At 39.1% G+C, this 144179-nt stretch overlaps 2 protein-coding genes across 2 annotated transcripts; one reads left to right on the top strand and one right to left on the bottom strand.

The window, feature by feature from the left end:
* Nucleotides 1–1072: 1072 nt before the first annotated feature.
* LOC136878759 (snRNA-activating protein complex subunit 4) lies at nt 1073–4775 on the bottom strand. Its single transcript, XM_067152216.2, has one exon. It carries the CDS (start codon nt 4486–4488, stop codon nt 2152–2154), a length of 2337 nt encoding a protein of 778 aa, XP_067008317.2. The 5' UTR covers nt 4489–4775; the 3' UTR covers nt 1073–2151.
* Nucleotides 4776–5059: 284 nt separating this feature from the next.
* On the top strand, nt 5060–103678 carry Usp39 (ubiquitin specific protease 39). The gene is made up of 11 exons (XM_067152217.2): nt 5060–5306; nt 9357–9512; nt 9590–9703; nt 10334–10509; nt 12394–12619; nt 36077–36363; nt 47520–47648; nt 47874–47935; nt 61205–61346; nt 77955–78041; nt 103323–103678. Exons 1-11 carry the CDS (start codon nt 5183–5185, stop codon nt 103365–103367), a joined length of 1548 nt encoding a protein of 515 aa, XP_067008318.1. The 5' UTR covers nt 5060–5182; the 3' UTR covers nt 103368–103678.
* Nucleotides 103679–144179: the final 40501 nt, after the last annotated feature.

Genomic DNA, 144179 nt, shown 5'->3' on the forward strand with positions numbered 1-144179 from the left:
TTAAGAGCTTATAAGCATTTCTTAACTGGAATAATAAATTAATGGTCTTGTACCGTATTTTGAGTGTATTGTGTATTAATGGATATTTGCTGTTGAATTTTTACTGATGTTTTAAATTTGTGCATATAAATCACACCCTTGCCATTTTCTTACTTTTAAAAATCAAAAGAAAAAGGGGCCTTATAAGTCGATACATATGGCATTCACTTTGTCGATACACATTAACCCTTATTATTTATAAGCTTCATTTTCCGTATTGATTGGATTCAATGTATAGACAAGAAAAGTGTTCCACCGATCAATACTTATTCATTGTGAATGAATTATTACACTAGTACCGGTTTCGGCCTATCATGGCCATCATCAGCTAGTACATAACATTTATAGTCATTACACAAAATTACAAAGATGTTACTTTAGATCATCCGGATGTCTAATGAAGAATGGAAGTAAAATATATTGCAGTATTGTTATGTTAAAATATTTGTTACAATAAACTAAAACCTATTTAGTGTACATGGATATGAGTACATTAAACACATTAAAACATATAGGCCACAGTATAAAACACTTGAAAAATTATAACACATTAAAACATAGTATATATTTTAAAAAAGTCTATTAAAATTTGAGTTCATGTTGTGTAGCACTCATTCTTCAATTTTCTTGTGGTTCTTGTGCTAATTTAGTTGTATTAGGTGATCGTCGAGAATGTTCTATGGCTGATCACCACCACCTTTAATCACAAATATTTTAACATAACAATACTGCAATATATTTTACTTCCATTCTTCATTAGACATCCGGATGATCTAACGTAACTAATTTTGTCTAATGACTATAAATGTTATGTACTAGCTGATGATGGCCATGATAGGCCGAAACTGGTACTAGTGTAATAATTCATTCACAATAAATAAGTATTGATCGGTGGAACACTTTTCTTGTCTATACACATTAAACCTTTCAAGTGTTATCTTCAATCTTTCAGCCATTCAATATCTCTGCGAACAAACCATTCAAAGATAACGAGGTGTTTCAAGTAGACTGGCGGGCAAATAATACTGTAGTATTTAAGAGTCCTGGATATAGGTCAAATGTATTTAACTATTACCATCTAAAATATCTATTAAACACACAACAACAAAATTATAATCCATGGAAAATACATTTCAAAACTTAGAGACAAAAGAATCCATTAACCTAAAATTCAGTACAGCAATGTGTAAAACAAGTAATTGCCACAGGCTCAGTCTAATTCATATTCTCATGTGTAGCACAAGTTATAAACTGATGTATAAAAATAAATAAACAGCATATATATATGATAACTCTATCATTGTCATCGCCAAAATATACAACCAACAACAAACTTACTTGTGTCATGACAACAGCAGACCACTTACAGAAGATAACCAAATTTATAATATCACAACCACACTTACAAATTTAAAAAAATAAGAATACTAGTACATTTTCATGACAAAGGTGCCCAGATGGTTTGCTGCACATACTACACGAATTAATCGTCCAGAGGCAAAATGCTACAAAAAAACTATATTAAAAAATGACAGAAAGGAAAGGCCAAGGGGAACAAAGATTATGATACATACAGGTAAGACCATTAAGAACTGAAAAAAAAAAGATCTGGACTGGAAGAGGGTAAGGAACTATGGAATGATAGAATAAAATGTAGAGCAACCATATTTGCTGAGACTCAGCTGCATCTGGATCAAGAGAAATTATGATAAAGATTGCCGTCTCCACAAGTGAAAATTTTACAATACAACAAAAATTAAACAGGTTTCCAATACAGTACAGTAAATACTTCCAACTGAAATGAAGAAGAAATATATATTCATACTGAAAAGAAAATTCATTAACTCAACATCTCAAATATATCACAGTAAAAATTTTACAATTATGTACTACTATCAACTTTGCTTACCATAACCAACACATCATTATCTATAAATAGGTTTGACAAGACACATGTAAACCAAACTCTTCAATGACAAGAACCCATTTGCTCATTTTCTTATATGGTTTTTATCTTTCCTGAAGCAAGCAAAGATGAACCAACAGTGAATACAGTTGACACACACTTTGGGTTTAACATCTAACCTGTTGTTTCAGAGATTATCAATGATTTCACTTAATGTTTTTATCATTGTTTTGTTGTCTTCCTGGTTCACAATTTAGTTCAGTGTGACTGACAACACATGCTTCTCCTACAAATAAATCCTGGGGAAAACTTGGATACTTATTTGACATGAGAGCAGGAAAGGTGAACAAAGCAGCCATTCGTTCCTTGAACAAGTTGATAGCTTTCCTTGCTTCAGCACTAATCTGATCTGATTGACTAATTCTGCCTTTATCCTTCCACCTGTATTTCACTTTCTCCTCTATTCTTCGACAGTGAAGAAGTAACGTTCTTAAGCCTACTGCTGTAGTATAATTAGGAGGACAACGGTACAACTTGCGCTTCTTACAAGGATGTTGACAGTCTTCAGATGCTAACAGTGAAGAACTATCAGAAGAATCAACAGTACAGAGTTGAGTAGAGACAGTATGATTGTCTGGAGGCCCTGGACAGGAGGTAGACGAAGAAGAGAGCTCACAGGATGTCAATGAAGAATTACTAGAAACATTTTGTTCAATGATAGATAAAAGAGATTTTTTACTTGAGAGATGTTTCAGAACACGTTTCTCCTCTTCTGGCATTGTTTTATCACGTTTAATTTTCTTAGAAGCACTGGATAAATTTAGATCAGCATGCATTAAAAATAAAAACAGTGCAGTTTGGTAAGATGAAGATGATACATTGAATTTCATTGACTTTTTGGTACTATCCACAGCACTATAACTGTGACGAAAATAATGTAAAAACTTCTCGTGAATCTCCTCATCAATCTCATTATCTGTTCCCTTACTCACTAATAAATTGCTTAATTCACTCAATGACTTTTCATTCACTTCAACTTCTCCATTAATCTTCTCATGGGGAATCTTTTCTTTAATAACTAATTTTTGAACATCTTTCCACATTTTTTGCACATGACGAGTTTTCTTAAGAGATCGACTCCTTGCTTGAGGAACAGTACTTTCAGGATTCTTCTGCAACCATCTTTTTAGAGTTTGATAACGATTCTTAATTTGCATATCCGTACGGTTTCGGAACTTTTTACATATTATCCTCCATCTATTTTCACCATATGTTTCTATCAATTTAAGCAACAATACATCTTCATTTGTAGACCAATGTCTAGGACGAGATTGCATATGCAAAAGGCTGTAGAACCTACGACGGACCTGGAATGTAGTACGACATGGAAAATATTTGGCTATAGGCCCAAAATTTAGACCAAATTTTCTTACTCCAGCCACAATCATAACATCCTCATGCTCGGAAAAGGGTCCTTTCTTTAAATTTGGTTTTGCTGAAAAAATCCAATGTCTGTAAATTTGTCTTCTAGTTCTGCCATCCATATACAATGCAATTTTTTGCCAAGGAATATACAATCCTATTCGAAAACGTTTCACCAATTTTTGCAGAGTATAGTTTTCATCAGGACTAAAATGGCATTTCTTCTTATCACTACACGTATGAAAACGACACATGCACTGATAAGCTGAACGATTTTGTCCCAGTTCATTAGCAATACTACTCCAATCCTGACATTTATGTTTTGTAGCAATAGCTTTTAACTGTTCATCGTCTGAGTCTGTCCACTCCTGCTTATTTATATCTGGATGTAAATAATTAAACCACATGGAACGACATTCATCTGCAGTATGCAACCCTCTCAACTCTTGAGCAGAAATCTTTAGCCAATCATATTCACACTTACGAGATTTCACCAAGGATGCAAGTGGAAGGTCTTTGATAGAATCAGCTTTATCTTCCAATTCTCTCAATTTCTTATCAAGTATTACAGTTTGAAGCTCATAGTCACATGCCTTACGTTCTTCTGATATTAACCGTTTCTCCTCATCAATTGCTTCAGTTAATCTCTCCAACTCATACTTATGAATACAATTTGCCAAAGTATGCATATCCTCAACTCGCCATGGATGAAAGCGAGGTAAATCTACAGCATAAGGAAAGTTCAGACGCTGTTTTTCCAAAGTGTCTCTATTTGGAGGGCAAGGGTAGAATTCTTCATCCTTAAAATAGGGCATTCCGAACACAATACAATGGTCAGCTTGCTGCGGGTATGGTTTGGTAATATTGACTGAACGGAGTCTTCTCTCAATAACCGAGGATTCTTTCCTACATTCGTCTAGTAAGTGCTTAAGATTTTTTTCTTCCTCTTCTAATAAATGCTGGCATTCTTCATTAAGTTCCCGGGCTTTCAGGAGCATTGATAATCCACCCACATCATTGCAAGACAGACTCGAGCTTTCTGTATTCTCATTTGGTGTGATTTTAATTTCTAGGATGTCTTGCCCGCACGAAACATCGGTCTCCATCTGGATCTTGTCCATGTTGTCATGATACTCTAGATACACCTGGTTATAACTCAAGCAAAGCCAATTTGTAGGATAGGCCTACACACGAATCTTTTAAGACGTCAAGTTTCTAGAATATTTTTTTCAAATTTGATGCTTGAGTTCCAAAGATACACTGAAATGAAACTTGACTATATCAATGCATTTCACATACTATTTACAGGAAACAGACTGTAAAAAAAGAACTCGAGGTAGAAGTAAATTACTACATTCTGAGATTGAAATGTCTATCTATAATCCAAAGAAAGCTTGAACTGACTTGAACATCTGAAACACGTGCACTGTAAACTCTCACTTGTTCGGCGTCAAGAAAGCAAACCTTTACCGAAGAAACGGCTGTACTTTCCAAATAAATATTTGGTCTTCAATATAAATACATACAAATAAAACATAGAAAAATTATTAGTCAAAATGTAAAATAATTGCTGTTATTTCATGTATATAAATATTACGAGTTTTACCAGTTCATTCTGTGGAAGAACATGCTTCACTGGTTGGCATTACTGTTGTCAATGACAGTAGATTGGTGTAAATACAGTATTCATGGCTCACGCGCGCCAGGGCGGAGGGCAACGGTAACTATAATAATAATAACTACGAAGGAAAATATTGTCAAAAAAGAGTGATACCGTGGAGCGTGGAGACAGAGGAACACAGAACACGGCAAAACATGGCTGGCTTGGCTGCTGTGAGAGGACAACCACTGAGGAAAATTGCCAGAAAGAGTGGAGAATTCAAAAGTAGTATTGATGATATAGATCCGATATCAGAAGATGACGACGACGATGACCTCAGTAAGTTTATAATTCACCTTTTTCTGTACACAATTTTAGTTTTGATAGGTCAGCAAATTGTTTTATCAAAAGGAGAATGCAACATTTGACTGCATTTTATTACGGTAAAGTTTCAAACCAACGAAAGAAATATATATATATAGCAAGAATTTTCTTTTAGAGTACCTGCGTTCGTGCGCTGTTATTGTATGTATATCGCCGTGCGGTTAGGAGCGCGCAGCTGTGAGCTCGCATCCGGGAGATAGTGGGTTCGATCCCCACTGTCGGCAGCCCTGAAGATGGTTTTCCGTGGTTTCCCATTTTCACACCAGGCAAATGCTGGGGCTGTACCTTAATTAAAGCCACTGCCGCTTCCTTCCCATTCCTAGGCCTTTCCTGTCCCATCGTTGCCATAAGACCTATCTGTGTCAGTGCAACATAAAGCAAAATAGCAAAAGTATTATATATATTGTAAGTATATACACATCGTCGTCGTTCTCCAGTTTATCATAGTTGCTGCCTGCACGGTTAGCCCAGGTTCAACCTCTGGCTATGGGCTAAGTGCTGGTTCTGAAGGCAGAGTGAAAAGAAAAATAGATTAGCATATCATTGCCAACCATACCAGAAGCAGCTTTCTGTACTTCAGCCCGTTAACATTTAGATATTGGTCACACCATAGTCCAGTTGCTACTTCTACAATCTATCAATCAATTAGTCTGCTTTTAGGGCTATCGCCCAGGTGGAAAGTATTACTACTACTATAATAGTGAAACCACGTTTATGCATTTCTCACATGTACATCACATTTTGAACTTCCTTTCGATTTTCCGGGGCTTTGTGAAATTGTTATGTCGTTCATAATTTATGATGGAATCCATGGACTGACATCCTTATGACTACATAATGTTGTTCATAGTTTGCTTCAGTCCTCAATTTCCACTCTATCTTAGTATCTGTGTCATAGATTTCAAGCCATAAGCGTATACGGTCCTGTTTCATTCTCATTTCTTCAAATAGTTGAGCACTCTGCCTAGTGAATGGCAGTGGTAGATAGAGTTGAAAACAGATTTGTACCTTTAAAAGTGGTGAGGAATGGTAAACACCCACCTTATTATAAGAGACTAAGAAGGAGGTGCAGATTGGAAAGAAATAGTTAGAAATGGCTGTGGAAGTAAGGGGAAATTGAAGGAGCTTTACTAGGAAATTGAATCTAGCAAAGAAGGCAGCTAAGGATAACACGATGGCAAGCATAATTGGCAGTCATACAAATTTTAGTGAAAAATGGAAGGGTATGTATAGGTACTATAAGGTTATAAGGATAATGTGCAGATAGAGGAGGAGACTAATGCTAAAGAAGTATTAAAATTTATCTGACAGCAATGACATTTACAGTAAGATACAAAAGTTGAAAACTAGAAAAGCAGCTGGAATTGATAAGATTTCTGGGGATATGCTAAAGACAGTGGGTTGGGATATATTATCCGCACACTTTATCTTGGTGCATTTACACTCTAGTGCTGAATCGGTCGGCCTCGGCGATCTTCGAGATTCGTACTGGCAACCTTTGAAACACAAACTATGAATCGCTTAAGCATCGTTGTGCGACATCTGGCGTACACTTTACGTACTAGTACTGTTGTTATTTACCCAACAAAGTCAAAGTATAGAATTCATGCTAGGAACAAGATTCACATCGAGAAATGTTTTATAATGTTATATAATGTGTATGTGACATAGTTGTTGGCTTAAGATGATAACAGTTTAGAAATTTCGTATCGATCGATCATATTCTCGATTCAATTCAGATTTCATTTTCATTCAGTTGGCAGCACCAGGCAGCACTATCGATACCGGGATAGCTCCCTCCTTACTCCTCAAGCCCGTACACAAATGCACCAAGATAAAGTGTGCGGATAATAGTACCATATCTGAAATACTTATTTGATTATTGTTTGGTTAAAGGAACTTTAGGCATAGATATCAAGGATAATTTAATAAAAAACCATCTAATTCAATACTTTCCACGTTTAATGTGGTTATTATCTACATGATTTTATGTGGACTTATTTGGTCAGGTACATGTTTCACCCATTATTTTGGGCATCTTCAGCCTGTAAACAACCTTTAGGTCAAGGTTTGGGACCTTTTTAACCAATATAAACATACCAATATATACACTATATACAATATATACAAACATTAAGGAACTCTTAAGATGGGTAACATAAGTTAATACAGTTAAGTTTTTTGGTCCTAATCTATCTAATATGAAAAATGTCCAAAACTAAAATGGATCTTCTTTTCGGTAAAGAGGATTACATATCGGGGTTTATGTGACCCCTATATCATATTAAGTTCTTGATGTACCGTGTCTGGTGACAGGATGTGTCGTCAACAATAAGTGGAGATTTGAACTGATTGTTGCTTGTAGGTTGGTCAAGATTGAAAATATAAATTTAAATTAAATGTGTTTTAACTTGGCAGTTCTATTCTGGTTAAATTAAAATGTTCAAAAATAAAAATAAAATGAAACGGATCTTTTTTTTTTTTTTTTAACACATTTAATTTAAATTTATATTTTCAATCTTGACCAACCTACAAGCAACAATCAGTTCAAATCTCCACTTATTGTTGACGACACATCCTGTCACCAGACACGGTACGTCAAGAACTTAATATGATATAGGGGTCACATAAACCCCGATATGTAATCCTCTTTACCGAAAAGAAGATCCATTTTAGTTTTGGACATTTTTCATATTAGATAGATTAGGACCAAAAAACTTAACTGTATTAACTTATGTTACCCATCTTAAGAGTTCCTTAATGTTTGTATATATTGTATATAGTGTATATATTGGTATGTTTATATTGGTTAAAAAGGTCCCAAACCTTGACCTAAAGGTTGTTTACAGGCTGAAGATGCCCAAAATAATGGGTGAAACATGTACCTGACCAAATAAGTCTACATAAAATCATGTAGATAATAACCACATTAAACGTGGAAAGTATTGAATTAGGTGGTTTTTTATTAAATTATCCTTGATATCTATGCCTAACGTCATCCTCAATACGGAACAATAATGAGAGTTGTTACTTGTAAAAAAGGAACTTTACCAAATAAATGGAGAGTTGCTATAGTAGCCCCTGGGTATAAAGGAAAGGGTGATAGACATAAAGCTGAAAATTACAGGCCAGTCAGTTTGATATGCATTCTGTGTAAGCTTTGGGAAGGCATTCTTTCTGATTATATAAGACATGTTTGCAAAATTAATAACTGGTTTGATAGAAGGCAGTTTGGGTTCAGGAAAGGTTTTTAAAAAAATTGCTATTTGTTCGTGGCATCGACCGTTTGCACCATATGTTATGAACCTGCGTGTAATTGTGAAAGTGTAAAGTGGTGAATGTGAGGAAAGGAACGTTAAGGATGACACAAACACCCAGTCCCCAGGCCAGGGATATTAATGATTTACAATTAAAAATCCCTGACACGGCCGGGAATGGAACCTGCGTTGCCCCCTACAGCGCGGGGCCGGACTGCCACACATTTACATTAGACACAAAATAATGATATTCCTCAAAACTTTGTACATTGTTTGAATAAGGCAGTCTACTTTGTTCTTTTGTATTGTGAGGATGACACACAGGTCAGTCTGAATTTGAATTATTTGGTAAGGAGGTGAGTCTTACAATTTACAACTTCAACATGCCTACTATAAAAATTAGCAGACCTTCTATTGAAATATTTAAGTGGATTCACACAAACTATGAACCAACTGTAGCCAACATAGGACTACTTTAGTCAGGTTTATGGAGGTGTTTCTTCTTTTTGTCAGCCCAATACTGTTTCTCTGATTGTAATTTTCTTTCTGCTTCTGGAATCACTCTTCCTGTTCTCTGCTTGTTGATTTTTGTCTGTAGTCTAGTGTGTTTGTCTTTCAATATCGTGAGTATATTTGTTTTGTATTTTAAGTCTTCTATTGTAATATGTAACTCGCTTTAAGTTCTGTGATCCATCTAATATTATTCTTACTCTTTCTATTTATAACTTTATTTTTATATTTTTTGCAGGGCCACAGAGAGAAAAGGCAAGAACTCATCGTCTTTGCCCCTATCTTGATACTATCAACAGACAAGTCCTGGATTTTGACTTTGAGAAATTATGCTCTGTTTCATTATCACGAATTAATGTGTATGCGTGCTTGGTATGTGGGAAATACTTTCAAGGTAAGAAATGTTTATTAACTGATATTTATTATATTGTTATAAATGCAGCTAAGTGTACAGAAATGTTTTTGTTCTAGGTAGAGGGAACAGTACACATGCATATACTCACAGTGTTGGGGAAGGTCACCATGTGTTTTTGAACCTACATACTCTGAAGTTCTACTGTTTGCCAGATAATTATGAAATTATAGGTAAGAGATATACACCTTCATTCAGTATTCAGTCTGCAATCCTCTGTGAATTAACTGAAAGACTCCACAATCTACTGTGTGCAATTAGTTCTGTGGTCTCATTTACTTGCACACCTCTTATTAAAAACTGAGTTTAACCATCGTCACCTTGGTCTCCCTCTACTTCTTTTACCTTTCATTGCCAAGTACGTTATTCTCCTAGGTAACCTATCTTCCTCCATTCACTTCATGCGACCTCACCACCAGAAATGGTTAATGCATACAGCTTCATCCACCAAGTTTATTCCTATCTGAACCTGTTCAGTACTTGTTTGTGGCCGCATTTGTTATATTGTTCATAAGTTGGCAACTCAACTTTGTGTCACAGCACGCTCATCAAAGGCTGTAGATCTACGCTCTAAAGACTGCCCACATCCTCACAGTGTGTGACCTTGGACTGCACAACATACTAACTCTTATTGGCCAGTAACAAGAATACTGCTGATCTGCTTTATGTGTGAGGGTGGATTAATCAAACACATGTAAATTTCAATTTCAATTGCACTGGCTCTTCTTCTCTAGCCATTTAAAAAAACTGATCTTTAGTAAATCTAGTTCATTGATTTTTTTTTTTGCAATATTTTTGTGTAGATTCCTCACTGGATGACATCAAGTACGTGCTGAATCCTACCTTCACATCGGAGCAGATCCGTTCTATGGATACCAGCGATAAACTGTCTAGAGCAATAGATGGAACCATGTACTTGCCTGGAATTGTTGGATTGAATAACATCAAAGCCAATGACTATTGTAATGTTATTTTGCAGGTTAGTGGAACAATTTGTTTTTTACTTTAGAGAACAGATCATTGAGGTTTGAGTGCTTTGTGCTTTTATGTGTTCCTTTTCTTTTTTTTGTTATTCTTTCTTAATTCTTATTCAGTACTTGAGAAATTTGTATTTAGGCTGACTCTCATCAGAGACAGGTTAAATGTGTACGTATGTAGAATGACTGGGAGAAGAGTTAGGGTATAGCTGAGGAAATTAGAACTGCTGAGTTCTAAATTTGTAGTTCATGAATATTTTGTTGGTTGGAAGAGGACTTTGCTCCATCTCCTGTGAAATCATTGAAGTCATACCTATTTTTCATCTCTATGTAGAGTTGGTGATAACCATACTTAAAAAAGCTGAAGTTAACTTAGTTCATTTTTCTCATAATGAAAACTGCCAACATGTTTTTATTACAAGAATACAGGTTAACCCTTTGCACTCAGCCTATATACAGGGGTTTGCTTGAAGAAGCTCAAACTAATTTCTGTAATTTTCCAACAAAAAAAAAAAAAAAAAAAAAAAAAAAAAAAAAAAAAAAAAAAAAAAAAAACACACCACACAAACAGTTTAACACATATTAAAATAAAATAAAATAAAATAAATCACACTAATACAAGAAACTATGAGCATTTCAGAAATGAATATACCTTGGACGTATTATTTATTTATTTATTATTTACATATTTTACGCCCACATTGGAGCACTGAAATCAATACATTTGAGTTAATTTCTTCTTCTTCTTCTCCTCCCAGAACTTTTTCATCCTCTCCGACCTGGAAGCCCTTTGTGTGTCCGATATAGTATATTGTTTCCGTTCAACTGCTTTTAGTTTGAGACTTATGCTTTTGTTCTTCAAAATCCTCTTCTCTTTTCTGTCTTTGATTTGTTGCCGAGTTATACCCAATTCTTCCAAATCGTCCTGAACTTGGACGTATTATTATTAGTAAAGTCAAAAAAGTTATTAAACTTTGAAAATAAATTTAAAAAATAAATTAAGGTTTTCTATGACAGAAAGATCAGACATTATTGCGTCTTTCTATACTCTTAGACCTGAAAGAAGAACATTTAATTCTGAATGATTTGATATCAATGTGATGTGTGTGCTGCAATTCACTCATGAAGCATGGCACAAAGTTCTTCACTGTACACGTAACTGTAATCGATCTCAGGTCCTCGCGGCCCAATGCATGGTGAGCAGCTGTGACTGTGTCACTTTCCACATAACAGGAATCACTTTCAGCAAAAGAAGGTCATTATTACTGTCTAAATCATCTGAAAATTCAAGGATATCGTCCTCATTCGGCCTTGAATATGGCCTAGCCATTACGATAAAAAGGTGACGCAAGCACATGCAACAGCGGAGTAATGAGAAGGTGTAAAATTATAGTTTGCGAAGTACAGCGGACACACGATATATCAAAGAAACCAAATAAACTCTAAACTAAACTGATAGCAAGATCAAATTGTATTTATAAGCCAACCAAAACAGATCCACACAATAACAACTTTGAATAACCACAGCATAAACATTCACGGTCAACAGATTTCATTTGTCGAAAATAAAATATTTTGCAGGGCTGGTGGATATATCTGTAGAGTAAAATGCAAATTCAACACTTTAAGTTACTGTCATGATCAACTGTTACCATTTAACAGCCACGCAAATGACCAAAATCCCTAAATAGGCAGATCCAATGCATCGGCACCGTGATTGTTTTCGCCATAACCTCTCATGCCGATAGATCGGAACCTTGAGTGCAAGAGGGTTAATTATGTGCTAATTTTTCATACTAGAAAATTGCTAGGATCTTTTTATTGACTAGAATTCGAGTGGGATTAAACCTCTAATTATCTGATTATATCTTTCTAATATTTTTCAGGCGCTCTCCCACGTCACTCCCTTGCGGAATTACTTCTTAAGAGAAATCAACTATGCACGTGTTAAACGACCACCTGGTGATAGTTCATTCTTATTGGTCCAAAGATTTGGTGAGCTTATGAGGAAGCTGTGGAATCCTCGCAACTTCAAAGCACATGTTTCACCGCATGAAATGTTACAGGCTGTAGTTCTTTGGAGTCGAAAGAAGTTCCAGTTTATAGAGCAAGGTAACGTTGCATACACCGTGAGAACTGTCTTCTTATTAGTGTTACGCCTTATAATGAAACTGAGATACCTGTTTGCTGGGTTAGGCCGCACTGTTTTGTAAGTAGTGAATTCTGTTATTCCTATGAATTGCTGTCTTGACAGGTACATAATAGGAATCGGTCGAGGGATATTCCACCATTCAACACTTTATATAAAGTATAACATATATTAAATGAAGACTGGTTTCGATTCACTTGGAATCATCATCAGTTCAAAGCAAAGATGTAACCGCTCTTTCGAGCGTACATAAATAAAAATAATAATAGAAATAGTAAATAACATAATAATACTTGTAGTAAATAAGATAATACTTAATAATATGAATAAGGAGGTAGAAATATGACGCAGTGGCGGAGAATTCATATAAACCAAAACAGGGAACACTTACAGGCCTAAAAATGACAACTAAGACGGGATGTGGAAGCTGCGGGAAGCCCTTATCGAGGTACATGGAACGTATGACGTTATGGGGGAGAAAAGACTTACAAGAAACACTCTCTAGCTCAACTATATTAAAAATGACAAGAAAGTTTTACAAAATACAGTTCCACGACACGGAAACAAGACATACTTAAGTAACTTAACATAAAACTTGATTTAACAATGAAGGTGATGCTACATTAAAGGTATAGTTTAAAGCGAAAGTATTTAATGGATGAAAGAATTAAAACTACGGCAGTTGGAACCTAGGGTAAACTCGGACACATTAAATTAAACTTTTAAAATGACATAAAGCGAAGAAATAATGAAACACAAAACGAATTAAACTAAATGAAACGAAACCAGAAAACATTGAGAATAACATTGCAAAAACACTGAAATAACACTTACTTCGGAAAGGCAGGAGTTCCCGAGGGTAGTCCTCGAGCGGGAACGCTCGCGAAGGCGGTCGGATGGAAAATGACGCCGAGCACACGCATCATTTTTCGAAGCTGGCCACAAGGCCGGAAATGGCCCGATTACAATCAACCAATAAGATCAAACTTACCCTAGATTCCTGGACCTTTTTGCCAATAGGAAATCTTGTGACCATATATGGTCATTTTAACATCGTTAGCAATTGCACAAGTTCTGGAACATTACGATTACAACACCAAAATTTCATCATAGGAAACCACACGTGTGGTACAGGTACAGGATGCTCCAAAATAAATCACCTTACAAATTTTACATCAGATTACATAAAAACTACATTTAAAAAAATCACTTCAAAACACTTTTGCATGTTGAAATGTTCATACAGTTCAATATTTCTTGTGGTTACATGAAATTCCAGTAGAGTCCAGAGTTGCAAAAAAAATTAAATCCTTCAGACAAATAAAAAAAATAATTAAAATTTACATTTCCAAACACACTGTAGTTCAGCTCCGCTCGACAAAAAAAAAATTACAGAAAATAACAATTTAAATGAACTTAAAATGGGAGGCTTAATGGAGATTTGAAGATTTTCACAACGCCACAAATTGCACCACACCACAATTTCTTATCATCGTTCTCTTCAGGAACGTCCATACAGGCAAAACCCAGTAGAGCGTTGGTATCGCTGTCAAACGAAGTCGCTGACCGTGGCCTTTGCCAACGTCTCCATCCCTATTGCAGTCCAACCATTGCTCACTTACAGCCTCAGCACAGCCCACCCAACTTAGTGAACAGGTCCATAACTGGCGAAGGTAGGTGGCACAGCAGAGACGACTGCCACCATTAAACACCTTTCCATTCCACCATCAGACATTAGTGGCCAATAGGTACGTTGCAGACTCCAAATAGATATCCCAGGTTGAAAAGTCAGTGGCATTGCAGTAACTGGAACATAAACATACGCAGCAGAAATTTGGAACTGGAGAACTTAGGCCACTGGCCTGAACTATTGAGTCTTGAGTTTCGAGGGTGGGGTTTTTTTTTTTTTTTTTAATTAACAATAACAAGCCTCCTTAGGGAGATTCCCTCTCATGTTTCTGGGAAACCCCAGCCCTCCTAGCAAGTGCTATTTCAGAATTTCAAAATTTAGGAAAATTAAAAAACTAAAAGAAAATTTGCCAGAGTTTACCCTAGTGCCAAAAACATTATAAAATCCCTAACTAATCATGAATAAACTTCTAAACTTACCCCAGCAGACATTACATTAAATTATATCTAACATGATTATAAATAACCCTTCCCATTACAACAAAGTGACTTAACTAAATTATTAACTACAAAACCCGAAAAATTGTGCGCGCCAATTAATTAAAATTTGCTTACAACTAATTCCTTATAACTACCAAATTAAGTTATAGTGTGCATTCTTAATCACCCAACATTAAGGAACAGAACGAAACAAAATAAAAGGAAGATTTAGAATGTTACAAGGGAACTCAAAACCGAGAAATAATTAATTACGTTAGCTTGCAACCACTTTCAATGAACTGAGGATAGTAAGTCACTATTTATTTACCATGTCATGTACTCATGAAATTTTTACATAGATAAACTCACATTACGTATTACGTGTCACACCAGTCAAATGAAGGCGCAATAAAGCCAGGAATACCAAATGAAAATCATATTTATCAACAGGAACTCAAAAATGAAAAACAAAAGCGATGCAAGAGTGCACATGCAAACATCCAACTCACTGATATAAGAAATAAAAAGGTACAAGTACAACCTTCATACCAGAGATTACCAGATAACCGCACGACACACAAGACTACCAAGCTTATCTGTCCTTCGACATACACACAAACAATATGACCTCAAGTACCCTTGAACTTATCACACGACAATGAGACTCTTAGGGCCAATATTGTACTCCTAGAAGAGGAACGGCCTCTCAGCACCTTAACCCTAAGTCTCAGTACACACACACACATATGCCTACCAAAGGCACAATTATATTCAAAAATCGTAGGACAGCTACAGCACAGCTACAAATTTAGAACCGTACTCAGTCTACAGAATCCCATACTTCTACAAACTGAGTACATAAATTTAGAAGACACGAACCCGTAATACAAGAAATTCTTACTATCGATAAAATCGAACAAAAGGAAACGAGCAGAAAATTTAACTGAATGGTTTAGCTAAATTACGATACCCTCAAAATTTCACCAGAGACAAATTTAAAATAACAGAAATAAAATCTTGACAACCTGCAGACCTACTAAGACTTAACCAATTTATAGCTCAGCGTAAAGACACCAAAACGAACATTTACAGAAGATCTTCCTAGTAATCATTCTACAATAACAAGGGACATCATTTTCCATCTAGGCACCTAATACCAAGAAAAAGATCACGAGGAATCTCATACCAGATACACTAGATTTCCAACATGTCACGAGCACAAGTGCAGATCCGTAACCCGTCAAATTTGCCCAAAATGAGCCTCAGCATTACCTGGTCTAAAGATATGGTGAACACGTGTCACCCTATGAGCCTATCCAAGTCCTCATAGAGCCCTACCTAGCAAATATAGGAATACACGGGTAAATAAATATACGTGACAAGGAAACAGACACTTACACGATGGAAAAGCACCAAACAAACTAGGAAACTTTCGTAATTAGCAGCTAGTTGGGAAACAGTCCCCAAAATAGTCCCATACCTACTTGGAAACGAACCCAGATCCCACAATAGACCAAAAACAACACATAACCGGAAATTTAAATTTAAACTGAGCTAAAATACAACGTAAAATTACTTTAGAAGAGCACACACGTAGAATAGTACTAAATATTACATACCAGGCGACAAGAAACAAAATTTAGAAAAAATTTGCCGAAACACGAGATTTACAAACAGAAAAACACGTGAAGAAATAGCAATTTACGAACTTAACCTTAAAATTATTACCGACAATTTACAAAGACAAACATTTCAGAAAAACAAAAGAGACTCCATGCTAAAACTTGACCAAAACACACACAACAATTTACGTATCTGGAAGAAGAAAAAGAAGATGATTACGACACGAGAAACTTTTATAAGATTGAATTGAGCGCTCATAATCTCGGAAGTTAGTCAAGCAATCATCTGTTTTCAACACAATACGCAACTCAGCTGTTTGGGAGATAACATTAGGTCATGCACTGAAGTACAGCACTTAGCATAATTTAATGACATAGCCTAAAGCAACAAGTAATCCCACAGGTGTTACGATGAAAACACACGAATCGAAGAAAAAAAAACTTGACATAATCAAACATATTGAAATTTATCAAAGAAGACTTTCGGAACGCGAACACAGCACACGACATGTGAGGATATCACTTCACTAAAAAAAACACGTGGTCAAGCGAAATCTTGCCACACAGGAAAATTTATTGAAATTAACGAAACCAAAAAACTTGTTACAAATAGTGACGCACTATTTCCTCCAACCGTTAATTACAAGAGAAACACAGTAACACAAGACTGCACATCGCGGAACGAAAAACACGTCGTGAGATGAACTTGCGCAAGACTCATGAAAAACAAGAACCGGGAATTACGAATACACACGGAACTCTTACAACCTAAGCCTATATACAAACTTAAAAGATTTAAAATTAATTTTAGAAAAGTTAGCCGAGAATGATCATTGTAAGTCTTCGCTCCTTACATAACACACGCTCTGATATCAAATGTAACCGCTATTCGGGACAATTACGGTTACCATAATAATAATAACAATAATATAGAAATAACCAGTAATAAATAATAATAATATAGAAATAATAATGATAATGAGAATAATAATAGAAAGTAATATAAGAGTAATAATAATAATGAGATAGGAAAATGACGCAGTGGCGGAGAATTCATATAAACCAAAACAGGGAACACTTACAGGCCTAAAAATGACAACTAAGACAGGATGTGGAAGCTGCGGGAAGCCCTTATCGAGGTACATGGAACGTATGACGTTATGGGGGAGAAAAGACTTACAAGAAACACCCTCTAGCTCAACTATATTAAAAATGACAAGAAAGTTTTACAAAATACAGTTCCACGACACGGAAACAAGACATACTTAAGTAACTTAACATAAAACTTGATTTAACAATGAAGGTGATGCTACATTAAAGGTATAGTTTAAAGCGAAAGTATTTAATGGATGAAAGAATTAAAACTACGGCAATTGGAACCTAGGGTAAACTCGGACACATTAAATTAAACTTTTAAAATGACATAAAGCGAAGAAATAATGAAACACAAAACGAATTAAACTAAATGAAACGAAACCAGAAAACATTGAGAATAACATTGCAAAAACACTGAAATAACACTTACTTCGGAAAGGCAGGAGTTCCCGAGGGTAGCCCTCGAGCGGGAACGCTCGCGAGGGCGGTCGGATGGAAAATGACGCCGAGCACACGCATCATTTTTCGAAGCCGGCCACAAGGCCGGAAATGGCCCGATTACAATCAACCAATAAGATCAAACTTACCCTAGATTCCTGGACCTTTTTGCCAATAGGAAATCTTGTGACCATATATGGTCATTTTAACATCGTTAGCAATTGCACAAGTTCTGGAACATTACGATTACAACACCAAAATTTCATCGTAGGAAACCACACGTGTGGTACAGGTACAGGATGCTCCAAAATAAATCACCTTACAAATTTTACATCAGATTACATAAAAACTACATTTAAAAAAATCACTTCAAAACACTTTTGCATGTTGAAATGTTCATACAGTTCAATATTTCTTGTGGTTACATGAAATTCCAGTAGAGTCCAGAGTTGCAAAAAAAATTAAATCCTTCAGACAAATAAAAAAAAAATTAAAATTTACATTTCCAAACAGTTCTCCGTCCCACCAACCGGTGACAAAAGAAATAAATCACAAAGGTATCTGGACTAACTACACTTAACATAATTATTTGCCTTAAAATACACTTAAAATGGTTGACATGAGTTCTAAGTCATTAAAACATGTTAAAATTTAAAGAACTTCCTTGGGGTCCAAGTCACAAATAACAGCGCACCTCCAGCTTTCCTAGTGACTACAGTACATTGTGCCATACAACCAAGGCCATACTGTCATATAACTTTTACCATCAACAATGTCATTTTGAAATTACAGCAGCTGTTACAAAGCAACGAAGGATGTTCCCCCAACTCATCGGTAAACTGTATATAATCCAATTCTACAACCTCCATTTGCCTAACATCGGCACTTTTACAAGATTGTCAATTTTAACAAATGTTTTTTATTTTACTCAATGATTAGATTCCGAATAGGCCTAAATGAACATTTAAATATATGTTTTTATATCCAGAGCAACATCATAGGAACTTCATAACATCCTCAACTTCAAGATTGCATAATATTTTAAAACACTGCTCGACATTGTGCATACACTTTCCAATTATTTGTGACTTGGACACCAGGGAAGTTCTTTAAATTTTAACGTATTTTTATGACTTCCAACTCATGTCAACCATTTTAAGTGTATTTTAAGGCAAATTTTTATGTTAAGTGTGTGTTAGTCCAGATATCTTTGTGATTTATTTATTTGCTTTGAACTGATAATGATTCCAAGAGAATCGAAACTGCTCTTCATTTAATAAATGTTACACATTATATAAAGTGTTGAATGGTGGAACATCCATCGACCGATTCCTATTATTAAATAAATCAAACATGAACACGGAAATGACAGTTATAAATTATGCTTGACAGGTATACTCGCTGTTATACTAGTCATTGACAGGGCAATTTACATTTTTGTCAACCACTCAAGTTGTTGTTGTTGTTGTTGTTGTTGTTGTTGTTGTTGTTGTTGTTGTTGTTGTTGTTGTTGTTGTTGTTGAGGCACATGGGTGGACATGTGGCAGTCAGCGACATACTCTCTTCCAGGCCCTCTGTGGTGCTTCACGGTTTCATTTCACTTTATTTTATTTTCATTATTGCTCTCTTCATTCTGGTGTATAAAACCAGTTGATATTTTAAACAGATGTACAATCAGCCGCACAAAAATTGAACGGTAAAGAAATATTTCATTTTATAAATTCTCGAAACGCGAGAATATTCATAAACTGTGGATAGCCAGTGGAGCTCTACATCCTATTTAAACTTTCACACAACTGGCACTGATATTTCCCTTATTTATAGCCAATACATACTATAAGAAAAGACCTACTCACCTCATAACCTGTACCAGTGGAGAACAGTCCACTCAGATCGATTATTGGCTGATGCATAGGCACGACCTCAAGATAGTAACAAATGCCAAAGTAATTCCGTCTGATAACATAGCCGCACAACATTGCCTGCTTGTTCCTGATGTGAAAACTATGATGGACTCTCGTCTTCAGCCCACTCCATCTATGAGTGCGTAGCCCTTGCCCGTTTCTCACGTCATTTAGGCGAGGACGACCCACTTCGCTTGAAAGGGGGGACACTATAACATTTGATCTGTTTGGTATGGCCATTGTGGTTTGCGCATTAACATCTCTAAAACAGAGTATGTGCAATGTGGCTTGGAGACTGCTAATACTACAGTATTCGCATCGACAGGCAAGACCTCGTTAAAGCCAACCAGTTTAAATACCTTGGATCACTTATCACCATACGGAAATATATTTTCAGACACCCGAGCACGAGTAAATGCTACATGGCTGAATTGGCGTCAGGTCACTGGTGTGCTATGTGACAAGAAAATTCCCACCTGCCTGAAAGGAAAAATGTACAAATCCGTGGTCCGACCAGTTGCACTCAATGGGTCGGAATGCTGGCCTACAAGTAAGAAGCATGAGCAGGTTCTACATGGTATGGAGAGAAAATGTTACGTTGCATCTGGGAGATAGTGTGTTCGAGCCCCACTGTCGACAGCCCTGAAGATGGTTTTCCGTGGTTTCTTATTTTCACACCAGGCAATTAAGGGCACGGCTGCTTCCTTCCCACTCCTAGCCCTTTCCTATCCCATCGTCGCCATAAGACCCATCTGTGTCAGTGCAACATAAAACAAATTGGAAATGTTACGTTGGTCAGTGGGTCTTGAGAGACTGGACCATATCAGAAATGTAGATGTCTGAAGGCGATTGCGACTGGCACCTATCCCAGAAAAGATGTGAGAAACAAGGATTGGACGGTACGGTCATATTGTCCAAAGCCCTGCAGACTCGATACAAAAAGCCTTCCAATTGGAACTTGGAGGTTCTCAATCCCAAGGTCGTCCAAAGAAGCGATGGTTCGTCTGCATCAAGGAAGACGCGTCTTGTAGGCATCACTGAAGCTGAGGATGACATGTTTAAAAGTGGGCCCTGCACGAATGGAGAAGTAACGTTTATAGAAGGAATGTATTTGTTGGTAATATTCTACATAAATCTTTCTGTAAAACCAACTGTAAGAGATAGACAAGATAATGCGGCTTTTGGGCCTTTGCCTTGTCAAGAAAACAAGGGGAAGTTCTTTACATTTCGCAGAGACTTTGCTCTGCATTTTCAGAAGAGAAAACAGGGCTGTCTGTGAGGAAGACTTCTCTAATAATGACAGTTTACCGTAGTGGTTCAGGAAGTGATGACTGCATCTTGGTTCCTGTTCAATATGTATGTGCATTGTAAAATAGACAGCAACATTCTCAGATGGGGGAGAAATATGGTAGAAGAAGTAAATAAAATAACGTGCAACAAAAGACCGACAAGGAAAGAATAGAATACAGATGAAGGTGGAAAGAAAAGTATGTAAAAAGAAAAAGAAGAGAAAAAGGAAAAATGTGAGTGCAAGTGAGCTGGGGGGAAAGAACAGCCTCTGTTCATCTTTTTCTTTCCTTTTCGTGTATTGTTAAGCTTTTACCTTACCCTACACTTCCTTCATGAAGACTGAAAGATGGCCTCTCCTGGGGAAGCTGGGAAGTAGAAATGAGCTTGTCGGAGTCTGAAAAGATGAGGAGAGAGACTTATTTGGAGATGGCAGTGTATGGTGTGCAGATTGTCCTTCTTCCTACAGTGACCTGTCATTGTGTTTGATTCAAGATCACGAGACTGCCGTACTGACAAAGAACATAATCGCTAGTTGGTTTCACATCTTTGTTGTGTGATGGCCTACTTATGGATATGCAAAAAGTTTTGTTTAATAGCGATTTTTATTTCTTTTTACATTTATGTTATAGGTGTTTTAACTAGTGTTCGACATACTGAAAAGCTTTAAAGTTAATTTAATATATCAATTTGTGACTATTGACAGTACAATTCATCCATTGCAACATAGCAGGAGATCTGACTTAATTAAACTTCTTTATCAACTCCAAGAAGATGCGAATCTCCTCTTTCACTAAGTTCGCTACACTGAAATATTCCTCTGCTAGACCTACCATTGAATGATGGTAACAAAGAATATCACTTTAAGTATTAGCAAGTCTTTTTTTTTGCTTTACGTCGCACCGAAACAGGATAGGTCTTATGGCGACGATATTTTTTTTTCTTTTATTGAATTTCATCCAGTCTTAATGTTCTCTTTCTGTACTTAATTTTAAATTTTTTTCCCCATTTAATTTATTCATGGGTTACTGTTGTCATGTCCTAGTTCGTGAACCATAGGCAACGGCTAAGTGGCCTAGTAAGTGGTCCTGAGAGTCGGGATACCAGTTGCTATGGAATGGGAGTGGGCATCTCGGACATATTCTGAGTCATGGCCCTCCTTGTGCTCAGGTAGCTAGGACTATACAATTCACCGGTGGTCCATAACCCTTTAAAAGGAGAGATCCTCACTTGGACTATGTGCAAGTAGGGTAGCATCCTGCTTCATTAATTTACCAAGCTCAGAACATTTTAAGCAAGCCTTGGACCGATGGGAGTAATGGAGTCCCACTCCCATTTGACAGGCGAGGGACTCCTTGGAAACAACTTGGCGAACGAAATGGAATTTGATGGGGAGCTATCAATATTAATGGGGCTTATGGAAGAAAGAAAGTAGAACTGGCTGAGTCAGCAAAGAGGATGCATCTGGATGTGCTAGGAGTAAGTGATATTCGGGTAATGGGGATAACGAGGAAGAGATAGGAGATTATAAAGTGTACTTGACGGGTGTTAGAAAGGGAAGGGCAGAGTCTGGGATAGGGCTGTTTATCAGGAATACCATTTCCTGTTAGGCACGTAAATGAGCGAATGATGTGGGTAGATTTGGCAATTGGAGGAATTAGGGCGAAAATTGTCTCAGTGTATTCACCATGTGAGGGTGCAGATGAGTATGAACTTGACAAGTTTTATGAAGCATTGAGTGACATCGTGGTCAGGGTCAACAGCTAGGATAGAATAGTGCTAATGGGCGATTTCAATGCGAGAGTTGGGAATAGAACTGAAGGATACGAAAGGGTGATTGTTAAATGGGAAGATATGGAAGGTAATGGAAATGGGAAGCGTTTGCTGGACTTCTGTGCTAGTATGGGTTTAGCAGTTAAGAATACATTTTTCAAGCATAAGGCTATTCACCGCTACACATGGGTGGCAAGGGGTTCCAGATCCATAATGGACTATATCTTAACCGACTTGGAATTCAGGAAATCTGTTACGAATGTACAAGTTTTCAGCGGATTTTTCGATGATACAGACCACTATCTGATCTGTAGTGAACTAAGTATCTCTAGGCCTAGGGTAGAGGAAGTGAAATCTGTCTGCAAACGAATAAGGGTAGAAAATCTCCAGGACGAGGAAATTAGACAGAAGTACATGGATATAATTGGTGAGAAGTTTCGAACATTAGACAGTAAGCAGGTTCAGGATATAGAAAGTGAATGGGTGGCATACAGGGATGCTGTAGTAGAAACAGCAAGGGAATGCCTAGTAACAACTGTGTGTAAAGATGGGAAAAGGCGAACATCTTGGTGGAATTATGAAGTGAGAGCAACTTGTAAACGTAAAAAGAAGGCTCATCAGAAAAGGCTCCAAACAAGGGCGAGGCAGACAAGGATTTGTACGTAGATGAAAGAAAGAGAGCGAAACAAATAGTTGTTGAATCCAAAAAGAAGTCGTGGGAAGATTTTGGTAATAACCTGGAAAGGCTAGGTCAAGCAGCAGGGAAAACTTTCTGGACAGTAATAAAGAATCTTAGGAAAAGGAGGGAAAAAAGGAAATGAACAGTGTTTTGAGTAATTCAGGTGAATTCATAATAGATCCCAGGGAATCACTGGAGTAGTGATGGGACTTTTGATTAATTTTACTGAAGTGATTAATTTGATTCCGTTCACGTTACTGAATCGATACAGTGATCCGATTCACGGCACCTTAGTCACTGCTCCTACTGCATCTGTGTAGTATGTGCTGGTAAGACAGCAGCAACAGCATTCAGTACTCGCAGCTGCCATCTGGTCTTCATACTATGAACTCCTTTCTTAGAAAAAAATGCCTGTCACTCTAATACATCAAAGGTTTCCGGCGACGCAGGGTGGGAAAGGTTAGGATTAGGAAGGTAGCAGCCATGGCATGAATTAAGGTACAGTCCCAGCATTTCCTGGTGTGAAAATGGGGAAACTACAGAAAAGCATCTTAACGGCTGCCGACGGTGGGATTCGAACCCACCATCCGCCAAATACAAACGCAGAGCTGCACAATACTAACTGCACGACAACTCGCTCACTCATTTTTGAAAATATGTATTTTTCTATCAGATGAAATTTTTTTAAATCGTCATATTTTGTATAGGCTACCCGAGATGTACAGTAAGTAGCCCACTGGTTTTCTGATTCAACATACTGTTGGTTAAGTTATTGCGTCTGTCCACATATGATTGAAGTCTTGTGCAACGATGTGTCATATGAACTGAGAGAATACCGAGCCGTTCTTCCCAATATAAAACAGGTACTTTTGACTGGTCATGAGCATGATTCATTGTCATAGGACAGACTACAGTCGAGTTTAATTGTCAAATGTCAACTAAGTTATAATACTAAGATTCATTAAACTAATAAATAGCATAACCTAATAGCCTACCTACTTACTAGCTACTTCAGAATTATGTTTTGACTACCTTTTTAACACTGCAAATAAATCCATCTATTATTTAAACCTCCCTGTAAGAAGAGGACAGTGAATGCAAATGGGTATTATTTTCAAATGAGCTGAGCTCGAGAGTCCATTATAGCATACGATTCTTTCAATGTACCATGGCTTACTGTATGTCTCGCTGCAGCGGAAGCTTGGCTCTCCGCCAGTGTCCAGTGAGCCAATTTTTAAAAATTTAATTTATTTCTAGCCGAGTGCAGCCCTTGTAAGGCAGACCCTCTGATGAGGATGAGCGGCATCTGACATGCGTAGGTAACTGCGTATTATTGTGTGTGTGGTGTGTGAGTTGCAGGGATGTTGGGGACAGCACGAACACCTAGCCCCCGGGCCATTGGAATTAACCAGTGAAGGTTAAAATCCCCGACCCGGCCGGGAATCGAACCCTGGACCCTCCGAACCGAAGGCCAGTACACTGACACATTCAGCCAGCGAGTCGGACAGTGAGCCGATAAGGAGCTGTGTGTATTTTGTGTCTCACTGAGCCGTGTTCGTTCACGATTCTTTCGGTGTGCTATGGCTCACTGTATGTCTCGCTGCAGTGGAAGCTCGGCTCCCCGTCAGCGTCCAGTGAGTGCACCACTCAGCACTGTCCGCTGGGAGTAAGCTGAATCGTGTGCCATGAAGCACTGTCCGCTGGGAGTAAGCTGAATCGTGTGCCATGAGCTCGCCGTTCCAGTGAATCGATTCACTCAGACACTTGAATGAATCTATACACTGCTTCGAATCATGCATTCAGTAGCCAACACTACACTGGAGAGGTGGAGGGAATATTTTGAACATCTTCTCAATGTAAAAGGAAACCATCCTGGTGGTGTTGCGAACAGCCAAGCTCATGGGGAGGAGGAAAATGATGTTGGTGAAATTACTCTTGAGGAAGTGGAAAGGATGGTAAATAAACTCCATTGTCATAAAGCAGCAGGAATAGATGAAATTAGACCGGAAATGGTGAAGTATAGTGGGAAGGCAGTGATAAAATGGCTTCATGGAGTAGTAAGATTAGCATGGAGTGTTAGTAAGGTACCTTCAGATTGGACAAAAGCAATATTTACACCTATCTATAAGCAAGGGAACAGGAAGGATTGCAACAACTATCGAGGTATCTCCTTGATTAGTATACCAGGCAAAGTATTCACTGACATCTTGGAAGGGAGGGTGCGATCATTCGTTGAGAGGAAGTTGGATGAAAACCAGTGTGGTTTCAGACTACAGAGAGGCTGTCAGGATCAGATTTACAGTATGTGCCAGGTAATTGAAAAATGCTGCGAGAGGAATAGACAGTTGTGTTTATGTTTCATAGATCTAGAGAAAGCACATGACCGAGTACCGAGGGAAAAGATGTTCCCTCTACTGGGGGACTATGGAATTAAAGGTAGATTATTAAAATCAATCAGAGGCATTTATGTTGACAATTGGGCTTCAGTGAGAATTGATGGTAGAATGAGTTCTTGGTTCAGGGTACTTACAGGGATTAGAGAAGGCTGTAATTTTTCACCTTTGCTGTTCGTAGTTTACATGGATCATCTGCTGAAAGGTATAAAATGGCAGGGAGGGATTCAGTTAGGTGGAAATGTAGTAAGCAGTCTGGCCTATGCTGACGACTTGGTCTTAATGGCAGATTGTGCCGAAAGCCTGCAGTGTAATATCTTGGAACTTGAAAATAGGTGCAATGAGTATGGTATGAAAATTAGCCTCTCAGATTCTAAATTGATGTCAGTAGGTAAGAAATTCAAGAGAAATGTCAGATTGGTGATACAAAGCTAGAACAGGTTGATAATTTCAAGTATTTAGGTTGTGTGTTTTCCAGGATGGTAATACAGTAAGTGAGATTGAATCAATGTGTCGTAAAGCTAATGCAGTGAGCTCGCAGTTGCGATCAACAGTATTCTGTAAGAAGGAAGTCAGCTCCCAGACGAAACTATCTTTACATCGGTCTGTTTTGAGACCAACTTTTCTTTACGGGAGTGAAAGCTGGGTGGACTCAGGATATCTTATTCATAAGTTAGAAGTAACAGACATGAAAGTAGCAAGAATGATTGCTGGTACAAACAGGTGGGAACAATGACAGGAGGGTACTCGGAATGAGGAGATAAAGGCTAATTTAGGAATGAACTCGATGGATGTAGCTGTACGCATAAACAGGCTTGGTGGTGGTGGGGTCATGTGAGGCAAATGGAGGAGGATAGGTTACCTAGGAGAGTAATGGACTCTGTTATGGAGGGTAAGAGAAGTAGAGGTAGACCAAGACGACGATGGTTAGACTCAGTTTCTAACGATTTACAGATAAGAGGTATAGAACTAAATGAGGCCACAACACTAGTTACAAATCAAGGATTGTGGCGACGTTTAGTAAATTCACAGAAGCTTGTAGACTGAACGCTGAAAGGCACAACAGTCTATAATGATTATGTATGTATGTATGTATGTATGTATGCATGAATGAATGTTTAATTTTTTCCTTTATTAATATTTGCACAATCAGATCATCATATAATACTCTAAACAGTCCTTTGAGGCCCATGGTAGAGACAAAAGTTACAATTTACTGACGGTTACAATCGTTCACATTGTTCAGATGTGAGCCCATCTTCTTTTGTCCGTAGTATCCTCTACAGTAGCAACATCACCATCACTCTATCCTTCTACCTCCTTCTTGGGTATCCTCTTAGTCGTTTTTTGTAATTCTGAAAACTGAGCACTTGGTTTGGGAGAATTCTCTTTGCCCTCCAAACATGCCGTAACCACTGCAGTTTTTCTTTCCTATCGTCTTGCTGATATTTGTTTGCCCAAGGTATCAATGAAGATCTTCTGCACGTATTCTTTCCCATCTTCTAGCCTCTCCATCATATGTTGTACCTTCGATCTTCCTCAGCACTTTCCTCTCAAATGCATCCTTTCTCTCTTTGGAGTTGCCTATGCCTCACACCCATACATTAGTGCAGCCCATACTAGACTCATGTAAAAATGGATCTTGCTTCTCTGAGGTACCAAGTGTGACAAAAACAGGTGATTTAATTTGAAACAGATATAAGTAGTGTACTTTATCCTTTGCCATACCTCCTTTTCCACCTTACTTCTGCTTGAAAATCTGGAACCTAAGTACTTGAAGGTATCTACTCTCACAAAATTCTGTCTGTTGATACTTTTATCATCCTGATTGTTGTATTGGCGTGAGACAACCATATACTTCGTCTTTTTGTCATTGACCTTCCTTGCTTACATAAAATGGGGTGTATCAGCAGTCACCTGACCCAAGGTTTCACCCATAAGTACTATGTCATCTGCAAACACTAGGATCATTTCAGTCCTGAAAATCACCATCTCACTTGCACAACCTTATAACTTTAATTTGCTAAAATATCATTTTGTTCTTAACCAGAATTATATGATTCATTAAGGTATGGTATCTCAAAATTGCTTCAAAATATTTCTTCTTGTGTAATGCAAAAAAATCTTTCCTGTACTTGTATGTAACATTCAACTTCAGTGACAGGGAGTGGACATATTTTATCTGGCAGCTCTCCTCCTTTGTTTCACACTAATAATGATGGCACGATGTGTGTCACAACTCCTGACAAAAGCTGAGACTACTGAAGATATTGCAGATGGCGAAGACACTGCTTGCTACCAGTGCAAGGTGTGTCACGTGACCGAACGTTAATTATGTTATTCCTACAGTCATGAGTGTACGGATTTTAAATGACTGGCTCTGATATTTCATTAATGAAATAGTTATTTATTAATTTTGTAAGATACTCGCATTAGAAAATATTCCAATTCCACTTCTTTTAAACTAGTAATATTGGATGTACTGTACTTGATACTGTCAATGTACCTTTTATATTTTTTACTTTCATGTTATATCTCTGATTATAGAAAAGCAGTGCTGGTTTGAACTACTACACTCACCAGCCTGTTTCAAACCTTGTATAAATCAGATGTTATGACATTGCGACTATTTAGTAATGTGTCTTATGTTAATTAGCCTATTTGAGAAGTTTCAGTTTAGTATTTGAGGAACATTATTGATTGGGACAATCACAACATAGGTGGACTGAGTGGTTCAGACGGTTGAGGCGCTGACCTTCTGACCCCAACTTGGCAGGTTCGATCCTGGCTCAGTCCGGTGGTATTTCAAGGTGCTCAGGTACCTCAGCCTCGTGTCGGTAGATTCACTGGCACGTAAAAAGACCTCCTACAAAACAAAATTCTGGCTCCTCGACGTCTCCGAAAAGAGTAAAAGTAGTTGGTGGGACGTAAGGCCAGTAGTAGTAGTCACAACATGCGATAAAAATTTAATCTTTGGTTCTGTATTGACTTAATATAGTTAAACAGTTCTTAGCAAGGCATATATTGTCCACCTATTCAATACAATAATATGCACCACTAAAATTCCACGAACCTACTACGCTGGCATAGCAGGGGGAGAGGTGATACTCCCACGTGGCACGTCCCAGGTGGTGGATAGGGGGCTTCTGACCGGCTTGCCGGCGGACTTGAGGGAAATAAAATAGATCTTGTGGACCAAACGTACAACCCCCTGTGGGTGGGGGATGCAGACGAAGAATACACCTACGGTATCTCCCTGCCTATCGTAAGAGGCGACTGAAAGGGGTGACCAAGGGATGATGATATTGGAACCATGTTATTACTTGTGACTAGTACCACTATGTGCGGAACATCATGGGTTGACGTTACTTGCAACTAGTACCGCCTTGTGAGGAAAACCATGGGTCTGCGTTACATAGGAGCAGTACCATTATGCGAGAAACACTATGGGTCTGGGCGTTGAGATAAGTGTCATCGTGTGCATTCCACTGGTCGGCTCCACTGTGTTCAGAATGGGTCTGCGTTACCTATGAGTAGTACCACTTTATAAGGAACACCATGAGCCTATGTTCCCTGTGGTTGGTACCACTTTGTGAGAAAAACCACAGGTTTGACTGGCACCCGTGATAAGTACCACTTTGATGAAAACCCTGGGTCGTGTTACCTGTAGGCGTTACCATAATGTGTGATACACCGTGGGTCTACATTCCCTATGATTAGTAGCATTATGTGAGCGACACCAGGAGTATACGTGGCCTGTGATTAGTTCCACTAAGTGAGGAACTCCATGTGAATACTGGCGTTCGTGATCAATCCCACTAAGTTAGGAACATCATGTGTGAAACACCATAGGTTTATGTTACCTGTGAGTGGTGCAATTGTGTGTGACATACCATGGGTCTACATTACCTGTGATTAGTACCATCATGCAAGAAACACCATGAGTCTACGTTACCTGTGATTAATACCACTATAGGAGGAACACCGCGGTTCTGCTTTACCAGTGATTAGTATCATTATGAGAGGCCGGTGACCTGAATTTTGGACTCCCGAATAGGATCCACCGATTGTTTTTGTTTCACGATCATTTTTTTCATTGTGATTCGTTTTAGAGTTTAGTCAATGGATACATTTTTCATTTCGTTCATCTCGTACTATTAGGGGCTGATGACCTAGCTGTTAGGCCCCTTTAAACAACAATCATCATCATCATCACCACACCACATAAATTAAATGGTCTGTGCAGTCATTACGTGTAAAGGACATGTTTTGATCTATGTTAAGTTCTTCTTCAGCTTTTAATAGAAATGGAAAAAAGAATTCATATGAATAAAACTAATGAGAAAAAAAAAAAAAATTACAGATACAGTAAAAGCTTAATTTTACAAGGAGGAAGGTTTACAATAATTGACATAGTTTTAAAATCTTACTGCGAAAAGCAAGACTTTGATCAGGATGAAAGGTAACAGAAAATCCAGGGGAGTGACAAAAATAGCAAATGAACCTCTTGAAGTAGTGAAAAATTTTAAATATTTGGGCAGCATGATGTCACAAGATGGAAATTTGGATGGAGAAATTGATTTAAGAATACAGCAGTCTGCAAGTTTCTACCAGTGTGTGAGAGACATTCTATGGAATAAAGTTGTGCCAATGAAGTGCAAGAAGGTTTTATACTCGTCCTATTATACACCTCTACTGACCTATGCTTCAGCAGCCTGGGCGCTGACTATGTGGAACCAAAGTAAGATACAAGCAGCTGAAATGAGGTTCTTGAGGAGCATACAGGGAAAGACAAGATAGAATACAAAATGAGGAAATAAGGAGAAGCGTGGGAGTGCGTAAACTTCAAGAAGAGATAGATATAGCAAAGCTAAAATGGTTTGGACACATGATGAAAATGCCAGGAGAGAGAATACCAAAGAGAACATTCGTGGATACAGAGACTGCAAAGAGCCTAGGAGACGGCCTAGAATGACATGGAGGAGCTCTGTTGTGGACTGTATTGATAGCAATAGCAATATAGTAGTAGAAGAGAAATGGTGGAAAGATCGAATAAGGTGGAGAGCTTTCGTACACTACCCTACCCAGAGAGAACCTGGAAAAAGGAATGGATAAGGAAGAAGAAGAGTTTTAAAATCTTGCTGTGATTAATATTGGTGATGATTTGACTAAAACTAACACTCCAGTTAAATAAAAAGTGCTTGGCTAGAGGAGCATTATTGATATCAGTGTGGATTATTTACAATGGAAATGTCTGATATGACCAGTTGTCAATGTCGGTATAGAGTCTGAAATATCACACACCAATATTGATGTTTCCCGCTTTTGAGAAGAATAACCACAAACAACTATCTTGAGGTTTATTCATGTAACTTCTTATGCTGCGTGTTTTTGTGGACATTCTGGCTTGTCTACAGTAGTTAGTTTTGCTTGTACGTCTGGTCATAATTGTGTTTTCTCCTGAAAATGCAGCAAGGAATTTTGCATTAGTGGAGTATGTGTGCAATCTTCATTGTGTGGCAGACATTACAGGCATGTCTGTGTTCTAATGTGTATGGAACTGTTAAAAGGTGAAGAGAAGGCACCTGGTCCTGGTCATAGGAGAAGCACTACTGAGTGCGACAATTGCTTTCTCGTAATGCAAGTTCTTTGTGATCGTTTGCAGCAAGTGTGGGGTACGAACATTAGCAAGTAGGAGGAGGTTGTACAGTCTACGAGGACCACCACGGGATCTTAACTTACATGTGAGCACCGCTGTCAACGTTATGGAGCAGTGGAGATCAGTGCTGTTTATGGACGAATCCAGAGTCTGTTTAAGGGCACCAGATGGGTGGAAGGAAGAAAGAGAGTTTGGAGAAAACCTGGGAACTGTATTCACCTTGGTTTTTCTGTCCAAGGGCACCATTCAGTGGAGGCTGTGTTGTGGTCTGGGTTGGGTTTACCATTAATGCACACATCGTCACTACGAATGTGACAATGCTCTTCCTACCCATCATTTTCCTTAAGACTGGTCATGCCTCCCAGCAGTCCATCAGAACAGCTTCCGTTGTCTTGATTTTCCTAAGCTGATGTGTAAAGGAAAATGAACCTTACCATACTGTAGGAATGTACTGTATGTTTGCGTGACATATTTATGCACTCCTAGAGTATAATGTACAGGGTCTTTTTCTAGCTCGCTCTGCAGCACCACTCACAGCACAGCACGGCTGGCGCAATGACTCTCCGTCGCTAGCCGGTATAATGCACGCTTTTCCTCCCCACTACATCGCGGCAATTCTCACTTATAGATAGCCATTTCTAGTGAAACTATTAGTCTAAACCCTACCTGGCATTACATTTGATGTTTAAAATGTCCCTCAGCCATCAAACATGCCTGACACCTCATAAATAGGTTTGCAGACACTCGGCGAATCTCTGCCCGTGTGGTGTTCGAAATAACTTGTGTAAAGTTCTCTTGTGTGAGGGTTGTTCACATACATATTTTCCTTCAGCATTCCCCACAGGTAATAATCACAGGGATTTAAATCAGATGTAAATAACCACACGATCTTCGAAAACTTCCCATATTACCTCCAAAGACCGTTTAGCAGTGTGTGCCATAGCATTATCTTGCAAAAAGTAACCATTACTCCTTTCTTCTTCCATCAGCTCTTGAAAGAATGGTCTGAGAATAACATTAATATATATATATTAATCAGCATTTTCTGTTTCACGGAGAAATATAGGCCCTATAATTCTGCAAGCACTTATTGCGCACCATACACCTATATTTACATCATGAAGTGGACGGATTTTCTGCACACCAGTAGCGATTGTTTTGTCTGTTTACATAGCCACTTAAGTGTATCCATGCCTCATCACTATAAAATAAAAGTTCCGGGTCAACATACCCATCATGAATTGACTAAAGCAACTAGTTACAATACCGAACCCTAGCGAAACTGTCAGGTCCTCTTGGGCAGGGTGGGTTTGTACGGTTTGGCTTTTAACAGTTTTGTTGCTTTGAGGGCAGAAGTTAATGACACATTAGCTTGTACGGCAAGACGCGACAGGGATTTTGTTGGAGTTCTTTCCAAGAGAGTTCCTATTTTGTCAAGTTTTTCTCTGTTAAAATGGTTCGTTTCCTGCGTGATTTCTTGTTAAGAATGAACCCGGTGGTGCGGAACTTCTTTAGTAATTTACGTACTGTACTCCTATGGGGAGGGAGAATGCCAGGAAATTTGTGAATGAATTGAAAATGGCACTCTGTATAAGAAAAATGCTTCACATAGCACAACACTTGTTCTACTGTACTCATCACTCATTAAACACACGATAACTTTTGTGTTCCTACAGAAACTAAGCTATTTTAAAGCGATCACATTGAACACGCTACCAATACCACAAATGTTAAACTAAACTATTGCTGTGAAGCAATGGTTATTGCTACTGTACTGCATTGTATGCATTGTATGTAAGCTTTGGGAAGGCATTCTTTCTGATTATATTAGACATGTTTGTGAAATTAATAACTGGTTCGATAGAAGGCAATTCGGTTTTAGGAAAGGTTATTCCACTGAAGCTCAACTTGTAGGATTCCAGCAAGATATAGCAGATATCTTGGATTCTGGAGGTCAAATGGACTGTATCGTGATTGACATGTCTAAAGCATTTGATAGGGTGGATCATGGGAGACTACTGGCAAAAATGAGTGCAATTGGACTAGACAAAAGAGTGACTGAATGGGTTGCTATATTTCTAGAAAATAGATCTCAGAGAGTTAGAATAGGTGAAGCTTTGTCTGACCCTGTAATAGTTGAGAGGGGAGTTCCTCAGGGCAGTGTTATCGGACCTTTATGTTTTCTTATATATATAAATGATATGAGTAAAGGAGTGGAATCGGAGGTAAGGCTTTTTGCGGATGATGTTATTCTCTATAGAGTGATAAATAAGTTACAAGATTGTGAGCAACTGCAACGTGACCTCGAAAATGTTGTGTGATGGACAGCAGGCAATGGTATGTTGATAAACGGGGCTAAAAGTCAGGTTGTGAATTTCACAAATAGGAAAAGTCCTCTCAGTTTTAATTACTGCGTTGATGGGGTGAAAGTTCCTTTTGGGGATCATTGTAAGTATCTAGGTGTTAATATAAGGAAAGATCTTCACTGGGGTAATCACATAAATGGGATTGTAAATAAAGGGTACCGATCTCTACACATGGTTATGAGGGTGTTTAGGGGTTGTAGTAAGGATGTAAAGGAGAGTGCATATAAGTCTCTGGTAAGACCCCAACTAGAGTATGGTTCCAGTGTATGGGACCCTCACCAGGATTACCTGATTCAAGAACTGGAAAAAATCCAAAGAAAAGCAGCTCGATTTGTTCTGGGTGATTTCCGACAAAAGAGTAGCGTTACAAAAATGTTGCAATGTTTGGGTTGGGAAGAATTGAGAGAAAGAAGAAGAGCTGCTCGACTAAGTGGTATGTTCCGAGCTGTCAGCGGAGAGATGGCGTGGAATGACATTAGTAGACGAATAGGTTTGAATGGCGTTTATAAAAGTAGGAAAGATCACGATATGAAGATAAAGTTGGAATTCAAGAGGACGAACTGGGGCAAATATTCATTTATAGGAAGGGGAGTTAGGGATTGGAATAACTTACCAAGGGAGATGTTCAATAAATTTCCAATTTCTTTGAAATCATTTAGGAAAAGGCTAGGAAAGCAACAGATAGGGAATCTGCCACCTGGGTGACTGCCCTAAATGCAGATCAGTATTGATTGATGATGATGATTGTTGATTAGATAATCTCATGAAGCAATATATCTCTCGGCAAAGGAGGCACCCGGCTGCGCTGTCGCCTTCCGTGCATGTTCCTCTGACACTCGGAGTGAGCTAAAAAAAAAAAGACCTTGTAGCGTATTTAAGGTTAATTTTCCTTTACACTTTGGCATGGGAAAATTAACACAATGAAAATTGTTCTGATGGACTGCATATCATTTATGTAGCAGGGGGGCGTGACCAGTCTTAAGGGAAATAATGGATAGGAAGAGCATTGTCACGTTCACGGTTTTGGCTCCGCGGCGATGACATGGAGTTTGTGTTCATTGAAAATTGGAGTCTGACAGCCGTCCAATACATTATGGAGACTTTACTCAATCGCTTGGTGCCTCTTGTACCTCTCATCGGCGACAATGCTCGCGCACTCGTTGCCGTCTATGTACGGGAGTACCTTGATGAAGTTAAGATTGAGTGCATGGTGTGGCCTTTTGTAGTCACAACCTAAACCTAATAGAGCATGGCTGAGATATGTTTGGGAGACTTGATTGGAGTTCCTGGCAGAACTTTGGGCTGAAACTCAGGCAGAATGGGAGCTTATGCCACAAGAGAACATGCCTTCTGTAACTGCAGCTAGAGTTGGTACCCTTTGCTGAGGCAGTAGAAATGTGTCGCAAACACGTAGACAAATGGACTGCCATACAACAGTGCAAAGCTCCAGATTTCAACATTTCCAAATTCATGTTGGTGAGTTGGTGCGATTATCATAATCAGTTATGGCACTGCAACTTTTCAAATTGGCTAATTAATTTAGGATACATTGCAGTTCTGTTACAATGTCATAATATTTTAGTTTTACAAGGTTTCAGATGGACTAAATATGTGGTTTTTTTTGCTGGTCATTGTAATTAATGTCATATGGTTAATACATTTTTCATTTGGGAAGTAATATGAAGTTGAATTACTGATAGAAGGTTTCAACTGAGTACAAGCAATATCTAGTTACCCACAATTCTGTCCGGCTCCATGGCTAAATGGTTAGCGTGCTGGCCTTTGGTCACAGGGGTCCCGGGTTCGATTCCCGGCAGGGTCAGGAATTTTAACCATTTTGGTTAATTTCGCTGACACGAGGGCTGGGTGTTTGTGTCGTCCTCATCATCATTTCATCCTCATCACGACGCGCAGGTCGCCTACGGGCGTAAAATCAAAAGACCTGCACCTGGCGAGCCGAACATGTTCTCAGACATATCCGGCACTAAAAGCCATGCAGCATTTCATTTCATTCTTTCACCCACAATTCCTTCCTAACAGAAAGGTGCATTATTGTTTGTGATTAATATCTCACAGAAAATATTTAACTTTCTAGGTGATCCCATCGATTTTCTTTCGTGGTTTTTAAATGCTCTTCATTTAGCTTTGAATGGCACAAAGAAAAAAGACTCCTCAATTGTATATAAATCATTTCTGGGTTCAATGCGAATATACACTCGTAAGATCCCACCCATCGAGCTTGAAGAGGAGCAGAAGGAGGCTCTGTTGCAGATGGACGAGTATCAGGAAAAGGTGACAGAGTCTCCCTTTCTCTACCTAACCTGTGACCTGCCACCACCACCCCTCTTCAAAGATGAGTTCCGGGAGAATATCATCCCTCAGGTAAGTTGTGGTTAGTAAGTGCTAATGGTTATAAACTAGTAGTGATTTGGTATTAAGTTAAAGGGGTGTATTTATGAAATGGCTGTGAGAATCTAGAATGTATAACGAAAGTAAGCATTCAGTATTATGTTCTCTTTGCTGTTTTAAAAAGAAAAGTAAAATGTCAGTCCGTGTTTCCTGCCAGACATGACTTCCAACAGGCTATTTGTAGAGCCCTGCAGGGATGCGCATATCCGCGAAGTTAGGGTCTTGGCGGATACAAACTGAATGGCAGTGTGGATAATTATGCTGATAATTTCTAAATAATTAAGTGTATTAATTTTCGCTGAGGTATACTCTTACTTTGCTTGTGGTTAGGCGACCCTTAACAGTGTTATGGAAGAATGGTGATGTATGAAGAACCTTGAGTCCATAAAGCTGTAATTCTGAACTTAGCCTAACTGGCTCCTGCCCACAATTATTGGAAGAATGGAATAAAGGTCAATACGTCGGTAGTTGTCGCAAGAGGAACAGGTGCCAGGCATCAGGCATTTTGTATTATGTTAACAGATCTACCCATTTCAGTACCTTTGGTGCAATATGTTGTAGTAATTGGTTTTTTTTTTTTGCTTTACGTTGCACTGACACAGATACAGTAGGTCTTGTGGCAATGATGGGATAGGAAACGGCTAGGACTGTGAAGGAAGCGGCCGTGGCCTTAATTAAGGTGTGAAAATGGGAAACCACGGAAAACCATCTTCAGGGCTGCCGACAGTGGAGTTTGAACTCGCTATCTCCCGGATGCAAGCTCACAGCTGCACGCCCCTAACCGCACGGCCAACTTGCCTGGTATAGTTAAATATTTACAATGTCCACGGATATTCATTTTGCGGATGTGGATAACCATTTGCGGATGAAGGAAGTGCAGAGCGGATGCGGATAATATTTTTTATATCCGTGCAGGGCTCTAGCATCGTAGAACGTGGCGTAGAATAACAAATCGTCGTATCTCCATAATGGGCAAAAGTTTCTGTACATAGAATATCTTTTATCCAAGATACATATATATCGTAAATTTACACGAATTAACTTGTAGTTTCATTTTCAAGCTAGAGTAAGTGGATTTTTTTTTTTCTTTTTACATACATTATATCTTTATTGCCCCACCATAATATACACTATCAGTATAAGATAATAAAGAAAGAAAAACTAGTTCGTAACAGGGCTGACTACTTAACTCCACTAAATCTATAACTAATTTCTTACTAAATCTACTATGTAGCATCTCACACATGGGCGGATAGCCAGCTCCGCATGCAAGAAAATATTGAATATTTCATTCGCAATTAAAGCACATATTGTATTGAAAATAATTTGTTAAGAATAAAGGACAAACTTTTAAACCTCACATCATCATTTGTCAGTAAGGAAAACAAAATCAATATCAGCACATAGCACTGTCAAAAATATGACACAGTTTCCCAAAGAAGGACATGTGAGCTTTCTTACATTTCAGTGTTAATCTGAGTCAGCTGTTCCAGATTCACTGTCGCTGTTTCATCCCTCTGTAATAATATGTATATTCACTGCACTGTTCTCTCCAGTTTCCACATAAGGTTTTCCTCATCCTCGGTATGCTAAACAGAACATTTCCACTTATCAGCAATGATTTCACTAGACCCTAATTAAACTACAGTAACTGACGTACTTCAGGCAGCTTGAACACCGTGTTTTTCTTTGCCACATTGCCCTTAACTTGGCTCCTTGCAAGTTCACTGGGATTGAGTATATGTTTCAGAGTACTGTATGCCATGATTTTTCAATGAGAATATTATTTACATGTTTCTCATAGTTACATTTACATCTCTCAGCCAGCTGTAATAGGTTAATTTTGACTGTTTATTGAGCAGTGGAATGTTTTTATTTATGAGCCAAGAAATAATGTACTTTCTTGTGGAAATTGTTTGGAACATGTACCAAGTGATAAGAGACAATCCAGGACCAAAGTTTTGGAAGCACATTTTCAAACAGGTTTTAAATACATCCCTATACTTTTTCTTATGGTAATCACCTAATTTCTTTTGTGTTTCACCACCATCAACAGACCTGTCCGCACTACTGGTATGCAAAATAGTCAAGCCCCATCCTTATCGCTCTTGATATCTCCATGAGCCCATACCTTATTTGTTACTTGTCCTTCAGTTTTCATGGTTTGTCTAAGATATAAAACATGCATCCTTCTCTCCTAAACTGCCCAACTCCCTGTAAATAATGCCTTTGCCACTCTGAACTACAACACTGTTGTTAATATCTTAGGAGTGAAGCTTCCACGGTGTGAAGAATTATTTAATTTAATTTCCGGGTTGAACCGTGTTGTACTTGTCTGCACATCACGTACAGTTTGCCGACATTTCGAATACATTGCAGTATTCTTTGTCAAGGCGACTGAAATACCCCTACTTGATCCGAGGTAATCAGTCTCCCAAGCAGAAATTACACTACTAGAGTGGTCCTGATCTTGGCCTTTTATATCCTAGCCTTTCTGGCTGACGTAAGCCCTGGCTGTCTCGTGAGTATTCTGGAAAGTATGTGTCACAGCCAGGTAGTGGGGGCTTGCCCGTGCTGTTATGTAATGGGGTTGCGGCCCGTGTGTTTATGTTGCGGTCTGTATGTCTTAAACTATGAATGATAGGCATCCAAGAATTACTGATTTTATATCCTTCTTCTAAATTTATGTTGTTCGTATGTTTATTGATTTTGATAGCCTCGCGGATTTTCCTTTCCAGATTCCAAGGGATAGCTGCTAGGATCTTGGTCTTGTCAAATGATATTCCGTGCCTAGTTTCATAGGAATGCTTGGCTACTGCTGAAATATCTGTGTTTTGGTTCTTGGTGTGACGGATATGTTCTTTTAGGCGGGTGGAGATCAGACGTTTTGTCTCACCTGCATAACAAGCTCCGCAGCTACATTTAATGTGATATACTCCAGGGGCCTGTAATTCTGTTGTGTCTTTTACTGGTGGTAGATAACGGGCTAGCTTCCGGTGAGGTTTATAGATAGTTTTTATGTTGTATTTGTCCAGTATCTTGCCGATCCTGTCTGTAGTGTTTTTAATGTATGGCAGTATCGCTGTTTTCGGGCGGGTCAGTTCTTCTTTCCCGTTGTTTTCTCCTGCGGCGGCCTTTTCTTTGTTCTCTTCTGATTTTTTAAGGACTCGTCGGATGTTATTGAGCGAGTAGCCATTTTTCCTCAGGGTTCTCGTGAGGTGTTCTTTCTCTTCCTCAAAGTGCTCTGCGTCAGATATCGGTATGGCCCTGTTCACCAGTGATGTTAGGACAGCCTGCTTTTGTGATGGGTGTTGATGAGACGAGGCGTGTAGGTACCTGTCTGTGTGAGTGGGTTTCCTGTATACTGCGCAACTTAGCGTCCCATTGGAGTTGCGTATTACCAGCACATCCAGGAACGGTAGTTTTTCGTCTACTATTTCCATGGTGATACTATTTCCATGGTGAACTGAATATTTACGTGTATGGAGTTGAGATGGTTGAGAAATAGCTGTAGATTATTGCTCCCGTGAGGCCAGATTACGAATGTGTCATCCACAAAACGGAGAAAAAATTTCGGTTTCAGGGCAGATGTAGCTAAGGCTTTCTGTTCGAAGTGTTCCATATACATGTTTGCTATTATTGGAGAGAGTGGCGATCCTATCGCGGCCCCTTCTGTCTGTTCGTAGAACTCCCCGTTGAAATAGAAATAAGTGGCGCTAAGGCATTCTTTAGCTAGTGTTGACAGGTCTTCTGGAAGTTTCTGGTCTAATAGCAGAAATACTTCTGTTACCGGCACCTTGGTGAAGAGTGACGTGACGTCAAAACTTACTAATAAGTCCGTACTTTCAATTGATTGGTCCTTAAGGAGCTGGATGAAATGTCGGGAGTCCTTCACGTAGGTTTCAGTGTTTCCTGTATGTGGCTGAAGTAGTCCAGCTAGGTAACGGGTGATATCATGCGTGGGAGATCCTATAGCGCTCACGATAGGTCGCAGAGGTATGCGTTCTTTATGGATTTTAGGAAGGCCATACAATTTAGGAGGTATCGGGTCCAAGGATATCAGCTTCTTCTGTATTTCGGCTGGGATACTGGAATTTTTACTAGTGTTGGAGTTTGTTCTTAATACGGTTGGTAGGGTTGCTTATTTTTCTGTATGTAGAATCGGTGAATAATTGTTCTATTTTCCTAGTGTAGTCTGTGCGTGTCATTATCACCGTAGCATTGGCTTTATCTGCGGGTAAGATAATTGTTTCCGTATCTTGACGTAGTGTTTTTAGGGCATGAATTTCCTCTTTAATCAAATTGGATGGCTGCGGCTTTGCGGTTCTCAGTAGACATGATATATCCTGTCTGATCTCCTCTGCGGATTCGGTAGGAAGGTGTCGGATTGCAATTTTTTCTTTGCTACTTATTTCTTCCACCGGTATGCTATTCGGAGCTACTGCGTAGTTGAGTCCTTTTCTCAAGACCGAGGTAGTTGGTTCACTGAGTAGCTTGTCTGTGAGGTTTACTATTACATTCTTCTGCAGTGGAGCAGGTGGTTTCGGTTTCTGTTTTCGTAAGAGGCGGTTGAATTTCTTGTTTTGCTTGGCAGTGGCTAGTTTCAGTGTACGCTGGGATTGTGTGTTGCTAATGCTGTCTAACGTGGTCCAGTCATTGAGCGACAAAGTGCTGGCAAGTTGCAGGTGGAGATGAAATAATTTATTGTTGAGGTGGTCCAGAGTCTGTCTTGTGTCACTGATCCGTTCTCTGAGGAGTTTTATGCTTGTTTCGTGAAGAATACGGTCTGTCTGTCTGTCTGTTCTTGGTGTGATATTTCGGTTTCACACATGCTGGTATAATGCTGTTGTCCCTGCAGTGTTTCAGAAATGCGAGTCGAGCCAGATAGTTACTCATTTTCTTTCGAAGGTTGTCGAACTGCCTAGTAGCTTTGAGAATATCCTCCACGTAAAGGTTCATGGTGTGAAGAATTATTTTATTTAATTTCCGGGTTGAACCGTGGAAGCTTCAGTTCTGAGATACGAAACCTTTGCGGGGAGGATATTCTCAAAGCTACTAAGCAGTTCGACAACCTTCGAAAGAAAATTGAGTAACTATCTGGCTCGGCTCGCATTTCTGAAACACTGCAGGGACAACAGCATTATACCAGCATGTGTGAGACTGAAATATCACACCAAGAACCAACGGACAGACCGTATTCTTCACGAAACCAGCATAAAACTCCTCAGAGAACAGATCAGTGACACAAGACAGACTCTGGACCACCTCAACAATAAATTATTTCATCTCCACCTGCAACTTGCCAGCACTTTGTTGTTCAATGACTGGACCACGTTAGACAGCATTAGCAACACATAATCCCAGCGTACACTGAAACTAGCCACTGCCAAGCAAAACAAGAAATTCAACCGCCTCTTACAAAAACAGATACCGAAACCACCTGCTCCACTGCAGAAGAATGTAATAGTAAACCTCACAGACAAGCTACTCAGTGAACCTACTACCTCAGTCTTGAGAAAAGGACTCAACTACGCAATAGCTCCGAATAGTATACCGGTGGAAGAAATAATTAGCAAAGAGAAATTGCAATCCGACACCTTCCTACCGAATCTGCAGAGGAGATCAGACAGGAGAACAGCAAAGCCACCACCATCCAGTTGGATTAAAGAAGAAATTCATGCCCTAAAAACACAACGTCAAGATACGGGAACAATTATCCTGCCCGCAGATAAAGGCAACGCTGCGGTGATAATGGCAGACTACACTCGGAAAATAGAACAATTACTCACCGATTCTACATACAGAAAAATAAGGAACTCTACCAACCGCATTAAGAACAAACTCCACACACTAGTAAAAAATTCCAGTATCCCAGCCGAAATACAGAAGAAGCTGATATCCTCGGATCTGATACCTCCTAAATTGTATGGCCTTCCTAAAATCCATAAAGAACGCATACTTCTGCGACCTATCGTGAGCGCTATAGGATCTCCCAGGCACAATATCACCCGTTACCTAGCTGGACTACTTCAGCCACATACAGGAAACACTGAAACCTACGTGAAGGACTCCAGACATTTCATCCAGCTCCTTAAGGACCAATCAATTGAAAGTACGGACTTATTAGTAAGTTTTGACGTCACGTCACTCTTCACCAAGGTGCCGGTAACAGAAGTATTTCTGCTATTAAACCAGAAACTTCCAGAAGACCTGTCAACACTAAAGGTCTTTTCTGCTCTGATGGCGGGTGGCCTACATACTGTCAGGGGAAGCGGGGAGCATGGGGCCGACCAATCCAGCACGACGTGAGAGGCCGTTAAGGGAAAGAGACAGAGGCCACTAATACAACGTTGCCAGGAGCGCCTGGGCGCGTGTTAAAAGTTGTGTTGAAATCCACATAACTTTGAGATACAGAGCTTCGTATGTTATAGTTAGAGTATGGCTTGTGGATGAGTTTTATTTATTTATTTTTCACATTTTATTATATCTTCGATGTAGTACAATACGAGTTAATTAATAATGCATATAAAAAGTGCATTGACAACAGACTGAAAAATAATTTGTTCAAAAGTACAGAGATACATAACACACTTGTTCAGTGTCGGGTATTCACCTTTACGTAATACCGTAACTGAGGAGAGTTCTTCTTATTAGATGGCATCCGTCGATTGCCTTTGTTATACAGTTCCTTTTGATTCGTTTGCACGGTGATTGCAATGAGATGGAACCAGATGACTGGGTAGGTAATGTCTTTACCTTCCTTTACTATACACTGACCGGTTCGCGTACTAACTTGACAAGCTTCCGAGACTCTCTGCTGCACTTTATACACACTGACTAAAGGGCCATTATTTTCTGCTTCCTTTTGAAAATATTCATGAACATTGGTGATCACTTTTCTACCCTGGCTCCTTATCTCCTTCCTCTTCGCCATTGTAAGACATATAGTGCAGTTATTACATACTACGACATTGAGCAATGCAAATAGAAACAAACCAATGTCACATCACATGTCATGAGCACGCTAATCGAATAATGCAGTAAAGGATGCGGCAAGAATTACTCATAAAACAAGAATTATCTTAAAACAAACTCGTCAAGCAAGCTCCTTGTAATACCCACACGCCCACGCAAGGCTACTCGGCAACACAGCAGTTCGGAGAGCGAAGTGAGCACGGCAAACTCCCCGGGAGACTGAGTAGTTCTCAGCGCCACCGCAAGGCGATCTTTTACCTGATTGGGCAGTGACATACTGCCCGCACCCCACTTCCCCTCACAGCATGTGGGCTGCCCTCCATCAGAGTAGAAAAGACCAATAGCTAAAGTATGCCTTAGCGCCACTTATTTCTATTTCAACGGGGAGTTCTACGAACAGACAGAAGGGGCCGCGATGGGATCGCCACTCTCTCCAATAATAGCAAACATGTATATGGAACACTTCGAACAGAAAGCCTTAGCTACATCTGCCCTGAAACCGAAATGTTTTCTCCGTTTTGTGGACGAAACATTCGTAATCTGGCCTCACGGGAGCAATAACCTACAGCTATTTCTCGACCATCTCAACTCCATACACGTAAATATTCAGTTCACCATGGAAATAGTAGATGGAAAACTACCGTTCCTGGATGTGCTGGTAATATGCAACTCCAATGGGATGCTGAGTTGCGCAGTATACAGGAAACCCACTCACACAGACAGGTACCTACACGCCTCGTCTCATCAACACCCATCACAAAAGCAGGCTGTCCTAACATCACTGGTGAACAGGGCCATAGCGATATCTGACACAGAGCACTTTGAGGAAGAGAAAGAACACCTCACGAGAACCCTGAGGAAAAATGGCTACTCGCTCAATAACATCCGACGAGTCCTTAAAAAATCAGAAGAGAACAAAGAAAAGGCCGCCGCAGGAGAAAACAACGGGAAAGAAGAACTGACCCGCCCGAAAACAGCGATACTGCCATACATTAAAAACACTACAGACAGGATTGGCAAGATACTGGACAAATACAACATAAAAACTATCTATAAACCTCACCGGAAGCTAGCCCGTTATCTACCACCAGTAAAAGACACAACAGAATTAAAGGCCCCTGGAGTATATCACATTATATGTAGCTGCGGAGCTTGTTATGCAGGTGAGACAAAACGTCTGATCTCCACCCGCCTAAAAGAACATATCCGTCACACCAAGAACCAAAACACAGATATTTCAGCAGTAGCCAAGCATTCCTATGAAACTAGGCATGGAATATCATTTGACAAGACCAAGATCCTAGCAGCTATCCCTTGGAATCTGGAAAGGAAAATCCGCGAGGCTATCGAAATCAATAAACATACAAACAACATGAATTTAGAAGGATATAAAATCAGTAATTCTTGGATGCCTATCATTCATAGTTTAAGACATACAGACCACAACATAAACACACGGGCCGCAACCCCATTACATAACAGCGCGGGCAAGCCCCCACTACCTGGCTGTGACACATACTTTCCAGAATACTCACGAGACAGCCAGGGCTTACGTCAGCCAGAAAGGCTAGGATATAAAAGGCCAAGATCAGGGCCACTCTAGTAGTGTAATTTCTGCCTGGGAGACTGATTACCTCGGATCGAGTAGGGGTATTTCAGTCGCCTTGACAAAGAATACTGCAATGTATTCGAAACGTCGGCAAACTGTACGTTTTGTGCAGACAAATTCAACACGGTTCAACCCGGAAATTAAATTAAATAACTGTTGTTATTATTATGGTGTATGAAATCAAATCAAATTTCTTTTAGAATCAGATATAAACTGGATCGATTAACACCTTACACGCTGCGGAGACAAACGGCATTACTTTTTCCGGGAAGGATTGTGGGGTTACATGAACGATGTTGATCCACGAAATATCACTAATATTTGTCACAAACGAAAGGTAATCATTGATTTACTCAAATAAAGTCTAAAATCCCAGGTTGATTAAGAAATACCGTCGTTACTAGCAAGAAATATGTATACGTATTTACTGGCTGTAAATGGGAGTCCATGGTGTTGTATTCCGCTGCTTGCGCCGTCTTTTGTTTCTTTCTTGAGGTCCAGGGCTGGCATCGATGAATGGGAGTGCTATGTCTGCGATTTTTGTTATCTTTGGCCATATGTCTTGCATTCCGCTGCTCGTGCCGTCGTTTGTTTTTATCTTGAGGTCCAGGGCTGGCACCAACGAGCTCTCTTTCTAACGAATGGGAGTGCGGGTATTTTGTTGAAAAATGGCATGTTCCCTGGACCAATACATATATATATTAAAAGGAAAATAGCATGATCCCTGGACCAATAAATCGTTTAATGAATCAGTTAATGCACATGAAGTGACAGCCCATCAAATTACATCGAATGAGAAAAATCAATAAAACGACACCAAAGAACTTCAGTGAGCAAAGACATCACAGACGACAGTGTTGGACAAACAAAACACTTACGGAAGCGCTGCGACGTAGCAGAAATAGTTGTTGTAAGGCAGTAAAGTATGTATTCTCTAAAATAAAATATTTCATATTATTTCTTAATCAACCTGGGATTTGAGACTTTATTTGAGTAAAAGCAATGACCATCTTCCATTTGTGGCAAATATTACTGTGATATTTTGTGGATCAACATCATTCACATAACCGGATTGTGGATCTGGATCCACACTACCCTTCCCCAGGGAAATAGGTAAAAGACAAAAATAGTCAATAGTGTGGATAGAGGATGCTTGACCAGTTGTATCTTCTCTTAAAACAGTAATCACCCATAACATGGTACGCCTCCCTTGTTTGCCACAGTGGGGAGGCTTGTGCATCCCAATGAAGCATGTAGCCGAGACATGTCGGACTGGTATCTATCAAGAGGCCAGACTAACTAATGGTTCATCGAAAGTGAGGGTAGCAGGCTTTTGTAAGTTGCAAGGACCGCATTCTAGACGATTCACTGATGTGGCCTTGTAATAATATTTAACATTGCTTAGCTATTTTGCAATTGCTACATGGCTGAAAGCAACGGGAAACTACAGCCGTAACTCCCGAGGTCATACAGCTCTCTCTGTATAAATTAATATTACTCTAATGATGGCTCCCTACGAGTTAAATGTTCGGAAGGTAAAATAGTTCCCCGTTTGAATCTCCAGGTGGTGACTACACAAGAGGAGCAGTCAGAAAGATGAATACTGACATTTTGCAAGTTGGAGCATGGAATGTGAAGTTTGTGGTAGGTTAGAGAATCTGGAGAGCGAAATGGATAGGCTAAAATTAGGTGTAGATGGTAGAAGTGAAGCATGGTGCAAGAAGGGCTGATGATATTGTTATTTTATCTGACTGTGCTGAAGATCTAGAAAAATTGCTGATTGGTATGGACACAATCTTGGAGTACAAGATGAAAATAAAAGTAGTGATGTGCAATTGAACGAAGTCTGGTGACACAGGAAATGTTAGATTTGGAAATGAAATCTTAGAACAAGTAGATGAATATTGTTACTTGGGTGGTAGAATAATTATTGATGGCAGAAGTAAGGACGACATACAATGCATGCTAACACAAGCAAGGAAGAGCTCTCTTAAGAAAAGAAATTTGCTCAGTTCAAACATTGATAAAGGAATTAGAAAGATGTTTTTGATGACATTCTTCTGGAGCAGTGCATGGTACGGAAGTGAAACAAGGACAATAACTAGCTCAGAAGGAAAGAGAATAGAAGCTTTTGAAATGTGGTGTTACCGAAGATGTTGAAAGTGAGATGGATATATTGAATCACGAATGAAGAGATACTGAACCGAATTGGTGAGAGGAGATCGATTTGGCTAAATTTGACCAGAAGAAGAGATACAGTAGAATGATAGGACATATCTTAAGACACTGAGGACTTGTTCAGTTAGTTTTTGATTCAAATACGGGAAGTAAGAATGATAGGTGTAGACCAAGGCTGAATACGACCAGATGAAGGATGAAATAGTTAATGTAGAAATGAAATGGTTAACACAGGTTAGGGTGGCATGGACGGCTGCATTAATTTAGTCTTTGGACTGATGACTGTAGAGTAAAATTTTTCCAGTTCTGTAATTAGCAGACTTGTTTTGGTGGAAAGGCAGGAATAAAGTGTATTTCTTTCTTGCAGGTGAATTTATACACCCTTCTCCAGAAATTCAATGCACAAACTGAAAAGGAGTATAAAACTTATAAGGAGAATTTTATGAAGAGGTTTGAAATAACAGACTTACCACCGTACCTTATTCTATACATAAAGGTAAGTGTTGCCAATCAGATATAATGTTCTTTATAGTTTAAAAGGAAAACCATAATATATTTACTGTACAACAAAATATTTTCATTTTGAATGTCCAAGAGATAAATTTGTAATAATATTTTACTATTAATTTCTATATTGTATCATGATTTTCTCATTGTTAGTGATTGTCCTGCTTGCTTCAAAACCCTATTTCCTAATTTTTATTACTGTTTTTAATTGCAGAGATTTACAAAGAACACATTCTTCATAGAAAAGAATCCTACAATTGTGAACTTCCCTGTGAAGTAAGTATTGCTTATATCTTCAAACTAAGGCAGAATATGGTACATTCATGTTAGGGTTGATGATCTAGACCCGGGATGGCAAACTTTTACCGACTGGCGTGGGTTTTGTTTATTACATTTTACTGTCTGGTGTGCTGTCCTCATCAAACGCTCCTCATTCAACTTAATTTAGGTATTAGATTGCATTACATATAAATCCGTATGACTGAGGGCCTGTACTACAACAGCCAGATAGAAGTGCATTTTAAGTGTATGTGGCAGTTTGTCCTTTTATCTGGAAGTTTGGTTGAAAACGCGTACTACGACTTACGTTTAGGTGGAATCCGGGAGAATATTCTCGAGTTTAGCTATGCTGAAGTTGGAGAGGCGGTTAACGCTCTTATCTGGGACTTTGTTCATGTCGGGGATGCTGCTGTAAGAATCAAGATGAATCTACATCTGCATGATGCTGTACGTAAGGGTAAGGGTTATTCTGCCCGAAGGCAGGTCCAAACCTCCGCAGAGGTGTTCCTGAGCTGGAGTTTACGTGCGGTAGGGTGGCCAGTTCCTTTCCGCTCCTCCATTCCCTTACCCCCCACCAACAGCGCGTGGCAACCCATCCAACTCCTGACCACGCCCAATGTTGCTTAACTTCAGAGATCTCACGGGATCCGGTGTTTCAGCACGGCTACGGCCATTGGTGCTGTACGTAAAATAAGTTGTTATAATGTAATCTATGTATATATTTATAAAATATATCACGTTTCCATCCAGCTATCACAGAACTTTTAAAGGTTTCCCAACTAGCAAGTTGTTGCTACTTACTATATGAGTTGCACGCAAGCAATTTAACAGCAAATTTCATAGGTAGCCGTAGTCGTTACGGCAACATCGTTTGATGCTGTCTTGCAGTTATTTATGGGTTCAAGTCCCAATACTCCTACATATTTTTACCTTCTAAATGTTAGTCAGTAGGGTACTAGACGTGATAGTACATGTTTCCTAATCATTAGAGTGCGTGTCAAAAGCTTGCACATATGGAGTAAAGGTATACATCGTTGTTCATGGTGATTCGTCCATCGAATGAGCATGTTAAGACGATTACCGTATAATCCCGAGTACCACCCACACTTTTCTCCCCAAAATATTGGTTCTAAATCTTGGTTATTCAAGCCGTTCATTCTCGTGAATGTTTACTACGTTTACATGGAGTATTGTAATAGATTTGAATAGGTTACCGTACTCAGTATACCACATGTAAACGGGCATTCAGGTCTTATTGTGTTTTAGTTGCATTCTAGAAAACAAGATTGATTTTTTCTCAATACGGTTACAATGGCATGTAACCGTGAAATGTAAGGTGATGAAATACAGTAAATCAAAGAATATGGGTAAATATGAAAGCCGCTGCTGCGGATGCTTGATCGTCATTTGTTTCACAAGTGTTGCTGACATGCTGGGTGCGCGAACAGCTGATCTCGCGGGATATCGTACTTTGCGAGAGTTGAGGCTGTTGGTTACAGAAGTCTGCCTTGCACACATTCAAGTTCCCTATCTGTCCCGTGAAAGTAATGTCTCGATAGTAAGCGATGGATTGAAACCGGCGGCTGCGTTCATTTACTGTGCGTGAGAAACTAAAAAGTTGTAAACGAAGCTGAAATATACGGAAATCGTGCTGTTGGCAGAAAGTATGATATGATGAATCATGTATTTGTAATTGGCAGAAGAAGAAGAAGAAGGAAATAGTTCTAAAAAGTAATGGCGATCACAGAGCGTTCCGCGGGCGGAGTGCAGTGTTTCGACTCCACAAATTTGTGATAGAAAAAAATGAGTTAGGATATGGTGTTTCTAGTGAAATGTGTCAATTGAAAGCACTAGAGATCTCAAAAGAACCAAAACACAGGGTTTTACTGCAAGCCGCGGATGGATCTGAAACTTTTATCAGAGAAACGGATTGTGCATTGGGAGACATAAGTCTTTTTCACGACATCTCCCTGGGGCGTATGAAGGAAAATTAACAGCCTTTCAGCATCACATTATTCATTTGTTAAAGCAAAATTCTTCTTTTCTGTCGCAAATTGGGAATGCTGACCAGACACCTGTCTATTTTGAAATGCAGTTGGAAAATACAGCGGATACGAAGGGTTCTAAAAGTGTAACCATCAGAACAGGTGGTAACGAAAAGCAGCGATGCTCAGTAATGCTGTGCGTATTAGCAGATGGAACCAAACTACCTCCATATGTGGTTCTGAAAAGGAAAACTCTTCCGAAAGGAAACTTGCCATCCGTTGTTACTGTTAAAACACATGAGTCCGGCTGGATGGACAGTGCGTTAGTTGAGGACTGGGTGAACTACGTTTGGCAAGGTCGCCCGGGAGCTTTGTTACAAAAACGAAACATGCTTTTGTTGGACAGTTACCGAGGACATACAACTGACGCCGTGAAAGATATGATGGGGAAAGGAAAAACCGATCTTGCGATAATTTCTGGAGGACTCGCTTCTATTCTACAGCCGTTGGTTGTGTGCATGAACCGGCCTTTCAAAACTGCCATGAAACAGTTGTACACCGAATGGATGTCTGATGGTGATCCTGCGTTAACACCAACCGGACGAGTGAAGAGGCCTGAAGTGGGACTAACATGCAGCTGGATCAAGACTGCATGGGTGTGCATTCCCAATGATCTGGTGTCCAAAAGCTTTAAGAAATGTGGAATTTCAAATTCAGTGGACGGTAGTGAGGACGACTATTTATGAAAAGATGCCAGCGACGAAAATTCTTATGTTAAGTAGATAAATTTCATAATTCGTCCATATTGAACCAAGATTACAATTTATTAAAATTCGTATCCACCTTATTCAATACATTAAAATGTTGTTAAGATGAAATTACAACATATATTTTATCAGAACTAGTTTCAACGCCTTATTTTGCGTCATCATCAGCTGAAATACATTCTAGGAAATATTTGGCAAACTTATAAGTTTATCTACGTCACATAAAACAAATTTTAAAAACATATTGATGATTTAAAAACATGTTGTAATTAAACTATTTCAAGTCCATATTATCTAAGACTTGCAAGTATTAAACTTTGAATTGATAAAATCCGATGTAAGATAGTTTATATTATCGTGGGTTTAACAAAAACAACCACTGAAAACACAATCTTCTTAAAAAACATTACCTCTGTTTGACACTTTATAAAAAAAATTTCATGTAGAACTGTATTAAAACTAATTCAATAAAATCAATAAAATCTCCAAGCTGTTATATTTTAGCAAACGTAGTGAGGTGGAAAATGAGAAGCCGGTGCTTTTAGATGTTAACAGATGTTTAGATGTTTCAGGTCCGCATTGAACTGGGAATGAGATAATTGTTAACATCTAAAAGCACCGGCTTCTCATTTTCCACCTCACTACGATTGCTACAATATAACAGCTTGGAGATTTTATTGATTTTATTGAATTAGTTTTTATACAGTTCTACATGAAATTTTTTTTTTATAAAGTGTCAAACAGACCTAATGTTTTTTAAGAAGATTGCGTTTTCAGTGGTTGTTTTTGTTAAACCCACGATAATATAAACTATCTTACATTGGATTTTATCAATTCAAAGTTTAATACTTGCAAGTCTTAGATAATATGGACTTGAAATAGTTTAATTACAACATGTTTTTAAATCATCAATATGTTTTTAAAATTTGTTTTTTTTGTGATGTAGATAAACTTATATGTTTGTCAAATATTTCCTAGAATGTATTTCAGCTGATGATGACGCAAAATAAGGCGTTGAAACTAGTTCTGATAAAATATATGTTGTAATTTAATCTTAACAACATTTTAATGTATTGAATAAGGTGGATACAAATTTTAATAAATTGTGCAAATTCTTATGGTGAAACTTCAGATGACGACGGTGAATTGTGAATGATCTGAGTATTGGACTGATTTTATTTACGATTTTTGTGATGATTTTATTAATTGTAAGCTGTTTGAATTTATATTTGTGGTAAATATGAAGAAAATTAAATAGGTATGTAAGTTTTAATTTTTTACCGTATTTTGCCGTCTCAAATTTAGGGTATGGGTGGTATTCGGGATTATACTGTATATTTATTTGACTTCGTTACAACTTCCTACTAAGTACTTACACTAAAGTGAGATAAATGCTTGCTAGTTACTATTCTAACATTATCTGGGAAAAAAAAAGAAACTAACTACTTATTAAATTAGCAACAATAAAGTGAATTAATAATAGAATTAATGATCCTACACTGCATAGTGGCATTAATTAGAAATATAAAATTTACTTTTGCCGAAACGCACATCCTCGTAAATACAGTATTACCCCCACATTTACGTTCCCGGCTTTTACGTTTTCCCATCTTTTACAACATTTTTTGTTGGTCCTCTGAGATTTCCTATGCTCACAGTATATTAAAAATCCTCAAATGTAAGTTTGTGACATTTTATGCTTTCCGCCATTTACGCCATGACAGGCTGTTCGAGAGGAAAAAATTCAAGGTAAAATGGCATCGCAACTAACCTAAAACGCTTTGAGTAACCATGGCATGACTACCAAATCATACAACCATGGTTTAATAATAACTTTCAGAACTCTCAGTATTGAACTTCCGCTTAACCACCGCAGCGCATTCTTTGATATCAGGTGTTTTCCACAACGTCCTAAACCTTATTTTCAAATCTGACAATTTGAATTAACTCTCTAAATCTCACATACACACAAACTTTCCACCATAATCCTATGACTTTTGAATGCAAGTGAACAAACACTGAATAGAAATAAAAAAACATGTACAGTATAATATCGCACATACAGTATCTGGGTAATGGCAAAATGCAGAGCCCAACAAAACCGCAAAAGAAGAAGAAGAAGAAGAAGATATCTGTTGTTTGCTTTATTGCCAAGTACAGTATAATCCACAAGAAGGAGACGGTATCAAGTGATTCAGTGTTTGTTTTGCCCGAGTTCGTTATTTCACGGTTATTGTTTTACACTTGTGTTTGTTGTTGGAGTTTTTAAAGTTATTATCGCTGATTCATCACATTTATTTTTTGTTATTTGTTGTGTTTTTTGTTCTTGTTATGTGAGTGAGTCGAGCGGTCAAAGTGAATTGCCATGATCTTCCTTTCTCGTTTTGTGTATTTGTTAATCCTTCTTTGTTATTGCTTTATTGTTTTCCTGCTAATAATGGAAAAAAAAAAAAGAAGGAAAGAAAAACTTTCACTATGGATGAGAAAGTTTGAATATTAGAAAAGGTTGATTCGTATCGCGGAACACGTGTTTCATTGGCATGGGAATTGCAGCTTCCTGTATCCACGCTGAATACAATTGTGGAAACAGAGGAAGCATTACATCAAGTGCTTCAAGAAACTCAAGTATGCGTCATACTGCAAATATGAGAAAATGGAAAAAATTATAAAAAGTTGGTTTGAAACCTCAAGAGCTGCAGGCATTCCAATTGATGGTGTGCTCTTAAGGGAAAAGGCGCTTAAAGTGGCAAACATTCTTGGCATTGAAAATTTCAGCGCGTCCAATGGCTGGATCGACCAGTTTAGGAAAAGGTATAACCTAACCTATAAAACTGTTTGTGGGGAATCTAATGCAGTTGGTGATGAAACTGTGGAAGAATGGATCGATAGAAGATTGCAGGAGCTGACCAAGGATTACGAACCCAGGAACATTTTAAACCTAGATGAAACTGGACTGTTTTTCAGTGTGTTGCCCAGCAAGACTTTGGCATTCAGAGGAGATATATGCCATGGTGGGAAACACAGCCAGATGAGGCTCACGGTGATGTTGGAAACCAATGCTGATGGCTCTGAAAAGCTCCACACTTATGTGATAGGGAAATCTAAAAAGCCTCGTTGCTTCAAGAATATGCGATCATTAACTACTGCCTACAATGTCAACCATAAAGCTTGGATGACCTCAGATCTTTTCCGATAGCAGTTAATTGCTCTGGATTAAAAAATGGGACCGTTGTCCTGCACATCCTACTGAATGGGGATGTTCCACAGCCCATGAGTGGGATATAGTGGGTTCAAACCCCTCTGTCGACAGCCCTACAGATGGTTTTCCATGGTTTGTCATGTTCACACCAGGCAAATGCTGGGGCTGTACCTTAATTAAGACCACGGTTGCTTCCTTCCCAATCCTAGCCCTTAGATATATGTCACTGTAAGACCTATCTGTTCACAAAGTTTATACAAGGAGTAATTTTAATACCACCTATTCAATACAAATTATTCCACTATAGTGGGGTTAAATACACATGGAAATTACCAGAAATTTGAAGGGTATATGTTTCTACCACTGTTTATTGGGCATCATCAGCCTCAATCAATCTTAAAACACACATGGTCTAAGGAGTCATAACTTACGTAAAACGTATTGATGAATATTTACAAATGTTAATACTGTGGATGCAAAATGTTTACAGTACAAAACTATTGAATAAAACAGAACTATACTAAAATCACTTTGAAAAATTGAAATGTTCATCTGAAAGTAATAGTCACACATTGTTTTTAAAAAGTAATCCATGTCTGACACAGAAATGGATCTTTTTGATGAAAAGCTTGAACAATACATATTACATTAGGAAAACAGAATATCAAAAATAAGGCGTCAACATGATAAGAACAAGATGGTTAAAAGAGACAGTATATGCTTATGTTTGAGGCCAAAATTAAAAATAGGGATGGAAATAAGTAGTTGAATTGAAGGCGGTATAGTTTAAGACGTCTTGGAAAGTTGGATAAAAATCGTGGTATGTCGTGAAGTGCTAAAAAACGTTGAAGAATTTGCCATAAAACGCTGCTGAAATATCAAATAAAAGAAGGTAGGCTGGACGACAATTTTGTGTAACCAGAAAATGCCTCCTGTAGACGTGGATGTCCTTAGTAATCAATGTTGTCAATTTATTCTCAAGATCTAATGTATGTCCTAATGTATCTGCAGCGTTAGTCTGTTTGAAGTTTGAAGTTTTTTCATCTCAACTCCATACACGTAAATATTCAGTTCACCATGGAAATAGTAGACGGAAAACTACCGTTCCTGGATGTGCTAGTAATACGCAAAAAGATCCATTTCAATTTTTCAAAGTGATTTTAGTATAGTTCTGTTTTATTCAATATTTTTGTACTGTAAACATTTTGCATCCACAGTATTAACATTTGTAAATATTCATCAATACGTTTTACGTAAGTTATGACTCCTTAGACCATGTGTGTTTTAAGATTGATTGAGGCTGATGATGCCCAATAAACAGTGGTAGAAACATGTACCCTTCAAATTTCTGATAATGTCCATGTGTATTTAACCACACTATAGTGGAATAAATTTGTATTGAATAGGTGGTATTAAAATTACTCCTTGTATAAACTTTGTGATTAGCTATTTTTCAATACGGAATAATGACAAGAAGCATTGGAAGGCTTCTATTATAATTAAAATGAACAAAGCAACAGTCTGTTATGAACGAGAGATAGGATTGCTAAAAAATTATGTTGGCCGACCAGCGGTTACAACGAAAAAGACAATAAAAATCGTATTTAATAAATAATGTAGAATAAAATAATAATGAAATATGGTCAACTGACCAGCAATTATTTGTTTACAAGAGATAAGTCGAAAGTCAATGGCATATGGTGATGTGGTTCAGTTTAATCAAAAATACGAAGTTGAAGTTGAAGAACGATGTTTTAATAGGACCTTAATGGACCATCTCAATTTGATGCAATGCTGCAATGATGTTAAGAATGTGGGTTGATTGACATTCTAGTCGAAACAGATGTGTGACAGTTGAATCATTAGACGATGGTGAGGGTAATTTGTTACGTTATTAACTGAACTATATAGTTCCACCTCCAACTCAAACATACAGCTATAACACTTGGAGTAAGAAGCCAACAGTCGACAATAACGTACAATTGGCTTTACGTCGCACCGACAAACATAGATCTTAGATGGGACAGAAAAGGGCTAGGAGTAGAAAATAAGTGGTCGTGACCTTAATTAAGGTATATCCCCAACATTTTCCTCATGTGAAGATGGGGAACCTTGGAAAACTATCTCCAGGGTTGCCGACAGTGGAGTTCGAATGCACTATCTTCCGAATGCAAGCTCACAGATGCGCGCCCCTAACCAAACGACCAACTTGCTCTAAGGTCTACGTAATTCCCAGCTGAATAGCTCAGACGATAAAGTGCTGGCCTTCTGACCCCAACTTGACAGGTTCGATCCGGCTCACTTCGGTGGTCTTTGAAGATGCTGAAATATGTCAATCTCTTATCGGTAGATTTACTAGAATGTGAAAGAACTCCTGAGGGACAAAATTCTGCCACCTCGGCGTCTCTGAAAACCATCAAAAGTAGTTAGTGGAACGTAAAAGCCACTATTATTATTATTATTATTATTATTATTATTATTATTGGTGGTAGTAGTAGTAGTAGCAACATTATTATTATGGAAACTCTAATGAAGCGGGTCAATTACAGTCGTCATTTTACCTATCGGCACGTATTGTCCAGTAATACGCCTTCTGTTACAAATACCCTGTGGCACATTTAACAAGAATGTTATTTGCTTTACGTCCCACTAACTACAGTACTTTGACGGTTTTTGGAGACTTTGAGGTGCCGGAATTTAGTCACGCAGGAGTTCTTTTACGTGCCAGTAAATCTGCCCACACGAGGCTGACGTATTTGAGCACCTTCAAATAACACCCGAGTGAGCCAGGATCGAACCTACCAAGTTGGGGTCAGAAAACCAGCACCTCAACCATCTGAGCCATTCAGCCCGGCTTTTGTTTAAGAGAGCAGCATAAAATAGGTATGAGGAAGCACAGCGGAACCCGTAAACAGAACAGGAAAATGGTGTCTCTTTTAATTACTGTTTACCTGCTAGACTCTCAGGGACTTACTTCAGGGGTCAAAAAAAAGAAAGTATTGTATATTTCAACCAAGATATCTATGTTCAGATTTTGAACATCCTGGCACATTACAATCAACTTCGAACTTACTCGGACACTATAGTAGTTTTTCATGGTACTTCCCCCGACATTCAGAATGATTTAATATTCATTTTCTCTCTCTCTTTCTCTCTCTGAGATGTTGACTATCTCAGGTGCATTTTGTTTTCTTAATTCTTACATTACTTATCCAAGAAAAACCGAAGAGTTGATCTAGTTTACAAGGAGTGGGATAAGCAATATTTTACTTAAATGCCTTCATAAACATTAATTAATAGTTAAAATGCTAAAAAAAAACTACTGTGTGAGTTTTAACAATAATCGCAAATGAATTCAATAACATGTTTTAGTTGCCAGGTTCCTCTAAGTAGAAAACCACGCTACGCTCTTGCAGTGAGTAATGTCATTGACGTCTTATAAATCAAACGCAACTACACAACTCTTGATTCGCATGTATACGCTGGTTTTCACAATTAGAATTAAAGGAAGGTTCAACCTTTTCAATACAAAATGTGTTGTGCAGGGTGTTCACAACATATTATTTATTATATTATTAGTACCGGTTTCGACGCTTATTGCGTCATCATCAGCTAAAAAATCACAAGTGGGCAAAGTACATATCACAAAAGTTGTATAAATAATTCTTACATGGCAAACTACAAATGATGGCTGCTTTTCTCCTTAAAGGATAAAAGAAAAATGAGTAAAATATGATGATATAATGTGACACATAAAAGCGTTATAGTCTAATAAAATAGGTGAGTATTGTGCAATAAAATTGGTCTGATGATTGAACATAAAAATCTGAATGTGATAATAAAACGATGTAGTAAAATTGTCCACTCTTCTGTTGTTGTTCATTGGAGACACATAAGTCCGGGTCCGATGTTATGTGAGGTTGGCAAGACCATCAAAAGGTTTTTGTCTAAGGCCGGGACACCTGATGTTAAGCGATTGAATAAGCTTGATCTTTAAAGTTGTCTCAGCTCAACAAGGGTGGTGAATCGTAAAAGAAAGGAAAGAAAAACGAAGCTAGTGAAATGGAAATCTAAAATAGGATTGCGGCCAAGGATGATAGAATATGAGACTCACCTTGTTCAGCATGCTGTGTGTGTAGTGTGAGAAGAGTTGTGGACGAGTGAGATGGGTGTGACTAAGTAGAATGAGTGCGAAGGTGGAGTGAGAGGGGAGGAAAGATGGTGGGGAGAGGGGGAAGGGGTGAGGAAAGGGTAGGGAGGCGGAGTTCAAGGCAGGTCAGGAGGGCGGAGTGGTAGTGGTGTGGGACGTAAAAGAGTGCTGTGGAGAGTGTGAAAGATCGATTTTCCTCCCGTGAATTTGATACCTCTAAAGACTTCGATTAGGAAGTCGAAAAGGATATTGGATTTTTCTGAAATTTCGTTAAGGTTTAGATTAGAATTAAAAAATTGGTCTAGGTGAATGAAACAGTTCTCCGTAACGTCGAGTAAAGGGCCTTTGTTTATGTTTTTGAGAATTTCTAGGTCTTGTTCTATAGTAGTAAAATTATGCTTTAAGTCATGTATGTGTTGGCCTATTGCAGAAAATCTATTATATCTGGTGGCGTTGACGTGTTCTAAGTATCTAACTTTGAAGCTTCGCCCGGTCTGTCTGATGTATGAGGAAAAACAGTTATTGCATTGAAAACGGTAAACACCTGACTTTGCGTGAATGTCGGATCTGTTTATTGACTTGGAATTGTGAATTATATCTATGTTTCTATTGCTGGTTCTGTACGAAATTTTAATATTATGTTTCTTGAAGACATTAGTTACACTGTGTATGTTTTTGTTAAAGGTAACGGTGGCGAATAGGGCAGGGTTAGGTCTTTCTTTGGTTAATGTTGTATTTAGTCTATGTTCACATTTGTTGATAATGCGTTGTATGAATGAGGTGTTATAACCGTTGTATTTAGCGATGGCACGAATGGTGTTCATTTCCTTCTTTAGGTTTTCCTTGGATAACGGTATTTTTAGTGCACGGTCTACCATACTGTAGTAAGTGGCGCATTTATGTGCATGTGGGTGTGTTGAGTCTCTTCTGATAGTAGTCTCTGTTTGGGTTGGTTTTCTGTAGATATTGTATTCTAAAGAAGAAGGAAGTCTCTTAATTGTAAGGTCTAAAAAGTTAATTGAGTTATTAGACTCTGATTCTAATGTGAATTTTATATTAGAATCTATCTTGTTTAAGTTGTTAAGGGTGGTAGCTGCATTAACCGTTCTGTCATCTAGAATAACCAGAGTGTCAGATGACAAATAAAAAATGAAAGGAAGTTGCCGACAAGACGCTGCAAGGCTCAGCAAAGTAAGAAGAAAATTGGTAGAGACTATACAGAGTGTTAGGGGTTATTCTAGATGTACTTTGCCCACTTGTGACTTTTTAGCTGATGATGACGCAATAAGCGTCGAAACCGGTACTAATAATATAATAAATAATATGTTGTGAACACCCTGCACAACACATTTTGTATTGAAAAGGTTAAACCTTCCTTTAATTCTAATTGTGAATCTCAGTTCAATACGGGAAAATGAAGTTTTTAACTTGTAATGTATACACTGGTACGGATATTCCACCTCGCATACTGTTTTAATTTTCGTAGCCCGTAGTAAAGACTGAATTTCTACTGGCTATAGTCCTGAAGCTTGACAATTTTAAAACGAATTATCCTTAGGTATTTTTTATGAATTACGTTATAAGGTCAGTTCCATTTCAACCAACAAATGTGTCCAAACAAATCCACATAACACAATAATTACTTTTATAGAAAAAGGTTTGTACGAGTACCAAATATCACTCGGCGGCAATATGAGAAAGTACAAGAGTGGATACGCCAGTAAGGATTACGTGTACTTCTCACACAGTACCCTAGTGTGGTTTTCGACTACAGGAAGTGGTCTGGCATGTGCTTCTCCCACCCCTACTTGCACAGCGGCATGTCTTGGCCTTCGATAACAAACAGGTTCAACAACTTCTGTACTCTGCTACACGAGGGCAGTATGACGTAACCAGAGTTTCCAACTACGGCCGTTCAAAACACATTAGGTCCTGAAATATTTGGCTCATTGATGAGGAAATATTAGGACAAGGTAAAAAGTACATAGCATATGTTCTGGGATGTATTTTTCTTTACTGACTAGCAAAATATCTGCACGTATACCCCTAACACTCTGTATAGTCTCTACCAATTTTCTTCTCACTTTGCTGAGCCATGCAGTGTCTTGTCAGCAACTTCATTTCATTTTTTATTTGATCACCTATTTGTGACTGGTGGAAAAATAAGAATATGTCGCAGACATCTTTGCATTGTATGATAAAATTTCAAAATATGATTAAAACTGTGCATGTACTGGAAGAAAAGACTACATCATCATCATCATCATCATCAGTTTTCCACTCCAGTTGCCCAGGTGTGGTTTACGAGCTCTCTCCACTTCTGTCTGCCCATGTACCATTCTTCTCTCAAGACGACATCCCAGCTGACTCCTCTTGTTCCTATGTCCTCCTGGCCCTTTTTGTCTTCTGTACCATAGTTCGTAGGAACTTGCTATCCACTTGGGTTGTTGTGCAGGTTTCTAGGCCATATGTTATTATGGGAGTGAAGTATGATTGGAATAGAATCTGCTTTGATCTTAAGGGAACTTGTTCGTTCCAGAGGAGGTTCCGAACTTGATGGTAAAACTGAGATGATTTTTGAATGCGGTTGTTAATCTCGTGCTGTATTCTGTTATCACTTGAAATGATGCACCCAAGATATTTATATTGGTCTACTGTTTCCAGCTGTGTACCTTCCAGCATTATTTTTCCTTTCTTCTTCTGCCTGTTGACAGACATAGTAACAGTTTTCGATTTATTTATTGTTAATCCGTGTGCTTTCAAATGTTTGTTCCAGGTGTTCAGCCTCTCTTGGACCTCCTCCTCTGTATTTCCCCAAATTACTACATCATCTGCAAATGCAAATGCATTGATGTCCATATTGTTCTTCTGCTTAATTTCTTTCATGACTTCATCCATGACAGTGATTAAAAGTAAGGGTGAAAGGGTACTGCCTTGTTTCACTACAAAGATAAAAATGTTATACATTACTTTTGTATGATCTGCATGTTTGCTCTTGGCTATAAAGAACTACGGTCACTGATTCTTTCCTTATACATCAAGAAGGCAATGAATCCTGGACATCTGGTGAAGTCATATTGTTGCTGAACATTGTATAATGGGACTGATACCTGTTCTTTGATTAATCTGGTGAAATTTGTTAATTATTTTGGTAATGTTTGTCAGGAATGTGGATTTTGGAGATATCCTGACACAAGAAGTAAAGGATATGTACGTCAGCACTGGGACTATATATGACTTGGTGGCAAACATCGTTCATGACGGAGAGCCTGGCAAAGGGACCTACAGAGTTCATGTCTTGCATAAGGTAAATTGTTCTTACTGCATTTTTCAAAAATAATCGTAAGATGGGGAGATACAAATCTTATGATTTTAATCCACTGGAGAAAGATTAGCCAAGAGTATGTATTTCTCATATTTCTGAAAGTTTACACTCAATCTTTTCTCTAAAAGATAAACATTCGTGTTTTATACTCGATTGTATCATGGAACATAAAAAATCCTTTCCCTTCAAATATTTTCCTGGCCACACATTCTCTGGTCTTGTAATTATTTCAGTCATTTTCTGTCAAACTGGAAGGACATCTGTGAAAACCATAAAAGTAGTTAGTGAGTCATAAAATAATGTTGCTTGTTTTATCATACCAGAAAGAAAAAGCATACGATATGGGAAAACGGAAAATCCAGGAATGAATTAAACCATAAACAGTTTGGCTGTAGGCCTACTTCACAGTAATGGAATATATATAATTTTATTTGTACAAAAACTCCTGCATAAAATACACTAGTTAAATAAATTTATACTTTAAATTCATTTTTTCCATGAAACTTCCATCACTTTCCCGTTAAAACGTCCTTCAGGTCAGCAACTTTCATCAGCCAAGCTATTCGAGAAATATTCTACTAAGTATGTTATCTGAATTATATTCATATCAAAGCATTTTAAAACCACATCTCAGACTCCAGTTTCACCATTACTGCATTGTATAAAATACAATTGAGTTATAATTTTTTTCAGTAACACTGTAACGGATCAAACACCCGATATAGATAATTAAAACCAGTTGCACGCTGGACGCCAGGCTTCGAAATTAAATTGAATTTGAAACCGAATTTAGATATAAAAAGTAATAAACATAATTTAATGAGACTATCCCGGTCGTGAGGTATGAGGATGCTGACCATTAAATACCATATGGAAAAACAAAGGGAACCGACTAAAAAGTCAAATTATCTAACGATGTAAAAAGCAAAAAGTTTTATTCTAAAAAATACGAAATTACGTAAAAACGAGTTTTTATATCAAAATTAAAAATTACTGACTGACATTACAATTCAATACTACACTCGTGGACTTGCAATAACAGGGCTAACTCATGCTCACCGGAGTTGATCTTCTCGTAGTCTGCTTCCGTGGTTGATCGTTGTCGTCCCTCTTCCAACAGCATCCTCCTTGTCATCTGCTTCATGGAATGGATTCCACCCTGAATCTATCACTCCCTATTTTGCTGAGTACCAAAACCATAGTACCAGCCTTACAATGTGAAATTCCACATCGGAATTAATTGAATAGAGAGAACGGAAAACATCCAGTCCTTCTATATTATTTGAACTTGTCTTTCTAAATAATCTGAGTAAGTCTCACAGAGCCGATAAGAAATGTTGAGTATAAGCACATCGTAAGCGATGCACCCAAATAGCAGAGTCGGATGCAGAATACAGAATGAAGAGGAATGATCTTCACCACGCCGTGTAGATCTATATAAATCCTCTTCAGATTCCCACTTCCTCCCTTGGTGTCACATGACATCTCGTTCCAATGAGAGCCGATATACGTCACTACCCTCTCGATATATAGATGAAGTGTCTATCCTTGACAGAAAAAGCCCCCCTGATAGGAGCACGTGATGTAGGGTAATTTAGCGTCGCAACAACGAAATTAGGTAGCTTCCTCTTGCTGTTGCGTACGTTTCCAAGAACCATCCAAAATTAACCTTCCTGGACTATTGCGAAACACCAAGTAGCCTGTTAGCGCAAGACCTGTTTTGACATTACCACGGAATATTCTAATATATTACAATTAAAAAATTATATCTCGTTCTTACGTACAATTACATAAATGATGATGATGGACGTTAATAATGAATAAAATTACATATGATACATGATACATATATATATATATACAATTAATTCGGGTGGGCAATCAAATTATGTAAATGTCGTGGCGACCACGATTATTACATTCGCCCCTCTGAATCTGACATGCGGAACACATAATGTCGGAATCACTCACAACCTGTTTATATACAACATATAAAGTATACTGGTTTGTCATACATCGAATCATCATTCACAGTTTGTCAAATTTACACTCCTCTCGACTTTAACATGCCAACTATGTATACATATATTTCAGCCTCCACGCTCTCGAGTGTTCAACTGTCCTTCAACTTCCAACAAAAATTCACACATTACACAATTACAAAAAAACATTCCTAAAAAATACCACTATACACATCTTCTGTGATTTCTTCACACTGAAGCGTTCATCAGTTTTAAGATTGTCTTCACCAGATTAAAATGGCACAACAACATATGGCGCAACCACACGCTATTCCATATGTGAGATCATCATTTCACCTGGTGTCATCCAATACCAAGTGTATTCCCACACATGACCCTACAAGCACTGTTACACACGTTCACCCACACGCCGTTGGAACATATAACCGTGCTACCGCAAGTCCTCTCATGGCACATATTCGCCTGTGATAACTCTATTTTACAATAACAAACTTTTTTATGTAGGTCTTCCTATTGGGCAAGTCTGAATTCTTTTACATTTACAAAAAACCATGGTATCACATACGCGCCTATTGACATTACTCACGTGCGCAGCAGTACAGTGAGCTCACTCCAGACAACACACCACGCCCCCCACCTCTCTACAGACATACTCCGGAAAATCCACTTCTTACATACACACAGCTGATACACAAACACACCAACACCTCGACACAGTAACCAGGCTGACTTCCCGTTATCTACGTTCTGATTACTTCATGGCTCAATCATGCCGTCTGATAGCATACTTTGTATTTGCTGGCCTACTGCTTTGGAAAACTTGTGTGGAATGCCATACCTCGGTCCACTAAAAAGGCTACTATCCGGTACAGAAAAAGAATGCTCATACACATGAGTTCGGTCAGGTTTCACTGAAAATACATTGACGTGTTCAAGCAACACCGCCAACAACTCGTCTTGCCGTCCTTCCTCCAAGCAACTTTTGCTCACAGCTTCCCATAATGCGTCCTTTTGACTCTTATTCAACAACACATGACACAGAACGAAGTTCTCACTAACTTCTACTTCCCCGAAGCTCTCTCGAGCTTCCTCGATAGTTTGTGAAACCCTGACAACACACCCCATGGCACAATCACCCTGTTTCCCCTGAATGTCACCCTCAAAATTGACTTTAATATGAGCCTCGTTCCACATTAAGTTAACCACAGCTTCTTTGTGGTCTAACTGTGCTGAGTGTGACGTCAGCCAGTTACATCCCAAGATGATATTAATTAATGATTTTTTTTTTTCAAAATGGTGCCCGGTAATGACGACGTGGTGTTTTATTCTCCGAGTAAATTAACCGTAAAATGTGACGAAAAGTGCGGAAAATGTCGAAGATTAGTGAAAAATGGAATGTTGTGTGATTCATGTGATCGATGGTGGCATTATAAGTGCGGAAATTGCCCTAGAGACGTAAAAACTAATGAAAATGTTGACTGGATTTGTGAGCAGTGTGTTCGGAATGTTGTTGTTGGGGACGGCGTTGACGAAGCACCGAAAACAGTCGATGAAGAATATAAAAGTGCATTAGAAATTATAAACATTCTAAAAAAGGACAATGAGACTCTTAAAGTTGAAAATCAAGAATTAAAAGAAAGACTGCGATCGCTAGAATTTGGGACTGACCATTCTTCGAGTGATATACCAGTACAAGTAACAAACTCGAGCACGTGGTGTCAAGTAGTTCGTGGATGGCCGGCTAAGAAGAAATCTACAACTGAAATTCCGGAAATAAACATCAGAAATAGGTTTTCTGCCCTAAATAATTTAATTCTGGAAGAAAATGATCGCGCGCGTGAAACCAAATCATCGCGATCCGCTGCCGTTGCCGTGCCGAGTTTAAAATTTAGGCCTAGAATTCAGATTCAAGACCCAGTTAGGCCTAAATCAGCGAAGGTAGCTGTGTTTGGTGATAGCCAAGGAAGGGGAATTGCGGGAGTGATTAACGACGAGAATATAGCAGCAACCGGAGAAATATATCCAGGAGCTTCTATCAGCAGTGTTCTGGAAAACGTAGAAGCATCAACTAGGAACTTCAGGAGCGGCGATGCAGTGCTTATCATCGGTGGGACGAACGACGTAGCTCACGACGACGCCAAGAATGTAAGATCACAACTTAAACATACATTAGGGAAGCTGACCCACACTAACGTTTTTGTAGTGAACGTGCCCCACAGGCATGATTTGAGTAGAGACTCGTGTGTGAACATTGAAGTGGACAAGGTCAATACAGATATTGTTAAAATTTGTAAACATTTTCGGAATACTCAGGTTATTGAATGCAGCAGTTTTGAGAGATACTGTTATACAAAACATGGCCTCCATCTAAACAATTCAGGTAAACGAAAGATAGCAAATATTGTTCTAGATTTTATTAATCTTAAAACAGGCAACTCCCTTGAGTTATAATACTGATGATATAGATGTTGATTCCCATAGCCTACGCAGTGGCCTCCACGGTATGCACTAGCCAGCGTATTGGTAGGTGTGCTAGGTACCAACTGATGAGCCCACCCTAGCACACGAGGGCGAAACGCTGGCAACCAAGAATGAGTTAGCTGGAAAATTTATAATGTCCAATAACGGACCATTTATATGGTATTATAATACTGACCAGGAAAACTAGTAGAAAGAGCCAGCTGTACTTCAAGCTGGCTCAGTCAACTAGAAAAAGAAACTCAGGATAGTAAGGAATTTCAAGTTACCCAATTGCAACAGTCAAGTTTTAGGGAGGAAGGGGGTCTGAGATTGCTCTTGGTAAACTGTCAAAGTGTAGTAAATAAACAATTAAAATTCGGTACATTGATGGAATCTTATGAGACTGATGTGGTGATAGGAGTAGAACCGTGGTTGAAAGAAGGGGTGGGTAATAGAGAAGTATTTCCAGAAGGGTACACAGTCTATCGTAGAGACCGAGGAGATAAAAAGGTAGGGGGGGTGTTTATTCTGGTGAAGGAAACTTACTGTTCACATGAATGGTTTACTGATGAAAGGGATGAAATATTAGGGATAAAATTAGTTTGTGATAATATGAAGGAGGTGGGAATTATAGGAACATACAGGCCTGGAAGAGAGGAAAGAGACATGGAAATCTTTGAGAAAATAATAGATTATACTCGTAAAAACAATAATAATGATATGGTAATAATTGGGGGAGATCTAAATTTGCCTGAAGTAGAATGGAATGGAGCTGCAAGTGAAGCCCATGAACAGAAACTGGCAAATAAGTTAATTTGGGAGGGAGGATTTACACAAGTAGTACAAGAACCGACTCGTCTCAATAACTTACTAGATGTATTCTTGGTTAAACCATGGGAAATTGTTGATAAAACTGAAGTAATTGAAGGAATAGGAGACCATAAGGCTGTAATAATGGATGTGGGACTCGTACCAAAAAGGCTTAATAAGAGGGTTACACAAGATAAGAAATTGTACAGAAAAACTAAAGTTGATGAATTTGGGACTTACCTTAAATCACAATTCAGTTGTTGGATAAGTGAAGGGAGTAACGTGGATACACTTTGGGCTAAATTTAAAGGAATCATTTGGGAAGGAGAGAAGAGATTTGTACCTGTTAAGAAGGGTAAAATGACCTCAGACCCTGTTTATTATACAAGGGAAATAAGAAAATTAAAAAGAAAATGTAGAATAGTAAACAGGAAAATCAAAGAGGGTAGGGAGAGTAGAGAAACTAGAAAACACCTAATGAGGGAACTGAATAGAGTGAAAAAGGAAGCAAAAGAGAATTATATGAATGGCATACTTCAAGAGGGTAATGACCACAAAGGGAAATGGAAAAAGCTGTATTCATATATCAGGAATCAAAAAGGAAAAGGAATCCAAATTCCTACAATGGTGGGAGAAGGGGGTGAATACTATTTAACAGATACTGAGAAAGCAAACCTATTTAGTAGGAAATTTAGAGATTCAGTAGATGATTGTCAAGAGTTGGAAACCGAAACAGAAGATAGAGAGGGAGAGAGACAGAGGGAAACAAGAAGCTTCTCATTTACAAACGAAGATATTTTCAGAGAAATCCAACTGCTTCAACAAGGAAAAGCAGCAGGAAGTGATCAAATTACTGGGGAGGTATTAAAGACAATGGGGTGGTACATAGTGCCTTATTTAAAATTTCTCTTTGACTATGTCATAAATAATAGTGTAATACCAAAGGAATGGAAGGAATCTATAATAATACCAATTTATAAAGGAAAGGGTGATAAAAGGAAACCAGAGAACTACAGACCAATCAGCCTGACCACTATAGTTTGTAAAATACTGGAGAGTTTAATTTCGAAGTACATCAGAGGGATATGTGATGATAAAAATTGGTTCATGAGGAGCTAGTATGGATTTAGAAAGAAATTTTCTTGTGAGGCACAACTGGTGGGATTTCAGCAGGACATATCAGATCAGTTGGATTCAGGAGGTCAGTTAGATTGCATAGCCATAGATCTTTCCGAAGCCTTTGATAGAGTGGAACATGGAATATTATTAAAGAAATTGGAGGGAATAGGATTGGACGTAAGGGTTACACGTTGGATAAAAACATTTCTAAATTCAAGGGTTCAGAAAGTCAAAGTAGGAAATAATGTATCTCAGGAAGAGAAAGTTTGGAAGGGAATTGCACAGGGTAGTATAATCGGTCCGTTACTTTTCTTAATATACGCAAATGATCTAGGGAACAATATAACATCAAAAATAAGATTGTATGCAGATGACATAATTGTTTATAGGGAAATAAACAACATTGAGGATTGTTCAGAATTACAAAGGGACCTTGAAAGTATCCAACAATGGGTTGAAGAAAATAATATGAAGGTTAATGGAGGCAAATCAACTGTTACAACTTTTACAAACAGGAGCTTTAAAACTGAATTTGAATATACTTTGGATGAGGTAGTTATCCCAAAAGATGGCAAGTGCAAATAGTTAGGTGTGAGATTTGAAAGTAATTTGCACTGGAAGGGTCATATTGATGACATTGTTGGGAAAGCATACAGATCGTTACATGTCATAATGAGGCTACTTAAAGGATGCAACAAAGAATTAAAAGAAAAAAGTTACTTGAGTATGGTTCGTCCATTATTGGAATATACAAACAGTGTTTGGGATCCTCACCAAGAATACCTAATAAAAGAAATAGATAGTGTGCATAGGAAAGCAGCAAGATTTGTAACAGGGGATTTCAGGAGAAAGAGTAGTGTATCAGAAATGTTAAAGGAACTTGGGTGGGAAACTTTAAGTAAGAGAAGGGAGAATACTAGACTTATAGGATTATATAGAGCCTATACAGGAGAAGAAGCATGGGGAGATATCCGTGAGAGGCTTCAGTTGGAAAATAATTATATCGGCAGGACTGATCACAAATATAAAATTAGAAGGAATTTTAGCAGAAGCGATTGGGGTAAATTTTCATTCATTGGGAAGGGTGTGAAGGAGTGGAACAGTTTACGAGGGGTAGTGTTTGATCCTTTCCCAAAATCTGTACAGATATTCAAGAAGAGAATAAACAGCAACAGAGAAAATAAATGAAGTGTTAGAGGGCATTCGACCAGTGCAGGTTATTGTAAATAAAAAAATGTGTGTGAATAAATTAATTCCATCCCCTGGTCTAAGGAGTTTGGACAGCCAAAGTAGGGGACTGCCTGTAGGGGTGAAGTACAGTGGGGACTTCGAGGGCCCTGGGACCGCTACGGTAGCTGTGAAGGCCCTTCAGGAACTCTGAAAAGTGGTGGCAAAAGGGGCTCTGGTTATGACGCAGCAGGTCGTTATGCTACTTAGGATCCAGAACGGGTAAAAAAAAAAAAAAAAAAAAAGTAAATAAATAAATAAATGCAATGTAAATATTAATCTTATACCAGTTGTATAGTATCATTTGAAGTAATTCCACATACTGTATATCAGTTGACTATATTTGTAAGTAGTACAGGAGATATTATAAGTAGAATTTTGTAAACAATATAAATTTATTAAGGATGAGCTGTGTGTTTAATAGAAAACATTGTTAGTGTAAATTGTATAATATTGTATTATAGTAAAATTTTCTTCTCTTGTTAATTTAATATTTAGTGCTTGACAATAATGTATTTTAGTGTACCATTTGCCACCGAGGTAAACACCTCATTTGCAAATAAAGAGATTTTGATTTGATTTGATTTGATTTGATTTGATTTGATTTGATTTGATTTGATTTGATTTGATTTGATTTGATTTGATTTGATTTGATTTGATTTGATTTGATTTGATTTGATTTGATTTGATTTGATTTGATTTGATTTGATTTGATTTGATTTGATTTGATTTGATTTGATTTGATTTGATTTGATTTGATTTGATTTGATTTGATTTGATTTGATTTGATTTGATTTGATTTGATTTGATTTGATTTGATTTGATTTGATTTGATTTGATTTGATTTGATTTGATTTGATTTGATTTGATTTGATTTGATTTGATTTGATTTGATTTGATTTGATTTGATTTGATTTGATTTGATTTGATTTGATTTGATTTGATTTGATTTGATTTGATTTGATTTGATTTGATTTGATTTGATTTGATTTGATTTGATTTGATTTGATTTGATTTGATTTGATTTGATTTGATTTGATTTGATTTGATTTGATTTGATTTGATTTGATTTGATTTGATTTGATTTGATTTGATTTGATTTGATTTGATTTGATTTGATTTGATTTGATTTGATTTGATTTGATTTGATTTGATTTGATTTGATTTGATTTGATTTGATTTGATTTGATTTGATTTGATTTGATTTGATTTGATTTGATTTGATTTGATTTGATTTGATTTGATTTGATTTGATTTGATTTGATTTGATTTGATTTGATTTGATTTGATTTGATTTGATTTGATTTGATTTGATTTGATTTGATTTGATTTGATTTGATTTGATTTGATTTGATTTGATTTGATTTGATTTGATTTGATTTGATTTGATTTGATTTGATTTGATTTGATTTGATTTGATTTGATTTGATTTGATTTGATTTGATTTGATTTGATTTGATTTGATTTGATTTGATTTGATTTGATTTGATTTGATTTGATTTGATTTGATTTGATTTGATTTGATTTGATTTGATTTGATTTGATTTGATTTGATTTGATTTGATTTGATTTGATTTGATTTGATTTGATTTGATTTGATTTGATTTGATTTGATTTGATTTGATTTGATTTGATTTGATTTGATTTGATTTGATTTGATTTGATTTGATTTGATTTGATTTGATTTGATTTGATTTGATTTGATTTGATTTGATTTGATTTGATTTGATTTGATTTGATTTGATTTGATTTGATTTGATTTGATTTGATTTGATTTGATTTGATTTGATTTGATTTGATTTGATTTGATTTGATTTGATTTGATTTGATTTGATTTGATTTGATATCTGAACCATAATAGAACTAGCAATACTTATAGGTAATGCCACCTGCTTACATACTTGTTTGGACTTCTTGCCAACAGCAGTGATGATATATGTACTCTTAACTGGCATTTCCTCCACATAAATACCTCGTTGTACAAAACTCATATACCACTCATAACTAACGCATGATCTCTGACTACCTGAGTCAATAAGTGCCTGAACACCCGCCCCCCATACTTCTAACTTAACAATGGGATTAACCACTTGCTCCTGTTTATTAATATATTCCTGCTGTGGCTCAAACATTAAATCATCTCTTACATCTAGGTCATACGATAACTCCATAACACAACTTTGGGTTATCGGTGGATACGGCTGAAATACAGCCTGTACTTAGTTTAAATGTCTTACTTGGCCCTGACCGTTCGTCTCGCTAGTGCTCACATTCCTCTCCGCCTGTCGGTTACCTGCTTGCTGATCCGCTCGTTGTTGGTTCCCGTTACTCCTAGGGTTTCCTTGAGTTCTATTTTCGTAGTTCGGCTGCCTACGGTTATCCCTGCGCTCATACTGCTGGGCATAATCTTGCGCGTTCCCGTTTCTACTCTCCATATTTCCCAACCCATCAAATTTAGTGAGCAGCTGTTTCATCTCCTGAATAGTGCTAGTTTTCTGCATTACCGCTGCAGTTCTTACTCGTTCAGGAAAATGCCTGAGTAGTAGCCTTACTATGTCAGTATCCGTCGCTATCCCAGCTAAATTCTGGCATATCATGACGTGAGCCAAGAAGTACTCCGTCATGGATACCCCCTCATTCGCCCTAAACTTGCCAAAAACGACTCTTTCCCTCTCACGACTCTGAATTCTCGCTCCAGTATTTTTCTTTAAATTTATTCTGGAACTCGTTGAGGTCTTTCATACTGTTACGGTACACCACGAACCAGGATCTCGTTTCTCCCACGAAAGCACTGCTAATAATTTCCAAAACCTGCTCCCATTCAATATACCCCTCATTTATGTTTCGCTCAAACCGCTTCTGAATAAGGTTAAGGAAGTCCAATGGGTTGGTTTGTCTCCCGTTAAACTTCGGTAATTCCTCTTCTCTTACGTAATTTCCTCCGTGCTTCACCCCATCACGGCTACCTTGTTTCTCTCGTATCTCCCGTCTCAGCTTCGCTTCTCCATTATTGACTCTCTCCTCAACTTTCATATCTCTACTTTCTATCTCGCTTAACATGGTTGTCTGTTTGTTTCTTAACGCTTTAATTTCACTTTCCTGTGTTTCTACTCTCTCCCTAGTTTTATTATTTTCCTTCCCAATAACTTCTAAAAGTTCGCTTTTTTGCTCTACCAACTTCTTATCCACCTCTCTCTTATGTTGTTCAGTCTTCTCATTCTGTTCCTCTAACCATTTATCGCAATTCTCGCTCTTTTTTAACAGCTCGCCTATTTCCTTACTATGTTCCTTCATTTTCTTATCAGTTTCTGCTTTGTACTCTCTAAGTTCGTCACATAGCTCTTTCTTAGTTTTCTCTAGGTCTGCCTTAATTTCCTTCCCCTGCTGCTCTAATTTTTCATTAATTTTCTTCCCCTGCTGCCCTAATTTTTCATTAATTTCCTTCCCCTGACGCTCTAATTTTTCATTAATTTCCTTCCCCTGATCCTTTAACTCTTTAAACATAGACTCTATAAAACCTCTTAACTCAGTGCTATTTTCTTCGTTGGTAGGGATAACCTCCGCTCCGCCTCCCAATTTATTACCCTGTGAGTCATCATGTTGAGTCTGGTTATCCGTCTTATCTACTCTCATCTCCTCCAGAGACTCATCTACCATGTCTTTATCGTTAGTTGACGAACCACCTCTAAGCACACTACCATCATGTAACATTGTACCTTGCGTTTGATCTGCCATGATTCTCTAACATCAAACATATACTGAAATATTGAAATTTATTGGTAGCACTTTCGCCCTTTAACAAAACACAGACCCTATCTTCAGATTTGCCGTTCCCTATATTGTATTTAATGGTTTTCGCGCCCCACGTTATGGTGTCATAATGTAACGGATCAAACACCCGATATAGATAATTAAAACCAATTGCACGCTGGACGCCAGGCTTCGAAATTAAATTGAATTTGAAACCGAATTTAGATATAAAAAGTAATAAACATAATTTAATGAGACTATCCCGGTCGTGAGGTATGAGGATACTGACCATTAAATACCATATGGAAAAACAAAGGGAACCTACTAAAAAGTCAAATTATCTAACGATGTAAAAAGCAAAAAGTTTTATTCTAAGAAAATATGAAATTACGTAAAAATGAGTTTTTATATCAAAGTTAAAAATTACTGACTGAGATTACAATTCAATACTACACTCGTGGACTTGCAATAACAGGGTTATCTCATGCTCACCGGAGTTGATCTTCTCGTAGTCTGCTTCCGTGGTTGATCATTGTCGTCCCTCTTCCAACAGCATCCTCCTTGTCATCTGCTTCATGGAATGGATTCCACCCTGAATCTATCACTCCCTATTTTGCTGAGTACCAAAACCATAGTACCAGCCTTACAATGTGAAATTCCACATCAGAATTAATTGAATAGAGAGAACGGAAAACATCCATTCCTTCTATATTATTTGAACTTGTCTTTCTAAATAATCTGATTAAGTCTCACAGAGCCGATAAGAAATGTTGAGTATAAGCACATCGTAAGCGATGCACCCAAATAGCAGAGTCGGATGCAGAATACAGAATGAAGAGGAATGATCTTCACCACACTGTGTAGATCTATATAAATCCTCTTCAGATTCCCACTTCCTCCCTTGGTGTCACATGACATCTCGTTCCAGACGATTATGTGGTGAAATACGGTAGGCTAGTCACAATGCACAAATACAAAAATGACACCAAAACACATCAAATCACAGAAGAAATCGTAATGAGACAGACAAATATAAATGGTCCGTTATTGGACATTATAAATTTTCCAGCTAGCTCATTCTTGGTTGCCAGCGTTTCGCCCTCGTGTGCTAGGGTGGGCTCATCAGTTGGTACCTAGCACACCTACCAATACGCTGGCTAGTGCATACCGTGGAGGCCACTGCGTAGGCTAACTGGAGCCACCGGCAGTGCCAATGCACTAAGAGACTTTGTCTCATCACGAAAAATTGATGCCTGCTTGGCCATCAGATGATATAGATGTTGATTCCCATAGGGAATCTGAAATATTTGTCCTGAATGAGCAAATTTATAATACCAATATAAATGGTCCGTTATTGGACATTATAAATTTTCCAGCTAGCTCATTCTTGGTTGCCAGCGTTTCGCCCTCGTGTGCTAGGATGGGCTCATCAGTTGGTACCTAGCATACCTACCAATACGCTGGCTAGTGCATACCGTGGAGGCCACTGCGTAGGCTAACTGGAGCCACCGGCAGTGCCAATGCATTAAGAGACTTTGTCTCATCACGAAAAATTGATGCCTGCTTGGCCATCAGATGATATAGATGTTGATTCCCATAGGGAATCTGAAATATTTGTCCTGAATGAGCAAATTTATAATACCAATATAAATGGTCCGTTATTGGACATTATAAATTTTCCAGCTAGCTCATCCTTGGTTGCCAGCGTTTTGCCCTCGTGTGCTAGGGTGGGCTCATCAGTTGGTACCTAGCACACCTACCAATACGCTGGCTAGTGCATACCGTGGAGGCCACTGCGTAGGCTAACTGGAAAATTTATAATGTCCAATAACGGACCATTTATATTGGTATTATAAATTTGCTCATTCAGGACAAATATTTCAGATTCCCTATGGGAATCAACATCTATATCATGAGACAGACACGCGCTCACATAAAATAAAGTGTCACATCACACACATATAGGGTAGGTATTGTATATGTACAACAAAAAAGCACTTAAATTGTCGTATTATACGTCATTATTTCTTCAGCCACATAATACAGTAGTCACTTTGTAGTGAAAATGTCTTTAATTGTCAGTTGTTTTTTGTTTTGTCTTGCCTTAACCCGGTACAGCACTCCCTAAACATTTAAAATGTTCTGTACTTCGCTGCCGTCTGTGTCGTACTCGGTAATATAGTTGCAAATTTTGTCAAAGATGGCTAATGCTTGGCAAACCTTGGCTGGGGTTGAATTTCATCTTCGTCTTCCCGCTTGCTCGTGATCTCATGCATGGCGCTTGCACTGCTTATAGCAGTAGCATCATCACATAGCTGTTCTACGCTCTTTACACCACAAGTGGGGAGCTCACTATCAACTGTAGCATACGTCTCGAAGTTAACATTGCTTGGCAAGTTCTTCAAGCATCTTGGTTTCGCTGCTTTGCCTATAACAGTATGGATACCTTTGTCTGACCCGTCACTGTTACAGCACAAACAGTCCTTCGCATTTTTGCCTGCATGACAGGATTCCCCTTTTAAGTGCTAGCGTGTGATCCGGTAAACAGTTGAAAAATAGGGCATTATAGATGTTCTTCAGTTTGTATCCTTCAACCAGCTATGGAAGTTTTTTCTCCACTCTTGCACAACGGAACTGTCAACTGCAGCACTCTCGCCAGCAAGCTTTTTATACACCAGCCCGTGATGTTCTTGAAATTGGAAAATCCATCGATTCGAAGCAGAAAATTTTTTGACACCCATTCTTGCTGCGATGGTTTGAGCTTTTTTGCGCAAAATGTTACTATATGCTGGAATCAGTCAATCACTGCTGATCTGAATTTAGGGCAGTCACCCAGGTAGTAGATTCCCTATCTGTTGTTTTCCTAGCCTTTTCTTAAATGATTGCAAAGAATTTGGAAATTTATTGAACATCATCCGTAGAAAGTAATTCCAATCCCTAACTCCCTTTCCTATGAACAGATATTTGCCCCAATTTGTCCTCTTGAATTCCAACTTTATCTTCATATTGTGATCCTTCCTACTTTTAAAGACACCACTCAAACTTATTCGTCTACTGATGTCAATCCACGCCACATCTCCACTGACAGCTCGGAACATACCACTTATAATATATGTAGAAAATATTTTATTTTTCTGCCACCTATTCAATACATTGCAGAATGTAAACATGTGAGGTAAAACATTGTTAAAATAATTCACATGTTAACATTCTGCAATATATTGAATAGGTGGCAGTAAAATAAAATATTTCCTACATATATATGATACTTTCAATACGGACCACATGATTTTCAGTACTTGTAAACACACCACATAGTCGAGCGGCTTGTCTCCTTTCTGCCAAATCTTCCCAGCCCAAACTTTGCAACATTTTTGTAATGCTACTTTTTTGTCGGAAATCACTCAGAACAAATCGACCTGCTTTTCTTTGGATTATTTCCAGTTCTTGAATCAAGTAATCCTGGTGAGGGTCCCATACACTGGAACCATACTCTAGTTGGGGTCTTACCAGAGAATTATATGCCCTCTGCTTTACATTCTTACTACAACCCCTAAATACCCTCATAACCATGTGCAGAGATCTGTACCCTTTATTTACAATCATATTTATTTTATTATCCCAATGAAGAGCTTTCCTTATATTAATACCTAGGTACTTACAATGATCCCCAAAAGGAACTTTCACCCCATCAATGCAGTAATTAAAACTGAGAGGACTTTTCCTATTTGTGAAACTCACAACCTGACTTTTAACCCTGAATCATGCCATTGCCTACTGTCCATCTCACAACATTATCGAGGTCATTTTGCAGTTGCTCACAATCTTGTAACTTATTTATTACTCTGTACAGAATAACATAATTTGCAAAAAGCCTTATCTCTGATTCCACTTCTTTACAGATATCATTGATAAATATAAGAAAACATAAAAGTCCAATAATACTGCCTTGAGGAATTCCCCTCTTAATTTATACAGGGGCAGATAAAGTTTCGACGCCGGAGCTTGCTGATGCCAAAGAAGAAGAACTGCTTCAGTATCGGAATACCTTGATTCCTTCCCCGTTTTTCTCTTCCTTGCGAAGGTTCCAAATTTTTGTACTTGTTAGCGTATACCTTGTTTTTCCCTTATTATAGTATTCAGTCTGGAAGCAGGTAAACCTAAACGTTTTGCGATGTCAGCTTTCTTTTCTGTAGGATTTCTTTCAACTTCCTATATAATCTGAGGTTTTTCTTGCAGGGTTTTCACATGCTTTACAGATCGCGCCATTTCATCACTGTACTATATAAGCAAACCAAAACTCTGCTGTGTAAATTGTAAGTTTTCACCAGCTAGTAACCCAACCAACTGAACGAGACCTTCAACAGAAAGCTCTTAACAAAGCACAAGTTGGTAGAGGCCTTCATTGTTAGCCCGGTACAGAATGCTCCACGAGTATGATTGCCTGGTTGAGTGGCTCGGAGGTTGACCCCAACGTGGCATACTCCATTCTGGCTCAGTCCGGTGGTATTTGAAGGTGCTCAAATACGTCAGCCTCGCGTCAGTAGATTTACTGGCACGTAAAAGAACTCCTGCGGGACTAAATTTAGGCACCTCGTCGTCTCCGAAAAACTGTAGAAGTAGTTCGTGGGACGTAAAGCCAGTAACGTTGTTATTATTATTAATAAGTCTGATCGTGCATGATATCCGATCAAGTTCGATTCCTGTCTGAAAGGTTTCACTGTACGTATTTTCTGTATGATGATGTAAATGCCCTCCTTCTCTGATATGTTGAAGAAAGCAGGCAGTTTTTTAGTTGTACTATAACCTGTAATCACACACAAAGTAAATTACCACTCGGCTTTCTTCAGTTTTTGATATTTTTATCTGGAATGGCCACTGCTGTGCAAATGCATAGAATGCACTTGGCTGATCAGCATTTACATACTCCTTTTCTTACGGGCTGTTCAAGGGCTGTACTTTTAAAAAAAAATGTCGTACATTGAAGAAATCATTGTTCTATCTTGAGGACTATTTAAAGGGAACGCTACTTTTTTGTTGTTTGTTTGGTGCACAATACTGTAATTGTTCTGTAGATTTCTGTGATAATTACTAGCGGAAAGCACCACAGTGCAAATAAAGGTTTATAATTGTACTTTGTTATTCACAGAAGCTTGCAGGCTGATCACTGTGTACATTGAAGTTGTGCGTATTTATTACTGCCTCCTGGTTTGTTTTATCATTTATGTTTTCTTTCTTGCAGGGAAGTGGAAAGTGGTATGAAATGCAAGATTTGCATGTCACAGATATCTTACCTCAGATGATAACTTTGACTGAAGCCTACATCCAGGTATGTTTGTCAACCAGCATGTGATGCTAGTATCACTGAAATGAACGTATTTGAAGTAAGGAAGAGGAAATTGCAGTAGGGTTCAGACACTGAACAAACTTTGCATGTTTTCGACATGGTGACTTTCTAATTATATATTAGCATGGAGATATCAGCAAAGGAATTGAGAAAAGGTGTTGGAATTGAAATGGAACTGTACATTAGGATGTTAAAAAAAAAAAAAACAGCCCACTTTTCTAACACATTTTAGTTTCTACTATGATAAATATTAAGTAAATAATAGTGTTTTCCCATAGCAGGTTTGATGAAACCTACTGTATGTGTAGGAATTCATCACACTGCTCCGCCTTGCAGACCGGATAGGCCTTGTATTAGGCTCAGCAAGCCAGCAAGGGGAGAAAATTGTCAAATTGGTTGAACTCGAAGGCAAAAGATGGATCAATCAGATTAGAAATGACTAGCTGATGTACCCGTGCTTCGCTACGGAATTCTACATTGTATAGAGAATTGTAGGTTAGGTAGAGAACGCGTTGTGACCAAGACTGTATTAAATTGCATAGCTCTTAACGTTACCCTAGAAACGCGACGAAGAAATCACCAAACGTCATTTTCTCATATGAAGACTGCGTTAGGGAATTTTCATTGTAATGGTAGGCCCGCTTGCCTACCATCAGTCACAATCAGGTTGGGGAATTGCATTATAATGGCAGACACTCGCTCTCCACCTTCCTTTTCACATCCTCAGAAAGACTGTCTTAGTGGTTTTCCCAACTGAAATGAACATAGGTCTTTACAATAACGTCAGTAGGAATGGCGCGAGTAAAAGCAATGATTTCATATGAAATACTCGATGAAATGAAAAAACACACATTTTATCACTTTTAACGAACAATACTCCGCTGCCAATCTAACAGTCCAAAGTTCCATTGTTGGAATGACCAGGCCGCAGACAGCCATGATCCGTGAACGAATAGTGAAGAGTCCCAGGGCAAAAACTATGCCCTTTTACTAATCTGTTTCCTAGGAGTACACGAAGAGTCAGAAAATCTCAATTCACTACACTGGCTATTTCTTCCTCTGAGCCAGAGGAGAAACTCCCTCTTCACTACTAATTTTGAATAAAATGAATATAGAATTGAATAAAAGTGAAGTGGAAGAAGCTTTTTTTAAGAAACGGCTCTTTTCAGCGTTGAATTTTGAGTTATTTAGAGAATTGTGGTGCTATAATTTGGAATATGCCTAAATTGTAATTGCAGACAAAACAGCACATCAGAGTAGGGATCGAATAGCTGGAATATTATGATGAACTAATGAATTACATACCAGCAGTACGGTGTCAGAAAATGTATGAACCAGAGGAATGACATGCTAAAGAAGAGAGTTTTCTAACTCCCCAGCTATTTCCCGCCAATATTCAGTCAGGCTGTTATACTTGGTATCGGAGTTGAACGGCAGCATAAGAGACAAAGAACATCACAACAAACAATGGTCAGTATAATGTTATTGTTGATCAGTGTTATGTGCTTTCAGTATTGTAGGCCTTCACATTTAGTTTTCTTCCGACTCTGAAATACCACTCTTATCAAAGTCGGTATGGTTAAATTGAATAAAACATAAATTATTGGAAATTGTATTATCTATAACTTTTGTTATGTAGTACTTTCCGATAGGAGCAATAACATAGGCATTTAAAAATTAAATTTTAGGCGCCTTCCCCTAAACTTCAATTTCATACAGGGCGAATAAAATTGCTTATAACTTAGACTGCAGTTTCTTATTCCCCGACTCTATAGACCGACTTTCATTAAATTCTGTTAACCCATTTTCTCGCGGCTCGGCGTTGATATGGACTTGGCAATAAAAATACAAATTCATGAATATCTGTGTTATCAAAGCCGGTATGGTAACAATGTATGACATAAATGATCAGAAATTTAATTCTATATAACTTCAGTTATGTAGTATTTATCAATAGGACCACTAATAATAAAAATATTTGAGAATTAAATTTTAGGCCTTTCCCTAAACTACCATTTCACTCAGCGTGAGTAAAATGATTTATAGCCTAGATTGTAGTGGCTCACGCCCTGACTTCACATACCGATTTTGATTAAATTCTTCGTGATGCGTGTACATACATACAGACAGACAGAAATTACGGAAAAGTAAAAAGTGCATTTCCTTGTTACTATGGACATGACCGATACAGAAATACCATTCTTTTCCAATTTTGAGCAATGTACAGACAAAACTCTTATTTTATATACAGTAGAAGTCCGTTGTAGGGAGAATTCATAACAGCGAAAAATTTGCTCGCAATAACGGATTGTCGTTATATCCGATTTTTGTATAAAAGTCGGAAAAACCTTCATGCACTTTAAAATCGGTATGAAACGCCAATGAGTTTGTTCAAAACTTGCATTTCCGCAGATGATATCCACACTACGTCTTACTTGTTTATTTTTCGTAATCCGATAAAACGTGAAAGTGTATGTTTAATTTCATTCTGAAAAAAATAAAGTTCCGTATTTCTCCGAATCAAAGATGAACCCCACTTTTTCCTTCAAAAAATTTAAAACAGGCTCAAAAAGAAGTTTGTACAATCATGCAGGCCTTCGCATTTTAGACTATTTTTAGACGCCGAACATTCACTTTCGTCACACCGTATTTCTTTTTTTTTTTGCGGCTGCACAATTTTACTTTATTTCCGCAGGTTTAAAGACCATTAACTTAATATTGGCATCATAATAACGAACAGAACTCGTTGAAAATTTTCCGGCAATACCTATTCCACGCGTCTGTACAATACAACGATCGATCAGGAAATTATTCTTGCTGTCTATAAAACTGTTACTTTTACGCAGCGTCAGATATAACCGGCTTCCTCTACACGTATTATCTGCACACTTTATCTTGGTGCATTTACACCCTAGTGCTGAATCTGGCGACCTCGGCGATCTTCAAGATTCGTACTGGCAACCTTTGAAACACAAACTATAAATCGCTTAAGCATCATTGTGCGACATCTGGCGTACACTTTACGTACTAGTACTGTTGTTTACACAACAAAGCCAAAGTATAGAATTCATGCTAGGAACAAGATTCGCATCGAGAAATGTTTTATAATGTTCTATAATGTGTATGTGACATAGTTGTTGGCTTAAGATGATAACGGTTTAGAAATTTCATATCGATCGATCATATTCTCGATTCAATTCAGATTTCATTTTCATTCAGTTGGCAGCACCAGGCAGCACTATCGATACCGGGACAGCTCCTTCCTTACTCCTCACCCCCGTACACAAATGCACCAAGATAAAGTGTGCGGATAATATGTCTCGCTTGTCTGGTGCGGCCAAATTCAACGGCTAGCGACGTATAGGCCTAATCGCGAACGTTGAAAGTCAACGAACGAGTTTATTGCGCCACGGTATGGCCAACCGCCCTTGTGTTTTTTGTGCACATACCTCACAATTTCATCATCGACTTCTTTAAAGTGTCCTTGTTGCGGACCACTGAATGCATTTTTTGTACAGTATGTATTTTTTTCTTCATTTTTTTTTGTCTTCACGCTAACGCCAAATATTGGCTTTAGTTAGGCCTATGCTGTATTTTCTTGCGGCTGCACAATTATTCTACATTTCCGAGTGTTTAATAAACATTAACTTAAACTTGGCATCATAATATCGACTAGATCCCGTTGAAAATTTGCCGGCAATACCTTTTCCACGTATCTTTACAATACGACTGTCCATCACGAAAATATTCCTGCTGTCTATAAACCTTAATTTTACTAAGCGTCAAGTGCAATAGACGCGTTATGACTCTGCCACTGAGTAGCCATGGCTTTTCTAAGAATTCGAAGGGTAGCATGTTTTGATTCCATTCTGCAGATTTGAAAAACACACAGGCACTGTACACTGTACAACCGGTAGCGATGTGTAGGGGAGAGAGGGGGAATTGCACGCACCTAAGGCAAAACACCTGTATAAGGTACTATACTGGATCCAACATTTCTACAATCTTTCAGTATGATAGGAAATATAGTTAAGAATACAGAGTGTGGAATACAGGTACACAAGTAGTGAAGTTCCAGAGTCTTCTATCAAAATATACAAATTGGTTTTGCGTACCATTACCCACCCATGTGAGGCAATGGCATGCATGTACTTCTTTCGCGAAAGAAGAGACAAACATCGTTGGTGGTGTTCCTCCGTGGCAACCCAGACACCACTTCTTCCGTGTAATCATCATTATCACCATCTTGACAAATTTCATCATCACATATTTCATCTGACGAACTGTTGTTGTCGTGGGAAAGTACATTCTTTGTCTTCTTCATATTGGTGAATTTGCTACTCGAGCCTTCTTTACAATATGTATAATCGTTTTTCTTTTCTTTTCCATCTCCTCTAATACTGATTTTCTGGGTGTGGCTGTCAAAATTTCAGAGTGCTGCTTAGGCCTAGACCTTTGTGTTTTCACACAAAATGTTAATGCTCTGATAGGGATAGGAGAGGAATTGATACAAGAACAATTCCGTTTTCCTTGCAGAAATTAAAGGAGGAAAGTGATGTGTGACTCAAAAAGAAGAATTGGATTCTTCACTGATGATTGCTTGTGTGCAGCGAAATGCTTGAGCCACGTCAGGAACAAGTCCTGATTCATCCATCTTGACTTGGAGCGCACGTAAATGCTTCCTGGAGGGCCTCCACGTGTTATTGCAGTGGACATCCTGACACCAGGATATATATTATAAACATGACTGGTATATAATTACCCGTAGGATTCATGGCGAAACATACAGTAATATTTCGTCCTCGTTCTAAGCTGGTCTCTGTCCTTACTTGCTTTTGACCTTTGCGGGCAATTATTAGAGGTGGCTTCTGGACGGTCGAAATGCTGGTTTCGTCAATGTTATAAATACGTGACGGAGGAAACATACGTTTTTCACTGACAGTCAAGAGATTATCATAAAGTCTGTCAACTTCTGCTTTATTAAATGATAAAATTCTGCTTACGCTAGTTGCTTCGTGCATCTGCAGACTGAGTTCTGGGTTTCTTGTCAAGAAACCTTGTCGCCAGTCCTTGCAGCCAGCTAATTTAGTAGTGTTGTAAAAATTGTTAGAAAGATTGTTCCTGACCACAAATTCATAGGCAACGCGACGTAGTTTAATCATCATGATGCCGTAAAATAGCCTAGCCAACTGAAGGTGGTGAGATCAGAATTGTATGCAATGAAGGGGTAATGAGACGCAGAGCGCGTACGATTACCCCTCTAGACACTTTCACACCTTCTCTCCTGCCACTTTACAACCGATGAAGGAAAAATGGAAATCACGTATGTATCACAAGATATCGCATTTCACATTAAGAAAACTGAAGTCTTTCGAGAAAAAAGTGGATAGTTTAGTACGTACCTTAATATAAATTTTACTCTTCTGATGTAAGATGATGTAACAAAACAAATATTTCTGCACAGCACAAGAAACATACGCAACTCAGGCTGACATTCTGCTGGCATCAACGTTATGGTGACTCCCCATTAGATTGAAGCAGTTTACAGAATGCTTGCTACCATGGGAGGGGATTTAGAGGGGTGCGTCCCATTACCCGACGCGTCCCATTGCCCCTCTCTCCCTAGTAAAGAGGTGGTCGTTTATTGCCAATGAGTTCTGTGCGCGTGTGAAAAGAAGCAGCGTGGTTACTGCGGTAGTTGCCAGTGGTATCCATTAACTTACTGTTAGGCCGTGAATGCAACAACCCTTGAGTTTTCGCATGAGATTCTGAGAAAAAAAATGTCTTGAATTCGGAGAAATATGGTACCATTCCAGAGATTTCTGTGGCTAACACCTCAGCTTTCTTCTTCAAACAGCGTCACCTAACCTAACTGTATATGTAGCCTATCATGAAAACATATTTGAAACGCATGTAGAGAAATAACCTCCTCGCGAAAAATTTACATGTAAATAACCGTAACTAGACGCAAGAAGATATGAAATATCCTCTGAAATCAGTGATGTACTCTGCCATATCTTGAGGTGTATGACATTCATACGTAATTTCTGCATATAACATTAAAATTAAGATATCTTTTATTCAGTCTTTATTTTTAGGAGTTAACAACTGCTATCGGCCACGTCATTTACGCATTTATTACGAAAACGTGTTATCCTCTTTCATTTCGAATTTTCTTTAGAGAACAGCAGTCGATGGGTATTACTAATCAACTCCAACATCGCCTTTGAATGTCAACGAGAGAGCTTGCAAATGCACAAAGTGAGAAAACTATACCGTGCCGAAGATGATCGATCGCATTTTGTTGCACACGTTTCAGTTTTCTTATTCAAACAGCGTCATGTATCCTAACTTAACCGTACTATACATATGATAAAAACATACTTGAAGCGCCGGTAGAGAAATTATACCTTTCGCGCTATAAATTTTCATAATAGCCTTTCCGTAATTTAACCAGACGCGACAAAATACAAAGTAACCTATGAAATCAATTAAGCACTCTGCCATATCTCGAGGTGTATCCAATTCTTACTTAATTGCAGTATTTAGCCTCAAAATTAAGTGGTCGTTTAGTCAGCCTTAATTGTTAACGAGTTAACAACCGTTATCGGACACGTTATTTACGCATTTATTACGAAAATATGTTCTCTTTCATTTCAAATTTTCTTTACGGAACAGCTGTCGACGGATATTACTAATCGACTCCGACATCGCCTTCGAATGTCGACGAGAGAAATCGCTAGTGCACATAGCGAGGAAACGATGCCGAAGGTAATCGATCGTATGCAATATCATCGCTGGGGTGCATAAATATCGGTAACGGTAAAAATCGCGTGCGCTTAATCGCTCGTAATAACGGATGCGCCAGTGATAGGGTACTCGCTGTAACCGAAGGACGATATCCAGTTTAATATAGGAATTTTGAAGGGCCAGAAAAAAGTCGTCGCTATAATGGAATTATAGTTATATGCCATACTCGTTATAGCGGACTTCTACTGTATATAGATGTAGCTGAGCAAAGTCTGGATTTGCAGCATGTTATGGAAGAAGACACCTACACAGGCAGAAATAAGTGGAGAGCGCTCATTCACTGCACCCGAGAAACTGGAGCTGGTTGAAAATGATCAAAATGATGATGTTGAATATGGTTTTTACTCTCAACCGTGGCACAAGCACTGTATTTATTGTATGTTGTGTTGTTTTCAGTCAGCCTGGTCATAAATACACTCATTTGTAGGAAATATTGTAATGAGCCATTGCAGGGGCACATTAAGTAGATACAGGCACAGGATTGGTAGTGTAAAGAAAATATTGTACCTCACCGAGCATTTATTGCAGAGTTAGGAACCTCCCATAGCAAGGGGACAAGCAGCAGTATGATCAGGAATGCAAGCATACAAACGTCTGATGTTCTCCCGAGGAAGATCCTGCTTCAGCTGGCGCAACTGAATCTTCACATCTGCTGTAGTTGCTGGTGGCTAATTTGTTGTCTGTTCTCGTCTCAGGCTTTCTTGTTGGGCGAGAGGTGTAGAGACCTTGTCTGCCAAGGAAGCATGTTGATGTCAAAAACTCCGGGCAGAGATACACGCACCATGTGAGGCTGGGCGTTATCCTGCACCATTAAGGGAAGCACATGTGCCCGCACCATCAGGGTTCCTTCAGCCACCGCCAGTGGGTAGCGCAAAGCTTAGGAAATGGCATTCTTCCGTGGTTTCCCATTTTCACACCAGGCAAATGCTGGGGCTATACCTTAATTAAGGCCACGGCCGCTTCCTTCCCATTCTTAGGCCTTTCCCATCCCATCGTCGCCATAAGACATATCTGTGTCGGTGCGACGTAAAGCAACTAGCAAAAAAAAAAGAAAGGGAAATGGCATTCCACGTCATGATACCTCTCCTTGGAATGGGATGCCCCTCTACAATTAAGCGTGGATCACTACGCTGATCAGAACGTCTCCTGACTCTAATTCGGTGGTTGTCTGCATCCAGATAGAACTATAATTCATTGCTAGACACAATTGCAGTAGTCACCAGTCCTAAAGCTGCCAGCAGGAAATTCAAACACTATCAGCAATTAATTAGTTCTTTTTCTGGGTTGAACCGGGTTGAACCTTGTTGTAAAATTCATATTGTTTGGGTGTCTCTTGATTACAATAGCCTCACGGATTTTTCTTTCCAGATTCCAAGGGATAGCTGCTAGGATCTTGGTCTTGTCAAATGATATTCCATGTCTTCTTTAATAGGAATGCTTGGCTACAGCTGATAGGTGGTTTAGTTCTTGGTATGACGGATGTGTTCTTTTATGTGATATAAATGTTGATTCCCATAGAGAATCTGAAATATTTGTTCCGAATGAGTAAATTTATAATACCACTATAAATGGTCCGTTATTGGACATTATAAATTTTTCTGCTAACTCATTCCTGGTTGCCAGCGTTTCGCCCCCATGTGCTAGGCTGGGCTCATCAGTTGGTTCCTAGCACACATACCAAGACGCTGGCTAGTGCATACCGTGGAGGCCACTGCGTAGGCTAATTATAGCCACCGGCAGTGCCATTGCACTATGAGAGACTTTCGCCAAGCAGGCATCAATTTTTGATAATGAGCCAAAGTCTCTCACAGTGCATTGGTACTGCCGGTGGGTACAATTAGGCTACACAGTGGCCTCCACGGTATGCACTAGCCAGCGTCTTGGTAGGTGTGCTAGGTACCAACTGATGAGCCCAGCCTAGCACAGGGGGGCGAAACGCTGGCAACCAGGAATGAGTTAGCTGGAAAATTTATGATGTCCAATAACGGACCATTTATATTGGTATTGTGTTCTTTTAGGCTGGTAGAGATCAGACGTTTTGTTTTACCGACATAGCACGTTCTGTAGCTACATTCAGTGTGGTACACTCCAGGAGCCCGTAGTTCTATTGCGTCTTTTACTGGTGGTAGATAACGCGCTAGCTCCTGGTGTGGTTTATTGATGGTTTTTATGTCGTATTTATCCAGTATATTGCCGATCCTATGTGTAGTGTTACATCAGCCAGAAAGGGTAGGATATATGAGACGAAGCTCAGGAACCACTCTTGTAGTGCGATCGAGTAGGGGTATTTCAGTTGCCTTGGCAAAGAATACTGCAATGTATTTGAAATGTTGTCACACTGTATGTAATGTACAGAAAACAACAAGATTCAACCTGGAAAAAGAATAAATAATTCTACATACCGTCGAAGCTTCACTTCTAAGATACTGTCAGCGATGTCAGGTCGTTATGAGGGACACCACGATGAAAGATCCTGTTCTGCGCTGGCATATCCCCAGCTGCCATCACATGTCTCTGGATGGTGCACAACGCTTGCAGTCTGTCACACGATGAAATGATCCTCCCTGCCGGTGGTCTGCTGGAGTCAACTTCAGCCTTCTCGACGCATGCGTGTACTATCACATTTCCGCTGCATCCAACACTCACGCTCATTGTAGTCAGAACCCAATAGTCCAGTATACTGTAGTTTGATGATGCAGCCTCGAAGGTTGTTCACACTGCTACCACTCAAGGCCTTATGCTGTGTCTTGCATCCATGGATGAAGGAGGGACACATACGCCCCCTAGTGAAAATTCTGCGCAAGCAATAAGCATTAAATGCAAGTGGGACACTGTATGGCTACCTTCATTGTATTTGTTCATGGTGAACGCATGGACGCAGACTAATACAGCTAGCTCTGGAAATTTGACCAACAATTCTGAGTATACAGAGGAAAATGTGAGAGCAGTTGAAGAGTATTCCAGCAGTTTCTCTTAGTGCTAGTAGAGGAAACAACAGAGTCCAGTCTCTTCAAACAAATTGTCACTTTTCAACCAGCGTTCAAGAAAACCAATCCTTACAGTGCAGTCCTCCAGCAAGGCAAGCACCTCAACATTCCCCAACAAAGAGGAGGCAAATTTCTGATCCCCAGAAAGTGGAAACAAAATGCACAGGGGGAAGAACTGTACTTGCTAGACCAGTGAATCATTCTCCAGTTTTAAACCATCTGAATCACCAAAATCCTGCCATTATTTCACAAGAGAAAAGAGAGCAGATTTAAAAAGAATTCAGTCAGTTACAAAATCTGGAACAACAGCATCAGTTTGTTTTGAAAAACATCAGAGTTAATACAACACAGGGAAGACTACTGTGGACCCTCAAGAAGGAAGAGCACTAAAGTTTATATTCTTATTTGCGATGATAAAAATAAAGCTGTATGTAGGGAATTCTTTCTGCAACATTGAATATAATTGAAGGCCTTGTAAGAGGTGCACTCAACCAACTTTCACCATCAGGGGTTTTGCAAAAGGTTAAAGAGGGAGAAAGATACCCTGTCAGAAACTTAAAGAATATTGATGAACAGTTCATTCAAACATTCCATCATTTTTGTACTCTCTTTTCATTTCAGCGCCTAGTTTGCGTGCCAGTACTAACGAATCATTAAAATCAGAGAACGGCTTATAATTCTTAGCTATGTAGTATACCACATTAAACACGTTTTTCAAGTGTTCTAACATATTTTTGTTCTTTGTCTTTGCACACACTGCCGCCAAAGTGAAGTTGCTGCCATCCCAACACATTTTTGATATTGGAACAATTTACTTTTTTGAAGTCTTTTAGCTGGAACAGATCTGTACTGTTGTCTGAAATGGAAAGAAACAAACGTTTAATGATAGGATATAAACTTGATGGTTTTGAATTGTGATCACAATAGTAACTAAACTTGTGTCGTAATGGTCCATGCAATGTTTACATTTCTAATTTGGGAACTGGTTTCAGTCTTGGCTGGCCATCATCAGCAAAACTGTACAAACACATCTAATAACTAAAAGAAATGTACAAACACACACAAATGACATTAAAAATTGTTGAAAATATCTGGGATGTACTATGTGCACAACACGTAAAATATGACAAAATTAACATCAGGCTGTAAAAAACTCAATGTGTTGCACCATGTTAAAATGTTCCGTAGTGCTTGTTGTTAAAATATCATGAAAATGGTTAAAAGTTCCTCTGTTGGAAATTGCCAGTCGTTGAATCTAGGACGGCGCACAAAGGTATGATTAAATAACTGGCACATTCTTAGATTGCAGCTGGTAGAGATTCTCATACGTGCCATGCCCATGGCCAGCAGTGGACCAGCAGGTGTTCTTGAAGTACTGGCGAGCGCTTTGGCCAATCACAATGCTACATTTTTCTTTAATAATTAAAAATATGCAGCAAGAAATGTTTATGCTCTTAAAGGCACTCTACTAAACAACATGTTATCCAACCGTTGACTTGCTGTATTTGTGAACGGTGAAAGAAGCAGCTGGAGATCTCTAAATAATGGTTTACCCCAAGGGTCAGTTTTATCTCCCATTCTATTCCATCTTTACATCCATGACCTGCCAAGAACAACTTCAAAGAAGATACAGTTTCCAGACGATCTAGCTTTAATTACTCAGAGTACGGATTTGGCACAATGTGAGGATGTACTTACAGAGAACCTAGCTACCATGTGTGACTATTTTCATAAATGGAGACTCCAACCAAATCCTAGTAAAACGGAAGTAACAGCATTCCACTTGCATAACGTGGAAGGTAATCAGAAGCTACATGTGTTTTTTAACGGAACAGAAGTCTCCCCCAACTTCTTCCCAAAATATCTGGGTGTCACACTGGATCGATCCTTGTCGTTCAAACAGCATTGCTCGAATCTGTCAAAAAAGCTGAGTACAAGAGTAAACATACTGCATAAACTAGCGTGCAGCAACTGGGGTGCAGATGCAAACACTCTTCGCACTGCTTCACTTTCTCAAGCATACTCAGCTGGTGAGTACTGCGCTCCTGTGTGGGAAAACAGCGTACATTCGAGCAAGATTGATGTACAGCTCAATGAAACCATGTGAGTTGGTACTGGTACAGTGAGGTCCACTCCTACTCAGTGGCTGCCTGTTTTAGCAAACATTGCTCCTCCAGATATAAGGAGAAAAGCAGCGAAAGTACAATTGCTCAAGAAGACCTTTACACACAGGTACTCACTTTTGTTCAATGCCTTACGAGATCCACCTGGGATGAGGTTAAAATCCAGGAATCCACTCTGGACTGATCTACACTCCTATGAAAAATTCAGTGTAACAGCAGAATGGGGACAGTGATGGGAACAATGTCCACCCACCAACGCCTTTCTGATTAAAGACCCAATGAAGAAAGTGCCAGGTTTCGATCTTCCTCGACATGAGTGGTCAAAACTCAACAGGCCACGGCAGGTGCCGATATATGATGAAAAAGTGGGGATATTGTGAAAGTTCTGCGTGTGAGTGTGCTGCTGAGAAGCAGACATTGCTTCATGTTGTTGAGAGCTGTCCACTGTCAGCATTTAAGGACGGTTTACGGACTCTGCATGAATTGACACCAAGTGCAGTGGACCGGTTGTCGAAGCTGGACATTCTAGTTTAATTACCTCTATATTTTAATTTGTAAGTTAATTGTATGTTTTTCACATTATGCTTGTAAATGTCATACGATAATTTTTTTTTTTTTTTTTTTTTTTTTTTTTTGCGAGGGAGTGTGGAAAATCTTTCATAAGACGCTTGTGAGGGTCCGCACTCAACAAGTGTGTGGAGATTCTTACCCACTAAAAACCACACTCCCTTTTCCCACGACGTTTATCTCTGCCCCGGAAACCGCTCTCGCATTACTTCAGGACGGATGTCGTGCTTAATGCATCTTGTGCTTCATCTTCCTTCTTCTGCTTTACTGTCTGTCGTAATCATCCAGGTCCTTCTTCTTCTGACGCAGAATATTTTCTACGTAAACTGCCACCTGGTCCCAAGATTCTTGACTTCGTAGCATTACTGACACGATCCCTTCTGGCGTCATTTCTCCCTGCATAACTTCTAAGCATCTTATTTGTGGCAGCCAATGAACACACACAAAGAAAGTATGTAATACGTCATCGATATCACCGCAGTATATGCACGCCGGACTAGTTGCTAGCCCTAGTCTATGAAGAAATTTTCGGAAGTATCCATGACCTGTCAAGAACTGTGTGAGATAGTAGTTCATCTCACCATGATTTCGGCCAACCCATACGCCCAGAGAAGATATCAGTCTTTTAGTCCATTTCCCTCTAGAATCATCTTCCCATCTTGTTTGCCATCGTTGCATTCTGCGACTAAGAGCCAAAGCCTTTGCTCTTTTCCTTCCTAGCTCTTCTTGTGTGAGCCAAATTTCTTGTCTTTCGAAGGCCAACAAGTCAATAGGAGCTACTGCTGCTACTACTAGAATCGCAGGTTCTGATACTGTACGATATGCACAAGCAATTCGTAAAGCTGCTCTCCATTGTACAGCTGCAATTCTTTTCCGATATTTCGCAATTTTTAACGATTCAGCCCAAATTTCCGAACCGTATAGCAGTATCGATTGAACAGTTGACATGAGAAGCCGCCTTTTACTAGATTTCGGCCCCTTGATATTTCCCTATTTCCCATGAGTCTACTAAGTGCAGTCATGGTTTTTGCTGCCTTATCTGTTACCCATTGGATGTGGTCCCAATATGTAAGCTTAGTATCAAGCGATAATGATAATAATAATAATAATAATAATAATAATAATAATAATAATAATAATAATAATAATAATAATAATAATAATAATAATAATAATACACTCTACAAATCTACAGGCCAAGATCTTTCGTCAGAATGCTTTACGATGCCAGTGGGTTCCTGTGGGTTCCTTTGATAGTGATCAATTGTCAATACGGACCATAATGAAATTCATAACTTTTAAGTCAGTGGGTTCAGCTGTTCTCTCAAACTCATCATTAGGGAGCGGATTTTTATGTGCTAAAAATGTGAAAAATATTTATTTTTTATGTGATGAAAAACTTTAAAATATGTGATAAAAAATTGAAATTATTTTCCTTTAAATATCACATAACTACTCGCGCTCAAGAAATAAATAAGTATAATGTTTTGTATTAGAATATGGTGGTACCAAACGTGCTCCTTAAGGCAAAATGGTGTCTGTGTATGGAAATGTGCTGTATGGTATATTAATTTTTGATATGCCAGAGTAGATATTATGAATGGTTATTTTTTTAAAGGTAATGTTTTGTTTAAATATGGCAAAAGCAACCTATCATCTTTGAAAAAATAGTACCAGTTCGTACTCGCCCATCACACGCTGGAATATTAGTTGCTAGAAGTAGTCTCAGAATTGCAGTGAAGAACAAAGGTCATCTCCAAATTGTCCATCACAAATGCATGCCGATTATCTCTAAAGAACGCCTTATACTGCGAAAACGATCGCTCCACATCACAGGAAGTCAGACGAGCATAGTTAAAGAGAGGAATGTCACCAACAATAACGCCATCAATTTCGCCAACATGAGCACCCTCTAATACACTAGAAATTTGGCACATTGTTTGAAATCCTCTGTTTTTCCTGAACAAATTTTGATATTTGACCTTTAACAGTCCCTGTACCTGCGAAGCCGGGAGTGAATCTAATTTATTTTCAACAGCGCGCACTTCCTTCACTGTTTCGGACAACAGGTTAGTGGAATTTTCAAGTATGTCTATAGTTTTACACAAGAAGCTTAGGTTGGCAGATATAAACGCCAAATCATTTTTCAAAGAGCTGTCTTTTAGTATCTCTTGAAGAATCTCATTTGACAACGCGTCGTTTTTATCTAGCACGTTCACAACGGATGCAAAACTTTCGAAATTGTCTGCGTAGTATACCACAGCGCTAAGCCAGGTACCCCACCGCGTAACAATAGGCAGAGGAGGAAGCGCAATATCCGGGTTTTTCTCTTTAAAGAGATCGATTCTTGAGGGTGCTTTTACGAAGACCTTTTTGCCATTAGACACTAATTTATCCACTTGAGGGTACTGAGCCCGCACAGTTTCACATAACCTGTGTAGAGCATGAACAACGCAAGTTACGTGTATCATTTTCGGAAAGCTCACAGAAAAGCCTTCGGCTGCCTTTTTCATGTAAGCTGCACTGTCAGTAAGGAAAAGCAATACATGGTCGTATTTTATACCTTTTGGCCAAAGTAAGTGCATGGCTTCATTGAATAACCTAGCTACAGTGATATGGTTTGCAGCAAGCATTTCTTTACACGCTAGCAAATAAGAACGTTCGCAAGCAGTTTTGTCATTCTTCAACACACCAACTACAACATTTCCTACTTTTCTGCCACTTGAATCAGTGGTTTCGTCAATGCTCACCCACAGTTTTTCGCCATCACATACTGCCCGAATTCTCTGTAAAGTTTCTTCGTAACATTTTGGGAGATAGTTTTTCCTTAATGTGGATTCGTCTGGAGGCTCAAAATTAATGTACTTTGTTAGGAAATTTCTCAGTCGTGGATTATTTATTTTACCAAGAGGAATGTCGGCGCAAACACATGCTCTGCACACATCTAAATAATACTGGGAATATTTAGATGGGCCTGCATTTGAAGTAGCTGGTTCAGCTATTAGTAATTGTCGCGAACGCACACGCGAAGCAGCCGCAGTATGCTTATTTCCAGACAAATGCTGGATTACTTGAGAACGTTGATCTGCACGTACTGTTTTACCACACGGTTGGAAAAATAATACTTTTCCATCCGTAGTGAAAATGTTTTTAAATTCCACTACATATTGTTGAAGACGCGACCTTGTACTCGACTTCGCTTTTGGCATTATTTTGCAGGTTACGACACACGCATTTACGGTGAATCACTGTTTCAATAAAAAGAATAGCAGCGTACACTGAAGGAATTTCTTATAAATCCATACAAAATCACACAACCACGGGAATGATATATGGACCCGAACAGCTAACCTTACTCTTAGGAGTGATGAAATTCCACTACCTAATGGTGGGGCAATATTCGTCCGAGTTTCCCATGTCGTAACGGAATTACGTCACCTTATCTCTCCGTGATTGCCTTTCGCTGATATTCTATAAACAAAATCCGAGAGGGTTGACTCATAAAGAGTTGGAATGACATCATGCAAGGAAACATCTTGTGCAGCAAATCAAATCGCTGTCTAAATGTAACGACGTAGCCAGTGACCAGCAAGTTTTAGAACTTATGGAGGGAAGTCCATAAATAGCCGAAACATTCAGATACATTATGTTAAATACACTGTTAAAAACAATACCGTAATCGTAAAATGAAAATATGAGCATTGTTTTATAACACAGAAGCATTTTAAATTTTATTGATCAACAAATATTGCCGATTTATGTGCTTATTATAGATTTTCTTAAAATATGTATTTACTTTTTAAAAATGTGAAAATATGTGTTTTTATGTGAAATAAGATTGAGTTTTTACACTTGGGGATGCACAATAGGAATAATGAACTTCGTAACTTGCGTTAAAACTTACGCAAAAAAATGTAATTACATAAAAATCCGCTCCCTACTCATCGTAACAAAAATCAGCCTAGTGTTTTAAATATATAGATACTGTGTGAAGTTCAAGATTAATTGGAATCTTTGAAGAATTTAAAGTAATTTGCTTTGAATTCATCCAAGCACATAAAAATCAGATCTGCTGCCAGATAAAAATTGAGAATACTAATATCAAAACCAGCTAGAAGCTGAAGCACTACAACTCAGTAGTAAGCCTCTGAGTGCCTCTTGATGAATTGAAAGGGCCCACTCAGGAAACTAGAGCTTAAAGAGAGGAAGATCTTGAGGAGGATACCAGGACCCATAAGAGACGAGGATGGCACTTACACGATCAGACACAACAATGAACTCTACGAACATCAGTAACACATAGTCACATGTGTGAGGAAAATGAAACTGACTTTCTACGGCCACATGAGCCGCCTGAAAACCTGCAGGCTCACCAACAGAATTCTCACAGTAATGAGTAGGGGAAAGGCTTCCAAGGCCAAGTGGATCACCTCAGTAAAATCAGACCTAGAGGAACTACAAATCCCATTAGAGACCATAGAGAACCGATCTCAGTACCGACAGGCCATCCTACAGGGAGAATTCTCACAGTCCCTCACAAGCAAGAAGAGTACAGAGACCACCAGACCTAAGTGGATGGATGGAAGGAAGCAGGCCACTGCCAGAAAATGGGCCAAGAAAAAGCAGAAGATCTTGTCTAAGAGTTAAGACAAGCCCTGTGGTTGCTAGTAGGCCAAAAGAAACCAAAAATAAATAATAATCTAGGCACCAGGCTTGTATCTATAGTCGCCATGGGAACGTGGAACCTGGGATTTTTCGAGCCCTGCTTTAAGACTATACTTTTTTACTATTCGCCAAAATTAAGCTAGTAATTCAATGTGATCATAGCCACGGGATATTCAGTTTTGAGTGGAATCCAAAATAGAAAGATATGCCTTTTTATTTCAAAATTCTGTCGTGCATTGGTACGGCTTCAAAGTATTGCCACCTTGGTGAGAACCCAGTGATAATTTCATGTGGCTATCACACTGTTAATTTAAATAATTACCGTATTTACGTGAATAATCCCTGCCACCGAATAATCCCCGCACCCTCACTTTAGGAAGGCTGATTTTGAAAAAAAATATGCCAACATTCACTCAAATAAAATTCGTACCCCAATTTCGTGCCTCCTGTTTTAAAAAAATTGGGGATATTATTCGCGTAAATACAGTAATTTGGTGATTCAAGAAGAGAAAATGCCATCTCCAGCTGAGATCATTTGTCAGATCGGTCAAGCAGCTACAGCATTTGCTTCAGAAAAATTGTGTCTGTAGAAAAGAACAAACATATCTACCAAGACAGTGGTCTTTCCTATTCTACTCTACGGTTTGGAAACATGAGGCATACTTCTTATCTGGTCAAGCTTGAGGTCTTCTAAAGGCGAAAATGCATCAAATTATGTGAATTGGAACCAACTATCGAACAGCTGATCTAGACACTGGTTTAGACATTATCATAAATTAATGTTACCAGACTACCTTACTGGATCCTACTCGGTGGACTGTTCAGCAAACGGCACCAGAAATCAAGGGTTGTTGTTTCGCATTAAGCGGTGTGACTTCATTCTCGGGTAGAATAATTTTCGAACATTAATAGCTCTTCTTGGCTATCCTTTTCCACCTATTCATCCATTATTAAACCCTCTTTCGCCTTGTGTGACCCTTCCTCTTCTTTGTGGTGTTCTGTTGCACTTAAAGTATGTTTTGCATTTTTGAATAATAATGTTTGTTCCTTACATGGTTTTTGCCTTAAATGATCTTATCTCATCATATTGCCTTCAACATTTCCACATTGTGCTGTGTCATAATTAGGGCCCAGATTCATATGCACTTAAAAACTCCAAAAATATGCATGCATATATGCACTAAAAATGTTTAAAATATGCATGAAGCACTCAAATAAAACAAAATACACTTACCAAACGTATTATTATTTTAATTTTAACTCAGTATAAACTGTCAAACATGTTTCATTCCTTGCAGAATGATGCATGGCAGTAGGTTATCACGAGTTTTTCAATATTTTCAGGGGCAATGACTTTCTTTTGTCGGACAGAATTAATTTATATGCTGAAAATGATCGTTCTACGTCGACGGACGTAACTGGGCAATACTTGTACACTGGTACTGTCTGCCCGGAACATTCTTCTGGCAAAGACCGCCTGACTCTACTTATGTAGTTGCTAATCTTCTTCAGCCCTGGGTTTGAGTCCAACACCCCACTGAGTTTCCTTTTAACTTTTTCTCCAGTTTCACCAGGGACACCTTTTAAAAAAAAATGGTGTTTTGAATTAACTGAAGGGATTAGTGTAGAGAAGAATAATGCACATGGATGAAACTGATATCGCTATATACAGTTTCAGATTCAAATGCGCACTTTGCTTCACAAATACACGCAGTATGACTGTCGTCAATACTTTTAACTACATCTTTCACTTGATTAAGAAATCTATAACCAGATTCTATTTTTTTTTTAATGACCATTATATGCAACTTATGTTTGTTATTTTTTTTAATAAGTGTTGAAATGTGTTTCATTTTAATTTAAAAAACAACAAGACCTACAATTAAGAACTGGACAATACAGTTGAATGAACATTTTAACGTGTTTCTATTGAGTGTTCACTGAGTGTTCAACATTCATTTTATGTATTTTTATAATCAAATTTGTAGTATTTAACTAGTTAAGACTGATAAACTAATGTACTTTTCTTTTTATATCCATTACGCCTAAGCAATAATGAGGTCAATTAAATACATAATCAGGATCCTGATGCTCCATGATTTTGAGAGTGAGCTAATGACTGATGATGCCCAATATATAGGGCGAAACATGTACCAGATAGGATTGTGAATAATAGTGCATAAGTCCCAAGCTTGAGATATAACATATGTATTGAATAGGTGGACTATTTTAAAGTAAATTGAATATTTTAATATTACATACCACGTAGTCGAGCAGCTTGTCTCCTTTCTGCCAAGTCTTCCCAGCCCAAACTTTGCGGCATTTTTGTAACACTGCTCTTTTGTCGGAAATCGCCCAGAACAAATCGAGCTGCTTTTCTTTGGATTTTTTTCCAGTTCTTGAATCAAGTAATCCTGGTGGAACCATACTCCAGTTGGGGTCTTACCAGAGACGTATATGCCCTCTCCTTTACATCCTTATTACAACCCCTAAATATCCTCATAATCATGTGCAGAGATCTGTACCCTTTATTTGCAATCATATTTATGTAATTATCCCAATGAAGATCTTTCCTTATATTAACACCTAGGTACTTACAATGATCCCCCAAAGGAACTTTCACCCAATCAATGCAGTAATTAAAACTGAGAGCACTTTTCCTATTTGTGAGACTCACAACCTGACTTTTAACCCCGTTTATCACCATACCATTGCCTGCTGTCCATCTCACAACATTATCGAGTTCATTTTGCAGTTGCTCACAATCTTGTAACTTATTTAATATTACGCTGTACAGGATAACATCATCTGCAAAATGCCTTATTTCTGATTCCACTTCTTACACATATTATTGATAAATAAGAAAACATAAAGGTCCAGTAATACTGCCTTGACGAATTCCACTCTTAATTATTACAGGGACAGAAAAAGCTTCGCCTAGTCTAATTCTCTGAGTTCTATTTTCTAGAAATATAGCCACCAATTCAGACACTTACTTTTCTAGTCCAATTACACTCATTTTTGCCAGTAGTCTCCCATGATCCACCCTATAAAATGCCTTAGATAGGTCAATCGCAATATGTCCATTTGACTTCCTGAATCTAGGATATCTGCTACATCTTGCTGGAATCCTACAAGTTGAGCTTCAGTGGAATAACCTTTCCTAAACCCAAACTGCCTTCCTTCGTACCAGTTATTAATTTTGCAAACATGTCCAATATAATCAGAAATAATGCTTTACCAAAGCTTACATGCAATGCATGTCATACTGACTGGCCTGTAATTTTCAGCTTTATGTCTATCACCGTTTCCTTTATACGCAGGGACTACTATAGCAACTTTTCATTCGTTTAGTATAGTTCCTTCATGTAAACAATAATCAAATAAGTACTTCAGATATGGTACTGTTACATGTCAGTCCCGTAGTAGTTCCTTTAGGTATTTCCAGGAAAGGGCTGGTGACTCAGACAACCTGGAATCTCTCTGCCGGCCTGTGGGGTGGGGCCGGCCTTCCCGTGTATTGTTCTCAGCGGCCGGCTTACCTGTGCATTTCTTTGAGATTCAACAGGAATGTTCTGCCTGCTGTGACATCGTGAAATTTCTCGATCAAATTGCGTGAGCTATAAAAACGGAGACGAGCCCGGAGAGTCAATCAGTGTTGGACTCAGAGTCAGAGTTGGAGTCGGTGTTAATGTGAGCGACAGTTGGGACTCCGAGGTGGAGCAACTGTGACACTTGGTGAGTTGAGTTTCGGTGGCTGGGCTGAGGGCGACAGAGGTGTTGCCTGTCGCTAGTGTCCCACCGAGGTCTGAACCAGGAGCTGTTTTGTCGGTGGCGGAGTGTCCAGTGTGTAGCTGCATGGGAGACGGCATACGGGAAAGAAGGCTGTGTACTGCCTTAGAGTACTGTATGTGTGTACTTCTGTGGATTGAGGACCGCCGTGAATCAGCGATTGAAGCAGTTATCATGAGTGCGAGTATAATTGGACGTGGGTTAAAATTCACTCTTGTGAGTATCGTCCTGGTTGGATACTGTTGAGCTGTTGCCGATTGTTGTTCACTTCATGTGATTGAAGTACCGTACTATCATTGGAGTTCGAACTAACAGAACAGTCGTCGTTTGTTGTATAGCCAATGACACTGTGTTCAAATCCAGTTATCTATGCACAGCCACTGTATGAGTTGATTTTACTGGACTTGGGGAAGTGAAAGTTTGGCTTAAGCGTCCACTGGTAGGCCTCCTACCGTGTGTACAGTAGAGATTTGTAAATAGACTGGTAATTAGTTGTGTGGCCATTCATAATGGGTGTGTGTGTGTGTGTGTGTGCGTGCGTGCGTGCGTGCGTGTGTGTGTGTGTGGCCATCATAAAATAAATTAGAGTATTCAAACAGATGGAGTTTATATTCGTAACAGTACTATATCCCACCCCATTGTCTTTAGTATATCCCCCAAAACCTTATCAATTCCTGCTGCTTTTCTAGTTTTCAACTTATGTATCTTACTGTGAATGTCATTGTTGCGTAGGTAAATTTTAATACCTCTTTAGCATTAGTCTCCTCCTCTATCTGGACATTATCCTTGTAACCAACAATCTTTACATACTGCTGACTGAATACTTCTGCATTTTGAAGATACTCGCATACACACTCTCCGTGTTCATTAATGATTCCTGGAATGTCCTTGGAACCTGTTTCTGCCTTAAAGTACCTATACATACTCTTCCATTTTCCACTAAAATTTGTATGACCACCAATTGTGCCATCATGTTATCCTTACCTGACTTCCTTGCTAGATTCAATTTCCTTCAATTTCTCCTTACTTCCACAGCCATTTCTAACTCTATTTCTTTCTAATCTGCACCTCCTTCTTAGTCTCTTTACTTCTCTGTTATAATATTGTGGATCTTTACTATGCCTTACCATCTTTAAAAGTACAAACCTATTTTCACATTTCTCAACAATCTCTTTAAACCCATCTCAGAGTCTGTTTACATTTTTATTTACTGTTTTCCACCGATCATATTTACTTTTTCAAAACTTCCTAATGCCTGTTTTATCAGCCATATGGTACTGCCTAATAGGCCTAATTTATTTTTAACTACGACAAAAACAGCTTCATGATCACTTATACCATCTATTACGTCGGTTTCTCTATAGAGCTCATCGGTCATGTGGTTTTACCAGCACCACATCCAGGATATTTTTCTCTCTAGTTGGTTCCATCACTTTCTGAATCAGCTGTCCTTCCCATATTAACTTATTTGCCATTTGTTGGTCATGCTTCCTGTCGTTCACATAACCTTCCCAATTGACATTTGGTAAATTGAGATCACCCGCTACATTCACATTCCTTTCCATGTCGTTTCCCACATAGCTGATTATCTTATCAAATAATTGTGAATCAGCACCAGCGCTACCCTTTGCCGGTCTGTACACTTCAAAGACATCTCAGGTTGCCTATTATCTTTAGAAATGAACCTTACACCTAGAATTTCATATTTGTCATCTTTAACTTTTTCATAGCTTACAAATTCTTCTTTCACCAGAAGGAATACTCCCCCTCCTACCATTCCTATCCTACCTCTATGATACACACTCCAGTTCCATGAGAAAATTTCTGCATTCATTATATCTTTTTTCAGCTGTGATTCAACTACTATTACAATATCTGGTAAGTATATGTCTATTAACCCCTTAACTGGGTACTAAATTCTCCACATGCGTAACCTGCCATGGGTACTTTTTCCCCATTTTGTGATATTTAAATATTTCCTTCATAAATGTGTACACAATTAGTTTAATCTAATGCGATGGTAATTATTATTCTTCAATAATGTGATACTAACATTATGTACATTGTTATGAATCCAAATGTGTTACTAACATTATTTACATTGTTCTGAATCAGGATGATTATAGGTTTTGTAGATTATCTGTGTGATATAGGCGGAAACAAGGTGTTACACACAAAGCCTTTTCACAGTCAGGACACCAGTATGATGTTTCCTTCCTCTTCCCTTGGGACCAACACACAATACACCTTCGGAACTGTCGAAATACCTGCACAATCAAGCCGATCTACTTTACGTTTGGAAGCCATGCTTCGCGACATAAATGGCTGCGCGGGAACTTCGTGCAAGGCGCCAAAACAAATGCATTTCACGAAGCTGTGACAGCTCTAAAAACAATACACAGCGTGATCTCGTGGAAAACATATCCACTAATGCGATGGATTTCATGGACACGCCGTATGCCTTCACCGTCAAGATACATACGCTATAAATTTTACGATCGACTAATGCCGTCATACCCACTGTAGAAGCCCAGCGCGAAAACGTCTAAAGACGTCATACCCACTTAAGGGGTTAAATTACTTAATTCTATTCTTTTCTTTACAATACTTCTACAGTTGAGCACTAACATTTTTATGCCATCCCTACTTGACTTCCAGTTCCCTGTTCCCTTATCACCGCTCCCTAGGCCACCCCGTTTCCCTGAATGTGCCTCCCTATAACCCTTCTAAACAAATTTCCTAACTTACATGTACCACTGTGGTTTAAGTGAAGGCCATCTGAGCGCAGATCCCTATTTGCCAGCCACCCATTAGGATCTAGAAATCTCACTCCCAGTTTCCCACATACCCACTCCATAGTCTCATTTAAATCCTCAAACACTTTCCAGTCAGTATCCCTCCTACACAGTATTCGACTGATAACAATTTCCGCTTCCTTGAACTTCACTCGTGCCGCGTTTACTAGATCCCACACATCCCCAACTATGTTGGTACTTACATCTCCTTGTCTTATTTTGTTAGTTGGAGCGTGGATTGGCGAACATGGCTCCCTTAGCCGAGTCCTGGCATTGCTTCCACTTACTTATGCCAGACTCCTCACTTTCATCTATTTTATCCGACCTCTCTTGGTCAACTATTGTTCTTTTCTGACCCCGGCGGTATTACGTATGGAGGCCTAGGGAGTCTTTCATTTTCACGCCCTTCGTGGCCCTTGTCTTCCTTTGGCCGGTACCTTCATTTTTCAAAGTCAGTGCGGGTGGGAAATGATACAAACTTTTTAAATATAATGTGCACAAATAAAACAACTGCCGTTTTTAACACATTTTAACAAAAAAAACCCATAAAATTCCCAATCTTATATTAGGACCAGAAGAGTAATAGGCAATCCCAAGACCTCCCATGGCTTAATGAATGTAAGGTGCAACATCTGTTATGGTGTCGATAACTTAATCGTATACAATAATGTTAAAATACTAGATTTGTGTTAAGAAGGAGCAGCTTCAATACCTGCGTGAAAACCCAGGACTATACATTGCCCTGAGGGAAGTGCCGAAAATCTGTTCAGTGATACTATCGGGAAAAATAATAAAAATAAAATTAAAATGCAAACATCTAACCCTAGACATAATGTGGATCCCCAACATTTGACCCTTCTCGTTCCATCTTCAAGTAGAGCTGTCGAGATGCACTCTGCCTCCTTCCATTTGTTGTGGTCACTCTCTGCTTTACGATTTCTGAGGATTCTCTAAATAATTTCACTCGAATGCGGTGCTAAGATGGTCCCTTGTGCAAGTTCACTGCCGATCACTTTTTCGGTACAGTATTTCCTCTAATTATCATATTGGTGGGGCGTTAATGCCAATATCCATAAGTATGCTGTAGCCATCCTTTTGTGAGATACCGTTCTTGAAAAATGCTTGATCAAGGATTTAGTGTTGATGGGACTGAAATTTCTGGACGGTTGATCCGGGAAATCGTTTCTTTGAGGAACGGATAATGCAAGATTTTTTTACAACGTGATATAATTAGGATGCTTGCGGGATCACGTAATTTGGATGGATAATCCAGGAAAATGTAGTTTCCGGGAATGGATAATCGAGGTTCCACTGTAAATAGAAAATCTTTTCACATTTCAGTTATTCAGTGTATAGAAATGAAGCTATGGTATTGGGATGAGTTTAAACATATAGCAAACTGCTTCATGTGCAGGAATTATGACATTCAGGCATGTGTTGTACTGTAACTAATATTGTTCAAAAAATATAGATACCCCCAATTTAATTGTAATTTTTATGTGTTTGAAATTTCTTTTGTTCCAGATTTATGAGCTGAGGAAAGAATCTCCCAAATCAGAGAATGGATAGGTCATCAAAATTTCGTGACACATTCTGCAGATGACCTGTTGATATGTGCTATGGAAGAGGGAAACAGGAAAGAGAGAAAATACATGTTTCCAGCTGGAAGTTACTTATGCCAAAAGAAAGTAACCTCTCTGTATTTTATTACTCTCTTGTGATCCACCAGAGCCTGTGTGAGAATATGTGCGACAGTCATGCGTTGCCTTTAGGAAGCAGCTCTACAGTGTATAGATGTACATATTTCTATGATGTGAGGAATGACTGCTTATGAAGTGATATGTTTTATCATGAGAAAGAATGTATAAAGTTTAAAATACACAGTACTTTTGTTTTTAAATTCTTGTGTCTCATACCCTTTCGTCGTGTAATTCTGGTTTTAAAGATATCAGTATTATTTGTTTAGAATACTGCAAATGGAGGAATAGAATCAATCAGTGTATATTTTAGGCATGATAATCTTAATGTTGATTGTGCCAGCCTGATTTCATTGCAATCTGCAAAAAGGATCATTTTGATCTATTAATTTCAAGAGAGATTATTTTTCTTATACATCTGTATCCCAAGACAAGACCATTTTCATTTCGTCAGTTTTTTATGGCACCAATACTCCATACTACATTATCGTATCTAGGATTATTGGGTTATGAAAGCATGAATTCAAGTGTGTTTTATGTTAACTTGTTCCTTAAGTGGCACTGAATGATAATATAGATAAGGAAATATACAGATATGAGATTGACGTCAGGAAGGGCATCCCATCGTAAAAACTGGCTAGGAAGATTCGTCTTGCTTCATACTCGACCCTGTAGAGAAAAGGCCTTTCCTATCCCATCGTCGCCATATGACCTACCTGTGTCGGTGCGACATATTATCGTATTTATGCAATATTAATACAAAAGAACTTAATGACCAGTCGTTTGTCTTTGTCATTTGAGCAGTAGGCCTACCACACAGTAAATATGATAACTCCTTTTATTTGAATTATCATCTTGTGCCACCAACTTCCCCGTTACCGGCATGTCATCTTCACTGCGATCGAGAGCATTCGAGGTCTCATCCTTTTGAAACTTTTAAATATAGTTTTGTTCTGGAGTCCAAACACTGAGACTCTATGATCTCTGATATTCCCTGTTGGTGTATGTGTAGCAGAACCACCAGCTGAATATGTTACGAGTGTAATAACATGGTGACTAGAAGCGATAACTGCAGCTTTTGAAAGCCAGATCCTTATTTTTAAGTATATTTCATACTTGTTCTCCATATTTATCACATCAGATACAAATGAGACAAGAGATTCGCACTGTTTAGGTTAGGTATGCTATCAAGTGCCCGGATAGTTCCAGAATGGAAAAATTAAAAATAAATAACAGGAAAGTTTGCTGCATTTATGGATATCTACAGGTGTGGTGGTAATGTGTTTTATTATCATAATGTTTATTTTAGTACGATCGTTGTCTCAATTTTTTAATAACGCATAGTATGTTTTGTTTGGTGTCTCCGAAATTTGTTAAAAATGGGGACGTAAGATAATAATTATTATGTTAGGTATGTGGGCGAGTACAACAGTCGTCATGATTGTATCGTTTTTATCACGTTTTAAACCTATTTCTCTCCAAAAAGTACCGATATTGGCCCGAATTACAAGATATTAAACGATCACTTTGTTAATGATTTCGCACGCTATATTAATAGCAACAAGCATGAATATTTCTTAACTAAAGTAAACTAGTTTCCTTATTCCGAGATGGTGCAGCTCTTTTTAGCCGTCCCCACTTGCATGTAGCATTTTTACCGCATATCAAGTTTCCTACCATTCGTAAGTCTCAGACAATACGGTACTGGTAGGCTCCCGAGAGCGACAGCTTATGCTGACGGACATTGTTAATTACAAAACACAGACTTATAGCATGACTGATGCGTGCTAGCAAAACTGTTCACTTACTTGTGGGACACCATCAGAGCACGCTACGGAGGCGGACATTTCTTAACTTCGAAACAAAGACGTACCGTATGACTTCGACACGTTTTCATTGGGTGGGTCGTACGGACGAAACTATTCGAGAGGTCATCAGAGCTGCTTTGAAGCGGAATCGTTCTTCTGTGATGAATTATGTTGGGGGTTCTTGTATACGAGTTTTTAAAAAAAAATTCTTCCTCTCAAAAAACCAGGGGTGTATAATACACAAGTAAAAACGGTATGTGTAAATATTATAATACACCGTGAAGAGATTACATGAAACAAGAACATTAAGAATAAACAATAATATACTACACCTTTCACTCAGTTAATATTCTGATACAGTACACTTTGGAATAAATTTAATGAAGGATACAACAGACCTTCAGGTCAGTATTGAAAGGTGGATCCTTCCCTATAATATTGTACATCTTACTTTTTAAAAACTCAAGACCGAAGACATTAATGCTTCACCTCTTGAAATAACAGTTATCATTTCTTAAAACTCAAGCTTGCACATCATTAGGCCTAAAATGCCTGGCGAGTTGGCCGTGCGGATAGGGGCGCGCAGCTGTGAGGTTGCATCCGGGAGATAGTGGGTTCGAACTCCACTGTCGGCAGCCCTGAAGATGGTTTTCTGTGGTTTCCCGTTTTCACACCAGGAAAATACTGGGGCTGTTCTTTATTGAAGGCCACAGCCGCTTCCTTCCCGCTCCTAGGCCTTTCCTATCCCATCGTCGCCACATGACCTACCTGTGCCGGTGCGACGTAAAGCAGACTGTAAAGAAAAAAAAAAGTTCTTGTAACTGCTAAATATGCAGAGCAAAGTTACAAATCTGTTTTGGATCAAATTATGATGGATAGAAGGCATTTTTTAGTGCCTTTAGATGCCTCATTTGACTGTTAGTACCTATACTGCAATAAATGCCTGCTTGAGCACCTAAATCCCTTTTTTTAAAGTTTTATTTGAATTTTTTGCTTCGAAATGTCCCCTCAGCAGAGAATAACTAGCCACTTATTATTCAGACAAATAACTGGCAGACAGGAAATAGCGTGGATGGAATTCCTGGAGATAACGGCAAAGCCTTGAGGACCAAGTTAAGGAAGATTTTGCAAAATAATCCTGGTTGGGAAGGTGGAAAACAAACAATGTCATCTGTGGAACTTCTTCAGCCATGACATAAAGCTCTCTCTAGTGGAAATGGCCTCACGTTCTGTGAGATTCAGAGGACATTCCCTCTATTTAGAAACATCCTAACTGAAATGAGGCATAAATTTACACCAGAACACCTCGAAAAATAGAGAGTAGTAAACTGCTATGTTTCAGTATGGTTTCCTTCTATCCTCTAGCCTTGAGATTGACAACAAATTAGCACTTCAAATATGGAAACGATATTCAAGAGATATTATCATTTTAAAATGTTAAGTAATGCAAGTTGCTACAAATTTAGGGTGTCTAAGACAGGATTTTCAATGCCTAAATGTCCACATTTAACCACCTTCACTGATTTGAGATGGGATGTTAGTATTGTGTTGGTGACCAGCTGAAACACATCATGAAGATAATTTGTAAAGATATACAGACATGGGAAGAATGTGCTGTGGACCACTCACTGCGGCGGAACACTACATCCACCGCTGTCAACTTGTTTGAGCAGACATCAAGAGGCTAAGCGACAAGCAAGAAAATTTCGTCAATTACAACCTCGCCCTCCTCCATCCATTCAGTGTGATTTGTGTGGGCGTATGTTTTATGCCAGGATTGGTTTGTTTAGTTATCGTAAACACATCCATAAACTGAGTTGAACTGGTCATTGTATGCAGGAAGAAGTTAATACTCGGATCGAGTTACAGCCAACCGTTGGTGTTATGTTCTATGCTCTCACTTCCTTGATGTGCTGGAAAAGTTGCTGTGGAATATTCATTATTGCATTCTTCATTTATGGGAGTCTTTACTCCATTATTCAGAACCACACCAAAATATTCAGCCACATTCAAATCAAGGAACGCTAGTCTATTCCTGTTTTGAAAACTGATTCTAGTTGTTGCATGTGATGAATTTCATGCTGGATCCATATTGACCGCTAGGCAGATATGGATGAAAAATTCTTTATTCTCTTATTTTCTTCTTTTAAATCTGTATGCAAAAACATTACAGTATAAAATGTACAAATTAGCAAATATATTAATTACTTTGTCTCTTAGTGTCTACACAGTACAGTACAGTACAGTTCCTCAGAAAAATAATTAGAAAATTAAGGAAAGAAAGAAACTGCTTTTATTGTTCTTATAAAAAATGTCATAAGAATAAAACCTTACTGAAATCTTTGTCATTTACGGACATTTTCTGATTTTGTGTGAAAGCAACAGACACTCTAAAATAGTCTTTCACTTGTCACCGTTAACAAACACTCAAAAGGGCATTGACTGATTCTTAACAACTGTTTTAAATTGAGTATTCTGTTATGAACAACAAGTAACACACTTTTATAATTACGTACCTTGTCTTTGAAACTTATTTATAAAGTTAAAACGAGTCGCCCTCCACCGTAGCGCTTTCTTCACTGTTAAACTTTCACAAAATATGGAGTCGTACTAGCACACGTCCACTCACTCGCTCATACCAACGCAGATATCCTGAAGCTGTGTTCAGGCACCAAACCTTGAGCCTAAATCTTATGGACTTTTCTTTGCAGTGGTAATGTCCGAAGTATGGTACCATACAGTCATACTTAGGCATAACAGTAGTGTTCAGGCACCAAACCTTGAGCCTAAATCTTATGGGCTTTTCTTTGCAGTGGTAATGTCCGAAGTATGGTACCATGCAATCATACTTAGACATAACAGTAGACATTGCAGGATACTATCCTCATTTTTCCGTATTGAAAGTCAGTTAAAGTAGAACAATAAAACTTTGATTTCCACCTATTCAATACTTTAAAAGCAATTATAAAATTAGGATCTCATCCTTATTTTATTACTAAATTATTAAAAATATAGGACATGTTTCGTTCAATTATTGAACATCTTCAGCTATACACTTTTTTAACAAGGTTAAAATCGGTAACATTATTCTAATAATTTGTAACTTATTGTTTAACTGTTAACAGACTGAATCATAATAACTATTAAAATTCTTTTGAATATAAAACATTATCTATTATGTCATCATAATATCCAACAAATAATTTTAGGATATTCAACAACTTCAACAGATTATAAATGTATTTATATCTGACTATCTTGTGACATTGTATTTCAAATTTAGAACAAAGTTTTTAAAGTTTCGAACACTACAAATAGTGATATTGTTTTAATAATGCAAATTAAATATTGTTTATTAAATAAACATTTAATGGGACTAGTTTCGAATTATTTATAGGCCATCTTCAGCCATATTGCGTGTAGAATAGAGTATTTGAAACGCAGTGGTTTATTTAAAGATGGTCTTTTTCGCTAGTGGCTTTACGTCACACCGACACAGATAGGTCTTATGGCGACGATGGGATAGGAATGGCCTAGGACTTGGAAGGAAGTGGCCGTGGCCTTAATTAAGGTACAGCCCCAGCATTTGCCTGGTGTGAAAATGGGAAACCACGGAAAACCATCTTCAGGGCTGCCGATAGTGAGATTCGAACCCACTATCTCCCGGATGCAAGCTTACAGCCGCGCACCCCTAATCACACGGCCAACTCACCCAGTAAAGATGGTCTTAAAACATAGAAGTTTGACACTATGATAAATTGTTTTTTGGAATTACCTGAAAACACTTTCGTTGTAAGAAATGAGTTCACTTAGCTGTAGGAATATACAAGAAGAAGTCTTATAATATTCTTCGTAGTATTCAAGAGCATAGGTACAAATCAAAATTCAGTCTTGATGAGATGTGGAAATGGGCATTTATGCATAGTGGTGTTGTGGTTGAGCAGAAGTCTTTTGATATTCTTCTTATCACTGCGAAGTGTAGATACACTTCAAAATCCTTCATAATCTTGATGAGATGTAGAATTGAGCATGTATGCAAAATATTGCCTTAGTTAAAATGTGAGATGAACAAATATATTATTCCAGCGGAAAGGAAGTTGTGTATAAAGAAAAAAATGTATAAAATATTGAAGGTATCCATGGAGATTATTGACTTTAAAAAATGAAGGTGAAGAGGCACTTGAAGATGTGAATTTAAATTGTTTGTATTAAAATGGTGGAATGAATTCTCATCTAATGTTGATATAAAAAAAGGAAAAATAAACTAGAAAAATGTAGGAAATGTTGATGAAATTTAACTCTCTTGGTGCCAGGCAGTAGTGCGAGCATCCGCCCTTTAAATTGCCAGAGCCGATCTGGTCGGCCGTTAACAATTCAGTCGGAAGTTGCCAGAGCCGATTACATCGGCTGGCTTAAAATTCTGTGATATACATAATTTTGAGGCAACCTATAGTGACGTGCATACTTTTGTTACAACCTGTAGTAAAGGGGCTACACGTTTTTGTGTGCCTGGCCTTGCTTTGGCAGTTCTAAGAGGGTGTTATACCTTTCACAAGAGTTGTTTCCTGTGTTTACAAATACCGTTAACTGGTTAGTAAGAGATTGCTCCTTGCAGTGATTGGATTTGTGACAGGAAAATGACATGTTGTTCAAGTGATAATTTTTCAGCAGGTATTAATGACAATAAATTAATGCAGTATTTTGAACAGTGCGAAGTTAACGCGGATGATTTATCGGATAGCGATAGGGAATTTAGTTCAGAGAGTAGCGACGAAATTATACTGGACATGTCCGTGGAATCACCGCAGCTAAAGAAGAGACGTTTAATTGTGTCTAACAGCACTAAAACTACTCTGAATATGGTGGTAGATGAAACTAGTGATAACGAATATGATGATGATGTCTCTGGAGAACATTTTGTGGAAATTTGTCCCACTGAACCCGCCAACATTCCTCAACCTCCTGTCTCCTTCAAGGAAGTTCTTGGACCTAAACATGCCCTACCGTCTGATTCTCCGCCCATATCACACTTCAGTTTACTTTTCACTTACTCTCTGCTAAACTTTATAGTCACATATAGTCCTCTATCATTACCTAAATGCCGGTCTCCGCGGGCCAAGTGTAGCGTGCCTGCCTCTCACCCGGAAGTCATGGGTTCGATTCCCGCCCAGGTCAAGAATTTTCGCCTGGTCCTGAGGATTGGTTCGAGGTTCACTCAATCTAAGTGACCCTAAGTGATTGCAATTGAGGAGATATCTGAGGGTGAGAGGGCGACCCTGGTCTGGAAAACCAAGGATAATTACTGAGAGGATCAGTCTCACTGACCATGATTCACCTCGTAAACTGCAGGTACCGAACTAGCAGCGGTCGCTTAGTAGGTCAAAGTAGATCACGGCTTTAGTGCCATACATTTCTTAATTTCGTAAATTCTTTTGTATTGTAAAATTATTTTTCTAATATATACTACAACCGAAAACGAGAAACTATTTTTTCTAAAAAAAAAAACTATATCAACTACTGTTTTTTACTTAGTTAAAAATTCAGAATTATTTTAATACTGTATTGTCCGCACATAGAAAATTTGTTGTTAGTATTTGCCAAACATCGATACATACACGCGAATTTTATCGTTGAGTAAAATTGTCTGGTTTTTATTAGTGACATATGTTTGAATTTTTATTTTTTAAGTTTTTTATTTTTCTCGTTCAAATTAGTTATTCTATAGAATTGTATTTAGGAATACATTATACATAATTACGTATATTCTTTTGTATTGTAAATTGTTTTTCAAAGTAGATATTGAGAGAGAAAGTGCAAAAATATTTTTCTCTCCCGAAAAATGAACGTTATCGGCAACTATAAATCAACAATAAAACGTATTTGACTCTTTATATCACTCCAAACCGGTTTCTTATTCTACGTAGTCGATATATAGAAAATTTCATGCCGGTATTTGCTATACACCGGTAAATATACGCAAATTTTAAAATACATGTATTTCCACTGAAAACGGCCTGGCACTTTACAGCAGTAGAGTGGAGAGGCAGCTTTGGCCTCTTCCAGCTGATGGGGAGCGGCCGACCAGATCGGCTCTTGGCTCCAAGAGGGTTAAGGAATGTAAAATATTGAATGAAAAGAATGAAAGAAAGAAAAGAAATAAGTCAAAATTTGGCTCATCTTATGTAAGCAAGTGCTGGACGTGTTAGTAAACAAACGTACTAGGAAGCAAATGACAAGAAAAAAGGAAAAATAGAGATTATAAGGAAAATGGAAAAGAATTCAAGAGGGAAATAAAATCGTGTAAAAAATTAATGTGAAAAGTAAGAGATGGGAAACAAGACAAAGATGAGTAAAATTGAAAGCAATAACGAAATGAAAGGTGAAATGATGAGAATGGAAAAGAAAGGAATTAGCGAAATGTAAGGATAAATTATGTTGAAAAAGAAAGGATGCTTAATATATCTTCCTTGAGGGGAGTGAGAGGAAGGATGAATGACTTAGGATAAGAAATGGAAGAATCGAAAAAAGAAGTTATAAAATACTAAGATTTAAAAATGAAATTCATTTCTGTAGATTATCATCCCCAGACTTCGAGGCAACCCCCAGTCAGATAACAGCACGCTTCACACTAGAGATCCTCACGGATGCTATGCCAACTTTTCTCGCACCGATTGTACCATCTATGCACCGGGGGTGGATCCAGGCCTACCGGACTCCGGCGACCATCAACACTGTGCAGATCACGGCGGTGTTTTTTGATGAGCTTCGGGTACACAGTTCGGTGAGCAGATACCCCTCCGCTCTTGCTGAGGGCCATTGTTACATTCACTTGCTTATATTGTAAATTCCTTTCTATCTTTGGTAATAATGCAGTACAGGGGGTAAAACCCATGACCTCTGCTCAGAATCTGTTGATGCCCCCTTTGGGATGTGCTAGTTTCTCTACACACTTACCTCAATACACTATAAATAGGGGCTCGTCTCAAGAGGGCTCGTCATATGGTTCAAGCAGGAGCCAGGAGGCACTTCAACGTTCGCTATCGCAACCAACCATCTTGTGATATATATGTTCATTCCCAAAGGGAATCTGAAATATTTGTTCCAAATGATAAATGTATACATTTATAAATTTCAGATATTTCAGATTCCCTTTGGGAATCAACTATATCATCTGATGGCCAAGCAGGCATCAATTTTTGGTAATGAGACAAAGTCTCTCATAGTGCTTTGGCACTGCCGATGGCTACAATTAGCCTACGCAGTGGCCTCCATGGTATGCACTAGCCAACGTCTTGGCCTAGAACATGGGGGCGAAACGCTGGCAACCAGGAATGAGTTAGCTGGAAAATATATAATGTCCAATAACGGACCATTTATATTGGTATTACGACCCATCTTGGCATGATTGAGGGTGCTAGATTGTGACCTATAGGCAGGTAGACAGATCCACATGTAAGTGAGCCCTCAATAGAGGATACAGTATGGGTGCTGGGTGTCGGGCGAAATAGGGATTTGGTGGAACACTGACTTGAGGTCTATCTACATTATTGTATGCACATGGGGCTGTTTGAATTCTTGAACTTCACAGGATAAATTGCACCTTCGGGGAGCAAGCCATTAGCCTCAGAAATGCTCAGTTTTGCTTGCCGGTTAGCAATGAAACTGCAGAGTAACACGAGCCAGTTTGTGCTTTTATTTTGCATTCCATTGCAAAGTTAGAAATGCATTTCCTGTTTAATTGTACAGTGAATGGTAGCGAATATTTGTCATGTGATAGCCTACATCTGGAACATAATCATGTGAAGTTGACCAGCGTGGTGCATATTTGTTTTTCGATAGCCTAATTATGGATAAAGAAAAGGTCATGAAATTCCTTACTAATGAGGACAAAATCAAAGTCCGTCAACAAGTTGACTGGCATTCCCATCTTTAAGCGCACAGAGTTGGCGTGACTGTTGAAACTCGCACCTTCCAGTTTCGACTCGATCGCTCGAAGCGGTCTTGGCCGGTCAAAGATTTTTTTGTTCAAAATGGCAGCCAATGTCATTCTGTTACAGACGCACGTGGCCGTGTATAACCTCCAACTCTAATTCATTGTCTAAGTGTGTCACCAGAAAAATAATGTTTAATAACAGACTGGCCAAAATAAAAGGCTTCCACTAACATTTGTTTCGGAAAGAGTATGATCTACAATAATACTTTGGTGTTTTATGGGACCCGTTCAAATGTTTTCATATTTGTTGTTTGGTATTTTTAACACTTTTCAATGCACTATTACTTTATAAGCCCCAGCAGAATAAGTTTTCATATTTGTTCTCTCGTGTTTCTCACACCTTTTAATACTCTCTTCTCATAGAGTCTTCACTGTACTCGTAGATATATGACGTAAAATCCCGTTATGTCGGAAAAATCTTACCTAGTGTTTCCATATCTCTGTTTAATAGTTTTTATTCATGTATTCAGTATGTTTTCTCGCTTAACACGGGTTTTTTTCTTTTCTCCTGCAGAAACGTCTTAACGAGGTTTTATTGTAAATTTTTTTTTAATTTTTTTTTTTTTTTATTTAATGTTTTGCATTACATGCTGACAAATGTGAAAAACCAGTTTGCTGAGCTACTCGCCGAAGTGATTTTTGTGGATTGACTTGCAGTCTTGCCTGTACATCTTGTAACCTCTCCTGTGTGAGAGCTGTTCTCGTTCACTGGTTTTTATTGTTTGTTATAGAACCAGTACTACATCACTTATGAACGAGTTTTCATGGTACTGTAGAACTGGGAAACTGTCTACGGAATTTTTGAAGGGACCTTTCAAGCGGTTTCTTCTTCTTGTGCAAATAACATTTGACCAAAAATATTGTCTGCGCTGTAGTGTACTTAACCATTGTGATAATAACTTCACAACACACCTCAAGTCCAGTAGTTACCAGTGAACTGCTGCGTCAGCTGTCAAGACTTATCATGCCAAGCTTCAGCTGCCTCTGTGGATCAGCGGTAGAGTGTCGGCCTCCGGATACCAAGATAGCGGGTTCAAACCCGGCAGAGGTAGTCGGATTTTTGAAGGGCGGAAGAAAGTCCATTCGACACTCCATGTCATACGATGTCGGCATGTAAAAGATCTCTGGTGACACATTTGGTGTTTACCCGACAAAATTCATTAAATCTCAGCCATAAACGCCAAGAGAGTTTCGGTTTACTCGGTCTGCCATCTAGTGGGCCTGTAGTAAAATGGAACATCGAAATTGACGAGCAGACAGCCAGATGGCATCAAATTGAAATGTCTGCGCATGGTAGCTGAGGTCATACGATTATTATTATTTATGCCAAGCTTGACACGCCATATGGCGCTCGCTTGGTGATTCCTGTGGCCTGTGAGCAGAAGAGCGAAATCTTAAATTATACTCCCTGTGTCTTTACATACTGCTAACTGTAAATCCTCACATATACACTGCTCTTGTTCATCAATGATCCTTGGTATGTCCTCCTCCTGTTTTCCTTTCATTCAATCTCTCCTTACTTCCACAACCATTCCTAACGTTCACCTTCTCCTTAATCTCTTTATTTCTCTGTTATAATATAGAGGTTGAGCACAAAGCCTCATTACATGTATTTATTGTCCTCGTATTCATGTACAATCTTAATATAATGAGTTATTCCAGTGTGTACACCATCATTTAGTTTGATTCTCCTTCATGTACGATTTGATATTCTCCTCTACACCCCCTATTAATCTAATCGCAATCCAAACATAATTTACCGGGCGAGTTGGCCGTGCGGTTAGCGGCATGCAGCCAAGAGCTTGCATCCGGTAGATAGGGGGTTCGAACCCCACTGTTGGCAGCCCTGAAGATGGTTTTCTATGGTTTCCCATTTTCACACCAAGCAAATGCTGGGTCTGTACCTTAACTAAGGCCACGGCCGCTTCCTTTCCATTCCCAGACTTATCCCATCATCACCATAAGACCTATCTGTGTTGGTGCGATGTAAAGCAAATAGCAAACGAACAAACATCATTATACGTACTTCAAACCCAAAGACCTAGTGTGTACAAGCCTTGGGGTTTATGCTGTAATAAGTGTGGGGTGATCATCTAATTCAAATTATGCATTATGAGGGGGCTTATGTGCTGTAGTCAGACGATTTCTCATGAGGCAAGGTTGATATTAAAGCACACAGCCGTTAGAGGTATCCGAGTGCAAATATTCCCTATAACACACATTTTTTCCCCTATAAATCGGATATCGTGAGAATCTCATCGTAATCCATTGGTAACCACTAAGGTGTGAAGACCTTGGTATGTTCTCTCACACGTGATATCACATAGTCATTAAATTATGATTAGAATAATTAAGGTTAAACCTAAGAATAGAAGAGAGTTATCATATTGGTGGAATCATTTGATTATTCTTATAGTTGTTGTTATTGCTTTGTCACTGTTCTCATAACATGTGCTAGCAACCTTGTGTTTAATGTACTCCCTAATGTATTGTTGCTAATTCCTTCAATTACTGCGACCGCTTATGAGTGGACTTCTTTGGTCAACGTTTGATGGATGCTGCAGCCTCTGAACATGTTTCCTGTCTTGTTGATGGTCGATCTGAGCGGGGCTTATCTTTTATAGAACCACCTACAAAGAGATTTTTGTCCTACTGTAAAATTGTTGGTTTTGATGGTGAAGGTTTCTGAAACCTTACAGTGAAATCACGCTGAGTATCTCTCATTGGTTTTCCTGTGTGTGGTCGTTCCACATGCTCATTATGATCCTTTCCTCCATTGTGTACGTGGACTTAATCGGCCATGACTTAGAGGTATTATCTTTAGATAAATTCTGGACTGGTACTGCCATCACCTCTGTTGCTGTTATCTAGGGAACTCCTGGGGTTGGCCTCCATCTTCTTCTCGCACCTTCCTTGGAGACACAGGAGATGGCGTCACTTCTGAGGTACCCCTTGGATCTTTGTTCTCATCCCCTTGGATACTCCATATAGATGTTGATTCCCATAGGGAATACCATTATATTGGTATTATAAATTTACTCATTCAGGACAAATATTTCATGTTCCCTATGGGAATCAACATCTATACCATCTGATGGCCAGGCAGGCATCAATTTTTGGAAGTGAGACATAGTCTCTCATAGTGCATCGGCACTGCTGGTGGCTTCAAGTGGCCTATGCAGTGGCCTCCACGGTATGCACTAGCCTTGCTAAGTACCAACTGATGAGCCCAGCCTAGCACACGGGGGCGAAACGCTGGCAACCAATAATGAGTTAGCTGGAAAATTTATAATGTCCAATAACGGAGCATTATATTGACATTATATTGGTATTACTCCATATAGGTTGTTAATATGATGAGCTTGCCACACCCAAAGGAATTTTACATCTAACTAGCTACATTACCCGGCGCTGCCCGGGCACTTATCCTGGAAACTATGGATTCGACAGTAATGTTCGTCGTTTTGATTATTTTTAATGTCATCCTTTCCGCTAGGGGTGTCTTACCCCACATATTTTTTTCCAGATGGTACAGTAAGTCATGTGTTCACCAAGTTTAGTTGACAGCTATGCTGGAATATAACACATACATCCATAGTCTCGGCCATTTTGGACTTTCTTTTTCATCCCTTCTCAACCTCTATTCCGGCTGGGGCTGAACTATGACTTAAACGGCATGCAGAGTGTCACATGACCCACAGCCATTTTTAAGATAGTAAGCCGTATGTGTACTATGTTAGTTGAGAGCTATGCTGGAACATACATCCATCTGCAATTTTGATTATTTTGTATATTTTCTTTTTCACCCCTTTTCACCTCGTGTCGATGCGGCTGAACTTGAACTTAAACGGCATCTGGAGTATCACTATTCATCTCAGCGACTCTGAAACCTGTGGATTCTACTTTAATATTGGTTGTTTTCCGTTACTTTTATACTTGACCCCAATCTCGGCCATTTTGGACTCTCACCCCCATGCTGCATGTCACTGTTTATCTCAGCGATGCTGCAACCTATCGATTTGACACTTATGCTACTGTCTTTCCGTCTCCACGCCTAGGGGTGGCTTACTCGCACAGTGCTTCTATCGAAGCAGTTATATGTGTAGGAGAATCTGTCCTTGGCCTAGCCTACTTCGAACACCAGGTCTGTATTCTGCTGCATGGTTACTGCTGGTCATTTCTTCATCCAGTTCCTAGAGCGCGGTAGTGTGATGCCATTAACTCCAAAAGGGTTTGTTTTAGGCCCTTAAAACGTAGTTTTCGGGGCCCACAGGGCCTCACCGAGTTTTGTTGTACCCGTTGTGAGGCTTAAAATGAGCTTTGTCTTGTCCTTGTACGACAAATTGAATATTTTGCCTATGTTAGCCTGTGTTAATGCACCAAAGGGCGTAAATGTAGGGAATGGAGAGGGCTGTTAAAATTCCTGGCAGATTGGGTTATCCGCAGGGTGCTAAAAGGTAGGTATACAAAACAATTTTCAGATTAGTGGAACGGTATGGCTTTATATGAGGAACAGACGGACATTCTGCTTTATTTATGTAGATAGATAACACCAGGTTTAGAGGTTCGATACTTGGAAGAATGAAGGTATCGGCAAAAGAAAGACAGGGGTCACGAAGGGCATGGCGATGACAGACTCCCTATGCCCCGCTGAGGTCGGAAAAGAACAAGAGTTGACACAGAGAGGTTGGATAGGAAAGTTAAAAGTGAGGTGTCTGATGCAAGTAAGTGAAAGGCAATGTCAGACTCAGATAGGGGAACGTACACTCCAAAGTTCAGAGACCCTCCCTCTTACAACAGCAGGGGATACCATGCACTGGTTGTGCTCTTGTGTGTTACTACAGATAATGTGTTGGCATCAGAATGGTGTGAAGTGGTGTAACGTATGCCTGTATTCGATAGCTTGGAGAATGCTGGAGATTTTCTTTTGCAACATCAGGATTGCAGTCTGTCAACGTCTACATCGCAAGAACACTGCTTCAGTCCCGGCAGAGGTAGTCGGATTTTTTTAAGAATGGACACTCAATGACGGCATGTAAAAGATCTCTGGTGAAACTTTTCTTGTCTGCCATAGATCATTCCGACAGAGATCCATTTCTGTGCCACCTGGTGGAGTAAAATAGAACGTCAAAATTGACATGCAAGAAACTTGAATGATTCCATTATTTGCTGTCTTTTAGGTCTACCACCCTTAAATTTTGGTGAGAAGATTATTTTCAATTCATGGTAGCTTTTTGTATTCCTTTTTGAATGCATGAAAATTGCCCCGTTTAATACCGAGTGAGTTGACTACGCCGTAGAGTCATGCAAGCATATCGACGGCCTTTAAGATGGTTTTAATACTAGACACTCGGATTGTACTCGAGTTAAGGCCATAGGTGCCTGCGTCTTAGTCCGACGTTCACTGGCTGCTTAACGTAGGGACGTCAGAAATGGGAAGATAAGTGGCTACAAGCTCGTGCGGCTCACTGAAGGGTTGCACGACTTGTCCACGCTCGGTTTATACCGGTCGCGAGGTGTGAACGCAGTATGCACGCATGTTACCAATATGGCTGAAATGCTGTGGAACTTGGTTCTGAATCCTATATATGACACCGAAATACCAGCGTGCATTGCCCGGTTAAGATCAACGGAAAAGGCACATTTTATGAACAACTTAGCCCTAACTAAGGAATTCTCGAACAACAGATTTACTGGTTACTTCCAATTAAGACTCGGAACAGTTGAGAGAAAAGCACATACGGCCACAATAACCTTTCCTTCCTGACGCTGCAGATCACATCGATTACCCGCGGGGGACTGGCATGAAGGGTAGTTGCGGTACAAACTGCGCTCTTGTATTTATTTTTGACGGCTACAAAATTCTGCCGTGATTCACCGTGCGATCGGCTTTATCTGTTTAATTCTAAGGTTAGTTTCAGAGTATTGGTGGAGAAATAAACTGTCTCATTGTAGAGATTAACTCTTATGCTTCCCAGCAAAAATGATTATGCAGTATTTAAGAAAGTCTGCTTTCGAGTTACTCGCAGCAACACTTCATATTTACGAATGGGAATTCTCTCCCTAGCGTTATAACGTGTGCTGAACAATTTCGTGATGGTCATTATCGTTGAAGTATGATATCGCGTGGGAGCAGAATTTAAATCATTCGCCCTCCTTTGCCACCGTTCTGCTTCGGCTCTCTCCCCACACAACTGTCTAGTTCAAAACGTATAGACCAACACATGCAATTCTGAACAAGAAATTATCTATCGTCCGGTTTTGCTTCTCTCTCTCTCTATCCAGAACAAGTATTTCCAGCATATGCATCCACGTTGCACTACTGTCAGATCGGCTGACCAAACGCTCATCAGGTTTTGCTTTATTGTGCACGGTTTGATTTTTACAAATTGCTTTACGTCGCAGTGACACAGATAGACGTTATAGCGACTATGGGATAGGAATGATAAAAGAAGCAGTCGTGGCCTTAATTAAGACACAGCACCAGCATTTGCCTGGTGTAGAAAATGTAAAACCACAGAAAACAGTCTTCAGGGCTGCCGACAGTGGAGTGTGTACCCACTACGTTCTGAATGGTGTTTTGATTTACTTCCAATTCAGAATTGTAATTGATTGGCTCGAAATCTCGAAAACTGAAATTGCGAGTTTGCCCCTGCTATCTACCATAATCAGTGAGTGTTTAATAGTTTTATTAGCTCTTGGTTGGCAGCCTTTGTATAATAATTCCCCTTCAACCTTTGACTCTGCTTTCGCTCAATCGCGTTAGAACAGATCACTACTCCATTCGTGGGAAATGCGACCATTCCCGTGCTATTAAAGCGGAAAGTAGAACCAGTCTGACAAGAGAGCATTCAGTGGATATATTGAGGCCTAATAGTGGCTGAAAAAGGCTCGATATAGCATTGTAGTTTTTCACTTTATAATCCCTCACTTTTTTATGATTTTCTTTAGTAATGTGTCTGTATGCCGTAAGAGATATGAATAAATCAATCAAGTTGACGTAATTTTCCTTTCCCATATCCCTAACTCGTGTTAATCATATTTACCTAAGGTCGTACTTGTAATCCACTAAATATATGGATATTCTGTTCTTACATTCTTGTGAGGTGTGCTACGTTTTGCTGTGGCATTATCAATAACGGAGATGTAGAGCAATTTACAGAACGTGTGACGCGATGTGCAGGCTGTGACAGAGATGTAGAAGGCCTCATCTTATGTAATTATTTCATTCGTGGAAATTTCACAGGCCCTCGTTTCGAGACACTGAATCCTACACTTGTCGACTCCAAATTCCAAACAGATGATTGGTTAATGTGCAAATAAATTAATCGTTAGCAATTTGAGTTTCATTTATTGAAAGAAGACATATTTGATTTTTCCAAAGGGAAATTATACACATTTTTTCTTTCTTTCTGCGATAAAGTCTCTACACTGAATTTCTGCTTTGGTTGACCACAGTAGGAATTATCACAAAAATAATGGATGAAAATGAATTAGATATTGTTTAAAAACAAGCTCCTCAATTACTGACCCTGACACGAATGTTTCTATTTTATTATGTGCTCCAAATGTTGACCAACAACGGCTCGAGAGACTCGGATATTGCACCACATACTACGATGATATCGACCATTATTTTATTTCTTTAAAGAACATATTCCTTACTTCCACTATACATAGCCGAAACTCCTCGCCTAGCGATGGTTTTAACCACATCTTATCCGTCGAGTTCTTTCTTAGCATACCATTTTTTCTGCTCGTGAGTGCCCTAGTACCTGCTTGTACCAGCAATCATTTTCTTTATTTTCATGTCCATTACTTTCAGCTTATAAATAAGACGGCTAACTCAGATTTCCTGCGAAGAAAGGAGACGGCCGTTTTCCCTCCTAGTTTGACGTCTCCATAGCAAATGTTCCTTAGCCAGGCACACAATTTTCCGCCATATCTTACACAGACTTCGGACTTGCAAGAGTGTAAAGTAACAGCCTAGGTGCGTATTTACTGGCTATTGTTATTTTCTCCTTGCCATCTATGCGCATTAATTAAAACTGTAAAGTCTAACTCCTCGTGCACTGTGCTATGACTTACTCGGTGCAATCCATACAAAATAAAGGTCAAATACTATCCGACGGAATCGATTTGTATCTTTATTTTCGATTTCCTTTTTCAATCAACAGCATATTATAGAATTCTAAAAGAAAGACACGTTTAAATCTTACTGCACCTTCCTGGTGAGGAGAGAATTGGAATGTTCAGCATTTTTGTTCTGAAGGGAAAATAAGGTGCTGAAATACGTATGTCGTTACGTAAAGGAACCCCTGTGCAATTAAATTTCGTCACTTCGACGCCTCCACTGGTAATTGTAATTAAGTAATAGTAATAGTAGCGCGAAATTGAAACACTTGTCCAATCATAAGCCCTATATGCATTGGAAACCATAATCTTAGCACGTCAACCTAAAATGGCAGAAATTGAAAAAAGAAGAACGAAAAATCATCACGAAAATATGCGACTCGATGCGAGAAACTGGAATCTGGACTAAGATAAGAACTGCAGACCTTATTGTCTAAAAGACAGGTTCCCAAGGGACGCTTGAAATTTCACGGACATATCTACAAGATGGACAACAACAGGATTATTTCATATAATAAACTCTCAGAATTCCAAGATAAACTGACCAAAGAAGCAAAAGAAAGCCTATGTACAAGCAATGAACATCACAGAAGGAACCATAAAAAAATCGCGGAGCCTTTAGAACATTAGTGATTGCGCACAAATGTTAAGGAGAAACATAAGATGGAAAACTGGTAAGAAACGGTCCGAAGACCGCAGGAAACGAACAACATAGTGAATTCACGCAAATACTTTGGGAGGATAAGAAACAAGTTCTAACGCGCTCTTTGCATGGGCGATAACAACACCGAGGGAGTTGGCCCCTCAGTGAGCTTCCATCCGGCAGCCCAGAAATTGGTTTTCCGTAGTTTCCCATTTTCGCAAGAGGCAAATGCTGGGGTGTAGTTTAATGAAGGCCACGGCCGCTACCTTCATTGTCGAAGGGGAAAAAAGATTACGCAACAGAACTCCGATGGGGCAAAATTCCGGCACCGGGGCCTTTTCTAAAACTGTAACGGAGGAAGTTATTGGGACGTAGGCCTCGTAAACGTAAAGAAGTTCGGATCAATTGACCAAGGAAGATTGGAGAGGAAAGATAAAGAAAAAGCCTACAACAAAGCAGTGGCAGCATGGCTCAGATATCATCAATGATCTGCAGGTGGCAGATTCTGTTTAGCTTCTTAAATACTTTCAACGAACTTGGACATTTATCGATCTTATCCCTTGATAATTTATTCCAATCACTTACTCCTCGTCTTACCCCAATTTGTCCTCTTGAATTCCAATTTTATTTTCATGTTATGATCTTTCTTACTTTTAAAAGCTGAACTCAAGCTTATTCTTCTACTTATATTCATTATACGCCAACTCACAACTGACAGCTCCAAACATACCGCATAGTCGAGCATCTCGTCTCCTTACTCCCAAGTCTTCCCAGCCCAAAATTTGTAACATTTTAGTAACACTACTACTTTGTTGGAAATCACCCAGCACAAATGGTGTTACCGGGCGAGTTGGCCGTGCGCGTAGAGGCGCTCGGCTGTGAGCTTGCATCCGGGAGATAGTAGGTTCGAATCCCACTATCGGCAGCCCTGAAGATGGTTTTCCGTGGTTTCCCATTTTCACACCAGGCAAATGCTGGGGCTGTACCTTAATTAAGGCCACGGCCGCTTCCTTCCAACTCCTAGGCCTTTCCTATCCCATCGTCGCCATAAGACCTATCTGTGTCGGTGCGACGTAAAGCCCCTAGCAAAAAAAAAGTGGTGTTGGTTTCTTTTTTTGGTTCTCGTATCAAGTATTCCTGGTGAGCCATACTCTAACTGCGGTCTTACCAGAGACTTAAACGCCCTCTCCTTTACATATTTACTACAAACCCTAAATAGTATAACTATGTGAACCTTTCTTAACGACCTCGTTAGTATGATTACCCCAATGGAGATCATTCCTTATATTAACACTGTGTTCCCCATGAGGTACTATCACCCCATCACCACAATAATTTTTCTGCTATTTTGCTTTACGTCGTACCGACACAGATAGGTCTTATGGCGGCGATGGGACAGGAAAGGAATAGGAAGGAAGCGGCCGTGGCCTTAATTAAGGTACAGCCCCAGCATTTGCCTTGTGTGAAAATGACCACAATAATTAAAACTGAGAGCATTTTCCTCTTGGCGAAACTTACAACTTGACTTTTCATACCGTTGTCTGCTGTCCACCTCATTACATTGTCTTAAGTTCCCGTGCAGTCGCTCACAATCTTGCAACTCATTTACTAGTCTCTACAGTATAACATCATCCTTATCTATGATTTAATCATATCATTTATATACATAAGAAAACAGAAAGGTCCACTAACAGTGCACTGCGGGCCCCCGTCTTAATCAGTACAGGATCACCTACTCTAAAATTCTGTGACTTCTATTTTCTAGAAATTTAGCCACCCATTCAACCACTCTTTTGTCTACCCCAATTGCCCTCATTTTTGTCAGTCATCGCCCATGATCTACCCTATCAAAAGCTTTGGATAGGTCAATAGCGATACAGTCCATTTGACCTCCTGAATCTAAAATATCTGCTAAAAATACAGAGACAACCCAGTGTTTACTCTCGTACCATTTCTACTGTTTTATTGTTATTATATTCATCATCATGACCATCGCAGTCTTTTCTTTACTGTATTTTCCGTGAAGAAATATCAGTTAATTTTTGGGGGGTCCAACTTGTACGAGGAAGCGTCTTTGATACCTACATAACCGTAATTATTGCATTAAAGGAACGAATTTCCTGAGGAACTTAAAACAACTTCTCGCGGAACTTTGTATTCTAATAAAATCTGTTTGAAAATATCGGAACTAAAGAAGGGTGGTGAAAGAGCTTGTTACATCTTGTTTGTCAGCACAGTGTATTTTAGCCGACGTATGTGAATTTTCTATCCGGTAACCTGTATCGATGTGATGTCAATAAAGAAGAGCGTGTTATAGCAGCCGATGCAACTGTCAGTGTCAGCTGCCTGGTCACAGGAAGTGACGACGAGGGGAGGGACACCGGAAACACCTGAACTCGGCTAACAATGAGAAAACGAACTTCGCTCGCATGGGCGGCGGCGCGCCAGGCCTTGTACACTGTAATGTCCTCGAGTATGCAGCTCCAGTGACAACAGCAATAATAATAATTAAAACTTTTTCTCCTACACCTGTGAAGGTGAAGGTGCGAACTGTAGCTCATTTGTGTGGATTCGGGTCTGTTTTACTGCCGGTTGTCCTTCCTGACACCAACCCTGTATGAATATATTTACTGTTACGGGGTTACCCGTGGAGCAGAAAGAGGTTAAAGAGGTCAAAGAAATTAAGTTAAAACTTTAAAACAAACTTAAATTTTTTTAACTGAGTGAATATAACAATATACCAGGTACAAAGCAATCTTGAAACAAGGCTAGGAAAATCCAAGATTCAGAACTTCAACAATTTTGGGCTTCAAGCCCCTATTTTACAATGTCAGAGATACCGGATTCAGTTTACAGAACTTCAATTAAAATAAGATATCCTTTGGTTATGGGCAGAAATCCCCTAATTCAAGAACTCTTGCTCTCTCAATTACAAATGTCAAGCCTTCCAGAGGCACCCTTCACAATTACAAACTTCGAAAAGAGCAAACAGGCTCTCCATTTCTTACAGCCCGCTCAAGGCAATATTACACTCTCAGAATGACAACTAACAAGGTTTAATACAGGGGTATCTAGTACCCAACCTACTGGGCCTTGACGAAAAAGAACAGGTTTAAAAAACGGCCCGAACACAAAATGAATGGAGGCGTACACTTTGCACTCCTAGATAATGAAGAATAAAATCCTAACGGGGCTCTTGGCCGAGAGATACAGGGGCTAATCCCAAGCTACTGAGGTGATGCGAATAAAGGTTCAATTAATGCATTACGGAAAGGAAGAAAAACAGTTACAAAACGTAGTCGCCTCAAACCAAGATGAAGGGGAGCTCGAGAGGGTACTTCACTCTCTATCCCCGGTTTACAGTTAAAGATTTTATGAAATTTTTACATTAGCCGGAAGAAAGTTAGATTTTAGAAAAGTAGGTTACATAACTAAAGATTCGGACCTTTCCCCTTGGATTAAGCTGGGGAGGTAGCTACAACAAGAAAGATGTAATTTAAGTGGCCATTCCTTTATAGATATTCTGCTGTGGACGAAAGAGGCCGCCCGCCTCCTGCTTAAACGCACACACACACTAAGATAGACGACGATCAATTGGCCAGAAAACACAAAAAGCCGCAACTTATATACCCTCAGGGAAGGTTCGAGAGAATTCAAGACTAATCAGGACACGCCCTCTTAATTTTTATTGGTTAACACAAAGTGAACAAGAAATGCAGGATTGGTTGAAAATTAATTACAAAAATTAGTGATTGCCTAGATTCAAAACTGGCGGAAAGAAGAGGAAGTAATGCCAATCCAAAAATAAATGAACATAGATCAGTTTAGGAAAAACCTAGGAATACAAAACTTCTTTAAGTTATAAGTTCTTACACCTTGCACCAGGGAGCATGAGCATACTTTCTTGGTAGTGTCATCTGTGGAAGAATGTCCAAACTTCTTGATGAATGGCAAACAAAACAAGTGGAAATTCTGTCAGTTTAGGAAACTTCACAACAAAATAATTACTTAATTTCTCCGTGGTGACATCTTCTGATTAAAGTTCCAAATTGTGTTATCAGTTTCACGGTCTGACCAATAGAGGAGTTCATTTAGGCGCAAATTTTGAATGCGCGGCGTTGAGGTGTACCTCCCGGTACATTTACTATTGCCTGTTTCTGTGTCGGTTGGTAGCGTGTTGGGTGAATAAGAATAACAAAGTGTTGGGTGAATAAGAAGAACAAAGTGTTGGTACAAACACAAACTCCCAGTCCCCGAGCCAGAAGAATTAATCAGATGCAATTAAAATCCCCGACTCAGCCGGGAATGGAACTCGGGAACCCCTGAACCGAAGGCGTCAATGTTGACCATTTAGCGAAGGAGACGGACAATAATAATAATAATAATAATAATAATAATAATAATAATAATAATAATAATAATAATAATGTGAGTGAGGTGGGCGTGCGGTTACGGTCGCGCAGTTGTGAGGTTGCATTCGGCAGATAGTGGGTTCGAATCCTACCTTCGGCCGCCCTGAATATGGTTTTCCGTGGTTTCCCATTTTCACACCATGCAATTAATTAACTAATTAATTAGTTAATAAGGCCACGCCCGCTGGCCATCCTTCCGTCGCCACAAACCTTCGAGGTGTTGATGCGACGTTAAACACCTAGGATAATAGTACAAGTCAATCTCTCGGAAGAGATAGCCAGCAAAATGGGTTTTAGAATGTCTGTAGATTTTTTTATAATAGGGTGTATGGAAGGACACGGCTACCCCGACCATTTTAGAGAAGGAACTCAAGTCATTTACTCGCACCGTATTTTGTGCGTATGTCAACAGCCAATCCATCGTTGTTCACCTAGACGAACTGAAGGCGATATTTGATGCCAGCCAATTCATATAATTGCTGTAAGTGAGAGTTGGCTTCGTAGTTCGATCCCCTCGAGCACGGATGATATCGTGGGCTATGATATTCACACGCATGATCGGACGAACACACGAGATGGTGGGGTTGCCCTAAATATTGTAAAACCATGCTCAAAAGTAGAGTTGTACACACGCCTACTCCTGCCGTAAAAACTGCTCCTGAATATACACTGATCAGCCAGAACATTATGACCCCTTACCTACTATCGATATAAAGCCGCCCAGGCGATAGCAGCGTCATCTGACGAGGAATGACTGCTAGTCAAACACGCGCACGGTGCATCTACACTGACTTAGCAAATCAAAATCTCTTTATTTGCAAATGAGGTGTCTACCTCGGTGGCAAATGGTACACTAAAATACATTATTGTCAAGCACTAAATATTAAATTAACAAGAGAAGAAAATTTTACTATAATACAATATTATACAATTTACGCTAACAATGTTTTCTATTAAACACACAGCTCATCCTTAATAAATTTATATTGTTTACAAAATTCTACTTATAATATCTCCTGTACTACTTACAAATATAGTCAACTGATATACAGTATGTGGAATTACTTCAAATGATACTATACAACTGGTATAAGATTAATATTTACATTGCATTTATTTATTTACTATATATATATATATATTTATTTTTTTACCCGTTCTGGAACCTAAGTAGCATAACGACCTGCTGCGTTTTAACCAGAGCCCCTTTTGCCACCACTTTTCAGAGTTCCTGAAGGGCCTTCACAGCTACCGTAGCGGTCCCAGGGCCCTCGAAGTCCCCACTGTACTTCACCCCTACAGGCAGTCCCCTACTTTGGCTGTCCAAACTCCTTAGACCAGGGGATGGAATTAATTTATTCACACACATTTTTTTATTTACAATAACCTGCACTGGTCGAATGCCCTCTAACACTTCATTTATTTTCTCTGTTGCTGTTTATTCTCTTCTTGAATATCTGTACAGATTTTGGAAAAGGGTCAGACACTACCCCTGGTAAACTGTTCCACTCCTTCACACCCTTCCCAATGAATGAAAATTTACCCCAATCGCTTCTGCTAAAATTCCTTCTAATTTTATATTTGTGGCCAGTCCTGCCGATATAATTATTTTCCAACTGAAGCCTCTCACGGATCTCTCCCCATGCTTCTTCTCCTGTATAGGCTCTATATAATCCTATAAGTCTAGTTTTCTCCCTTCTCTTACTTAAAGTTTCCCACCCAAGTTCCTTTAACATTTCTGATACACTACTCTTTCTCCTGAAATCCCCTGTTACAAATCTTGCTGCTTTCCTCTGCACACTATCTACACTGACTGACAGAGCAAATGCAACACCAAGAAGGAGTGGTCAGAACTTTATGCCAATTGCAGGGTAGACTGACGTCACTGAGGTATGCTCATGATGTGAAATGCGCCGCTGTGCTGCGCACATAGCGAACGATAAATGGGACACGGCGTTGGCGAATGGCCCACTTCGTACCGTGATTTCTCAGCCGACAGTCATTGTAGAACGTGTTGTCGTATGCCACAGGACACGTGTATAGCTAAGAATGCCAGGCCGCCGTCAACGGAGGCATTTCCAGCAGACAGACGACTTTACGAGGGGTATGGTGATCGGGCTGAGAAGGGCAGGTTGGTCGCTTCGTCAAATCGCAGCCGATACCCATAGGGATGTGTCCACGGTGCAGCGCCTGTGGCGAAGATGGTTGGCGCAGGGACATGTGGCACGTGCGAGGGGTCCAGGCGCAGCCCGAGTGACGTCAGCACGCGAGGATCGGCGCATCCGCCGCCAAGCGGTGGCAGCCCCGCACGCCACGTCAACCGCCATTCTTCAGCATGTGCAAGACACCCTGGCTGTTCCAATATCGACCAGAACAATTTCCCGTCGATTGGTTGAAGGAGGCCTGCACTCCCGGCGTCCGCTCAGAAGACTACCATTGTCTCCACAGCATAGACGTGCACGCCTGGCATGGTGCCGGGCTAGAGCGACTTGGATGAGGGAATGGCGGAACGTCGTGTTCTCCGATGAGTCACGCTTCTGTTCTGTCAGTGATAGTCACCGCAGACGCGTGTGGCGTCGGCGTGGAGAAAGGTCAAATCCGGCCGTAACTGTGGAGCGCCCTACCGCTAGACAACGCGGCATCATGGTTTGGGGCGCTATTGCGTATGATTCCACGTCACCTCTAGTGCGTATTCAAGGCACGTTAAATGCCCACTGCTACGTGCAGCATGTGCTGCGGCCGGTGGCACTCCCGTACCTTCAGGGGCTGCCCAATGCTCTGTTTCAGCAGGATAATGCCCGCCCACACACTGCTCGTATCTCCCAACAGGCTCTACGAGGTGTACAGATGCTTCCGTGGCCAGCGTACTCTCCGGATCTCTCACCAATCGAACACGTGTGGGATCTCATTGGACGCCGTTTGCAAACTCTGCCCCAGCCTCGTACGGACGACCAACTGTGGCAAGTGGTTGACAGAGAATGGAGAACCATCCCTCAGGACACCATCCGCACTCTTATTGACTCTGTACCTCGACGTGTTTCTTGACGGAGACAAGCTGGCGGCGGCTCAATTATATTCTTGGGAACATCAATGGATCCAGTGGAGCTCGTGCAAGGCCTTATGACGACCGAGAAGTATCGTACACTGGTTGCAGATCACGTACACCCCTTCATGATGATCATGTTTCCCAACTGCAGTGGCATTTTTCAACAAGATAATGCGCCGTGTCCCAAGGCCAAGATAGTGATGGAGTGGTTCGAGGAACACAGTGGCGAGTTGCAAGTGAAGTGCTGGCCCCCTAACTCGCCAGATCTTAACCCGATCGAAAACATCTGGGATGTGATTGAACGTGGCGTCAGATCTCCCCTTCCCCGGAATTTTCTGGAATTAGGTGATTTGTGTTTGCAGGTGTGGTGTCGAATCCCTCCAGCGACCTACCAAGGCGAAGGCCTGATTGCTTCTATGCCAAGACGCGTCGTCGCTGTTATCCGTGTTAAAGGTGGACATACCGGCTATAATGTTCTGGCTGACCAGTGCATGTTCGTAGAGGTGTTTGTCAACACTATGGCAATACTGGTAGGTCTAGTATATAGACCTCCTGACGCTGTGCGAGACTTCCGTGATTTAGAGGACATTTTACTGAGACTGCTACCGTCATACGAGCACGTGATTCATTTTGGAGACTTTAACACAAATGTATTGACCCAGAGCAACGGCGCCTTACGATTACAAAATATTTTTGAATCCTGTGACATGACTTAAACCCACCCACCTCGTCCATACTTCCACCATTTCCGCTGATACATTCATAGACCTAGTAATAACAAATAACCCTAAAAATTCATTCACCACGGTCAAGTACTTGTTTCTTATTTTTTCTACATTTAGCGTATGATGAAAAAAAAATTATGTACAATATGTACAACAACCATCTCAAGTTCATAATTAAAGTTCCATTTCAAAAGTTGAGAGCCAGAAAAGAGCTTCACTTGAGACACAGTGTAAGTCCTCTATAGAGCCTCTATAAGCACGCAAAGGAGACCCAAATGCAATGTGATCCACAGTCTGCTCCTCTTCTCCACAGTCACATTGCGGTGATGCCTTCCATCCCCATTTGAAGAGAGTGGCTCCACACCTACCTTGACCGGTTCTAATTCGGTTTAGCGTCCTCCACAGCCGTCTGGGAAGGAAATATCCATCCGGGCACTTGCAGGTGTTCTTAATGATGTGATTATGTGGTAACGACGATTGCTGTTGCCATTGTTCTTTCCAGGCGTCCGATACGTTCAAGAAGGTGTCCTCTAGAATCATTGCAATACGCCAAGAAGGGTGTGTGGATTTCAGTCGTTTAGCTGGAGAAGTCAGAATGAATAGGGAGGTGAGGATTGTTTTCTGTTTTCTTCCACAAGTTAAGCAGTGACTGTGATCTTCTTAGGGTATAGGTGGTGTGTGGCTTAGGATGGGAAGCCAGTGTGTGTTAGTTGGTCGTACGCAGCCTGTAATGATACGCACTTCTTGGTTCAGCTTGGTGTCTACTAGTCCAGTGTGAGCACTGTTAAGCCAGGTTGAGCAGCAATATTCAGCCGCAGAATAAGAAAGTGCAGGAGCAGTGGATCTCAGGATTTGAGCATTAGCACCCCAGGGTATAATCGCCAGCTTTTAAAGGATGTTATTCCTGATCTTGGCTGACATATTACAGAGGTGATTCTTGTAGGTCAAGGATCTGTCCAGGGTGACTCCCAGGTATTTTGAGTTGCTACAATACTGTAGATTCTCTCCTCTGTATGGTATGGTTGGTTTGTACCCAGCAAGTGGAAGGTAGACACAACAGTTTTCTGAGAGTTTGGTCTAAGGTTGTTCTGACGAAAGTAACTGTCTAGAATCTTTAAGTCTGATGTAAGCATCGACTCAAACTCATCGAAGCGTTGGTGTTGGGCGACCAATGCGATGTCATCTGCGTAGATGAATTGTCTGAATTTGGTTACTGGGAGGACTTATGAGTACATGTTGAATAGTAGAGGGGCCAATACAGATCCCTGAGGGAGTCCACCATTTATCTTATGTACTTTACATCTGGAGAATTCTAAAAAAAATCTGAACGTACCTATTTCTCAGCTTGTTACTGAGTAATGTAGAGAGTTTCAGGCAAGGGATGATGCTGATAAATTTGAGAAGGAGCTTATCTTGCCACACAGTGTCATATGCAGCTGTCAGATCTAAGAAGACACCTATGCTTAGCATTTTGTTCTCATATCCATTTTCAGTACGGGTAACTAGTGCTAAAACCTGTTCGTCACATCTCGTCCAGATCTAAATCCATCTTGCCCGATTGGAATGTGCCGATTTATTGCCGCAGAGATCCTTTCCAAAAGCTTCATTGTAATACTCAGGAGTGCTATTGGCCGGTAACTCTCAACTTTGTTGGGTCCTTAGATGTTTTTATTGCGGCTATTATTTTTTTTTCTTGAAGAGTGAAGGTAAGTATGTTTGTGAAGAAGTTAGTAAGCCATTTAGTAGGAGCAGCTGGTCCAAGATGAAGAAGGAAAGCCTTAAACTTTTCTATGATGCCATGGATAAGGCTTCCTTCTCTTTTGCACGATGGAACAAAGAATACACCCCGAATCACTGTTTTGTAACGCAGTCACAACACCCACTCAGCAACATACGACGCACAGTGCTCAACAAATTTCCTCACAGTCAGCACAGACCAATAATTCTCCAGTCTGGATTGCTTGTGCCTATTGTTCACTTCTGCCCGAAACATATATGGAATTTTTAAAAAGTCAGTTGGGATGAATTTTCTAAACAGATTGACTCCAACCTGCGATGGGTAAGACATACTCATAGTAACTACAGCGGATTCATCGGTGTAATTAAAGGTGCAGCAACACGATGTATCCCAAGAGGATATCGTAAACAATACATCCCCGGCTGGAACGAGGAGAGTGAAAGGCTCTTCAAAGAATTTCAGGCCAATGGTGATCCAGATATACAGCTTCTGAACTGTTACAATCCCTAGATGAACACAGGAAGAGAATTTGGCAAGATACTGCAGAGTCCCTAGGCTTCACTCACTCCAGCAGGGAAGCTTGGAACCTGATCAGGGAATTGGATACACCAAATAGCAAAATTAGACCAAAAACAAGCATCAGTCTAGACGACATGGCCAAGCATATGATCTCTACCTCAAAGGTTTCAGTTGAAAAGCAACATAGAAGGCACGTAAAGCACCACTTGAAGGGAAAGAAACGTTCGGCTCAACGATCCTCTGAATTCTCTGCCCCATTTCAACCACCAGAAATTAAGCAGGCCATAGAAAGTCTAAAACCTGGGAAAGCGGCAGGTGCTGATGGTATATATCCGAAGTATCCGTTCCTGACATATCTAAACATGACCTCATATACTTAGCTTACTCTCTTCCGGTGGCTAAGTTCCGACCAAAATATGTAACGTTTAGAGACTTTAACGGCATGAATTTAACACAACTGAGACAAGAAGCACAAGACTGCCCCTAATAAAATGAAATGAATTGGCGTATGGCTTTTAGTGCCGGGGTGTCCGATGACATGATCAGCAGGTCAGGTGTAAGTCTTTTCGATTTGACTCCCTTAGGCGACCTGCGCGTCGTGATGAGAATGAAATGATGATTATGATACATACACCCAGTCCCTACCAGCGGAATTAACAAATGGGTAAAATTCCCGACCCTGTCGGGAATCGAACCCAGGACCCCTGTGACCATAGGCCAGCATGCTAACCATTTCGTCATATGAATCCGGACTGCCCCTGGTGTGGCATAATGACGAAAAAGTGGAAATATTTAATTCCCATTTACATTAATTGTACAACAAACACGCACCCAAGCGTAATGTCAGGGCAACACGTCCGTCCTGTCCTTGGCTGACTGCTGGTGTTAAGACTATGATGAAAAAACGAGATGGACTACACCGTCGCTTTAAGCAGATTCAACTAACTGATGTACATGAGCAGCATCGTGTTCTTCAAAACCGAATTAAACTAGTAAATCGTAATAAGAAATTTAATTATTTCCAGCATTTAAACAAAAACAACTTTGGTCACTGGTATTAGCAAACCACTTAAGTAGCATACCAATCCCGAGGTGTCCCTTGAATTAAATACATATTCCTCTACAGAACGTCTCACTCCTGACACACCGTCTGTACAAAACACCATTGACAATAGATTAAAGCAACAATCTCCAGTCCGTCCTTCATTTGAATTTGATACCATTACAGGGCATGAAGTAAAAGAAGGGAAGTTATGTCAATTAAATCTTACGCAAGAGGAGCCGATGAAATTCCTATTTCCTTCGTGACATACAAAATCGACATAATATTGCGCATTTATTTAATACCTGCCTTAATTCAAGCAATATGCCAATTAAATGGAAAGATGCACTCATTGTGCCAGTCTCAAAAACCTCTCCTGCAAGCGATACATCTGACTACCGACCTGTCTGCATTCTCACAGCACTTTCTAAGGTTCTGGAGAAGATAATGCATAAACAAATAATTAAATACTTTTAAAAATATTCTGTACTTGATCCCTTACAGTCTGGTTTTAAGAAAGGACACAGTCCTGAAACAACACTAATAAAAATTACGGATGACATTAGACATTAGACGGGCTATGGACGAATGAAAACTGCCTATACTTATCCTTCTAGACTTCAGCAGTGCGTTTGACACTGTAAATATAGACATATTGTTAGCTAAGTTACAAAAAATTCACATGACCCATTCTGCTATTCAGCTCTTGGGCTCATACCTCAAAAATAAACAACTACCGAATGAAGGAATAAACTATTTGGCGTTCCCCAAGGGTCTATTCTTGAACCTATTTTATTCTTAATCTATATTAATGACATATCTTCTCAATTGAACGGCTCCAACTATCACCTTTATGCTGACGATCTTCAGATATACTCACACTTTAAAGTCTCCGACATTGACAATGCAGTCCACCAAATTAGCTTTAAATTCAATCAGCTCGTATGCAAAAGAGAGCGGTCTATTAATTAACCCGAAGAAAACGCAAGCAATCATAATAGGACAGTCTAGTCTTTTAAATATACTATTAATCACACCTGCATACTCTGATGCAGTTCTTGTTTTTAGAAGACTGTAAAAAACCTAGATGTTGTCATGAATGACACTTTAACCTGGAATGACCACGTAACATGTGTCTCTAGAAACGTATACGAATCTCTTCACCCCCTAAAAATGAAACAACCCATTCTTCCAGATATAATGAAAATAAAAATTCATACTCATTTTTCTCATTAATTACTGTGATGTTGTACTAATCGATGCAACAGTAGAACAAACTATGAAACTTCAAAGGGCATTGAAGTCTTGCATACGATTTATATTTTCTTTGAACTTTAGGATACATATTTCCCCTTATTATAAGAAACGATCCTGGCTGAAAATCGTTAAACTGAGAAAACTACGTACCGCAACACTAATTTTTCGACTTCTGAACGAATCTACACCTGAATACCTATCTTCACATTTTAACTTACTCTCATGTATCCATGGACATAATACCAGATCGACTTCTATCCTTATGATAGCTGTTAATCACTCATCTGCATACAGACAATCTTTTCAAGTGTCTGGGGCAAGGCTATGGAACACTCTCGCTGTTAGTATACGTAATATCACTTCAATAGTCTCATTTAAACGGTCTTGTCGAGATTTCATTTTAAGTACTTGATCAGCTTGTATGATTGTTAGTGTGAATGAGAGCAAGTATGATGTTAAGTTATTGTTAGGTAATGCAGATCATTATTATAGACCGTTATGCCTTTCAGCGTTCAGTCTGCAAGCCTCTGTGAACAAAATAACTATTATAATAATATTTTACTCCATTAATATAGGTAGTTTCTAGAGACTGTAACCGGCGCTATGTGACTAGGTACTGTATGTTGTGGTTAAGTGTAAGAGAGGGCCGATGGCCCTAATTTCTCCACATAAAAATAAATAAATAAATACATAAATAAATGAATAAATATAAAAATGCTCCAGAATTTTTAATAACAGGAATTGGTCGAATAAGGAACGTAAAGAAATTCAAGTATTTGGAAGAAACAATTCAAGAAAACGGTTTAGAAAAATCTGCTGTAGAAGAAAGGATACACAAGATGGAAGGAGCATAATATGTAACTAGGAGTATCTAGAACAAAAAGTGTTTAACTAAAAACATCCAAAATACAACACTACAAAAAAGCAGTGAAACCGGAATGCCTACACGCGAGTGAATGTCCAGTACTGACTTACAAGCTCAATAAATTACAAGCAAATACAGTAGAGACAATGCGCGACACTCAGCGAGATGTCGAGGGATGGCTATTAGAGCTCTCTCTAGAGGATTGACCTGAAAACTAGTGATTCTATCATAAGAGCATGTGTATTTGTGTTTGAAGTTTTTGGTGTTATTTATGCGTTTTCAGTGAGTTGACATAATTAAATAGTAGCGTGTGTCATTCCTTGACATCTCCTCTCAACATGAGGGGAAAGGTATGTGCTGTGTTTGGGTGCAGTAACTATGAAGTACAGAAGAATGCGCGGTCTTTCTTCCATTTCCTTCGAGACAAGAAAATGTAAGTAATATTGTGTTTGCATATATATTCTTCCAGTGACAAAGATATTTTTATAGTACTTCATAATCTTCTGACCTGCTCGACCCATATTTTAACTGGCTTAAAATATAATATGAACCTTTTATAGTATAGTGCAGCAGTTAACCTTCAATACCGATGTGTTGTTGTAGGTGTGATCTATGGGTTTGATTTAATTCAGGAAAATACATATGCATATGAGTGTGGCTGGTTGTGTTCCAAGTTAGCCCATTTGGAATGCCGTAATGCGTTGTCAAGCACTAAAGAAAATATGGGTGATTTAAGAAATGTACCTATTTTGTTGAAACAATATGATGATGCAAATTTGCTTCACCCTAATGTAATGGCAAGTATTGCTTATAGGGAAAGATTGAATGTTTTTGATGCTTAAATTGATAGATTTTCTTTCTGTCAGTAGCCTTTAAGTTAAAAGGAAAATTGTCCAGCTCTTAAATGTAAATTCATTGAATCATGTGTGTAAGGAATGTGTCGATATTTTTGTTGACAAGTGTTTTAATGTGATGATACAGTGCTTTTAAATGAGAAGAAAGAAAATCTAGCCGTGAACGTTCAGGCAGGAATTCTAAAGCTAAAATAGTAATGTATAAATGAAAGATCAAGCTCTTTCACAGCAGTCCATTTCACATCTTGATTATTTTATGTCTAATTTCAGTCTTTAAACAATAACCTGTTAAATAATTCTTCATTCATTTATCCAGAATTGCTTTAGCAACTTTGAAGTTAATATCTTAGTAACACTTTCTTTCTAGACGTAATTTATTTATCCATTTCCGTATGTACATTTGCATTGATATTTGAATTTAGCGCGAATTTTCAGGTCAAGCCACTAGGAACGCCACTTGCGACTTGTCTCCCATTTTAACAAGGCTAAATCTGGAAGTGTCGCGTATTGTCTCTACTGTATTTGTTACAAGTACTGGAAAGAAAAAATATACGGAAAGTACTCGGTCCGCCAAGAACTACAGAATTGTGAAAATCAACAAGTAATGATGAAATATATCGGAACATAGAAAACATAACAGATACAATGCGGAAGATGGTATTGATAATTTTTGGATATTTATACAGAATGGACGACAAGTGGTTAACCAAACAGATCTTGAGATATCTTTGGAAAAAGTAATCAACATCCTGGGTTCATGAAGTCAAGAAAGATTTGGAAATAAAACCAAATCGAAGAAGAAGCAACAGAGAGGTTTTTAGAACAGAAGTGTTAAAAACGGAAGGATTCCAGGATCTGAAAATGGTCCGAGGAGAGGAAAGGGAGGCAGTGAGAAGAAGAAGATTGGTGTATTCTTATTAGAAAAATGCCTTTTATTTATTTTGTCAATTGATTACGCTAAATTTAATATATTCTTTGTAAACATATTGGTTTTATGGATTGTTAAAAACAACTTACGTTCTTACCGATGTAATTATATCTTCATAATCAGTTGTTATGAACAATAAATAAACTTTTGATTGAAATCTTTGAAGAATTAATTCGAAAACATGAAGATACTTTACAGAATAAGATCACGAATCCGTGACTACATTCAATCATGTTTATGTACCTAGCCAAGCTGTACAAACTCTTGTAACACTAGTGCACACTTTGTTCTTATCTGTTTTAGAAAGTACAAACACACAATTTGTAAGAAACAAGTAAAAATGACTTTTGAATCGATCTGTTTTCACACCGACTTTGCTGTACGGGAGTGGAAATCACAATTTCTGGTATAACTAGGTTGGGTGACAGGATATTACTCGGAATCGGAAGATGAACTAGATGGAAGACTTACGCCCAGGTGGTGGGGTCCTTAAGGGAGCACGGTAGCTTGTCTGATACATTTTCCTTGCTACGACTACATTATTTTGTCCTGGAACAAGTATCATTACTTTCTTTCTCTTATTTTATTTTGTCATACATTTTTCTTCTTCTTCTTGCGTTCCGGCCTTCTAAGGACCACGTTACAATTTCAATTGTTCCTCCTTAGTTGTTCTTTCCTTTTCTTCCAGTATTCTTTCATTGTTTCACTGTGTTTCTTCTTCCTGTCTTCAGTCCACTTTGTGCCTGTTTTCTTTTCATACATTTTTAACATACAGAAAAAATGCTGTTTCCCCTAGTGCAGTCCACTCTACACATGTGTGGTTGTCTCATATTCACCACCCACAATCAGTCTTCCAACATACTCGTAACAAATGCTCCTCTTCCATTGCTTCTCCACAACGATTTTAATCAGGTTTCTGTCTTTGACCCTTGTTCTTATCTGTTCCCATTACCCACCACAGCACACCTCCTACATCTTTATTCGCAAGCCTTTCTTTCTTTCTTTACAACTTCTAAGTAATTTCTCAGGATTCTAGTGACGTTCTTTTGGTCTTACTGAACATTCTGTCACGACCATCTGCTGCCTTTTCTCTCTTAAAGTCACTTTGTTTCTCAGCTTCTTAAGTTCGTTCTGAATCTCCTATACCTATTCTGCTCTAACTTACTTGTCGATGAATCAATCAATCAATCAATCAATCAATCAATCAATCAATCAATCAATCAATCAATCAATGCAAATTGGAAATTTATTGAACATCTCCCTTGGTAACTTATTCCAATCCCTAACTCCCCTTCCTATAAACGAATACTTGCTCGTTTGTCCTCTTGAATTCTAGCCTTCATATTGTGTGATCTTTCCTATTTTTAAAAGCTCTACTCATGCTTATTCGTTTCCTAATGTCATTCTACGCCATCTCTCCATTGACAGTTCGGAACATACCGCGTATTCGAACAGCTCGTCTCCTTACTCCCAAGTCTCCCGAGCCCAAATTTTGTAATATTTCGTAACGCTACTCTTTTGTCGGAAATCACCGAGAACAAATCGAGCTGCTTTCCTTTAGATTTTTGCAGTTCTTGAAACAAGTTGTGTCTCCCATACACTGGAACCATACTCTAGTTGGGGTCTTACCAGAGACTTATATGCCCTCTCATTTACATCCTTACTACAACCCGTAAATACCCTTATAACGACAATGATCTCCACAAGGAACTTCCGCCCCTTCAACGAAGTTAATAAAACTGAGAGGACTTTTCCTATTTGTGAAACTCACAACCTGACTTTCAGCCCCCTTTTATCATCATACCATTGCCTGCTGTCCAACTCACAACGTTATCGAGGTCATTTTGCAGTTACTCACGATCTTGTAACTTATTTACGTATTACTCTATACAGAATAACATCATCCGCAAAAAAGCCTTATCTCTGGCCCCAGTTCTTTGGTTATATATTTTATATATTTATACTAATATTATAAAGAGGAAAGATTTGTGTGTTTGTTTGTAACGGATAGACTCAAAAACTACTGAACCGATTTTAAACATTGTTTCACCTATAGAAAGCTACATTGCCAGTGAGTAACATGGGCTGTATTTTATTTTCAAAACAATTTGTGTTGGGGGGCACGGGGGGGGGGAGATATAAAAATAATAGGCTAATATACGCAAAATATCGAATTTATCGTATAAGGCCGAGACAAACCTCAACAAAACTCGGTAAGCCATATGGGCCCGAAAACCATGTTTAAGGCCCTGAAACCAACCGTTACGGTGATATTGGCACCATACTACCCGTGCTCTCTTCCTCTTCGTTTTGGCTCATGACTGAGGCGTCGTGACTGCCCTCTAGCCGATGAACCACTCTACCCCTGCCGAACGGCCGTAACCATGGCAACGTCAGCACTGCAGCAGCGAAATGATCTACAATAACCTAACATGATACAGACATGGAAATTGATATTTGTAATCCCCTTTAAAAATAAAAGAACACAAATATTCGTTTTCAGAAAATCCACCTAAGGGGGGGAAGGTATGAAAATAAGTGAGGAAGGAGTTGAATTATTTATATGAGGATACATATATCTCAAAAATGAAGATGTTACAGACTTTCAAATTGGTACCGGTACTTGGAATCTCCTTTAAAAATGAACACACTATTTTTGGAAAGTCCACTTAAGGGGGTGAGAAGATTAAAAAAAGCGGGTGAATTTTAAAAATGAGTATCTTCTTCTTCTATCGCTTTACCCACACCTGTGGGGTTGCGGGTGCGAACTGTGTCGCACATGTGGATTTGCCCCTGTTTTACGGCTGTATGCCCTTCCTGACGGCAACCGTATGTGTAGGGATGTAATCTATACTTCTACTGTATACTAATATTATAAAGAGGAAAAATTTGTATATTTGTTTGTAACGGATAGACTCAAAAACTACTGAACCGATTTTAAAAATTACTTCACCTGTAGAAAGCTACATTGCCAGTGAGTAATATGGGCTGTATTTTATTTTCAAAACAATTTGAGCGGGGGGGGGGGGGGGCGACGGGGGGAGATATGAAAATATTAAAATAATAGGCTAATATAGGCGAAATCGAATTTGTCGTACAAGGACGAGACAAAGCTCATTTTAAGCCCCTTGACGCAAAGAACAAAACTCGGCAAACCCTTAGGGCCCGAACACATGTTTTAAGGCCCTAAAACCAACCGTTATGGAGATATTGGAACTACTCTACCCCTGCTCTAGGAATCGGATAAAGAAACGAACGGCCATAACCATGGCAACGTCAGCTCCTGGATTCTACAGCAGGGAGATTATGCGTGTACGTTTGGGCAAAGCTGCCAACCAAAATTGGTACACATATGACTTACTACCTGGAAAAAATAAACTGTTGTGTAAGACGCTCATAGCACTCTTTTGGGCGGGGATGGAAAGGGAGTGAAGTATAAAAATAATAGCCCCGGAGATCTCCGGTAGTACAGCGACCAGCGGTTGCCGACGGGCCTCCTGAATGGAAGATGTGTGCTACGACTGGCCTTTTTTTCCCCGCACAATCAAACCGGATCAAAAGCGACTTTATTGATGAACTTCACTTGAACAAAGCTGAATCAGTCCCACTTCCGGTAAGGAGCTGTCACTGGCCTTGGCCTTGTGAACGCTGTGGAGGCTGCACAGTCCGTTATTCTGTCATGCTCAGTATGTTCCTTATCTCCATTATTGCGCTACTTACCGGTGAGTTCCGTTGCGGGACTTGTTCTGGTAAACAAACAAAGATGACGTCATCCGGTTTGTCCTCTGGTCCCTAACTGCTCCACTATTAATAAATATTTTCATTCCTCCCCTGAAGGTGGAAGCGGGCCCTCTAGCCGGTGACACGATCTCTCAGGCCGGGAGAAGGAGATGTTGGCGGCCGTGGCCTGCCCCCGCATGCGTCTTATTGCAGGAGAAACCATTCTCAAACAGGCGACGGTAGGGACCTGTCCCTCTCTGTCTCCCGAATACAGAGGCGAAGAACTGTGGCTACCCCTGCTCTGCTCGGTTGGCCGGTTGGAGTGCAGATTAGACTTCATTTGTGGTTCGAAATCGTACTTTTCGTTGTTAAAATAGTTTTTCAAAAGCCAAAATCTACTTTAGACACCACTTCAATGACAATGCAAAGGCGTATGGCTTTTTGTGCCGGGAGTGTCCGAGGACAAGTTCAGCTCGCCAGGTCCAGGTCCTTTGAGTTGACACCCGTAGGCGACACCCAGCCCCCGTGCCAGCGAAATTAACCAATTATGGTTAAAATTCCCGACCTGCCGGGAATCGAGCCCGGAACCCCTGTAACCAAAGGCCAGCATGCTAACCATCTATCCATGACAATGAGACAATGAAATGTATTTGAGCCAAAAATAGGTGGGTTTGGCCCCACTGCGCAACGTGATCTTTGGCGATCTTAACCATTTACATCTCTGTGAGAGATCCAGGTGCCTAACATGACGTACGAGTCACTGGGCTTTAACCATCAGTCACGCAAGTGGCTAAGTTCCATCTGGATGAGTGAATAAGGAAACTGATACGTTCATGGAGGAACACTTCAGTGGCCTAAGTAACTGATATGATGTTTCCTTCTAGCGACAGAGCTGCCAGAACTTCCTGCAAGTATTCCATGGTATCCGAAACAGTTTTCTCCTCCATCCTAGCTCGATAACATCCATCCGCCTTATTCTGGGTGATTTCCGACAAAGAAACCAGTAGCATTACAAAAATGTTGCAAAGTTTGGGCTGGGAAGCTTTGAGAGAAAGGAGAGGAGTTGCTCGAGTAAGTGGTATGTTTTGAGCTGTCAGTGGAGAGATGACATTTGTAGACGAATAAGTTTAAGTGGTGTTTTTAAAAGTAGGAATGATCACAACGTGAAGATAAAGGTGGAATTCAAGAAGATAAATTGGCACAAATATTCGTTTATAGGAAGGGGAGTTAGGGATTGAAATAATTTACCAAGCGAGAAGTTCAATAGATTTCCAATTTCTTCGCAATTATTTAAGAAAAGTCTACGTAAAGAACGGGGAGGGAATCTGCCCCAAATGCAGGTCAGTAGTGATTGTTTTGATTCTGCATTTTTCATCGCCCAGTTGTGACACCCATACGAGCTCCTGCCTCTCGCAACTTGGTGATCACGGGTTCCCTTCCTGTTTCCACTTACAACTCTTGTTCTCCGGCCCGATGGTAATAGGGAGTCCTCTCTCTCCGGATCACTGGTAGAGTGGTAACAACCGTATTGCAAGTCCGAAAGAGGTCATCGGATTTTTGAAGCACGGGAAAACGCCATCTGGTTCTCCATGTCGTAAGACTGTGCATGTAAAAGTTCGCTGACGGCACATTTGGTGTTTACCTGACAACTGTAATTAGAACTGAGCCGCAGGTGACCTAATAGTGTTCAGTTGTTTCTGCACACTGGTAGAGAATAACGGAACGTCGAAACTGACAAGCAGGCAGCCTAAAACGTGTCAAATCAAAATGTCTGCACTCGGCAAACATACCCTCATCCTCGGAACACTTAAGAGAGCATGAACCACCACCATCTGAACCAATGTGACGTATAGATTCTCATCAATATACTTCGAGCTAGTCAAATCGGGTGCTTGATTTCCGGGTCGCAGTCTAATTCAGGCTCCGAGAAAGATGGAAATAGAATACATTTATTTATCATCTACCGATTACAGATGATGTAATAGAAAATTAAATAACTAACTGCAATAAGAGAAAATGTACACATGTTAACAGATTGTGTACAGATGTGATGCACACAGTTAGCGCGTTCCTTCTCTGAGGACGGGTTTACGTATTGCAGTGGAAGGGTGACGAAGTTAAAATAATGCTAAATATTAGGTTGAGTGAGATTATTCCGCATTCGTTGTGAGCGAATTATACAATAGCACAAGTACATTATATTGAGGAGAGACAACCGCGGTCAGTGCCTGTTATATATGAAGAGTTCCTTCCCTATTTTCGTATGCGACGTAAATGTACAAATTCCGAAGCTATGATGTCAGGTCATGTCCTAGCGATAACGCTTGATTTAATTGTTTCCCGATGGCTATTTTTCTTAGTTTCGAAATAATTTTCATTGCTAGATAGAAATGTGAAGTGTCTGCAAGGAGATGGGAGCATGGCCTCCAGTATCATTTCGGCTTTGTGCGCACAGTATCTAACCACTGTTACCGAAATTTGTCACAGTATATTACCGTTTGTATTTTTCTTTGTAATCTAGCCTTGTTTGGAGTCAACGAAGAGGACTTCCAAGATCTCGTTATGTGAGCCTCTTGTGCAGGGGAATATTTAAGAGTCGACAGGGTATAGTTTGTACAGACAATATGGAACTGAACCCTACCCACGAAAGAGCTTCAGTGATTTGTAAATGCAGAATTTTAAACGAAGACCAAGAGCGCATTAAGGAAACAGAAGAAAGGCCTGTCACGTGTGAATAAATCGGCGTACTAGAACAACCAATCATTGTGTGTTCTTAATATCAAAATGCTCACAGCAAGTCATAAACAATGAACTGTTTTGTCCTTTTACGTCTTTAATTTATAGTTGTGAAGTTGTGAAGTCTTGTTTCAATATCTGTGGGACAGGGACTACTGGGGAGGCTCGAGCTCCAGACATAAATGTTTTCCAAGGATTTAAGGCGATTACTCGCAGTGTTGTTGCTTTTTAGTGATTCGGTTCTTTTTCATGTCTTGTCAAAGTA

The sequence above is a fragment of the Anabrus simplex genome, chromosome 8 (genome assembly GCF_040414725.1).
Source record: "Anabrus simplex isolate iqAnaSimp1 chromosome 8, ASM4041472v1, whole genome shotgun sequence".
Lineage (NCBI taxonomy): Eukaryota > Metazoa > Arthropoda > Insecta > Orthoptera > Tettigoniidae > Anabrus > Anabrus simplex.

Bases quoted from the DNA above. Each gene is read 5' to 3' on its own strand.
- LOC136878759 (XM_067152216.2), bottom strand. From the start codon at position 4,488: ATGGACAAGATCCAGATGGAGACCGATGTTTCGTGCGGGCAAGACATC.
- Usp39 (XM_067152217.2), top strand. From the start codon at position 5,183: ATGGCTGGCTTGGCTGCTGTGAGAGGACAACCACTGAGGAAAATTGCC. The intron at 47,649-47,873 runs GTAAGTGTTGCC...TTTTAATTGCAG, and splicing joins ACCTTATTCTATACATAAAG to AGATTTACAAAGAACACATT. The intron at 78,042-103,322 runs GTATGTTTGTCA...CTTTTGTTCCAG, and splicing joins TGACTGAAGCCTACATCCAG to ATTTATGAGCTGAGGAAAGA.